Source organism: Macadamia integrifolia, chromosome 3, assembly GCF_013358625.1.
Source record: "Macadamia integrifolia cultivar HAES 741 chromosome 3, SCU_Mint_v3, whole genome shotgun sequence".
NCBI lineage: Eukaryota > Viridiplantae > Streptophyta > Magnoliopsida > Proteales > Proteaceae > Macadamia > Macadamia integrifolia.
Window position 1 is genome coordinate 24677775 of NC_056559.1, and position 129624 is coordinate 24807398.

The 129624-nt window shown below is 38.2% G+C and overlaps 6 protein-coding genes and 1 long non-coding RNA gene across 7 annotated transcripts; 5 read left to right on the forward strand and 2 right to left on the reverse strand.

The window, feature by feature from the left end:
• The first annotated feature begins 41156 nt into the window (after positions 1-41156).
• Positions 41157-51884, forward strand: LOC122074583 (beta-galactosidase 16-like). The gene is made up of 19 exons (XM_042639470.1): positions 41157-41321; positions 43368-43463; positions 43732-43844; positions 44175-44241; positions 46618-46710; positions 46799-46942; positions 47019-47113; positions 47332-47440; positions 47689-47773; positions 47863-47981; positions 48106-48267; positions 49348-49529; positions 49697-49785; positions 50308-50417; positions 50690-50800; positions 50950-51051; positions 51166-51311; positions 51428-51552; positions 51700-51884. The coding sequence occupies exons 1-19, from the start codon at positions 41157-41159 to the stop codon at positions 51753-51755; spliced, it is 2169 nt and encodes a 722-aa protein (XP_042495404.1). The 3' UTR covers positions 51756-51884.
• Positions 51885-54175: 2291 nt separating this feature from the next.
• On the reverse strand, positions 54176-59845 carry LOC122073035. The gene is made up of 4 exons (XR_006138631.1): positions 59757-59845; positions 59548-59648; positions 54684-55021; positions 54176-54582 (listed from the first exon to the last, which is right to left on the reverse strand). It is a non-coding gene; the product is annotated as an uncharacterized LOC122073035 (long non-coding RNA).
• Positions 59846-64801: 4956 nt separating this feature from the next.
• LOC122072780 (protein arginine N-methyltransferase PRMT10) lies at positions 64802-72929 on the forward strand. The gene is made up of 8 exons (XM_042637183.1): positions 64802-65076; positions 65490-65682; positions 65844-65949; positions 66880-67069; positions 70884-71066; positions 71196-71279; positions 71866-72081; positions 72673-72929. Exons 1-7 carry the CDS (start codon positions 64876-64878, stop codon positions 72040-72042), a joined length of 1134 nt encoding a protein of 377 aa, XP_042493117.1. The 5' UTR covers positions 64802-64875; the 3' UTR covers positions 72043-72081; positions 72673-72929.
• Positions 72930-74935: 2006 nt separating this feature from the next.
• Positions 74936-87307, forward strand: LOC122073883 (tRNA (cytosine(38)-C(5))-methyltransferase 2). Its single transcript, XM_042638564.1, has 10 exons — positions 74936-75140; positions 75236-75346; positions 77075-77168; positions 77293-77411; positions 77553-77675; positions 80765-81089; positions 81176-81270; positions 82058-82123; positions 82225-82289; positions 86721-87307. Exons 1-10 carry the CDS (start codon positions 75066-75068, stop codon positions 86797-86799), a joined length of 1152 nt encoding a protein of 383 aa, XP_042494498.1. The 5' UTR covers positions 74936-75065; the 3' UTR covers positions 86800-87307.
• A 2858-nt stretch (positions 87308-90165) lies between these two features.
• On the forward strand, positions 90166-105992 carry LOC122072649 (pentatricopeptide repeat-containing protein At3g54980, mitochondrial-like). Its single transcript, XM_042637022.1, has 2 exons — positions 90166-93271; positions 105503-105992. The coding sequence occupies exon 1, from the start codon at positions 90524-90526 to the stop codon at positions 93140-93142; it is 2619 nt and encodes an 872-aa protein (XP_042492956.1). The 5' UTR covers positions 90166-90523; the 3' UTR covers positions 93143-93271; positions 105503-105992.
• Positions 105993-107779: 1787 nt separating this feature from the next.
• On the forward strand, positions 107780-109129 carry LOC122074729. Its single transcript, XM_042639676.1, has 2 exons — positions 107780-108271; positions 108774-109129. The coding sequence occupies exons 1-2, from the start codon at positions 108025-108027 to the stop codon at positions 108938-108940; spliced, it is 414 nt and encodes a 137-aa protein (XP_042495610.1). The 5' UTR covers positions 107780-108024; the 3' UTR covers positions 108941-109129.
• A 1120-nt stretch (positions 109130-110249) lies between these two features.
• Positions 110250-114866, reverse strand: LOC122073047 (protein Iojap, chloroplastic). Its single transcript, XM_042637543.1, has 5 exons — positions 114334-114866; positions 112253-112379; positions 111460-111598; positions 111257-111345; positions 110250-110787 (listed from the first exon to the last, which is right to left on the reverse strand). The coding sequence occupies exons 1-5, from the start codon at positions 114553-114555 to the stop codon at positions 110666-110668; spliced, it is 699 nt and encodes a 232-aa protein (XP_042493477.1). The 5' UTR covers positions 114556-114866; the 3' UTR covers positions 110250-110665.
• Positions 114867-129624: the final 14758 nt, after the last annotated feature.

Genomic DNA, 129624 nt, shown 5'->3' on the forward strand with positions numbered 1-129624 from the left:
AGGCCTGAATTTCCTCCGAGTAATCTTTCTTCAAAGATGGCAATTTTCCCTTAGGTGGAAATAGCATACAAACTTGGAATTCTTCGAGGGTCGGGTAGATCTCAACTAACCCAAACTTAAATACTTGAAGATCAGTATCCTAGTGTTGACGCACCTGCTAGAGTAAACTGTGATGTAATTCCACACACCCAATCCGACTGAGTGACATACTCATAGATTCCAGCAGTTCTGGTGCCATAATATTTATGTCCAAGGTCCATTTTCTCAATGTCTCATCCAAAGAGTCCATGACCTTTCCTGTAACCATCACAAACAAAGAGTAGATGTGATATTCAAAACATCACTCATTAGCTATTGACACTGTTACATCAAAGTCTCTCTTTTTTTTTTTTTTTTTTCCTAATCAAGGGTGGGGAATGAACTGGCCTTGATTTACTAGTGCCGGGTGGTAACTTTTGGGGAATGGAATTCTGGATAAGAATTTGGAGGACCATAGGAGAATGACGGATACCTAATGGCCTTGTATGTCAAATGGCGATTCTTGGGAGACAAAAGCTATGATGATCTTTTACATACCTTGATTATTAATCTAGGAACCAATTTATTGCTTCGAGGTTGTTGAGACCGCACTTGCACATGTCAAGTTTCCTATGTATCCCTTGAGAGAAATCAAGTCAAGTGTAGTTTGTGCTATTCACCATTTCAAACATAATATCTCTTGAGTTGATCCATGTTGACCAGTCCGGGTATTTCTTTGCCGTTGAGGTCCATGAGTTTCACAGCCTTACCTGGTAGAATTTCTTTAACAGTGAAAGGGCCACTCCAGTTGGGCCTGAATTTTCCTCTTGGGTCATGAATTGGGGCTCTTTATTCTCGAAAAATAAGCTCACCCTCCCCGATGTGATGGGGCTTCACATTCTTAGTTAATACTTCCTTAGAATATCCATTGCCTTTATACGTCTTTCATCGAGAAATTTGAGCTCGTCATGTCTGGCCTTCACCCATTCTCCTTCAGGTAACTAACTATCCAGGAGAACCCTTAGGGATAGTACTAGGATTTCCATGAGTAGGAGGACCGCCTCAACCCCATATACCAAAGAAAAAGGAGTTGCCGCTGTCGAAGAATGTACAAAAGTCCCCATAAAGCAAGTGGCAACTTATCCATCCAATCCTTGTGTGTTTTAGCCATTTTCTATAGGATGACCTTGATATTCTTGTTAGCTGCTTTTACTGCCCCATTGGTCTGTGGATTGTAAGTGGTAGAGTGGTGCATTTTGATATCGAACTTTCTGTAGATCTTGTCAGTTTTGCCCCAGAAATGGGATCCTTGATCCGATATCCGCTCTTGGGGCACTCTATATCTACAAATGATATTTTCTTGGATGAATTTTTCCACCTTAGCAGATGTGAGGACTGCATATGATTGAGCTTCTACCCACTTGGTGAAATAATCAATGGCTACCAAAGATGAACTCGTGACCGTTGGATGCCTTGGGGTTGATCTTCCATATGATGTCAATGCCGCAAGTAGAGAATGGCCAAGGAGAATTGAGTGAGTGCAATTCTATTAGTAGGATGTGTATGATATTGACAAATATCTGACATTTGTGGCATTTCTTGACAAAGCTCACACAATCTGCTTCATTGTGTTCCAATAGTATCCCAGTCTGAGAATCTTCTTAGCCAGCATCTTGGCATTCATATGGGGTTTGTAAAGGCCTTGATGAATTTTCTCTATGATTGTTGTAGCTTGCTCTTCATCCACACACAACAATTGTATTCCATCATAGGATCTCTTGTATAACAAGTCCCCTTGAAGAATAATTTGGGTGGCATATCTCCTTAGAAATTTATTTTCTCTATCTGTAGCTTCAACCAGATACTTCCTTTCCTTGATGAAGTCAACTATGTGAGCAAACTAAGACCGACCATCTATGGTGAGAGAGTTCACCGTATTTTGGTAAATGGGTCTGCTTTTTTGTTCTACTAAGAATGGTCAGATTCTGGCCATAGAGTTGCATTCTACCATGGAAGCCAAGGTTGCAAGGGCATCGGCAAATCGATTGTTATCCCTTTGGAAGTATTTAAATGAAATCTTCTCAAAGTGTCCGATCACCTCTTTCAGATGTTCTTGATACGGCTTCAATTTCTCATCTCTGGTCTTCCACTTTCATTGCATCTGACAGATGACAATGGATGAATCACCATACACCTTGATCCATTTTACCCCAATGGTCAGAGCGGTTTCGAGTCCCAATGCACAAGTTTCATATTCAGCAATATTGTTGGTGTAGGGGAAATTAAGACGGAACGATGAAGGTAAGTAAAGGCCGTCCGGAGTAACAAGTAACATTCCTGTGCCACATCCCTTTTGGTTAGCCACTCCATCAAAGAATAATTGCCATTCATTAGCTGCGTGTTCTCCTTCTATTATTGTGATCTCTTCATCCGGAAAGTCATCATCCAAGGCTCTTCCATCGTCTGTGGGGTGGGTAGCCAAATGATTGGCTATAGCTTGCACCTTGATAGATTTTTGAGCAACATAGGTGATAGGGGTGTCAACCGGTCGGGCCGGTCCGGTTTTGATCGGGCTTAATCGGGCTTGAAGACTTTCAAAGGCTACACCGTGTCCGCCCATTTAACTAATCGGGCTTAGTTATTGAGGGCATGGTACACTTTATATTCGGTCGGTCGGTCTCGGGCTATAATCGGGCTACCTTAATCGGGCTTTAATCGGGCCTTAACCGGGCTACGGACATGTTTAATGTTAAACGGGCTTTAACCGGTTTTTAAACGGGCCCTCTTTAAAATGTGCTCTTATATTCCGGCCCACTCATGCAAGCCCAAAAAAATGACAATAAATCAATAAATGATACCAAATATAACCATTATTTAAAATGTGAACATGTCTTTTACTTTTTAGTTTTTATTCTTTGATTTGGGGGGTAAAATAGGTATTCTACAATCATTAAAGGGTCGGGCCAAGTCGGTGCACAATAGGCCGGTCTCGATCGGGCGTTATTCGGTCGGTCTCGGTCGGGCGCCCGACGGTCCAAGTAGCAAAACAGAGACCGACCATTTATAAACGGGCTGGGCTCAAGCCCGACACGTTTAATAAACGATCCGGGCCGGGTTGGTCTATAAACGGTCGGTCCCGATCGGTTTAGTCGGGTCGGGCCACGAATTGACACCCCTAATAGGTGATGTCAAATTCTGATAGCAATAGCAGCCATCGAGCCATCAAATTCTTTTAGAGCTGGTTTCTTAAAGAGGTACTTGATGTGATCCATCCTTGAGATCAAATGTACCGGATAAGCTACCATGTAGTGTCGTAGCCTTTTTTTTGCCCAAATCAGTGCAGCACAAGTTCTTTCCAAAGATGTGTACCATGTCTCATATTCTAATAACTTCTTGCTGAAGTAGTATATGGTATGCTCTACCCCTTTCTCTGTTTTCTTTTGTGCTAGCAATGAGCCCATGGAATATTCTCTCATTGATAAGTACAACAGAAGTGGTTCCTCTTCCACTGGTGGAGTCAATATTGGTTGGTTCATAAGAAATCATTTTATCTTATCGAAAGCTTGTTGACATTGGTCATTCCAATCTATGGGTTGATCCTTCTTCAGTAGCTTAAAGATTGGCTCGTAGATTATAGTCAGTTGAGCTATGAACCTGCTGATATATTGAATATGAACCAAGAATTCCGTATCTCCTTCTTAGTCCGAGGTGTGGGCATTTCTTGGATTGCCTTGATCTTGATAGGGTCGACTTCAATGCCTCTTTCACTTACCAAGAACCCCCAATAATTTTTCTGTTGTTGCCCCGAATATACACTGTGATACCCTACTTTTAAAACCTGGTTTACTTACACGGTTGACCCGGTTTAACCATGCATGACCCAAACCAGAGAGGGTTAAGGCGGGTTCCCTATGGACCATGATGGCAAGGGTGACTTTGAACACAGGTTGGCCAGACAAGTCTGAGTCAGTGCCAAAGGAGACAGGTGTACCCAAGCCGTGTACATGCATGTATCATAAGGCCATCCACGGATAATGCTGGTATTAGCCATATCCTAAAGTGTATGCATATCATATATCTTGTGCCGAGAGTGAGATACATGCTGAGAGTCGAATTCCATCGAAATCTTAATTATTTGGCTAAGTTTTAACCAACAGGTGGGCGGTCACAGGTGGGCAAACCCGCCCACCAGTGTGACCCACCCATGTCGTTACTAAATAATGTCTAGTATAAATAGTACTTATTGTTTTTCTTTTTCTCATTTAATGCCTTAAAGAGTGGGCGAGAAGAGTAAAGAAGAGAGAGAAAAGAAAGGAAGAAAAGAGAACGAAGAAGAAGAAAGGAAAAGAAAAAGAGGAAGAAATGATTTTAAGTGACGCCGAGGTTTGATCTTCTCATTCCGGCACCGAAAAAGTAATCCCCAACACGAGACCTACGATTTGAGGTGAGTGAAGGCAATACTTCTTAAACTTTCACAAAACCCCAAGTGAAACCCTTGATTTGGGTAGAGTTCCATGAGATCTTGTTAATCCCACTTGAGATGATGAATCTAAGGTTTAATAGATGGTCTATGTGTTGATTTTAAAGGTTTAAAGAAGTGTTTGCAAGATTTGAGAAGCACTGGTGATTTCTTGAGTTAAGAGATGATTTTGGGGTTTTGGAAGAGTTCTTGAGCAAAGAAGGTAAGATTGCTTTTCAATCTTTAAATCTAACTTAGATTTATGTTAGAATCATCTTATGAGACCTTAGATGTGTGGAAAATGTGATTGAAATAGCCCCATTTGGTTTTCCCAAGGTTGAGGAGTGTTTTAAGAGAGAAAAATAATTTTTGCACCAACAGGTGGGTGAAGACCGGTGGGCGAATCCGCCCACCTGTAGGGGCCGGCCTGTTAGGGCAGAACCTTAATTCCAACAGGCGGGCGAACCCGCCCACCTGTAGGGGCCCACCTGTTGGGGTAGAACCTTAATTCCAATAGGTGGGCAAAGATTGACGGGCTATCTGGCCCATCTATTGGACTAGTGGGCAAGGATCGATGGGTTATCTGGCCCGCCTGTTGGACCGATGGGCTGTCTAGCCCACCTGTTGGCCCACCAGTCAGATTTTTGAGCCCAAATGGGCGTGCAACCTTTTTTTATGATTTTAAACTTGATTTAAACATCAAACCTCATTAGTTTTGACCTCAAGGTGGTGAAATACTAACCTCATTCGCTTATGATAGATTCCACTAGAAACTTACATTTCTCATGCCGAATTTCACCCGTACTGAACTTGAGTTTTTGTACCCAACAAGTAAGTGGGGAGAGGACATTTGAATTTATTTTAAGGTGTGTTTTTGCATCATTAAATTGTATCTAGACTAGCCATGTCATCATATAAATTATGTATAGATTAGTCATCCTCGTATGCCATTCGCACGCATTGCTTGTGCATTCTAAACAAATGATTTATGATATGTGTGTTGTGTTTTACATTCTCAATGCTAAATGATTGATATGCTTATGTGATGAATGATTGGATTACTGTGCATGATGCATTATTAGACTAGATGCCATAGTCGGTTTGGAAACGAGTGCATTGGTGACCCGTGGTATGGGACGCGGTGGCACTATGCAATCGTACTTTGTTATATAGAAGTATGTGGTTAAGGATTATCATTCCCTATGCTATGACCTTTCCCAATAGGGGTTGAGGTGTTGGGTTATCACTTGGGGGGAAGCAGTGGTCACGGTTGTTGGGTCACTGTGGCAGTTAGACATACGCCCGACTGGTCATTAGAACAGTCAGTAACCTCAGTGGTATATTCAAGAGGGCCAATCGTACTGCTTTTAAATTGTCAGGGTCGGTACCTTTACATTTCTGTCATTTACTTTTATGTTGAGAGCCGATGGTCGGCATGCTTTACTTTTCTGAGTACTCACGGTGGGCCTTCTTCGATAACCCTATGGGCGTATCGCAAGATAGAGTTCGTGACTCGTACCCGGGGCATACACGCACTGTGTTTGTGAGTAGCACATAACCTAAGACTTAGTAATGTTTTTTAGGTGGATAAGATTTAAAATGAATTGTATTACATATAGTGTATATGGATGTGAATGTTTGTGTGGTCTTTCTTTTCACTTACTGAGCTAGTGAGCTCATCCCACGTGCACACCTCTCTTAGATGATTTTACGGGTCACCCACCTGAAGATCAGGAGTCAGGCCCCATAGTCGAATTTCCTATTGAGGATTGGTGGGTCCCTGAGGAGTATGAGCATGGTGTTGATTGCATGTGCGAGGGCTGTGCTGTGGGACCGCAGTAATGAAACTGTACAGGATTTCGCTTGTTGATTTTTGATGACCTCCCCTTTTGTGTACTTGATATGTAAATTGTTATTCTTTTGTGTAAATATCATGCCTGCGGGGCCACATGTACTTAGCTATGTACTACAATTACAATTTGGGTATCAAGTATATTGGGGATATTTACAAGTAATTTAAGTCTTCCGCTGAACTTTTGATCATTTATCTTAGATGTAGATTTGCTGTGGTGAGGTACTATATCAGTTGATCCTGGTAGGTTTTGGGTTAACCGGAGTTAACTCGGTCACCGGTCCGGTTTTGTGTGATCAGGGTGTGACATACACTTCTGAGGATTCAGCTTCATCTGATACTTTTTAATTCTTTCAAAGAATCGCCTTAATGTGGGAACATGCCCCTGTCGATCCCTTGACTTTACTATCATGTCATCCACATAGACTTCCACATCATATCATGAGGTACAGCTATAGCTGTTCTCTGATAAGTTTCCCCAGCATTCTTCAATCCAAACGGCATTCTTCAATCCAAAGGGCATTAACTTGTAACAATAAGTTCCCATAGAGTGGTGAAGGCGGTCTTTTTATGATCCTTTGGATGCATGCTCACTTGATTGTATCCTGAGAATCCATCTATGAATAATAACAAGGCATGCCCCGCTGTGTTGTCGACCAATACATCAATGTGAGGTAATGGGAAGTCATCCTTAGGGCTTACCTTGTTAAGATCTCAGAAATCTACGCACATTCGTACACTGCCATCTTTCTTTGGCACCGGTACTATGTTGGCCAGCCATTGGGGGTACTCCACTACTTGTAAAAACCCTGCATTCCACTATTTCATGACTTCTCTGATCTTTTCGCTCCATTATGGATGCATTCTTTTGAGTTTCTGCTTGACTGGCTTTGCCCCAGGGTAGGTCGACAAACGAGGTTGCACAATGTTAGGATCTATCCTAGGCATATCTTCATAAGATTAGGCAAAGACTTCGATGAAATCCTTCAGAAGACTGATCATCTGCTTTGCTTCTTCATCATCTAGGGCAGTATCAATTTTCACCTCTCGGGGGCATTAGTTGGTTCCCAAATTAATAACCCGAGTATCCTCACGGATGGGTTGGGCTTTCTTTGGTTTGCATTGTCTTATTAGATTATGGTATTTATTAAGATCATCATCAGAAAGAGGAGGCAAGTTGTACTTGAAGTCAAAAATTTCATTCATGAAAGAAGGAGTAACAGACTCGACATACATGGACTCTGGACTTTCCCCGAGAGGAGAAACAGACACATAATCATAAACATAAGACTCAACAATAGACTTGACGACTGACTTGGTGCTTTCGTTAGTGGTATTTAGGTTGGTTGACTCAGTAGCATGAGTAAACTTAAAGTTCTCTCCATTGCTTATCCAGTTCAGGAGTGGTTTAGTGGCTCGATGGATGAGTAGATGTGGAAAATGGCCTTTTTCTTCTTCCAGGGGGGTCACTGCTATCTCTTTAGTGGTGCTAATATTGTTCTCTTTGACAGGTGCTTGCTTCTTCACAAACACGATATGATCAACCTCATGCTCTCTGAAGCCAAACTTTCTGAGGGGTGAAAAGCGGTGGAGGCTACTCAATCCGCTTGCTATGAAGTCTAATTTTTCAAGCCTATTGATTGAGGCTATCCTTACTCCTTGGTCACATCTCTGACCACCGTCATAAACTTTTCCATTGCAGTTGATTTGGGCACAGTGCATGCAGACCATCATTCTTTGTGCTCTTCTTTGCTTTACATACATGCTCCTTCCTTTGAAGGGCCTAGGCTTGAGCTCATGGTTCTTGCAGAAAGGAAAAAATGTGGCTTTTCAAATTAGTGGGAAGCTACAAACTCCAGATGAGTCTTATCTTCTTTTCCCACGCTTTTTTTAGGAGGTCTAAGGGACTTGGTACCTCCTTTGACCGGATCAATGCTGTAGGGTTGCTAGAGGAAGACCCATTCTCAATCAATGCAATTTCTACTATTCCAGTGATGTAGCTGTCCTATTTGCTTTCCTTGGTTCGCATTTGCCCTAACTCATGAATTACCCAGTCGAACTCATCTTGAAAGAACACTTCGAACCCTATTTGCATCTTTATGGTGGTTTTATCAAACCATGGCTCAACATTCCCACAAAAGGGAAAGTCTTCTCCTTCCCTTATAAAATACCCATTAAGAGTAGGATAGTAAGAGGTGGATATTTTCCTAGTCATTCTTAGTATCTTTTGTCCCTTGCCAACATTGTTGCTCCCTAGTCTGGGGGTTTGAGGAATGTACCCTAGACTGCTTCTTCCTTTGCTCAAAACCAAAGTAGGTAGCTTTGGACCACCTTAGTGATAATTCCCTAGTCCCATTCTAGGGAAGTATTGTATGTTTTTCATCATTTGACTCACTGGTGGGCTTCAGGCTGTTTTATAGTTAGTTGGGATCTTTTCTTCTAGTGTTTCCTTAGCGAGGACCGCACAAGTTCCTGGTCTTGTTCTTCTCCCTTTTCAATGCTGACTAAAGTATTAACCACCTCGGGATCTCTGGCCACTGTAATCACTTTCCCTTTGTGAATGAAATTCATCTTCTGATGGAGGCTGGAGGATACGGCCTTTGCATGGTGTAACCATGGTCTTCCCAAGAGCATGTTGAAGGATGCCAGTATATCAATGACCTAGAAATCAATGTCAAACTTCATCGGGCCGATCATCATAGCGATGGTGAGGATTCCAAGGACTTTCCTTTTAGTGTTGTCATATACCTGCACTGTCTGGTTTGATGGTCTCATCTCTTCCACATTGATACCAATACTCTCGGCTGACCTCAAGGGTAGAACATTCATAGAAGACCCATTGTCAATGAAAACCTGGGGAATGACATTGTCAAGGCATTCTACTGTGATGGGCAAAGCCCTATTGTGCTGAGCTCCTTTGGGGAGTTCAGAGTCTGAGAACATGAATGAATGCACTGCATATGTTGCCCCTATATTTATGAGAGATGTATCAGATCAATCTCGATCGGCACTTGCACATTGGTGAGGGACTTCAATACTGCTTCTCAGTGTGAAGGGGAGGCCATCAATAATCGCCAAATAGAGATATTGGCCTAGGCTTTCTTGAGTTGGGCCAAGACCGGGTTCTCTGGTTCTTTCTTTGAGCCACTTGTTCCAGCCTCGTTGGTCCTTGATTGTTCTATTACTAGGGCCTTGCCCTTGTAGTCTCTTCCACTTCTAGTCTCCATTACACTAATAGGTTTCTTTACAATAATCTCAGTGGGATAGTGATCCTCATCATCACTGTCCATTATGGTAACTATCCCTACCATAGGATCATCCTCTTCTTTAGATTCTCCTTCCCTGCTTGGGATGGGAAGTCATGGTCCTCCACAGATATCAAGAGCCCTAGCTTACAACTTCTTGACTGTGTTGGGAAGCCGTTGGAATCCTACATCCACTGCTTCTGTAAACGTATCTTCTCCCCCTATTTCTTTAAGGTTTTCCAATTGTTCAACATAGTAGCGTTCACTGATGGTTACTTTGCCCAACATTTGATCAATTTCTTCAACTTAGAGTTTCATCATATCTAAACGCCAATAAATATCACACATTTGTTCTTCGAGATCTGCCACAGAATTCACATGACATTCAAAGACATTTTCATGATCTCCGAAGTCCTCACTGCTTTTTGAATTTGATGTGGACCCATCTTCCTCCATTCGGATTGTGAGTGCTAATTGGATAGCATCTGTTGGGTCAATCATGGGGTCATCTTCCCTGATAGCATATACTGAATATGCTCCCAGATCTTTTGGTGAGTAATACCCAGTTTCCATCTTCATCATTATTCCAAGGTCCCCGCTAGTCACTATCATCCCAGTCCCAATACTCATCACCACTTCGAGTATCAGAATCAACATTATCATCCCAATCCTCACTCTCATCCTCATCGTCATCGTCATCGTCATCGTCCTCTTCTTCACTGATTCCCCCCTCACTTGGTTCTTCCTTAGATTCCTCATGGCCCTCAAATTCTCCTGCATCTAAACGTTCGTAGCATTTGGATCATATAGATTGGAAAATTTTCATAGGGTCAGACTTGACCTTATTGGCTCGGAGCCTGATCAGACCAGACTCATCATCTTTTGTGTCACTCCCTATATGGATTAGGGAGGTGTGTTCCTTGATTTGTTCTTCTATTGCCAATGCCATTACTGCTTTGAGAAGGTCATCTGTGACTTTTTCAATTGTTTTCGGACTGTCCTCCTAAGGTATGGTTGTCTGAATTAGAGAAGTGGCATTAACATCTTGACTTTCTCTTAAGACATTCACTGAACCTATTGACAAGGTCATCTTTGGAGAATCCGGTAAGGTAAGCGTATCCTTCCAACTATATTCGCTGATACATCCTTCTTTTGGGTTATCCATTGAACCTTGAGAATGGGAATGATATGAGGGTGATGAGGGATATGAAGTGGGGTGATATGAGGGTGATGTGATGTAGGAGATAGGGTATTCTGATGAAGGTAGGGGGTGGTAAGATGATGATGAGTTTCCTTCTCCTGGATGGTGTGGTGAAGGGTGGTGGTATGATGGAGGTTGATGGTGGGGTGAAAGTTGAGGGTATGGTGGAGATTGAAGGTATGGTGCTATGGGTTCTCCTGTTGATGATGAAGGAGGGATGGTGAATGCTCGATCTTCTGATTCTTCTTCTGATAACTCTTCTCTTTTGGGAGTTCTCATGACTTTGGCCCTTTGCCTCATGATTTTCCTGTAGGCATGGGCATTCATGTGATTTTTTCAAGCTTTGGGTGTGATAAGTTGAGTGGGATCACTCTTTATTGCTTCTTCCTCTAGATTGTATACGTGCCAAGAGCAAGAACCGTAGAACAAGGGATGATAGAAGTGTTTGTCCGCATAGTACATAAAAACGGACTTTGGAAAGAGTCACATTCCTTCTGATAAGCCACCTTGATGAAGCTGATTATATATGCCTTACTATTTTTGGGGGAAGAGACAATCTTTTCACATGCAATAACTTCTCTACCCATTCATGTCGCTTCTGGAAAAAAGAGTTCCTGATGAGATGATTCGGATCATAAAATCGAGGACCAAAATCTTTTCGATTATCCATCATTGACAATATGTTGATGGTTCCATGATCTGGGAGTGGGTTGGTGTTGACATTGGGAAGTTGTTTGACTTTGACTTCAATAGTCCTATTGTCTGCCAAGTCTTGGATTGCATGTAGAAGACCTATGCACCTTTCAGTGGTGTGCCCCTTCTGAGTGTGGTAAGCACAGTATTCATGGTCCCTGTACCAAGCTGGGGGAGGGTTTCTGATTACCCTTAGAGCTATTGTCCCTAGCAGTCCTTATTTCTTTAGCTCCTCATATACCGCTGCCACGGGCATTCCCAAATCAGTGAACTGTCTCCTTCGGCGAGGACCCTTTTGAACAGGAGCATCTGGTTTCGAGACCCTTTCCTCGTCCAACTCTGGTATTCTTTCCCACATCTTGAAAGGATCCTTGTTACTGGGCATCCCTTAGGATCATGTTCTCCACACGTGTACCGATGGCTATCAAGGCATCAAAATTTTATAGATGTAGATAGTAGAGAACATCATAGTAAGGCTTGGATAGATTTTCAATCAACATTTCCACTTGCTCTGCTTCAGAAGGTCGATTTGCCATCATAGCGGCCTTGTCTCTAAACCTTATTAGGAAGGCGGTGAATCCTTCTTTGGGCTGCTGTCTCAATGTCTCAAGTTCCTGAAGCTTCACATCCACTTTGGTGTTGTACGAGTACTGCTTAGTGAAGCCTTTCACCACTGTTGTCCAATTCTGGGTCTGGGTAGACTCCAACTAAGTGAGCCACCTCAGTGCTAGCCCTGATAGAGTTAATATGAAAGCTTGTCACATCTAGTTGTTAGCAAGCTGCCATAATTTGATAATGCTGAGGAAGACTTTGAGATGAGCCTTGGGGTCCCATGACTTGTCAAATCTGTCGGTCTGCCATTCAAACTTCTCGGGAATCCTTGCTCTGGAAAAGAAACTCATCTCATCAGAATCCACTACATGACTTTTTGAACTCTTTCCTATTCGGATCATATTTTCCAACTGCTCTCTGGTTTTTCTTTCTCTCTCCATCTCTGGAGGTTCTATTCGGACATGCGTCGTAAATTCCTCATCCTCATCTTCAATCACCACCTTGGGCAGAGAAACTCGGGAAAAGGTTCCTCGTTGACCATTCAGACGAGTGGGTGAAAATCCTCGTTGATCGATTAGCTTGACTGGTTCTGGATCTCTCGAGTCAACTTAGGAAGAAGTACCATGATGACCTATATGTCTGTTCTGTTCTAATTCTCCTAAAGCCTATGCTGGTTCAGCTGGGATCAGTCCTGGGAGAGTTTCATAGCAGGCGCAATATCTAGGCTAATCCACTATTGACTTCAGTCATTTCTGTTTGCAAGGTCTCTACTGGGTGGACCCATGCTTGCTCGGGTGATTCAGGGTTCAGTTGATCCATGTGAACTGAGTTGCAGTCACTTGGAAGTAGACAGTCCCAGAGAGACAATGGAGGTGACACTGGACTTAAGTGAGTTAACCGGTTACCCTGACATGTCCAAATGGACCACGGAGAATACTTGAGGCGTGGAATTGTGCCTAAACCAAAAGTGGCTTATTTTAGGATTATTTTTCCAACCCTTTGTTCATTCATCCACTCAATTGTCAACCAATGATTCATCCAAAGTTAGTCCATTTAATGATAGGGAGTGGATAGGGGTTGATGCCCCTAGTCCACTCAATGTTATAGGTGGCGGATACACACAAATGCCTTGAACAAAATATTCCTGTAAGACATTCTCTATCAATAAAGTCATGCTTTCCTTAATCTTACTCCACTAGGCGACTTTCCTCTTAGTTTCCTTGGGTCTTTTAGATGACTTGGCATTTTGTGGGACTTTGACCCGAATCACCCCGGAGTCATACATACCAAATCATCCACATCTCATTTCTAAGGATGAAGGACACCTTTTATCCGAACCCACTTAGGAGAGCATTTCTTTATGACTAGAATGCATTATAAGAAGATTCCTTTTCAAGACCTCAAACAAAATCTATAGATCAACTTGTGACATTCTAAGTATTCTCCATCTATTTCCTATATGATGCTAATATGAAGTGGATGTAGTAGGACCGACAAGGCTTATTTGATAGGATCTATATACTCAAGGTACATGATCCTTTCAATATACCCGTAGGTATGAGATCAAAGGGGTGACTTCCTTGCCCATTACTTGTGACTACACACAAGGTTAATCATCTGGCCACGGGGTGGTGGAACCGTGAGTGATTGTGTGCAAAAGTGTAATGCCGGAATATCATTATTCAATCTCAAAATGTCATAAAGTGCGCGGGCCTCCCTGAGGGTGCTGGAACAATTACGAACATCCTCACCGTTTAACAATACCCAACTCCCTTGTATAGGAAGTAGCTACCATTTTCCCTTAGAGTACACTCTATGACATGCACTGACCTGCCCAAGGGTGCGAGCATGACAGGTAGTCCCTCGCCAAATGATTTCACTTGTAGCATGATGCATGATGCATGATGCATGATGCATGATGCGGTTAGAGAATACAATTATAAATATGGGATTAGCCAAACATATTCTCAAACAGATGTGGTGAAAAATATTTTTACATTTAATGGTAGGATCTAGTGTTAGAAGCTTGACATTTCCTTAGTGGAGTCACCATTGTGAGGGTAGCAGCCGAAAAAAAAGACCTCTTTTCCCCTTTTGTCGGGGGAAAAAGACTTTACATTAATTCGACCCTCTCTCCTCTCTTTCTCTTTCTTGGGGAGGGGTGTGTCGTGTGTGCTTACCCACGGGCCCCACATAGCCGTACCATCGCTTAGAGATATGTGGGGGCCTATTTCGTAGGATTGTAGGGGTCATCATTGAGATTGAGATTTAATGATAGCCCAGCAAGGGGGATTGGGATCATACAAAAGGGGTTTGGAGTCACCACCTAGGATTATGGGCCTAGGACCGGGGGGTAGGCCCAATTCCTAAGAAAAGGGCCTGAAATTTGGTCTGATCCAGAGATTTAGGGTACGTGTCAGGTTGTAGATTGAGAAGGTGTTAGGCACCCAATCTACCCGGTTTGATTGATTTTCCTACTAGATTCTTGAGAATGAACATTTTTCACGATTATTCCTATTCCGAATGCATGGCTGGGTTATCACACATATATAAATTGACTAAATTTAAATAATTATGTACACTAAAACAAGGTTAATATAAAGTCTAAATTATGCTAATTTGGGTGAGAAATTATACCTGAGCTTGACACTTGTTTCGGGTCAAGAGAGGTGAACCCCTTAATTAGTGCTGGCACAAACTTTCTTGTGGATTCTCCTGGCTCAAGGGAAGATGGTCAAGAGGGGTGAACCCCTGATACTGACTGTGGTAATATTCGGATAGAGTTCCTACTAGGAATAGTTACTTTTGGATTTGAATTCTGGCAGAGCTTCGGCTAGGGAAGGCTACTTCTGGGGTTAGGCTGACGTGTCACTTTGATAGAGCTTCTGCTAGGGATGGGCTACTTTCGGACTTAGGTTGAGGTGTCACTTCGGCAGAGCTTCCTCTAGGGATAGGCTACTTTCGGATTTTGGCTGAGATGGCACTCCAACAGAGCTTCTGCTAGGGATAGGCTATGGGAGGGCTAGGATAAGGTGGCACTCTGGCAAAGCTTCCGCTAGGAATAGGCTATGAGAGGGATGAGGTGACACTCCGGCAGAGCTTCTGTTAGGAATAGGCTATGGGAGGACTAGGATGAGGCTTGAAGAAATTTGAATGATTAAAGAACTTTGAAGGCCCAAAGAACACTTCAAATCTATGAAGAGTGCTTCGAAGACTTGAAGAACCTGAAGGGGGGAAACGAAGGTAAAGTTTTCCTATGAAAAATGCTCACTTAAAATTTTGGATGATTGAAGAACTTCGAAGGCATGCAGAACACTTCGAAGATTCGAAGAACACTTTTAATCTTATGAAGATCGCTTCAAAGACTTGAAGAACCTCAAAGGGGGAGGGGAGGAGAGGAGAGAGGGCAGAGCTCTCTACAAGGGATGCTCACTAGGAGGCTTGAGTGTCAAAAACCAAAGGGAGGGGGTATTTATAGATTTTTTGAGCCAATAGGGTAAAAAAGTGGATTTTCTTGGCCAATAGGATAAAAAAGTAAATTTTTGGGCCAATGGGGTGAGAGGTGAATTTCTTTGGCCAATGAGATGAAAAGATGCTTTTTTGGGCCAATGAGGTGAAAAGATGATTTTCAGGTTAATGAGGTGAAAAGATGATTTTTGGGCCAATGGGGTGAAAAGATGATTTTCGGGCCAATGGGGTGAAAGAGGTAATTTTTTTGCCAATTGAGAAAAAGATGTTTTTTTGGCCAATGGGAGGTCACAGTGTAGAGTATGCTAGTGGGGTGGTGTGAAGTACACAACCAGGTGAAGAGGGAATCTCTTCCAAAATCTGGCCATCGGAGTTAGGATGCCAATCATCGACGGGGGCACACGGGTGAGCGCGGGGGCACGCAAGGCTGCTCGGGGGCACACGAGGTCGGCGGGGGTGCACGAGGTTGGGCAGTGGCATACGAGGCTGGGCGGGGCCGCGAGGTGGGTGGCTAGTGCACGTGGGGCGTGCAAAGCTGGTGCATGCGAGGTGCATGGGATTGGTGCACGTGGGGCATGTGGGGTTGGTGAATGCGGGACACGCGAGGCCGTAGGCTAGAGTGAGCAAGGGTGCACAGGGCTAGGGTTTGGGTGCTCATGACAAGGTGTGGGTGCTTTCATGGGCCGGGTTTGGGTGCTTGCATGGGCGGGGTTTGAGTGCTCAAGGTGTAATTTCTGGGAATAATTGTGGGAGATCCGATGGTCTGATTTTGATGCACCATATATCATTGGAATCTTGATTCCAAGTACTATCCATCTGTATCGTTGTTTGGACCGGATTCCTATGAGAAGTTATAATTGAACACTTTTTTTCTCTCACACGTTATTTTTGGGATTTTTAGATGAGTATGGAATGTTTCTGGGTTGGGTCACCTCAGTCAATTATCATCTCTGTTGATCAGAAGCGGAAGGTTACGTCCACGATCCGTTAATCGTCGCAGCCAAGGGAGGGTGAAAAAATTGGGTATCTACATAGTGTTGATTGATCAACTGTCTCTTGAAGTGTCGTTTAACCTCCACTGAGCTTGGGAGAGGGGTTGGGAAGAGGTTTTGTGAGAACAAGAAGTCGAGTTTACCCAACGACCCTTAAAGAAGGGTCAGAAGAAAAGCAGAAGGGTAGCTAACACTTCCCCCATTGAGGTAGCTTCGACTGAGGTCTCCCCAACTGTTGTGGTGCAAATTTTTGAGATCTCCCTTACTACCTAGGGCCCTCGCCTACTCATTAAGGATGCTCCTATTCGGCAAGCTAAGCAAGTCTAGTTGTTCAGAGGTTCACCTTTGAAGGTGATAGTACACTCGACCATCAAGTTTCGTAACCCAAAAGGGATGCACTGCTAAGGGGTCTAAGTAGGTGCAGGACGAGGTGAAGCTCACCAACACTGTTGGGTCAAAAAGCTTCCCCTTTGAAGAATGTTCGATGATCGACATGCATGAGCTGGCCTACGTCTGGGTTCATAGCATTCATTATCCCCAGGACAAGCAGATGTTGAGGGACGAGGAACATAAAGAAATCTTTAAAAGGGGGAGGACCACGCTCACCTGGGTAAGTGAACAACATGATACCTCGTACCAAATTCAGCTGCATGCCCCGGGTGCTTGGTCATAGTAGGCACTGAGGGCAGCTGGGTTGCTCACTTGGCCAGTGAATGTGTACACAATTAGCATAGTTTACCGTAAGTTCCTGTGTATTTAGCCAACTGATGAAGGAAATAGGACTGTGTAGAGGTCTAAAGGTCACACACATGGTTGACTTTAGGGCCTATGGTTGCGGACTGCCTGGTGGACAATTTTACTATCACCGGTAGGTTACCTGCCTGACCACCAGCCAGCCGATGCCACTTGTCGAAAGTGTTGTCCTGTAGAAAAACTACATTAATTGTCAGTGGTTTCCACTACCCTATGGGCATGCCTCAACCTTTCTCAGAGGCTGATAGGGCATCTGATACTGGTCATGTAACAACCAACATGCAAATGATCAGGTGGGCCCATATGCCTGTATAAGGGATTAATCCTTGGACTTAGCAGCCAAACATGCCTTAGTGAAGGAATTAAATCACTATAAAAATAGGTCTTCTCTCATGTTCTCTCATTTGTACTCCCTTTCATATGCGGGAGAGAAGGAGACGCTTGGAGTTGCATGCAAAGGGGTAGCTGCTACTTTTGCTACTGTTGTTGTCCTTGTGTTGTTGTGCATAAGATGTTGTCCAAATTGTTTATGACTGCTCATTTCTCTGTTGTACACACATATACATGTAAGAAGACCATCTTTAATTTGTTGTACAACAGCCTAGAATCCTAGAACGCAAGATTAGTAGCATTTCCCATTCTCTCATTTCTTTCATTCATGGACTAAATTCATTGGAGAGGGAGAGGGAGAGGGAGAGGAGGAAAGAGAAAGAAAAAGAAGGAGAAGAAGAAGAAGAGAAGAAGAGAAGAAGAAGCTTGGAGAAGTAGAACTCAAGCTGCTTGCTTACTATTGTCCAAGGCTGTTGTTGCTCCTATTGTGCTCTGCTACTGCTATAACTGATGGTGCCATGCTTAGATTGTGCATGCAATCTGAGATAAGTGCAATTTTTTGTCCAAGCTGAAATTCTATTGTTGCTGCTATATCTACTGTTGTACACACAAGTAAGGTAAGAAATTCATCCCTGGTTGCTACACAATAGGTTAATTTCAAGTGAATTGTGTTCCCAGTCAAATTTTTAAGCATACAGCCACCTAGAGTGGAACCTTGGACTGTATGCAGGGGAACTGTGTAAATTTTTGTTGAAGGGAATGTATAGGTATAACTTACATATTGATCAGGTATTTTTTTGGGTAGAATATTTGTTTTTAGTTATCCCTGTAACTCCCTGCAACTGAATTTTGGGCTAATTGTATGGGATCATCATCCTAGAGCTAGAAAATCAATCTACATAGGGTTTTTGTAATAAGTGGTTGCTGCCCATGAAATTGCGATAGTAAGAAGACTTGCAACCATCTCTGCAGTCAGCCTAAAATTTCGTATCAGACTTTACCTATAGGGGATTCCCATTCCAGAGTTGGAAACCCAGCTGTAGAGATGAATCCTGTACAGTAGGCTTTCTAAATTTTCAAGTTGGGTACTTGATCAACAAATATTGTAATTGACTCAAACATTGACTCAATTCCTTTAAAATTGGGAAGGTAGAAATTGAATTATTACCAATTGGTCATGATCTTTGTAATTCTCTTCCTAGTTAATTTATTTAAATTAATTTGGGGTTGTTGGGTCAATATCAACTCAATCCTTAGCTGATTCTACACATGGCAGAGTTCAGTTGATAAGGGTAGTATGTAGTACAAAAATTGGATTCATCCTTTGATTTTTCCCTCTGAACCCTTTCCAATTTAGCCATTGGATTTTAATTTAAGTAAAAGGAGAATGTACCCATATTCCTTGAGTTGCCCTAGCAAATTTACAAGATGCACATGCTGGAAAGTCCAAGCCAGCAAGGGTGCACAAGGTAATAATGCTGGAATGTCCAAGTACATGCAAGATGCATGTACTTGGGCCCAGTTACCCTATTGTGACTGCATTGGACGACTAGCCGAGTAAGTCTGCTGTAGATTAGGGGCTGAGTGTATGAAACATCACCCGACCAATGGTGAGGACATGTCCTGGCCAAATACCCTGGCTAATCACAATGAAAACATAGAGCATTGGGCCTAACCGGTTACGATGCACCACTGGCTCGGGAAGACTGGAAACTTGGCTTGCCTCTGCTCTTCGAAATTGAACTAGTGTTGGACTGAGATAAGGTCCTCTGGATCCTATTTTCCTCTTTCCCATACCTTGTTATGTGGTGAAGTTATCTCGACGTCGATCCTTAATAGACTTAGCCACTTGCACGACTTAAGAATAAGTTTGCAGTTTAAGTCCTACTATTATTATATTGATGCTGGGCCTAAGCCCCATCTCAAATTTCCTATCCTTGGCCTTTCCATTTCTGGTGTGCTGGGGAGCAAAGTAGTAAAGCTCCTCGTACTGCTGTTGGTACTCTAGCACTGATCTAGATCCTTGCACCAATGCCAAAAATTCAGTCTCTCTTCTATCTCTGAAACTTTTTGGAAAGTAGTTTTCAAAGAATGCCTCATTAAAACAGTGGGTTGGGGTTTGTAGCATTCAAAATAGGTTGAGTGGACCTCCACCAAGCATCCGCCTCATTTTGAAGATGATAGCTTGCACACAATATCTTCTGTTCATTGGTGCAACTCATCACTATGAAAACCTTCTCCATGCCTCAGATCCATCTTGCCAGTTGAAGGTGATCATGACCAACATTGGAGAAATACAGGAGTCGGAGCCTCTTCTCCATCATCTTGGTGAGATCCATCCACATGTTCACCTACTCTGGTGTTCCGTTAGGTGTGGGTAGGGTGACTTGGCTAGTATGCACCGGAACTGGCATAGGTGGAGTGGGAGATGCAGGAGGTGCATTCCTGGTATCCATAGCAACCTGGATGCGGGTATTAATCCTGACCATAAACTACGCTTGCCTTTGCTCCATACCCTGCATCATGTTGCCCATTATTACAACAACATCCTGTGTAGTATTGGACCTATGGGGCAACAGGTGCATTAGATAGTCTGCCTCTATCTCACGTAGGGAAAGCGGGTGGTAATGGATTTGAGTTGGATCGAGTGTTCCAGTGCGATATAATACTTGTTTAGGAATTTCCATTAGCCATCACAAATGCATAGATAAGCATGTCATATAGTTTTACATGCATATGGGAGGGGCCCACATAAAAGTAATAGGCATGGCAGCATAAAAGAAACAAAAAAAATATAGTAAAACATCCCATTGGAAATAGATCACCGGAAGGTCACTGTTAAATCCAGGTGGGTGTTTCCAATGGCAAAACGAAAGCTATTTTAAGCTCCAAACTTCACCGGAAATAGGTCACCGGATTGAGGTTCATTTTCACTAGTTGCTTTCAATGAAGACCAGACTCACGATGAAAGGGAGTCCGAGGGTCACTTTCTCAGTCTAAAACCAAACTTTTACTGTGGAGAAAAGGGGGAAACAACCAAGGGAAGGTACCCTAACCATTTTCCGTTGTTCTCAATCCTTTACACGCCCGTGTCTTAGATAAGTTCATAGGATGTAAAATGAAAAGAAAATAGAAGAACGAGGATTACTCCAATGTAGGTTTCCACAGTGGAAACAATCAGATTACACCATGTGTCGATCCACATGAGCAATGACGAACAAAAAATTGCAACGATCTCGCTAGGAAAAGTTCCATCCTTCAAATTCAAGGATTACAATGGAGATCCTTGGAGACACACTCTCAATTGGGAAAGATAGAAGAGAATACGGAGAGAGAGAGAGTTGTTGAGATTAGGTCCAAAACCCTGCTTTGTTGTAGCCAAATCTCTTATTTATAGAGATTTGACTAGCTAGGTTTCCTAATCCTAGTTGGTCTATGATCATCCCAAGTGGGCGACTCACGAACGAAATGGGTCAAGACCTAATCGGACCCAATTCAATTAACAGTTTGTTATAAATTTAATGGAATTTTCTTTTTCACAACCCTTAAAATAATCAAATAATTTGTAATCTTATTTTATTTTTTTTTTATCTTTTCATGACAACACTGTTCTCAACCAAAAGTAACACTTTTTTTTCCAATGAGAATATTTCTTAATATTTCGTATATAATCTCGAAAATGTGTATGACAATGGCAGTTTTTTTGATGATGATATAATGACTCGTCATTCAAATTATTTTTTGAAAATTGTAATTTTAACCTTGACTTAGAATTTTTTAGAAATAAGATAGGGGACAATCAAAATTTGTCAAGTTCTAAATACACATATAGAGATGTTACGTAGACAAATCCCAAACTTCATACATAAGCAATCAAGAAGAATGGGCCCAAACTTGGTTAGTCCATTTCCGTGGCAATGCCTAGGAATTTGACAAACTTGCTGCCATGTAATGCCTAATCATTTTTCCAGATAATAGAAATTTTGTATAGGTATTAAAATATGATATGCCTATGTTGTATCGGTCCTATTCAATTAACTAATTAGACTCTCTGCATTTTGGAAGCGTGGGGCAGCTACAATCTCAGAACTGGCTTGCCTCTGCTAATTATTAACTTTTTTTTTAGGGGGAGAGGGGGTGGGGGTTATCAAGTGGATACAAAGGGATAGGGACTAGATGTGGAACAAAAGTCTCAAACCAAAGACCTTTCAAGCGAAAGTGTTCATGCACCATGCACCATGCACCATGCACCAACCAACCGTGCGAAAAGCTGACCACTAATTAGTAATAGTTTACTCCCGTTTAAACGCACAGGTGAGAATCTCCACTATAAATAGGTTGACAAGCATTTCCCCTTAATATAACTAGTTGATCCGTTACCAAAAAATATACCTAGTTGATCTGCTGATTTGACTTTCTTTTTCCACCTAGTGAAGAAAGCAGGCTAAGAAAGTCGGCTTCTTGCGGTCCTAATTAGTAACTGAGGTCTACTAGTCAAGTGGAGCCTGACTTTTTTTTTTCTTCACTCACTTAAGGCCAGAGCTTATTCAATCAGTGTGACTTCGTCCTGGTGGAAAAAGAACAAGGCAGGAAAGGAAGTGGGAGGATGTCGAGTTTAGAAAGAGAATCTTCTCATTCAAAAAATGCATTTTTAGCACTCTATTAATGCATCAGCTTCCATGGAAAATTCAGAATTGCTTTGCTATGCTGCGATCATATAAAAACATAAACTTAAACGTCAATAGCTAAATACATGGCAACTGAATCATGAGCTCCCAATGCTGAATAGCTTGGGGGCCGTTTGTCTTCGGCAAAGATGGGGAACACTTGCTCGCCAAACAACAAAAAAGCAGGGCAGTTGCATATGCCATATCCACAATACAATCTACTTTAATGGCTGTTTTATACAGATTAAGCTCAAGAAATCTCCTGCAAATTGATCCTCGTAGAACTGGACTTTGTTAGTGACTAGCTTCTGATCATGCCACCAGTTTTCACCTTTGCCAATGTTGTGTCCGTAGGGAGGGGGAAAAGGTAAGGTCAAAAGTAAAGACTCAAATCTCCCATCATCTGCATCTTCTCCTACATGATCCTAGATAGAAAATTCTGAAACCTTACATTTCACAGAATCCTATTCTTAAATATTGTACGGTCATCAAAATGAAAGTTCATTGCATTTATCAGCCATGAAACCACAGGAAGCACATTAGCCTTGGCCAATTTTCTATTTATTGACAGAGTCTGAACTTAAATAAAGAGCATCTAAACAACTTAACAATAAATGCTGGAGACTAGTGTCACACATACTTTGCAAGGAAAGCTTGATCTGTTTAGTAGTTGAAACAATCCTCAATCAGCTGTCTTCAAACTTTATAGGAAGAGACATGTATCATCTATACCAAACAATATATTAAAGAGCTTGTGCTTCAGATAGCCAAGGAACTGCAGCCTTACTATCTCCGAGCCCTGCAAATTGGATTATGAGAGAACGAAAGAACTAGGAAACGGCTGAGAAGAGAATGAACTGATAACCATTACCCATCTAAAAAAAAAAACTGATTAAACAATTGGTAAAACTTGTTTCCCTATAACATAGACATTTACATGTGTATGATTATATGATTATAGGGACAAAGTTTTCTGTCCGAGGGCAGCCTCTGTGACATAGACACAAGGGGTGCACAATGGCCACCATGCCCCTACTGGGGGCATGCACCCCTCTGTCGGGTGCAGGGGCTACTCTCGGACAGAAAACACTTGCCCATGATTATAACAGGATAACTAGGCTGGTGAACTAGCAAAACCAGCCAGTGTTAAAATTCCATTATAAATAGCCAAGCCTGGCAGAATGGCCCTTTGATTTAAGCTACATGGAGGGCAAATATGGCCATTCAAACTGTTGCATTTATAGAGAAACTGTCCACTTCAATCATATGATCCATCACATATTGGTCTTTTCCCTTTGTACCATCAATTGTTATACCATTTCTCAACCATGTTTTCACCCCATCAAACTACTACCATTGTCCATGTGGTAGCAGGATTGGCAATCTTGCCAAGCTTAGTAAACAGGTGTCGCATTCAACACATGGCATCTTAGTTAGCACAAGAAGGTAGGCCTCACCCTCCTGCTGAATTTGACTCCAACATAACACCATGGGCATAAATAAAGCCCTTCAAAATACACTGGCAAGGGTCAAAGTACATGGTAGATCATACAATTGAGTTGGGGTGCAGACAATAAGATGTGGTCAATAAAAGAAGGCCATATCTACCTGATGGTCTCGATTAGCCACATCAGGCTTCAAGTTCTCTGTCCCACTGAACCATTGGTATTGTTGAGACATTATACTGACTATGTTTTCGTTGATTGCTAGCTTGTTCTTGTTGATGAAAAAGCCCAAGGTTGAATGGTAAATTGGTATCCTCTCAACATCAAGGACTTGTATGAAAAGCAAGCCCAAGTAAATGGATGTGGCATTAAAGCAAGCTTCACAATTGGGAAGATCAAAATCAAACTAGGATGCAATTAGTGGCTTTAAGTTTTTACACAAACTGAATATCAAGAGATTTCAGTAAGCCCATGTGTGGCTTGATGAGAACAACAAAATTGGAAGACTGACAGCCACCTCAGTAAAGTCCATTAGTGGCATGAAGCTGAGAAGCAAATTGGAAAACTTGAGCTTCACTTTAGTAAGACCGAAGTCATAAAGGGTTGGAGCACTACAATTGAAGATCAAGCTTCAAGAACAACTTCACGGAGATCAAGTGCCTCAAAACTTCAATGACAAAGGACACCATCAACAAGTGTTTATCATCTGTTGACGACTTACTGCCCCGAAATAGGCCAGCCAGTTGACGTGAAGTCAACCGGATTCTGCCCATATGGTGTTTCCCAGGAGCATCCTCAATTGGACTGAAGGTCAGACAAACAATGGATTGACCCTAAGCAATGCCTGGATGATGTACCAGTCGATTGACTGATAACAACTATAAAATGGTCATAAATACCACGGCTAATTCCTGAGGGGGTTCACTGGCCAGACTAGGCGGTCGACCAGCCCTACTAAAATTAGAGCCTTCGGGTATTCTAAAAGCTCTATTTTGGAGCCTCTCTTCCTATCTTAAGGCTTTTAGGACTTCAATGGAATATCTAGTATTGGATTTTAGACATATGTGAGCCCAGAAAAACAATTGTGATAAGACCTAATCAAGGCTATTTGGAAGTTGATCCAGAGTGGAAAGTCCAAGTACTTGGATATCACATGGTAGTGGATGTAAGCAAGAGGCCAAACTGCTCTAAATCATATCACTTGGTAGTGTCTTGCATTGCTTTACAAAAATTATTATTCCTCTTTTGATTTGGGTAGTAGAGTTTTTATTTGGTCATATCACTTTGCATCACTCAATTCACACCCCCTTGGGTTGCCTCCAGTCTGAGTATTAAAGCTAGATTCTCTTCATCAAGGACGTTATACTCTAAAGAGAAAATGGAAACAACAAGAAGGTTCGGGGATGATGAATGTCTCTCCTACAACAACCTTGGGGATGCATACTTAATATTTTTTTCTTTGCTGACTCTTACCTAAAAACTAAAATTTTTTTTTTTCTTCATTTCACTCAAGAAAAAAAACTCCTTGCGATCAAATAGAATAGAATTTTCTAAAGGAAGAACTCAAATTTCTTCCTTGGAAGTATTTGAAGGTTAAATTGATTTCCAAGGTATAAAAAAAAAAAAAAAAAAAAAAGGAGAGTGATAATCCGCCATACGAGGAATTATCAAACTTCTTCGAAGAGAAAAATGTTGCATTTGAGGTTTTATGTTCTAAAAATGATGATTTGAATAGGAAAATTTCAACTATATCAAACACAAATGATTCTCTCATAAAGACCAATGAGACCTTGAGCCCAAAAGTTGATGATATAAATGCATCAGTTAAGAAGCTCACTAATGAAGCAATTAATGTTAATGTAAATAGCCCTATAAAACTCATTAGAAAGGAATCTCATTTCTTTCAGCACCCTTATCTCCACATGTACAAGTTTGGATGTGGTAGAAAGGGGCAAAGGAATTTTCAATGCCATCTATACAACCAAAATGGACCCAAATTAAAATGGATACCAAAGAGCACACAAAAGTGCTTAAATGTTCAGGTTAGCCATCAAGTACCAAAACAATCAGAGGGTAAGAACAAGAAGTGAGGCAGATAAGTCACTTCAAGGGTTTATTTTATTGGAAATAAGCCTTGGGTTAGGTTATGTAGGTGTTGGGCCTTTGACCCCATGGGGGTATTTTTTGTAATAAACCACTTTAAAGGGCCTAAAATATGGGTAGAAAGTAGGAAAATGAGATTTAATCCATTAGTATTAATTTAGTTAGAGTCCTCTTTTGAATCTGTTATGCAAAAATATGCAACCATCAAGGGCATACCATAGTTGGCACGGCGCCAAGGCGAACCAAGGCGGTGGAGGGTTGTCTAAGCGCTTAGGCGAGAAGGCGCACGTCTTGAGGCGAACAAGGAGACCAATTGTTATTTTTTATTTTTCCTATTTTCTAACATTATTTAGTAAGCTATATATGCCTTGTATCATAAAAAATCAAGATTAAACAACATCAAGTCATTAAAAATCAACATTTAGCCATATTAAATCATAAAAAATTAACATTAAGTTATATTAAGTTATAAAAAATCAAAATTTAGAGAAATGCTCTGGTTCTATAATAAGTTTGACTGGTCAAATGATATTATTTTTACATGAGACTTTTTGTATCAGTTATAATATAAAATCAACTTTCTAACAAGTCTAAGATTACTTAAATCTGAGTTGTAATGACAGTATGCTCCGGTCAAACTTATTTTTAAGTGTGCGAATACTGTTAAAATCGCCTGAATGAAAATAATTTTATGGATATCAAAATAAAAAATTATTTTACCGGACTTTTGGTTTTTAGCAATGTTTTAACATGATAGAATTTATAAAATTTTCATAATTGAGAAAAACTCCAGCATTTAAAAGTTGAAAATCGCCCCTATAGCCAAAATCCAGTTTTTCTTCTTGGACTGGGGGGTTGACTTTTTATCCTTTTGGAATTTGATTTTTAAACTATTTTTATTGGATTCAAATAGGGGGTATTTGCTTATTTATGAATAATATCTTAAGTAAATGAAGCATTTACTTAAATGATATTTGGCATAAATAAGTGCCAAAACACAAGGCGGTATACAATGCAATAAGGCGACTGTCGCCTAGGCCCCAGGAAAACCGCCTGGACGCCTAGGCGTCGCCTTGACAACTATGATTTAGATGTTTCCAATGCTGAGAAATGTCCTGGGAGTATATAAGGACATCATCAATATACACAATTATAAATTGTGAATATTGATTAAAGATCTGATTCATAATATTTTGAAATTCAGAGGGAGCATTCTTTAGACCAAAAGGCATAACATTCCATTCGTATTGGCCGAATGGGACAACAAAGTCTGTCTTATACCTATCATTCTCTGCTATCTGAATTTGCCGGTATCCGGATTTCATATCAAATTTTGAAAATACGCTGGAGGCGTATAATCTATTGAGAAGATCCCTCTTATTAGAAATGGAATACCGGATCCACTTAAGAACCTTATTTAAGGGTTTGCAGTTGATGAGAAGTCTCGGTGCACCTCGTTCAATTTCAGCATTATTGTTTACATAAAATGCAGTGCAGCTCCAGGGAGATTTACTGGGTCTAATAAGACCTTTAGCAAGGAGTTTAGAAATCTCCTTCGGATATGTTTCCCTTAAATGATCAGGCATTTGAGCGGCCCGAGCTTTTATGGGAATTTAGCTTTCGGAAAAGTTATCTTCGTATGGAAGAGTAACAATATGTGTTTTCCTAGACCAAAATGCAGTAGGGATGTCTGAACAGACTTCCTTTACAAGTTGAGCTTGAAAGTTTTTTACTCGAACTTGAAAGGTTGGGTATCGATTTTTTGTTGTATGCTCTTCTGTTGGATTTCAGATGACAAAGCATATGAATTTCTCTTTGGACTGGATTTGAGTCCGAATTTTATTCACCGTATAAACCTTTGGGGGTTTGATGAAATGAAAAGTAATAGGGTGATTATTAACCACCGAGTGAAGACCGACTGTATCAATCTGCAATGGATACAGCTATGAGAGAAATGGAGTGCCTAGAAGTACGAATGGAGAGAGTCCTTTTACCATAATAAAAGAAGTCTTCAAGCAGTGTCCATTATTACATATAGAAACAGATGGGAGCTTATACTCGACCTGCATTCTATATCCGTCAACTGTAACCAATTTCTGAGTGGTCTTCTCAAAGTATTGCGAAGGTACTAGTCCTTCGTTAATATAATTAATGTCAGCGCTTGAATCAATTAAGGCAATGGTTTTTAGGCTAAACTCTCGATTTACTACAATGTCAATCATAACATGCCATCGATGAGTTTTAACCTGTTGAATAGTGAGGACTTGAGCGTCTTCAAAAGAAACTACAGTAGAAGTTACAGAGGTACTAGCTACTGGATTTTAAGTTGCTAGTAGATCCTTGAAGGAAGCTTCTTCCTCAAGATCAGGCTCAGTTATTTGCTCGTTATAAAGTTCAAGAGTCTGAATTCTCTATTTAAGACTTTTCACTTCAGTTTTAACTTCATTGAGGTCCTTACGGAGTTCCTGGATAGTAGGTTCACGGGTTTGGGAGGTAGCCTTAACCCAATTGATTATAGTTTTGAAACTGTAATCTTGAACCGCAGGTTTATTGGCCGGAACAAGGCTAGGCCTAGTACTATCCTTTACTAAGGTGATATACTCTCGTAAGAGTTGAGCCTTAGTTACAGGATCAGTGACTTGGTCAATAGTCTTTAGGAGAAACGACTCTTCTGCTGAAAGAACCATCAAGCCATTTTCCTTAAGCATAGCCTGGTAAGGATCACAACTACAATGGGGAGTCTGAGCTTTAGACTCGTAAGAATCACTGTCGAATTCAAGTTGATCAATTTCTTGATCTGAGTCAGAATCAGTGTTAGACTCAGGGTCGGACGAGCTATATAGCAAGACCTTTTCAAGATTTTGCTTCTGGGAGTCATCAATTTCTAGGGCATTAATTCTTGTCTTAGTTTGACAATTATTCTTATAATGTCCTACTTTTCCGCACTTGTAACAAACGGGAGGTTTGTTGGAGGGACAAGTGTTTTGAGGACGGGATTTTGAAAAGCGTTTCTTGAAGAAGCGCTTAGGCTTAGATTTATATGATTTAGCCTGGTATTTAGGCTTAGAAAACTTAGAGAGCTTTCTACGAGTCTTCTTAGATCCTGAAAGACGAATCTTCTCGAATCCAAACTGCTTACAAAAATCACCAAGTTCTCGGCATCCAGCTTGTCTCTCTTTAGACAGTTGTTTCTTAAGTTTCAGGTCTGTGCAGAGTTGAAGATCTTCATTGCATATTTCAGTAGCTAATTCCCCGTAGGTGTATTACTCGAACAGAATAGTGTCGTTATGCTTTGCTTTAGGCGATGCTGTGGCAACTAAGAATACATTTTTCAATTAACTAAAAATAAAAGTTCGAGAGTGCATGCTTGCATGAAGAGAACATATTATATGTAGCAGCATGAAGAGCCAACATAGATATCGTTGCACCGATGTAATTGCATAGTAGAAGAATGAACTTATTATATACATATATAGATCTCCATATGTCAAATTTCTATGGTCATTATGTTGGATATTGACATGGCTGCCCTTTTTCAGTGGTATCAATCATATGCTACTTCCATGCAACATGTGAAAGGCATCCAGATCTTCCAACTTATAGTAACCTATTGAAGGCTTTATGTTTCCCACAGTAATGCACTGGTAAAAAAAAATCACCTTGATTCATCCTACAGATCAAAACAACATGATGACCTAGCCAAAGGTGCCATCGGCTCAACGCTTTGATTATGTGAAATATCTTGAATTGAATCCAACAGATAATACTGACAGCTCAAACAGAACAAAGTATTATAGACTTCTTTAAATCTTGGTGATGAAAAAAATCCATGCCAATAACCAGATTAATATCTTAACGAGGCGACGCTGAAGCAAAAATAACAAATCCAGAAGGCATGCAAAGTCACGAAACTGCATAAAAATCAATGTACCCACGATACATAGGAGCACTTAGCGCTTCAGTTCTAGGTGTACAGAAGGAGATTTTGCTAAACAGTTGATCAAACATATCCATAGAGGCCAAAACCAAAGCCTTCCAATCGGGTAAAAAGTTAGTCAGATAGACCAGATAATCAGTAGTCCATCCTATAAGGATGGTCCCCAAGTTGTTTGATGAGTCCAGCACAAGACGGAAGTTCCAAGTTTCGAGTTTGGACAAAAAATCATTTACAAACAGCAGATATAAACCAACAGCAAAGATTTTAGTAATTTAAATTAAGCCATTAAAACACTTCAAAACAAAACATTATTTTCATTATTAGAACAAAGAACCAATTGAACCAACCTTTTCTCGTATAGAATAGCTGAAACAAGATTGGAAAAAGTCTCTGGCTTCATATCCCTCTCTTCTCGAAGCTGATACAGTTTGTGACGGAAGACAAGTCGCTGGTACCTTTGCAATAGAACTAAAAATTATAACCAAAACAGTTCGAGATTTTCTCTTTCAAGGGTCAAAAGAAAATTGGAGCTATAAACTAAGAACCCAAAGGGAAACGAAAAATTGATTCTTACAGAGTTTGGGCATCTGTGGCTAGCCCAGCAAGACCGATGTAAAGTTTTTCATGAATCTTGTAAATCCTCTGGAAATCAGTGGCAATTGTCTGAAGCTGCACACCAAGACGCCGATCACCAGCAATGGCAAAGCAATTCTTGCCCACCATTGCTACAAGGGCACTCCCATTATACTCGAAAATCTTCCAAAACAAGAAGGGAGGGAAAAAGAAGGTTAAGAAGAAGTATGAATTGATTTGCGCAGCGATCTCCGAGAATACTATAGCTAGTCCTGGATAAATTAGGGTTTTAAAAGGAGAAACTTACCGACATTGGACGACGTTGAAGCAGGAAACGCTGAGAACAATCAGTGAAGAAGGACCAGATGAACCCAAGGAAGAACTAAATGAGTTGAATCGCTTTACTCTGCAGTCTGCAATGCTTATGCTTCCCTGCTTTGCAAGAATATAATGTCTTGGGTGTCAAGACAATAAAGCGTCTGTATGGTCGGATCGGCCGGCTCAAGGTGATTTGTATGACTCGCGGTCAAACCGATAGAACCATGGTTTTAAAGCTCGAAATCAATGTCCAAATCAATTAGTTGCTTAGTAGCTAACCATCAGGCGCTCAGCAGAGGCGAGTCGATAACCGAGAGCTGCCAATCTAGAGTCGCTCCGCACTTGATATATGCAAAATCCCTCTAGTATGATACTTCAACCACAAAGATATACACACCCATGTAACCATCAAGTAATAATCAAATCCATTCTCCTAATAAGGAAAAAGGTACCTATAATGGCTCTAATATCTCCCTGAAAGGGAAGAGATCCCCTGAGCGAGCACGTGGAATATGAAGAACTCATATAATTAGGATATATCTTCAATTCGCTCTCTTAATATAACTTTTATTATATTTGGACTCCTACCGCTAGGAGACTTAACAAATGGGGACTTTCTATTGCCGTCATTCCTCAACCATAAATACCCAGGTAAGCCCCCTTCATGGAGATCGAAATTTTTCCGTTCTTTTACTGGAATTACCATTTGCAGAGAGACCTAACTTAGGTATCAGAGAATCCCTCACCAAATCAGTTCAACGCTCACTCTCTTGTATTTGTTCCTCTATGCCAGACGTGCATGAAACCTAGGGCGATTTCTTGTAGCAATATATTGAAACCAGAAACATATTATGTCAGCTTTGTTTTCAAACGATAAAACTTATGTATATGTTCTGATTTGCAAAATAAAAGCACACCTTGTTTTCATTATATTTTTAGAGAAATGAATACAATATACACAAATTTATGCATTATTGACCAGAAAAGCATTAAAAAAAAAATCTAGAAAAGGAAAAATGGAAATCTCTTCAGGATGGAGGGAAAATTTATAAATTTCGATTTCTTCTCCAGATGAGAGGTAGCTCGAGAAGGCTTCTCCATAGCGGGTATCCTAGGCTTCTCTGCATTCCCATCAAACTTATCATGTTGTTTCATTAAACCGCTTCGGAATATCTAACTGTAGTTACAATGCTAAGGAGGGAGAGAGAGAAGAGAGAGAGAGAGATGAATTGAAATGAATCATGCATAGATTGGCCACATCTTATCTATCTTGGATTGGATAAAAAGAAGTGAGTAAGAGAAGAGTTAGGAAGTTAGGATATATTCGAAGGTCGCCTAACCTCGTCCTCAATAGAGAAAATAGGGAAAATTCAACATATGACTTTTCATTAATATAAGAATAATTCACAACCGCTTACATATGATAATGGAGAATCATTCACTTGACCTAATCAACTACCTCCCAACTACATGCAATACCCATATATATACTTTCCGACGCGTGACTACACATGTTAACACATACACAATATTGTAAATAACTAACAGTAACACCCCCACTTCCCCCACTAACATATCCTAAGTAACTAACCCACATCGAGACAGCTTGACCTATTGCATGGTTGTACATGGCCTGATTGGTGCATATCAACTATATCCCCCTTAAGTGTGACCTTGTCCTCAAAGTCAAACGTAGGTGAATGATGTTTCATGGTTACTTGATCTTCATACATAGCCTTCTCTTCATAACACCCTTCAATAAAAAATAATTGTTTGCACCAATGTCCAGGCATAAATCATTCATTGTAGTTGTCGTAAAGTCCCTTAACCCCTATTGAGGTGAGTCCACGAATAAACCTTGATTGTTTGGCTCAATGTCAGGTGGGATGTTTTCTCTTTTGAGTGAATGATCGTGAGCCTCGTATAGACAAGCCAATCCAATAGCAACGTAAAAAGTTGTAGGGTGTCCCGCAAGAAAATTAGCCTTAATCGGATCTTGCAATCCACTAATAAATAAGCTAACCTACTGGTTTGTTGGAAGAGGTCCTACCGTAGAGAGGAGCTTTTCGAACCGAGATTGATAGCCACGAATAGAGCTAAGTTTCTATAGCTTTGCCAAATCCCCAAAGAAGTCTTGGAGAGAGGTAGGTCCAAAGTGGGAACGCAATCCATCGCAGAAGGCATAGCATGTCGTCAACTGTTGGTCTTATTTAAAAATTTGAAACCATAGCTAAGCATCTCCTTCCAAGTGGAAGGATGCCAATGCTACTCTCTCCTCCATCAGTGTCTCGTGGAATTCAAAAAATTACTCCACTTGACAAACCCAACTAATGGTATCTTCTTTCCTGATGTATTGTGGGAAGTGCAACTTTGCGAACATAAGTGTGAAGGTCTGTTGAGAGTTGGTGAAGTCTGAAACCCACAAACCAAGGAAGTGAATAGGAGCTCTAGAATTTTCGCTTTCCTCATTGTGAGTGTGAGGTTGAGAATTATTGAACCTCTTGAAATGTTGTTGAGTCTGGTGAGAATTTCCTGTTGTTATTGAAGGATTTGTTCTTGTCCTTCCTTGAGTGAGTTAGCGTCTGACCACATCAACCTATCTTGGATTAGACAAGAAGAATTGAGTAATAGAAGAGTTAGAGAGTTTTGACATATTAAAGGGTCGTCTAACCTCATCCTCAAGAGAGAAAGTAGGGAAAATTCAACATGTGACTTCTCATTACCATAAGAGTTGAGATAACTCACAACCTTACATACAATAATGGGAACGCCCTTGACCCAATCAACTACCTCCCCACCATGTGCAATACCCATCTATTAACTGATGCATGACTACACACGTTAACACATACACACAATACTGTAGATAACTAACAGTAACACCCCCACTTCTCACTAACATATCATCCCAAGCAACTAACCCACGTTGAGACGACTTAACCCGTTGCATGACTGTGCATGCAACAGGTTTTCTCAAAACTATGCACTTTTCTCGCAAGAGGGAGAGAAAATCACTGATGAGAGAGAGATATTATTCTTTTTTGCTAATCAAGAATCCTCATTCCTTTAATCAATTAAGGGGAGTTTTATTGGCTTTCTATAAACTAGCCAATATAAACAAGCCAATCGTTATCGACAACTAAAATCATGACTAGTATGAAATTATCCCAAGGTAAATTTGAATTCAAAATCTTTTCTCTCTCCTAATCATCTTTGGAATTTGATTTATCAAGATTTCAATCCAAAGGATATCCTCCCAGAAATAATGACCAACTAAATATATCCTACCATAATGGGTGAGTGAAATTAAATCAGGAAGGATATGGTCCCATTGAGATTCCACTTAGCGGGTGGGATTTCCTCCTCTCTTGAGGGGTGGGGAGGTCATTTCGCCCCATCTATGTTTGGATGCAAGGGTCTCATTACCTTTCAAGCTTCTTTTTCTCTAGATAATATTAATTTTTAAAACTTGCAAATAATTTTACCAAAATTCTACTAGATCTGGATTTGTGTCCTATCATTTATAAACATTTTCTCTTTTTGTTATTCAGTGGATTCTATGTTGAACATCTCTTTCGAATCCAGTCAAACATTGTGAATCTAATACACCGACATATAGTTAGAGAAACATCAACTGTTGGTGCACCAAAGCTCAAAATGTGTATTAGCATTGCTAAGGACCCGTCAAGTCAAGGGACCGACTGTACATTACTAAAAAGAATATTGTTCTAAAACCGACAACAACACACATGTGAAATTCTTGTATGATCGATTCAATGTACACTACTCACTCGTGTACTAAAATCTTTATTCATAGGTACATATAGTGTGGCGACCATATGAATAACCTATCTAGTCCCATCCTTGGTGGAGAACAATTTCAGGTCATGATTGATTCTGACAACTAATTTTCAAAAGGCTAGCTTGTTGATTATATATAGGCTTGAATCAGAAGAAATAGATAACTGATTAAGCTGATTGATTTGAGTTAAAGAGATATCATTTTGTGAGAAGGGCAAAGAAAGAAAGATCTTGTGAAATGTATGCTTTAACGGCATCAACTTGTGAAATGTATGCTTTAACGGCATCAACTCCTGGCTTTAAGAAAGTCTTATTATTGTTCATTATTGTAAGCTTGAAGAAGCTCATCGATTGTGTGTGTGAGGGAAATACTTAGTTGAGGGTTTTTATACTCAACCCAAAGGACTATGGTTGGGTTAGAAATCCTTGGCCGAGTAAGTCCAGGTGCCAATTTGTCGGATTGTGATTAATTGTAAGTAAGAATTAAAGGAACAATATCGGTCGTATCAGTTAACTAAAATTAAGATACGCATAAGAGGGTATTGTATTAGAGATATGCTAACTATACACATATAAATGGACGTGAAACACTTTTTATACACTTTTACATTAAAAAACAATTAAGAAAAACTACATATAATATGAATTATGCATAAACACTATAATGGAGAGTATCATAATGAGAGACAAGTATATTCAATTGAAATTGTTCAAAATGATGAGATTTCTTATATTTTTCTACTGCCATTACCATTGTCATTCTGACGAGTGACATGAAGAGTGTCGTGTTGGTTCATATTCATTACAAGAAACTTCTTTTTGAATAGGAACTATTAAGATAATATTGCACACTTGTCGACCATAGGCACAATATTAACCTCAGTTGAGATAACTATAGTAATGGACTCTCAATCATAGTAGAATCTAGTGTATTGCTCTGGAGTGTCCAATGTTGGTCTTATATAAGCCCCATATATATATATATATATATATATATATATAGCCTGATGAAGGACCTGAAAATACATGGTGTCTATGTCCGAATAAGGCACCAACGTGATCCGAACTGATGGTCATTAAGTCCATGCTATTCATCAACAATCATTGTCACTTGGATTGTGGGAACGCTTACCCTTCTGATTATAAACTTTGGTTGTGTGTGAGCACCATGATCAATATCTCGGATTGCATATGTAAATGCTCCATCTTACGTGAAATGTATCGATATATTTGTTTGTCCTCCACCACCACCACCACCACCACCATCACCATCTTTGGCTTGATCATCATCATTTTCCTATTGGGTTTCACTATATGCAACAACTGACCTCATCCTCCTAATGAGACCATCATCGAAGCTACTGTCATTCTCTTATACATCTAGTGGTGCTTGTGTTTCATCATCAGGCAACAAATCTTCATCCATCTCTCTAATGATGTCCTCTACAATCGGATTAGGTATGATTTATTGTCGATCTTTAGTCAAGTGATCCATCACCATAACCTTTTTGGTGTCATCAATCTATCCCATAGTTGGATTTGCTTCGTTGAGTATGTAGGTGATGTCAATTGGATTAACATCAATTTCATCTCATGATCTCTCCAGCTCTAAGTATTTCATCTTCAACTTCATATTAAAGTGCACATAGACTAAATTCTCTAACTTGTCATAACTTAAACGATTTTGAGATTTGGTGTGTATCAACCCGAACATACTCTAGTTACGTTCGTAGCCACTTAAGGAGGCCGTGCATGATAATAATTTCTTTGCAATCGGCCTAAGGTTTGAATCATTAAACCCATAGCTGAGCCACTAATCAGATGCAGAAGGATAATTACATTATTAAGAGTTTTGAAATAAATTTAAAATACTAAAACCTAACTTATCAGGAGGACGTTGTGTTCCTCTACCACGGATAGCTAACTGATCAGCAAACCCACAAATGGCCTCGCGAAAATATTTCACCTATAGAGGTATTAAAATATAATACATTACTCAATGTATTAAACATTTACCAATATGTAAGATTACTAACCTCTTCCACAACATCTTTGGCAGCATCAAGATTTGGTGCTAATTTGTTTATAATTTCGTTTATAATTTCCTTCACATATTGCTTCAAATTACTTCTAAACCTTAAATTGAAATCGTAGTGAAGGTCCAGATTCAAATAATATGCTGCATATGCTTTGTAATTGTTGTTGGTATACTAATAAAATAATAAATAAATAGTAACTACCTAATTTCTCTCCACCCATAGTAGAGAGAGAATCTCTTCAAAAACCTCAACTGATTATTTTATTGGATTGGAGAAAGGTATTTTAGATTAGAATAATAGGGTGTGGGAGTTAAATGATGAATTCATTGTGCAATCATAGCATCACACCACATTAATGAAGAGATTTTGTCTTCATTCTTGGTGGAGAAAAACTTAAACCATTATTATTTCAGACTTTTAGCTCTATTTTTTTCTCCTCTGATAACAATGTATGTATCCTGTCCATGTCTTAGGAATTGGCTACATAAACAAGACGGGCAATTACTATCACTCCCCTGCACTTAGCCTATATTTACTAAAACTCCCCTACCTTCAACTTTTTTTTCCTGATACTCAACTTTAACTCTTTTTCTCCCAAGATTTAAGTTCTTTTTCTGGAGACTCTCTTGGAAGAATTCCCATGAAGGATTTACTAGGGAAATGGAGGAATGTTGAACCCACAAGTGGATTCTGCCATAGACAACTAGAATCTATTTGGCACATCTTTCTTTCCTTTGATTTCTCAAATAGAATTTGGGTGGCTACCCCATTGATTCTTCAAACTAAAAGCTTATCTGCTGCTTCTTTTTAAAATCTCATTATGTATCTTTTTAATTTCAATAATATCCTTGACAATAATCGCAATAATTTCTTTTCCTTCTTCATTATTATATGCTATTTTATATGGTCACATACAAACAAAATTATTTTAAAAAAAGAAAAACCAAATCCTCATTTCATACTTTCGCCTACAATTTTGTGGATTGATTCGATTCACTCACAACATCATGCAACCTTACAGTCACAAGCAAATAACCTCATCTCAACTGCACTCTACACTATAATGCTTACCAAATCTTGGCTTCACCATCATGATTTGTGCCACTGTCTACAATACAATAATAATATTTCTAAGTGGGCTATTTGATAACCGATCCACCAAATCAGAAGGAGATAAGGACCCACCTCATCCAAATCTTATCATTTGAATTTTAAAATTCAAATTTGATGATCTTATTACCAATGTTATCTCTTACAGTTGTAATTTTATTTACTTACCTTTTTAAATAAGATTCAATCTCTCAACTGTACCTGTAAAATATCTATATATACTCAGTCATACATCAATGGAAATCATTCAAAAACTTAGCAAAAACAATTCTTGTGCAATCTCTTTCATGGTATCAAAGCAATAAGCTCTATAGCAATTCGATCCCATATCTTTTTTTTTTTTTTTTTTTTGACATGGTAGCTTCTCGATCAAATAGTGCCACTACCGAACAAAGGAAAATGTAGCTCACTCACTACTAATTGTTTGATAACAGAAAAATCTATTGAAGCAAGAACGTGGGGTTTCTTACTTGGTTGAAGCAAACTCGAGTCGAGGGTTGGAACATTAAGAAAGTATGGAGTAATTCTAAGAAATTAGAGCAGTTATTTTTTAACCAAAGAACCACATCGTGGCCTTGGAGCATAGTCCCTACCATTTTTGGATGTCTATAATCTTCTTCCTATCATCTCTTTTTGGCTCAAGCCTTCTAACGATGTGGTCGTTCTTTTAACTTATTTAGTCCACAAGGCTATGACAACAAAATTTCTGTGTCGATTTGTAATTCTGACTTTGATGTATTCAGGGATTTACTTTATAATGTTTATTCTCTTCTTCTAGTTGATAATATATATATATATATATAGTTTAGTAAAGTAATTGATTTTACCAGTTACAACTTTACAGGTGAAAAAATGGGTATTCTGGACATTTAAAAGTAGGAGAGAAGAAGAAAGTGAAAATTTAAATGTAGGGCAGTATTAAAAAAAAAAGGGTAATTTACAGCGCCACCCCCTGGAGAATGCCAGTATTATAGGAACACCCCCTCACTTTCACCAAATTAGACTCAGACCCCCTACCGTCAGTCACTGTTATGGAATATACCTTATATGCTGATGTCATCTATTATATTTTTCTTTTAATACCAAAATACCCTTTCTAAATGTTAACTACCTAAAATACCCATTTACGGTATTATACCCTGTTCCCCAAATTGAGACCTAACCCATTCCCAACCTCCGTGAAGAGCAGCGGCGATCGATCTCCGTGAAGAGCAGCGGCGATCGATCTCCATGAAGAGCAGCGGCGATCGATCTCCGTGAAGAGCAGCAGCGATCGATCTCCGTGAAAAGCAGCGGCGATCGATCTCCGTGAAGAGCAGCGGCGTTTACCGGAACTTTTGGAAGAGCAGCGGCGTTTACCGTGAAGAGCAGCGGCGCCGTTGTTGGGTTCTGAATTCTTCCTTTTCCCTTCCTTGTTGGGAAGAAATGGCCTTGAGAGATTTCTGATGAGTTGGGGAAGAAAGCAAATACCCTTTTATCTTTCATGTCTGCTATTGATTCCAACCCTGAAAACGCGCTCGGAAACTGGAATTCATCAAGTTTGCATGTCTGCAATTGGACAGGAATTGGATGTAATATTGCAAGAGATCAAGTGGTGCAACTGGACCTCCATGATAGATCTCTTGGAGGCATAATTTCTCCTGTTCTTGCAAAGATGAAGTTCTTACTTGTATTGGACTTGAGTGGCAACAACTTCAGGGGCCAGATACCATCTGAGCTTGGTTCTCTGTCTCAGATAAAACAGCTTAGCTTCCAAGCAAATCTTCTTGAAGGAGAGATTCCTGTGGAATTGGGTGCTCTCCATCAACTGGATTATCTGAATTTGGGAAGTAATCGGCTTGTGGGTAAGATTCCGTCATCGCTCTTTTGCAATGGATCTTCTTATTTGGAGTACATGGATCTTTCTAACAATTCTCTTGGTGGTGAAATCCCTTTGTGGAATCACTGTCATTTGAAGGAATTGAGATTTTTGCTACTGTGGTCTAATCAGCTTGTGGGTCAGATTCCCCCTGCCCTAGCAAATTCCACAAAGCTGAAATGGCTTGATGTTGAGAATAATTCTCTAAAAGGGGAGTTTCCATCTGATATTGTGGATAAAATGCCACTTTTGCAAGTCCTCTATTTATCCTACAATAACTTCAGTAGTCACAATGGTAACACTCTCACAAGCCTTCCGGCGTTCCTCAAGGTTTTTCAGATTAGTGGCTACGAACCCCCTTCCGGCGACTACGGCGGTAGCAACAACAGAGATTCCTTCACCTCGGCCATGGAGAGAGAGTGATACAGAGATAATGAAACGGTATACGTGTGAAGAGAGGGGTATTTTTGGGATAATAAGATAAGGGTGTTTTACTTATAAGGGTTAAAATGTCATTTCATAGCATCACTTAACAGAGACTAACGGTAGGGGGTCTGAGTTTAATTTGGTGAAAGAGAGGGGGTGTCCCTATAATAATGGCATTCTCCAAGGGGTGGCGCTGTAAATTACCCAAAAAAAAAAGTTGAAGGTAGGAAATTTTAGTAAATATAGGTTAAGTGTAGAGGAGTGATAGTCCACTACTATAGTTATCTCAATTGAGGTTAATATTGTGTCTATGGTCGATAAGTGTACAATATTATCTTAGTAGCTCCTATTCAAAAAGAAGTTTTTTGCAATGAATATGAACCAACACGACACTCTTCATGGCACTCATCAGAATGACAATGGTAATGGCAGTAGAAAAATATAAGAAATCTCATCATTTTGAACAATTTCAATTGAATATACTTGTCTCTCATTATGATACTCTCCATTATAGTGTTTATGCATAATTCATGTTAGATGTAGCTTTTCTTAACTGTTTTTTAATGTAAAAGTGTATAAAAAGTGTTTCACGTCCATTTATATGTGTATAGTTAGCATATCTCTAATATGATACCCTCTTATGCGTATCTTAATTTTAGTTGATCGATACGATGACCGATATTGATACTTTAATTATTGCTTACAATCAATCACAATCCGACAAATTGGCACCTGGACTTACTTCGGCCAAGGATTTCTAACCCAACCATAGTCCTTTCATTTCAGTGCCTCATGTGAGTGGGTGCAGGGGGCTGCTGCCAGGCAGGATTCTTTTTCCAATAATTTTTTAACTTTTAAATGAACATCCAGAACAGCAAGAGGAGGAATTGAACATTTCAATATCGGTCGTACCATAGGTGATGTTGAAAATGATTCTCTCACTCTCTCTCTCTCTCTCTCTCTCTGTCTCATTCATTCTCTAAACTTAGTGAATCATAATTAACGTTTTAATTTGTTTAAAAATCATCTAAACGTACCTGCCAGTCTAGACACTTGGCAAATTTATCCTGATTTAGATTTATGAGAAGTTATATATAAGGAAAGGATGTACATTTAAGGGAGAAGATCAAACAAAAAGAAAAAGGTTACCAGAATCTTTAAGAGAGAAGAATGGATTCATATATATATATATATATATATATATAGAGAGAGAGAGAGAGAGAGAGAGAGAGAGAGAGAGAGAGAGAGAGAGAGAGAGTGCTTGAATAGAAGTGTTAAGAGAAGTTCTAAGTGAGAGACTGCAAGTAGGCTTAGAAATGGCGTGGTGGTTGTTTTGGGTAGTTTCAGTGGTGGCAGTGATCGGAGGGGGTGGCCGGATTGTCCAAGGAGACGTCACCTATGATGGAAGATCGCTCATCATCAATGGACAGCCGCGGATTCTCTTCTCTGGTTCAATTCATTATCCTCGTAGCACTCCCGAGGTAATTTATATTACTTTAAGTATTTCTCGTTCCCTTTCCTGATAAAAGTTTTAAAACTCCGGATCAGTCTTAATTGGTATCGACTGTGATGAGAATGAATCCGACGGATTTACAGTTTTTTTTTTGGTTCAGAAATGTGAGCCACGTACACATTTCTCGTATCCATGATGTAGGTGAAATGTAGTTGAAGTGGAGATTTCACATGTTTGTATGTGACGACCATTCATGTGGATTTCTTTGGGAGTAGGTTTTATAGATGGGCCTGTAGATAGGGTAACAATGGATGACTCATCTATTTGTAACACAAAAAGTCTAATGGAGATTGGAGGCCGATCATTCATGGATTTCATTTTTAGGAGTAGGTTTTTTTTATCTGACCCGTCCGAAGCAATCTAATTAAGGATTACTCATTTATTTTTATCATATTATAGTGTAATGGGGGTTGATAATTTTAGAGGTAAACCTAAAGGTCTTCTATTGATAGGAGAGAATTCTTCATTATTCATTTCCTTTTCATCCAAGGTGATTTGATATTATGATTAGACTTTTAGAATAGTGAATATCATATTAATTCCCACCCATGGAAATTGTAGATGGATCCTAAGGCTGTGTTTTTTTTTTTAAACGAAACTGGAACGATGGAACTACCTTTTGTCATTCCGTCAATTCTCGTTTCTAGTGTTTTTTTTTTTTTTTTTCCACTTTTTGTTCAAAAAAAAATGAAACACACCATAAATGCACCAAACGTTTTGTTCTGCTTTTTCGTTACCATAGAACGAATAAACTCCCGAAACGTTTTTTTAAAACGTACCAAACACAGCTTAAGTCTTGATCCAATACCAATCCATTGGTTACAATAAATAAATAAATCTCTTTTAATCTAATTGGAGGGTCAGCTCCTTACTCATATATCAAGTTTCAACTCAATGCTTAAGTGGTAAAATAAAGGTCAAGATCCCCTCCCCTGCAGGTGACCATCACACCCCATCTCACACCGTACATGGGGTGAGGGGATCACCTTTGGGGTGTGGTGTTCCCATGGATGGTGTGAAAGGAAGGGGTGGTTAACTATTGGGAGAGGAACCATTCTCAAAATATAGAGTTAAAAAAGAAAAAAAGATTGTGTGACAATACTTAGGAAACCAAAAAGATGAAATAGAATAAATAGAAGACATGAGTGACTTTTTAAGTATGGAATTTGAGCACTTGCCAATCTAAGATAGTTCCTTATATATCTAATAATTAGATTTACCACATGATATGAGTGAATTTAAGTATGAAATTTGGGCACCTTGCCAATCTAAGATTATTCCTTAGATATCTAATAACAATATATGAGTGAATTTTTAAGTATGTAATATGGGCACTTGACAATCTAAGATTATTCCTGATATATGCCTAATATTAGATAATTCTTGATATCCAATAATTAGAGATTTATCACATGATATTAGTGAATTTAATATGGAATTTAAGCACTTGCTAAATTCCATATTAGGCTGTTCAAAAAGATTCTGGTTTTTCCATCTGCACCCTAATATGAGGATGGGCTATGATCATGGACATTCAAGCTTAGTAGAAGTGTAGAATCACTAATTACGTACAGTCGTCCTTCATGAAATAGAAAATGATATCTCTGTTGATATTTTTCTTATACGCTTTCCCTGGCCTTAGCCATACTCCCCCACTAAAAATACTCGATTTATTATCTTACCTGTTCGAGAAATATCTCCTATTATAAAATCTTAATTGAACAGCTTGCGATAGCCCCAAAGTGGGATAAGATGGCAGGGCCTAGTTCCCAACTTTGGACTAGCCCGGTTTGAGTTGCAGCAGAACAGATTAGCAATCTTTTTCTGGAATCATTTTGGTATAAATTATTTCTGAGATATGAACCCAAGTGGGCCGAACCCTATTCCGGTTTGATCATAAAATTTGATAAATTGGCCACTGTTTATGTTTCAAAACCTCTTTAATGTATATTATTAAGGTGATAATTAAAGAGATATTAATTAATAATGTCTGATGAAATACAAAATTTGTCAGATGTGGCCATCTTTGATAGCTAAAGCCAAAGAAGGTGGAATAGACGCGATAGAAACCTACGTGTTTTGGAATCAACATGAGCCTCAACAAGGCCAGGTAAGCTATCTATCTATAATCTATATATGTATTTTAGGATTAAGAGTTTTTCTTCAACTGTGGAGAAGAGAGAATCTCCTCTCCACCAGTGAAATGAATGTGATTGGACTTACGTCTCATCATCAACTCCCACCCCTTATTATACGAGGTTGAAAATATATTTTTTGACGCTAATTCAAGGCTCTTGATCTCCATGATAGCTGAAGAGATAATCTTATATTTTATGTGTGTATGAATGTAAAAGTCAATTGTGATTATGCTTTTGCAGTATAATTTTGAAGGAAGATTAGACATAGTGAAGTTCATCAAGGAAATCCAAGCGCAAGGCCTCTATGCAACCCTTCGGATCGGACCCTTCATTCAATCCGAATGGACTTATGGGTACTATTCTTGATTTATCCTTCTTTTGTTTGTTCGTGTGTGTGTGTGTGTGTGTGTGTGTGTGTGTGTGTGTGTGTGTGTGTGTGTGTGTGTGCAGTGGGGAGGGGAGAAAAAATCCTCTACCACATTACAATGGTGCAGTGAGGATTCGGACTACTGAGAACACCTTAGGGTTTGTGCATGAGTGCTCCTAGCTGCCCAATGCTCAGCATTGCACCATTGTAGTGACCGTAGAAGATGTGGACTCAGGGAGGGAGGGAGGGAGGGAGGGGGGAAGGGCTTATTAAAAGCATTGATCTAATCATGTTAAGTATTTTGTTGGTGGTGCAGAGGGCTACCTTTCTGGTTGCATGATATTAAAGATATTGTTTATCGCTCTGATAATGAGCCCTTCAAGGTATGTATTAATATTTAGAAGAAAAGAACTCTGTTCTTTTTTTTTCTAGTAAGAACCTTGTGGATTGCATGGATCTATGTCTAGACACAAGCAGACATGAAAAGAACGAACTGCCCACAGGCCAGATGGACAAATGACATTAATTTCTTCCATTTTTTTTCTACAGTNAAAAAAAAGATGAAACACACCATAAATGCACCAAATGTTTTATTCTATTTTTTCGTTCCCATAGAACGAAAAAAACTCCATAGAAATTTTTCTAGAATGTTACCAAACGAAGCCTATGTTTTGTTCCAATACCAATCTATTGATTAAAATAAATAAATAAACCTCTTTTAATCTAATTGGAGGGTCAGTTCCTTACTTATATATCAAGTTTTAACTCAATGCTTAAGTGGTAAAATAAAAGTCAAGATCCCCTCCCCGCAGGTGACCATCACACCCCATCTCACACCGTACATGGGGTGAGGGGATCACCTTTGGGGTGTGTGGTTCCCATGGATGGTGTGAAAGGATGGGGTGGTTAACTATTGGGAGAGGAACCATTCTGAAAAGAGTTAAAAAAGAAAAAAAGATTGTGTGACAATGCTTAGGAAACCAAAAAGATGAAATAGAATAAATAGAAGATATGAGTGACTTTTGAAGTATGGAATTTGAGCACTTGCCAATCTAAGATAGTTCCTTATATATCTAATAATTAGATTTACCACATGATATGAGTGAATTTAAGTATGAAATTTGGGCACCTTGCCAATCTAAGATTATTCCTTAGATATCTAATAACAATATATTAGTGAATTTTTAAGTATGTAATATGGGCACTTGACAATCTAAGATTATTCCTGATATATGCCTAATATTAGATAATTCTTGATATCCAATAATTAAAGATTTATCACATGATATTAGTGAATTTAATATGGAATTTAAGCACTTGCTAAATTCCATATTAGGCTGTTCAAAAAGATTCTGGTTTTTCCATCTGCACCCTAATATGACAATGGGCTATGATCATGGACATTCAAGCTTAGTAGAAGTGTAGAATCACTAATTACGTACAGTCGTCCCTCATGAAATAGAAAATGATATCTCTGTTGATATTTTTCTTATACGCTTTCCTTGGCCTTAGCCATACTCCCCACTAAAAATACTCAATTTATTATCTTACCTGTTCGAGAAATATCTCCTATTATAAAATCTTAATTGAACAGCTTGCGATAGCCCCAAAGTTGGATAAGATGGCAGGGCCTAGTTCCCAACTTTGGACTAGCCCGGTTTGAGTTGCAGCAGAACAGATTAGCAATCTTTTTCTGGAATCATTTTGGTATAAATTATTTCTGAGATATGAACCCAAGTGGGCCGAACCCTATTCCGGTTTGATCATAAAATTTGATAAATTGGCCACTGTTTATGTTTCAAAACCTCTTTAATGTATATTATTAAGGTGATAATTAAAGAGATATTAATTAATAATGTCTGATGAAATACAAAATTTGTCAGATGTGGCCATCTTTGATAGCTAAAACCAAAGAAGGTGGAATAGACGCGATAGAATCCTACGTGTTTTGGAATCAACATGAGCCTCAACAAGGCCAGGTAAGCTATCTATCTATAATCTATATATGTATTTTAGGATTAAGAGTTTTTCTTCAACTGTGGAGAAGAGAGAATCTCCTCTCCACCAGTGAAATGAATGTGATTGGACTTATGTCTCATCATCAACTCCCACCCCTTATTATACGAGGTTGAAAATATATTTTTTGCCGCTAATTCAAGGCTCTTGATCTCCATGATAGCTGAAGAGATAATCTTATATTTTATGTGTGTATGAATGTAAAAGTCAATTGTGATTATGCTTGTGCAGTATAATTTTGAAGGAAGATTAGACATAGTGAAGTTCATCAAGGAAATCCAAGCGCAAGGCCTCTATGCAACCCTTCGGATCGGACCCTTCATTCAATCCGAATGGACTTATGGGTACTATTCTTGATGCATGAGTGCTCCTAGCTGCCCAATGCTCAGCATTGCACCATTGTAGTGACCGCAGAAGATGTGGACTCAGGGAGGGAGGGAGGGAGGGAGGGGGGAAGGGCTTATTAAAAGCATTGATCTAATCATGTTAAGTATTTTGTTGGTGGTGCAGAGGGCTACCTTTCTGGTTGCATGATATTAAAGATATTGTTTATCGCTCTGATAATGAGCCCTTCAAGGTATGTATTAATATTTAGAAGAAAAGAACTCTGTTCTTTTTTTTTCTAGTAAGAACCTTGTGGATTGCATGGATCTATGTCTAGACACAAGCAGACATGAAAAGAACGAACTGCCCACAGGCCAGATGGACAAATGACATTAATTTCTTCCATTTTTTTTCTACAGTTCTACATGCAAAACTTCACAACCAAGATAGTAAACTTGATGAAATCTGAGAAGCTGTATGCTTCACAAGGAGGTCCCATAATTCTGTCACAGGTATAGGCCTAGCATAACTATCATCAAATTATATGTTTCATGCACCTCTGTCCAATGGTCTCATGGATTAAGTATTGAAATTATGTAGATTGAGAACGAATACAAAACCGTCGAAGCTGCATTTCATGAAAGAGGACCACCTTACGTTCGTTGGGCTGCAGCAATGGCTGTAGGGCTCAATACTGGTGTTCCATGGGTGATGTGCAAGCAAGATGATGCCCCTGATCCAGTGGTTAGTCTTCTTCCTTTAACTGTTACCTTCATGATCCTAACCAAGCCTTCACTACATCTAAATCTATATTTTGCAGATAAATGCATGCAATGGGCTGAGATGTGGTGAAACATTTGCAGGACCCAATTCACCAAATAAGCCAGCAATATGGACAGAGAACTGGACATCCCAGTAAGTTTTATTTTTATTTTAGTTTATGGTCAAAAAGAATATATTCCAAGAAGAAAAAAGAATATACGGAATTAACGTCTGGGCATACCCAATATGTTCTTATTAAACTTGTTTGTCCTTAATTTATTGTTGAATTACATGAAATGTTGAGAAATCATTACTTTTCAATGTTTCAAGATCTGAAACCAAAATAACTCCTCTTTTTTACCCTTTTCAAGATACCAAGTATTTGGTGGAGCACCATACATAAGGTCTGCTGAAGACATTGCTTTCCATGTTGCACTTTTCATTGCTGCAAAGAAAGGAAGCTACATAAACTATTACATGGTATGGTGATTTTGTTAATTAAGTAATAATCTTCGTCTTGACTTTATTTATTGGGAGTGTCTGAATAATACATCTATAGGTGTATTTAGAACTTGACATCTTCTTTTAATTATCCTTTATCTTATTTTAAAGAGTTGTTTAAGTTAGAGGAGTAAAAGGACCTTCAAAAATAATTCGAAAGCTGTCATATCATTTGTTCTAGAATTAACTAGTGATGTGCCAAATATTTTCAATTTTTTTTAATCTAGTATCATGGTGGAACAAATTTTGGAAGGACAGGCTCGGCATATGTGACAACTAGTTACTATGATCAAGCTCCTCTTGATGAATATGGTATGTGAAACAATTTTATATTTTTCACATAATCCATGTATTATCATTATTTGAATAAGGTCTTATTGGCTATATATATAAAAATATAGGTTTGATTAGGCAACCAAAATGGGGCCATCTCAAGGAATTGCATGCTGCAGTAAAGTTGTGCTCTACAACATTACTTTTGGGTTCATATACTAGTTCCTCTCTAGGTGAATTACAACAGGTAAGAACATAGGACTTATGATCCCTTAATGTCTTTTGATTTTATTTCCAATCGCTTGAAGTTTTTTCTTCAGTAATCTTTCATGTAAATTTACAATAACATTGACAAATTTGATTTAATTCAGGCTCATATTTTTAAAGACAAAGCGGGAAAATGTGCTGCTTTTCTTGTGAACAATAGTTCAAGAAATTCTACGGTGAAATTTCAAAATCAGTCATATGAATTACCCAGAAGGTCAATTAGTATCTTGCCAGATTGCCAGAAAGAAGTCTTCAACACTGGAAAGGTGAGTTCTCTCTCCCTCCCACTTTTGGTTCAATGTATGTTTTTGTCCATAAACTCACTGTCACATCAAGATCAAAATTTGATGCCAAATCAGACTAGTTCCCTATTTTTTTTTTGGGACAATTCCTATCAAGGGCCCATGGGCCAACTAGGATGATAGCCCAAAGGCTGTCTCAAGGTGTCCCAACTCAAGGAAGAGTGGCCAACAAGGGAAAGGGGGGGGGGGGACCGGGGACTCAAACTCCAGACATGCCAGACGGAAGGCTACTTCGACAAGTAGTTCCTATCAACTGCGCTAGGCAGTTGTTGGTGACTGGTTCCCTATTGACCCAGGTCCTTAGTAGGTTACTCTGGCCTTTTACCCAAAAAAAAAAAAATCTGATCTTGAAACTTAACATGAATCAAAACCAGAATATTGGAGTCATTTGACATCTTAAACCAAGGATAAGATTAGGGTCCATTAGTTATAAGGAGTGCTTTCAGGAATACTCATCCACTGAAAGTGTCTTTTGGGAACTCCGTGTCACTAATAGATGCCAATGTTACAAGTTATATATATATATATATATATATTTCTAGGGAAAGTGTCATATATGCAACAATCAGATTGCACACCCCATCAACATTTTCCACATACCTCAATGTGATTGTAATTTCTTTCAATAAAACCCTAAAAAAATGACTTATCCAGTGCACGAGTCTCTCACCATTGCGGGAGTCTGGTAAGGGTAGTAATGTAGGTAGCCTTAACCCTACTTTGCAGAGAGGCTACTTTCCAACGTTCTACAAATCACTTCTAGAACCCTCTCTTCTTTCTTATTTTTTCAATCCAAACATAAATAAAGAAAGAATACCTCTTTTGTCCACATGGAAGCTATATATTTGTCTTAAAACCGTCCTCGTAGAAGATGTTAGCCCTCTAGGTTACCCCTCAATGGTCACATTACAAGTTATTGGGCGGAATACATTCAATTAGGCATCACAAAACTAATATAAGTTGGTCATTATCTATGAGTTTAAATCATTGACTAAAATTTATAATTATTTTTCTATAATTCCCCTCTTCATTACTCCTCCACAGGTTAGCTCTCAATTTAATAAAAGATCTACAGTACAAGTCACGACGTTCAACTCAGCTAATCAATGGAAAGAATTTCAAGATGTTATCCCTAAATTTGAAGATACATCTTTAAGAGCACAAAATATGCTGGAGCATATGGGTACAACTAAGGACAAGTCAGATTATCTTTGGTACACTTCCAGGTAACTCAATTACTAATTAAGTCTTATGGTGATTGTTGTTATCAACAATATTTTCAATGAGAAGTAATATACAAAAAAAAAAAAAAAATCCTTCTTCTCTTTTCTATTTGCTTGGTTCATTTCAAAAATCAAGTATTTTTAATTACTGAATTAGGAAAAAAATGCAGCTTTCAGCAAGACTCCTCTAGTGCTAAATATCTCAAAGTCAACTCCCTTGGCCATGTTGTTCATGCTTTTGTCAACAACTTATATGTGGGTAAGTGATCATAGTATCCCTCTCCATAGCATGCATATTGACAAGTAGATTAATAATTTTTTGAGCATTAAGTTTGTAATAAATTCTTCAAAACTTAATAGTTTTTAGTATATGGGAAATTTTTGGATCTACTCAAACAGATTGAGTCTTCAATAGAGCTGTTGATTGAGAAATTTCACATTAGGAATTTCAACATTGTTAAAGTAGCTACATGGACCCTTTGCACCGTGGGGGTACAAAGGGCACATGTGTATGTGGGTCGATGGGATGCCTTGTTTCCCACAATTTTCCCTTGCCTGATAGTATAGGGTTTCTATATTGTCTAGTTTTCTATTTTGGTTGTATTGATTTTAGTTATAAATAATAAAGGCAAGTCTTAGTTCTTCTCTTCTTCTCTCTTCTCTATTGGTGGTTGCTAGGTGTTAGGTTTGCTTGTTTTACAAACATAATCTTGGATTGGATTTTTTATGGTGGCAAAAGATGGATTCAAAAACCAATGAAAATTTCTTTCTTTGTCATTAGGATCTGCACATGGTAGTAAGGACAATATAGGTTGTGCCCTCAATGCTTCAATTTCTCTAAATAAAGGGATGAACAGAGTTTCATTATTAAGCGTAATGGTTGGATTGCCGGTACTAATTCTATCTCAAATTTTTCTTCTCTCTTCTTCACTTGAAATTTACAACTTTCTGTTTGCTTTTTTCCTTTCTCTGTCCTTGATTGGATCCATGTAACCGACCACATTAAGTTGGGATAAGGCTTTATCGTTATTGTTGTTGTTGTTACTTGCTTATATAAAGATTACATTTTTCTTTTAATTAATTGATAATAAGAAAGAAACTACTTACCAACTATATCTCAAGAAATAGCACTCAATTAATTGCTTTTGTTTTTTAATCTTAAGGATTCAGGACCATATCTTGAGCGTAGGGTTGCAGGATTAAGAAAAGTACTGATTCAAGGCAATGGCAAAGCAGGTTCTCAAGATTTCACTAACTATAGCTGGGGATACAAGGCTAGTTTTCTGCTCCCTCTTGAAGAGAAAACGTTTCTACTATCCCCTACTTATTATATATAACATGGAGAAGGATAATCCATATGGTACAATAATTTACTTTTTAAAAGAAGACAATTATAATGATTTTTGAAAACAATGTCATGTAGGTTGGGCTATTGGGAGAGGATTCACAGATATATAATGATGAAGGATCATATAAAGTTCAGTGGAGCAATGTTGGAAACTCTAAGCCTCTCATGTGGTATAAGGTATAAGAAAAAATGATTTCAAGTTCTATTGCATAAGGTTATTGAATTAGCAGACAACTAGGAGTATAAATTTCATTTTCGCGCTAATTTTGTGTATTGATTGAAAATTTTCAGACATCTTTCAATGCACCTAGCGGGGTTGATCCTTTAGTCCTAAATCTTGGCTCAATGGGAAAAGGTGAAGCTTGGATTAATGGCCAAAGTATCGGTCGTTACTGGTCTTCTTTTCGCATCCCAAATGGCGATCCCTCGCAAACATTGTATGAATTTTACATAAATCCCTATTTTCTCTCCTGTTATGTGTACTTCATATAAGTTATTAGATTCAACTAATACCATTCTTGTTGCTTCTAATTAATTATATATCTTCCTATAGGTACCATGTTCCTAGGTCTTTCCTCAAACCCTCAGGAAACCTTCTAGTCCTATTTGAAGAATTTGGTGGGAATCCACTCCAAATCACCCTGAACACTGTATCAATCACTAAGATGGTGGGAGAGGGTGAGTTCAAATTTGTTCCAAATAATTTTCATTATTTTTTTTTTTCCTAAATGAATTCTAAAGATGGCTTTCTTTCTCTCAATTTCCATCTTTTGTGGTTTTCTCAAACTTTCCATTGCTTATAGGATTATTAATAACTTTTTGCAGGCTTGCTTGGGAAAGACAGTTCGTTAGATTCCCCAAACAATCAGGAGTTTTGGTAGAGATCCATGTCCAGATGTTCCAAAAGATATATTGGTGGATGCAGAATTTAGTTCTAGGGACCTAGATGGTCCAAAGAGTAATTTAATTTAATTATTTGTATAAGCTTCCATAAAGCTACCAATATGGTATATCAATGAAATATTCTTAATATTTCAAAATCAGATTTTTCTTTTCATACCAAAAGGACATCCAAAATTCCAAATGGGCCTCTTCATATCATGAGAGCTAAGCATTGTAGAAGGAAGTTATGAATGTTTTAGGTGCAAGAGCTTTTTTGTTACTTTAGAATGAATTGGTCCAATATTGGATAATAAATGGATCCAAGAGAAGAAAACAAAAAATGTACATACAACTTTAAGTTTGATCCATGGCTTGTGAAAGTACTTGGACATGACTTCACTATTCAACATGAGAGTCCTTGAGGGTGTGTTTGATTCCTTGAGTCTTTGGAGAGAGTATATTTCAAAAATGTCACTCCATAAAATATGGTTTCTTGGAGCTGCATTCTTGAAAAAATAACTGTTTGGTTATTTTGGAATCTGTCTGCTGATTCTCTCAGAATAACTGTTTGGTTACCATGATTATGTTTGTGGGAAACACCTAAAATCACCCTGAATAACTGTTTGATTGCCCTTAAAATGTAATTCTTATCCTACTTTTATACACAATTATGCAATGTTATTGTTTTGTATCCATACACTAATTTCTAACACTTTCTATAGTATTATATTATGAATTAATTTCGCTAACCCTTGGAGGAAAAAATCCTTATATTTTTTTCTTATTATTAAATGAAAATAAAAATACCACATAGCTAAATTACCCAGCACTATCTGTGTTGAAAGAAAAAAGTTCATATTACTTGGTCTTTACACATACATATGTAGCTTAAGTACAAGAAGTCCATAATACGTAATTAAAAAATCTAGCTTAAAGTACGTCTTCCAATGTATTATGTTACTAGAAAATTCTATTTACGAATGCAAAGATTTTTTACTACATCAAGTACATCTTCCAATGTCCTCGTAACTATCCTACTTTGTTCTTCGGATGCTTCAATTCTCCCTCTTAGATATCCTTGCGGATAATCTGTGGATGTAGGAGGCGTCATCGTAGCTTGACACACGCCCGTAGCCCCCCCCTCTAAATGGTTCGAAGAAGAAAATTCTTCATCCTCAATCAACTCAAACTTTCCACATCCTTAATTTTTAAACTAAAATTCAATTGATCACACTACAAACATTAGACATTGAAATTTATTTAATGTCTAAACAAAAGTAATTTAATTAATATATATAATTAGTCTATATGACAATCATACCGAGGTGGAAAGTGGGGCAACACTAGAAGTCTCTTCCTTTATTTGTTCCATTAGTGCATCTTCGAACTTTGCACTGTTCAACTCCACATTCACATATCTTGTAGTGGTCCACCCACATAAAGAAATATGTGTGGGAGCGACATTTGTAGAATTTCCTCCCCGGATAACGAACAGTATGTGATGTAAGAGTAATGCATCCAGCACCATAAACATCACATGTAGCAATATTTTCCATCTAAAAATAAACAAATTCATCTTTAGATAGTATGCTATAATTCATTTCATACAATAATTCATAAACCTATGTAATCAATTTGTTCCATAACTATATATAGTTATTACAAAAAGATAACAACACATCCACATGAACCTGCTATCAATCATTATGTCAACCTGTGTATTCAATTCATTCCAGAACTATATGTAGTTATTTAAAGAAAAAAAAAACACACAAAAACCATAAAATCAAAAAAGAGAACAATATGTCCACATGAACATGCTATCAATCATCATGTCAACCTGTCTACTCAATTCATTCTAGAACTATATGTAGTTATTGAAAAAAAAAAAAAACACAAAAACCATAGAATAAAAAAAGAGAATGATACATCCACATGAACTTGCCATATATGACCTGCAATCAATCATCATGTCAACTTATGTAGTATTTAGTCAATAGATACGTAATTGAAATGAAACCTAATATCATATGAAATCCAATCCATTCATAACATAAATCATTTAAAGATTATAGTCCAAGAGGATAAAAAAGTGCAGTCTTAAAGTCCCAACTCACAACAATTACTGGGTAAAGAAAAAGAAAAGACAATTCAGTTTTCAAAGAGCATCAATTTTAAGTCAAACAGTTAAACAAACATCCAAATTCCATTCCATAAAAATCCATCAGACATCAGTGGCCTTCTCATTCTCCATCAGCAACTCCAAAACTTATGTCCTATCTTCATCCTTGGCTTTCAAGAACAGATTGCATAATTCTTGATCTTTCACGAAGAATTTGTTGGCACTCCATTTCTTGTTGGGAGCACATCAATAGTTGGGAGCACATCAATAGTTGGGAGCACATCAATTGCATCAGAAAGTCTATCCGTGAGGTCATCACTAGACTCAGTGGTGACTAACCACCCAAGGTGAGAAGCTATTATCTTCAAAGGGCTTAATATCTTATCAACCCCTTCCTTCTTTCCCTTCTCTCTGCCATTGCCACTGCCACTAGGACAAGATGATCTAGGCCAACCTCGAACAGGAGTAGAACGTTCTATACCCACTAAAGGTACACTTTCTTCAGTCTGAAACTCTCTATCATTAGCAAAAGAAAAGTTCTCCAGTCCATCAAGATTGACTCTGTAATCATTGTGCCAATCATTTACAACATCTGATGGTTGTGATGAGTCATTGCCCCTAACTATCTCATTGGTCAATCATATACCCACTTGAATGTGTATTAGTAGAACTGCATGTTCTTTTCAATACCTTTGCTCTTTCTTCTGTAAAATTTTTAAATAAGATTATATCAATAGAGTTGACTGAGGAAAATGAATACAAATGGATGGTTAGGTATAAGGTATTTATAAAAGTAGAAAAATACCTTAAACTCATTCCAAACATGCTGAGGGGCATCAAAACGCATCTCTATTGAATTCCAACTCATGCCACTATTCTTCTGGAGGTCACTCAACACTCTTAACCTTTGCTTCCATATTCGATAATGATTGCGGACTTGTTCCAAATCATAGGTCATATCAAATCTATTTTGTATGCATTTGATAATAGATTGCCATTGGTCTTTCCTAAGGCCATTGTCACTAGTCTTTCCCTTTTGATAGTAATCCAATAAACATTGGAGCAGAAATTGTGATACGTCATTTGGCCATGAACAGTTTTGTCCTCTCTTTGACTGGGATTGGTTTTCCAATGCCATGTCCTCTATTTCATTATCGAAAGGAAATATCAACAATAGTAAAATTACACACAGTAAGTAATTTGGTAATACAAAATGTTATAACATAAACATAAACACATCACATGTCAATACTAAAGATAATGACACATCACATGTTAATACTAAGAAAAGATAATGACACATCAATAGGTATATAAACAATATCAAATAAACACAACACCCTGCACTCACAAATACGTCATATAAATTTAGGACTGGACAAACCCCAGCCTCAATACACATAATTGTACGACAACATCAAGCATACCAAGATGAACAATAGTCTAATACAAAACATAGCAAAATATATTAGAAATCATATGGTTTATCATCTAAATCTCCTTTAATCCAATCATCCCACATTTTGTCTACTATATCTTCTCGAAATTGTTCCCAATTAATATTCACAGGATCATGCACTAATTCATCTGCACCATCATACACATCAGTGTTGTCATTAGGGTCTTCTTCAACACTAAAATTCGCTTCGTTGGCTTGCTCCTCTTCAAACCACTGCTTGTCCTCTACAGAAGTATGTCTATTGAGTATGTGGTTATGTATGAGAACACATGCATGCAATATAGTGGTTTGAGTCTTGTAAGGGTATTCTAGCTGGTTTTTCATAATCTTGAAACGTGACTTTAACAAGGAGAATGACAGGAAATATTAAACAGATCTATACCCAATTCTTTTTAGTTTTTACTACTTCTACTAAGGTTGCTTATAAAATTAACTCACTAACCCCACTTCCATTTTTCTTTGATTTTTATGAGCTGGTTCACACCAAAGTTTGTAAAAAAATTTAATTAGGCGCATTTTCCCTTTTCACCTGATCATAAACCTGACTCCATTCTTTACATGTTCTTTTTGTGTAACAAATATGAATTCTACCCAACAAAGGAAACATTCTTTTGATGATCATCATGGGTGTGTTGATGATGGTAAGATGAGTTGGAGTCGGTGCCTAGTGAAGTCCGAGTACCCAAGCCGTGCACTTGAACCTATCACCGGGCCATGTATGCACAATAAAGGTACGTAGCCATATTTGGTGTCAAGTATGTGTGTTAATCAATTATCGAGAGTGAAATACATGTCGGGGGCCGAGCCCTGTCGAATATCCCAATGATTCGGCTAAGTTATGGCCGATTGGTGGGTGGTCATGGGTGGACCGGACCCACTAGTGTGACCTACCACTCTGATCTTTAAGTATTTTGATCCCACTATAAATAGCATTTATTACTCTTCTTCACCCTCATTTATTGTTTTACACGATGGGTGAGAAAAGTAAAGAAGAGAGAGAAAAAGAAGAAAGAGAAGGGAGGAGGAAAAAAAAGCAGAAGAAGATGCTCGTTGTGTGTCATCGGGGTCAGACCTCTTGAATCCGACGCTAACCTTGAGATCTATGTTTTGAGGTGAGTAAAGACTGTATTTCTTAAGCCCTCATGAAACCCTAAGTGAAATCCTATGATTTGGGTAGGGCTCCTTTAGATCTTGTTAATATCTCTTGGGAATGTGAGCCTAGGGTTTAATAAAGGGCCTACATGTTATTTATGAAGGATTTTGAGGAAGAACTTGGAAGATTGTGAAGCATTTGTTGATCTCTTGAGCTCAAGAAAAGATTTGAGGTTTTTGAAGTGTTCTTGAGCAAAGAGGTAAAATTCAAGCTTAAAACTTTGAATCGATCCTAGATCTATGTTGGGATCATGATGTGTGACCTTCGATTTGTGGAAATAGATAATGGAAGTGACCAGTAAAATCCCGGTTCTGAGTGGTAGGTGCCCTGGAAGTGGTTGGACCCACCAATCTGAAGCCCACCTATTCTGGTTGGGCTTCTAGCCCGATCGGTGGGCAAGGTTAGTAGGTGCCTTGCCCGTTGGTTGACCCACCAATCCGACTTTTTAGGTTCTGATTGGGTCCAAATTTGTCAGTCAACCTTCTATGGTGATTCTAAACATGTTGGGATCATCATATCCCATTGGTTATGAGCCTAAAGTGAAGATACAAAGCTCAACCTCTTTTATGATAAGTTGTTCTAGAAATTCACATCATCGAACGTCAGATCTTCCTCGTACCAAGGGTGAAATTCGTACACAACTAGGTAAGTGAGAAGATGACATTGACTTTATTTTTGGAGTGTTTTTACATCATTTCATAATTGTTGTAGACTAGCCATGTAATCATTTCATTATTGTGTGTAGCCTAGTTATCCTCGAATGCCATTTGCATGCATTGATGTGTGTATTATGAAATTCATTTATGACTTGATATGATAATATCTTAAATTGTTAAATACTTATTCTTACTTTGAGTTATGAGATGGATGACTTTAAATTATTGAATATGATGCATTTCTAAACTAGATGCCGTAGTCGGCTTGGACACAAATGCATTGGTGGCCCATGGAATGAGACGCGGTGGTACTATACAGTCGTACTATCTCATATAGGAGCATGCGGTTAGGAATGACATATCCCTCTGCTATAACTCTTCCCAGAAGGGGTTTCGGTGTTGGGTATATCACTGGGGGGAAGCCCGAGGTTGTGTATCAATAGTGGCGGTTAGAAGTATGTCTGGACGATCACTAGGACAGTCGGCAACTTTGGTGATATAACAATAGGGCCAATCGTACTGCTTTTAATTTAATGTAGGGCAAGGCCCATTTTACTTTAACACAGGGCAAGACCTATTTCCTTTTTCAGTACCCACGGCTGGCCTTCTCCGGCAAACCTATAGGCGTATCGCGGGATGGGGTTCGCGGCTCGCACCCGGGGCATACGCGCACTGTGGTTGCAAGTGGCACATGACCTATGACTTAGATGTGATGTGTAGGTGGTTTAAGATAAAAATGAACTTGCATATATATAGGAGCATTTGTATTGCGAATGATTGCTTGGTCTTTCTTTTCACTTACTAAGCTAGTGAGCTCATCCAACATTTGCACCACTTTTTAGATGATCTTGTAGGTTATCCAGCTGAAGGGCTAGAACCAGGACCCACTGTAGAGTTTTCAGTTGAGGACTGGTGGGTCTCTGAAGATCTTGGGCACGGGGCTGAATGCCCTTACGATAGCTATGTTGCGGGTCAGCAACATTGATATTATAATGGGATTCTTTTGACTATTTTTGAAATGTTACCCATTTTCTGCTCTAGATGTTTAAATTGTATTTCTTGTGTATATATCATGTCTACGGGCCCACATATAAAGGTATTATGTAATACAATTTGGGTATCAAGAGTATTAGGATATTTACAGGTAAATACATGTAAGACTTCCACTGAAATAAAGAATTTTATTGGTTTAGAGTGTGTGTATGTTGTGTTGTGGTTACTGTATTAGATGATCCTAGTAGGTTTTGGATTAACAGGTGTTAACTCGATCATCAGTCCGATTCTGTATGGAATGAGGTGTGATTGTTTTGGTTTCCCCCCATCCTCTAAACTTATGAAGGATTCTGATTCTCAATTCAACTGCAGCCCTCTTCCTCCAAAAAAGTGTAGCTTTGCTAGCTTTACAATTTGAACTTGGAAGAAGAGAGTATAAAAGAAAAGAAAAAAAAATGGGGAATTTTTAATTTTAACCTATCGGTTCTAGTTCTAGAATATGATAAGAATTGAGTATAAGTCAATATAAAATAAATAGAATCAAACCATAATATCAAATATCCAACATGTAACTTTGCCAAATCCAATGTCCAACACAACTTATAGAATCAAAATAACTGGGGTATTTTTCTAGTTTGGTTACCTGTAGGAGAGGGTCAGAAAATGATGAGAAGGAACACGGTGAGGTCAAGTTGGAGACCCTAGATTCGTCTCCACTCGATCCTTCAATTTGTTCAAGTCAGAAACAAGACAACGGAGTAGAGGAATTCTAGAAAATGGTTCAAAATAGATTCTTACTTGAATTTAAGTTCTAGGGTTGTGGATGAGATCTGGGGAATGTGAAAAAAAAATTCTATTAAACACAGGAAAGAAGAAAGATGAAGAAGAATTATCTAAAAAATTCTAAAAGATAACAAAAAAAAAAAAAACCCTTAGAATCATGAATCGGCTAACATCAAGCAGAATACAGAGATAAGAAGAGTTGAGAGAGTGCATACATTTGACTAAGCAAATCGCGACTTTCGTTGAGGGAGAAGCAAGGACGAGGCGGAGCATATGCAGTTGAGGGGCTCGAATGGTCTTTGAAGATCACAAATCTTAGAGAAAAAAAACCCAAGAATCATGAATCGGCTAACATCAAGCAGAATACAGAGATAAGAAGTAGAGGAAGAATAGTTGAGAGAGGGTGAGAGAGTGCATAACTTCGAGATAAGCAAACCGCGACCTACATTGAGGGAGAAGCAAGGATGAGGTGGAGCAGATGAAGTTCAGTGGCTGGAATGGTCGTCGAAGGTCACAAATCTGAAAGAAAAAAAACCCCTATAATCATGCATCGGCTAACATCTACCAGAATATAGAGATAAAAAGAGCAGGAAGAAGAGTTGAGAGAGGGTGAGAGAGTGCATACCTTCAAGACTAAGTAAATCGCGACATTTGTTGAGGGAGAAGCAGGGACGAATCAGAGTAGATGCAGAGGAGTGGCTTGAATGGTCGTCGGAGGTCACAAATCTCAAAGAAGAAAAAAACCCCAATTATCATGCATCGGCTAAAATCTAGCAGAATACAGAGATAAGAAGAAGAGGAAGAAGATTTGAGAGAGGGTGAGAGAGTACATACCTTTGAGAGGAGGAGTTGCGACCTTCGTTGAGGGAGAAGCACGAACGCGACAGAGCCTACGGATGAGTTTGTCAAATGGTCATCGGAGGTCATCCGTTTTTCATAGATTCTATGTGGGGATTTTATCATTTTATATGAAGGTAAGAATTGGGTGATTCTTTCCTGAGATCACCACAATAGGTGATCTCACAAAAGAATCACTTTATGTGCAAAATACACTGTCAGGAGAATATCTTTATTTTTTTAAGAATTACATTCATTAGCAACCAAACATCCATAAAAGTCAATAATCATGATTCTTTTGAATTACATTCCAAAGACTCAAGGAATCAAACACGCCCTTAGGAATCAAGGTTTAAGATACTGGAATCGTTCTTGGGATTGGCCTTGTTGATATTGATTTGATCTTGATTCGAACCACTCTGTATCTGTTTAGATTGAACAGAAATACTCTTTGTTTTCATTAAAAACAATTTTTTTTTTAATATTTTTATCCTTTATCCTTATTGATTCACTAATACAGGATCACCCCGGGATTGGGATAGGGATCAGCCGATATCAATCTGATTCACCCAATTTTGCTGAATCTGATTCCTTAAATCATGTTGGGGATGAGCTTTTAGCTTAGTAGCAAGCAGCTAGGCCGCTGTGCTTTAATGGAAGTCTACCTTCCTATCTTCACCTTTCTTGATATAATAGTTACTAAATTAATAGTTAGTAATAAGTGTGGCTTAGTGCGTCTTTCTTGACCTATCATAGGTCTTTCTGGTCCCCTCAAGAGAAAACATTTCTTCATCATCGTTTATGACTTAGGTTGCATTTGGTAGTCATCCAAAAAAAAACGTTTTTGCGTTCTATGGGAACATAAAAAGGGAATAAAGCATTTGATGTCAACTTGGGCATCGTTTGATAACGTTTCTACTGTTTTTGTATCTAGAAACAACAAAAACAGATTTTCACGTTTTCGAAAATATAAACGGATTTTTTGGTGCTTGATAAACCTATTTTTCGATACGTTTTTTGCAGACATAATACCACTAAAAAACCCAATAGTATCATCAGATGCCCAAAAGGGAGAGAGGGTTCAGTTGCCTCTTTTTAGGTTTAAATAGTTGAGAGATTTATCAGGCACAACAACATTTTTTATCTCTCAAATTCGTTTCTAGGATCGATGAAACAAGGCTGAAATGTTTCGTCAAAGTCATTTCTAGAATTGTAAATAGGCATAAATTTTGATTTATGTTTCTAAAAATGAGTGAACCAGAACAACTTTATCAAACGTTTTTTAGGATGTTTCTCCATTTCTGGGAATAAGAAAACGCAGAAACAGAAAAAATGGAATGTTGTCAAACGGTGCCTTGGTGTTTTTCAATTTTTTTTGAAACGAAAAGGGGGAAAAAACATTATAAATGCAAAATGATGGAACGACAAAACCTTGTTCTGTCATTTTGATTTTGTTCTAAATATTAAAAAAAAATGTGAACAATTAAGGTAATCATTCCTAAAATAGGTCCATCAAATATATATATATATATATATATAATTTTAAAATGACATTCTGACACAAAAACTGAAAATTCTGTTTTTAACTCGAAATATTATTTTTGAAACTAAATGAATATCAAACACAACCTTATTTTTAGATATGCACTGCAGCCATTTATTTTTATTTTTAAATAAAATATGAGGTTGATGATTTCCATACAAGGTAATGCACATCCAGCCTTAGGTCGAATAGCTGTTCTTTCTTCTATTATTAATATAATTCTCTTTCCTTTCCTCAAAAAAAATTAAGGTCCAATCCCCTTTTATACACCATCACCACTTCATATCCATCTGCCAACCATATGGGCCATCTTTATACATAATTGGCCATATAAAATTAGATATTAAGGTAAGAGTCATAAGACATAAGTCGGTTTGATTAACTGATGTGTCTTTCGGTGTTTTGTTTTATTATATTATTATAGAAGATTGACTGCTGTTTGGTGTTGGAGTTTTAAGAAAGTATTTTAGGTATGGGAACANAAAAAACCTATAATCATGCATCGGCTAACACCTACGAGAATAAAGAGATAACAAGAGTAGGAAGAAGAGTTGAGAGAGGGTAAGGGAGTGCATACCTTTGAGACTAAGCAAATCGCGACATTCATTGAGGGACTTAGCATGGAAGAGTCGGAGCAGATGTAGAGGAGGGGCTCGAATGGTCGTCAGAGGTCACAAATCTCAAAGAAAAAAAAAAAACCCCAATAGTCATGTATCGGCTAAAATCTAGCAGAATGCAGAGATAAGAATAAGAGGAAGAAGATTTGAGAGAGGATGAGAGAGTGCATACGTTTGAGAGGAGGAGTTACGACCTTCGTTGAGGGAGAAGCACAGACGTGACAAAGCCTGCGGATGAGTTTGTAAAATGGTCATCGGAGGTCATATGTTTTTCACATATTATATGAGGTGATTCTGTCATTTTATATGAAGGTAAGAATTTGTTGATTCTTTTATGAGATCACCTCAATAGGTGATCTCACAAGAGAATCACTTTATGTGTAAAATACACTGTCAGAAGAATCACTTGATTTTTTTAAGAATTACATTCATTAGCAACCAAATATCCATAAAAGTGAAGAATCATGATTCTTTCGAATTACATTCCAAAGACTCAAGGAATCAAACATGCCCTTATGACCTCTTTGGGTTTTCTATAGAAGGATCGAATCGGGATTAGTGGGTTTGTCCAATCTTGATTCTTGAAATGCTAAAAAGGGAAGGATAAGAAAATTACAAGGAAGTTAACGACCCAATATACTATATTTCTTTGCATGATTCACTATACTAAGAAAATGATGTGATGACCATAATCATATATCAATTAATATTAATTTTACTTTATCATAAGGGAAATATTCTAAATAACCATTAAGCCACTGTTACATGATTGCTGATGTCATACATACACATATGAAAGCCAATGATCCAATATCTTCATTGGTCTTGAGTTCAAAGTTTTAGAGGAAACAAACATTGATAATAAGAATTAATGGACAACCCATCTTAAAGTACTATTAGAAGGTACATTTGTTTGTCAAGGGGAATGATATCATCACTAAACAACCAAAATAGTTAATTAAAAAGGAAAAAAAGAAAAACAATTACTTGTATGGTGTAACCCACTTCCAACACACATGGGGTTAGCTGCAACGTTGAACCATTCCTATAAGCTTAAACTAATAAATATTTGCATAAATAAATAGATCTAAATGTTTCATATTTCAATCGGTTTTCAATGTTTGCAGAAAACACATTTTCAGCAAAATAATGGAAAAAAGAGGAAATAAGGGCAGTCAATAATCCATACTCTTTGAGAGCAGAGACGACACTCGATTGGAAACTCCTCGACCGCTGCACTCGATCAGAATGAGCTGAGATTTTCTTGATTCCAATGCAGGAGATGCCTTAGGTTTGTTATGCTTTTATTCCAAAACAGAGGCACACCTTATGTTTGTTATGGTTTTATTCCAAAATAGAGAAAGAGTGAAAAAGGAAGCGGGAGGGAGAGACGAACAAAGCAAAGCAAAAAAAAGGTAAGTGGAGGGAGAGAAATAGTTTGAGAAGAAAAAGGAATGGTTTTTTTTTTTTGGTTTGGTACAAAGAAAATGAAAAGTGGAAAGGAGTTTGAGAAGAAAAAAAAAGTGGAAAGGAGAGAAGGAGAGACAGTGGACAATCAGAGAGTTTGGGGAGAAAAGGTTAAAAGAAAGTGGAGTGAGTTTAAAAGAAAGTTGAAGGAATTTGAGAGAAATAAGGAAAGCTGATAAAATTATACACAAGTTTTGAGAACACTTAAAAGGCCTAAACCCTAACAAATCAAAAAAACTCAATGTTGCTTAGTATCAAACCAAGCAATCACAAATGGATAAACTGATACTGATATTGGTCAACTCAAAAATCAAGCTAGAGTCATCACATATTATTGTCCTCTGAATTTATAAATAAAATAACATATGTATAATAACAAAGCAGATAAGAGATTACACTTGGTTACCAATGAAGACTTCATATATCAAACTAAATATGGATGAAAACACTATTTATGAAGCAAGAATAAAAATACAGCAGACATAAACACTAACTTTTGGACATATAGCGACTGGTTTTTCTCTCTGTTGGACATTCCCATAGGGAGAAGAAGAAGCCGCGTGTTACAGTGCCCTGCAGCATGGATCGAGAACTTTTATAATTCTTTAATCTTGCAATGACTCAGAATAGGTGGGAAAAAATATCAGGAAGTACATATCGTGCTTTTATATAATTGTATGATATGACAGTTTGTAATAAACTTGATACGAGCCGTAAACTCGGACGTTCTAAGTTCGACTCCCACTAGGCACATCTTGGGCCACTCACACATAGTGTTCAGTGGTCTTCACTGCTTTCAGTGAAAGTTGAATGGTTCTCATTCAACCCCGACATGACCCGGTCCATGCGATTGTGGGGTCATTATGAATCCGTGACAGTGTGGCACTGATAACTGTCGTTAGCCAAAAATAAAGGCTATTGGGCAAATAGAAAATGGTCTAGATTAGGCTGTTTAGCCATGTCTCAAATTTCTTACTTGAGTCCATTCATACATTATAATATGAAAATGCATCAAATGAGATTATCGTTGTTTACATACAATAGTATGCAATGATTTCAATTTGTAAATAAGGTTTGATAGAAATGCAAAAAAAGGGGAAAAAAGAACAACCATGGCCATGTTTCTTGGACCGGTTCTGAATCCGTCCAGATGGTTTGTATCGTCGATCTCATCTCTTATGAATCCTATTACAATTTGTTGGGTTTCAATCTGATTCAAACAAGAGCCAATGGAAGCAACCATGAACCTACCAAACCGCCACTTGATCTTTTGGTTTTTTTTGGTAGGAATCAGAAAGCTTACAATCTCGTTAGTTGCATGTTGAAGTTGAACCGGTCGAACCGGATGACCAGAGTGCCTGACCCGAGTATCTTCAGTCACACTCACAAGTCCGCACCCTAAAGGGACAAAGAGTTATGAAATGAGAAGAGCCCTAAAATACCACTGGAAGTCTGGAAGTCTGGAACTCCACCGTGCGCGCTGACTATCATGGACAGCACTAGTAACGGCGTCGCCGGGGAGCTTCCGACGAACGGCAATGGCGTCACCGTCGACAAAGGTGTCGACTTTGCTAACTATTTCTGCACCTATGGGTTTCTGTATCACCAGAAGGAGATGCTATGTGATAAAGTTCGCATGGATGCTTACTACAACGCCATTTTCGAGAACAAAGAACACTTCCATGGCAAGGTAAGGTGTCGATTTCTCCTGCTTTCTTCTGTATTGAATATTTTGTAATAGTTATTCGAAACTGTTTATGTAAAGCTGAAATTTCTGTGAAGCTGTAGCTATTGTCTCAATGAGAAACGAAGGATAGAGAAGGAAATAATGGCTTGTCTAAAATCATTTATGTTCTATTGGAGACTGTATTCCACAATATAAGGCCAGACCATAGGCTGAATGCATTCAAAAGAACAATATTCTCTCTCTGTTCTTGATTTTTTTGGTTTAAAACTTTGCTTCCTTTAAAGAAACAAACAAATTTTCGTGATTCTTAGTTCGAATATTTCTACCATGGATTAGTTAGATAGTTCATTTGCATGTTCACAATGTGGAATCACTCGCATAAGTGTAATATTTATGTGAAAATGGGCACGGTAAAGGCCGTGCTTGATGTAGGAACAGGGAGTGGCATTCTTGCAATATGGTCTGCACAAGCGGGTGCAAGGAAGGTTTATGCCGTTGAAGCTACTAAGATGACAGAACATGCCCGCGAACTTGTTAAAGCCAACAACTTTCAAGATGTTATTGAAGTGATTGAAGGTTCTATGGAGGATGTAATTCTTCCAGAAAAAGGTAGGTGGTTCACTTTTTTAACCTGCATTTATCTCATAATGATAATACAGAACTACTTTCCAGTACTTGTAATCTTTGTAGTCCCCCCCCCCCCTGCCCCCCGGGATAATGATAGAATTTCTTAGCAGTACTGATCATAACTTGAGAATTTTCATGGGCAGTTGATATAATTATATCAGAGTGGATGGGATACTTTCTTCTACGTGAGTCTATGTTTGATTCTGTGATTTTTGCCCGTGATCGTTGGCTGAAGCCTGGTGGTATGATGTAAGTTGTCCATGTGTTGTTGCTTTAGATGCTTTTGCATTTTTTGTTGAACTAGTTTGCGTAACTTGAGAAGTTTTTATTGATAGAAATTATTGCTTTCTGGGTATCAAGAGTGAGCTGCCTCTTTGTGTTACTGATTTACACCTTGCATTGCCTTAGAATAAATATCCAGTTCTTGGGGATCTGTTTGGGATACGGAGCTAGAAGAATATGAATATCTAAAGATGACACCAATTTTCTCTAAAAGAAACTCCTGCCCACAATGGTAGGTTGGTTCATTTCTTTCCTGTTCCGCAAAGCAAAAGGCATGGTAGTTTATGAGCCTTGATAGATCAAACCAAAATAAAAGATTGAATAGCTTGCTTGTGTAGCCCTAAGCATTGTAGAATCTCCAAGGAAGTGTCACCACATCTAATAAAGCACCTAGAGAGTCAGTTGGTTTTCCTTACTTGTCGGCACTAATTTATATCCATATAATCTTTAACGAGCGACTTGTAAAAAATGGAAACTGGTCATTCATTGTGTGCGATGATCCATGCAGATTTACATTAAATGGAAAAAAAAATAAAATTTTGTATTCATATGGGACAGTACTCAACTTAAGCAAATGCAAAATGCGAACATTTTTCTTTCATTAAAGGATATTAATGAAGTTTTTACCAGAAAAAACATATTTAGTGAAATTTAGATAATTTTTAGACAAGCCAACGATCCTCGGGTTGTGATTTTTGAGCTCTTTAAGTCCAGTACAGACTCTCAGTATCATAAATTTAGTGAAAAGACGCTGATCATAGTCGTTTGGTTTGATCATTTGCTGATGTCAATGAACTCTTTGGGCTTTAAATTTTGTATCCATTTCTTAGTATAGCACAGTAGTTTCTCGTTTAATTAATTTCGTGAAGCATGACCTTCAGAGCTCTGGTTTTCCAGGTATCCTAGTCATGCTCGCATGTGGATGGCACCTATGAGGTCTGGATTGGGAGACCAAAAAATGGATGACTATGAGGTTGCTATGAATGACTGGCACAATTTTGTGGATGAGACTAAAACCTATTATGGTGTTGATATGAGTGTTCTGACAAAGCCTTTCGATGCTGAACAGAAGAAGTACTATCTACAGGTGAATTGTAGATCTCATTGTTTATCTGAGTTTGTGGGTAATTCTGGGGTGATCACCAGTCATCATAACTAAACATTGCTTATCCTCTAATTACTAACCATGGCTCCTGAAATGAGTAGTTTTACGTTTTTGAGTCCACACTTGTTTCTCAATCCCATAAATTGGCCTTTCTCAGTTACCTGCTAAGATTGGTATGAATGCTTTTGTGCTTCCTTCTGTCTTCTGCTTGTATGGTTGATGTAGCAGCTTTATATGCATGGATGCTTTGGTTTGCTAAATGGTCTTGTACTATTGACCTGACAATGTATTTTCCAATCATTATATGATTCAAAAAAGAGCTTTATTACTTAATGAAAAGAGAGCACAATGAAGGAAATGAATATATGAAGCCTCCTAAAGGAGAAAGGGAAACTAATGATTGTTCTGGCAATGGTTGTCCCACTTACAACTCTGCCATGGAGACTCCAGTTCCAGCCAAAGACCGAGCAATCAACTTGCCCAACCTTGGAGTCTAGATGGACAAGATGTTCAACCCAGAGAGCAGGGCCCAAACCTTGCTTCAGTAAGGATACAGTCTTAAGGGAGCTTCAGAATCACTCTACATAGGGAACCTGATTCTATCACATGTCTAAACAAACATTTATTAGTCATCAGCTTTGTCTACTTGCTTCAATGCTTGGGTGAAATACCTAAAATGTTTCACTTAGGTATTAGAAGAGAAAATCTGAGCTACACCTATGGCTTTTGTGTGCATTGTTCCTCATTCTTATTCAAATATTACCTGACCATACATGTCTATACACGGACAACTTATGAAAGGTGACCCCAAGGGGGTAGCTCAGTTGGCAAAGATCAACTCCTCAAACTAAAGAGGTCAAGAGTTCTTCTCTCCTTGGGGCCTACCTATCCAAAAAAAAAAAAAAAAAAGACCATTTTCATTATCTTGTGAGAATCTTTTTGTTGCCCCATGTTAGAGGCATACAGCTCAAATTGAGGGTAAAATTTAATGAAATGGTAGGAGATTAGCTTTGCTTTATGGAACGGGATGTTGGACATTTGAGAAACAGTACTTCCATAGAATGAGAGGAATCACCTGCAAGAACCGGTTTTAACTTCTTGACTCTGTGATTTGTGGTATTATTGTTAACAGGCTGAATTAAGAAGTCTGATTTTTGATATGGCTTGACTCTGCAATCTTGTGAAATGACTCAATTACTTGTATTTTATATAATCCTTGCTTCTTAGATTAGAGAAGTTGAAAATGTACTATGACTATAACTCTCACCCAGAGCTTTGGACTTTAATCAATTATTAAGTTGTTTGGGGTAATAGGAAAAAAGTTATTACTTGGTCGTAACTTATAGATTTTCTCCGGAAGCAGATTGATAAAATGTTCGCATTCCGAACATCTCCCATCTAGGAACAATTTCTCTGTTGTAATAAAAACATTGACAATAAGGTCAAAGAAATCCTGTTCAGGTAATCTTTAAAGCAGAACCTTATATCAGTTCTCACTTATGAAACTACTTGAAGAGTATTGTCCCTAGGTATGGAATGAAAATGCTACCTAAAATAATCACTTTGCAAAATCTCCCTCTCATCAATTTTCACTACCTATTCATCCACCCTAGTGTAACTAAAGTTACACACCATATACTCCATCATTGTTTTACTTATTTTAAAACCTTTCTTACAATTCTACATAGTGAGACACATATCCATGACTACTGATCTGTGTTATGTGATTGGGCTCTCCCTTGGTATAACCTTATAGTCCGTACATAACGATCTATCGGACCTTCTAGTTAGGAAGAAATCTATTTTGCTACAATTCGATGCTCACTTTTGAAGGTAACTAGATGCTGCTCTCTTTTGAAAGTAAGTGTTTACAATAGATAAATCATAAGCCACAACAGGCATTTCACTTTTAGCTGGGTAATGGGACATGGTGGCTAGATTGCATGGGATTTATATGGGAATGGGCCTTGGGTTAATCCATGTTGATATGTGTATATAATATATGCTTGGGAGATTGATGCAAGTCAATGGAGCTTGAAGAGGACGAAGAGCCAGCCACACCAGCCCTCATCGAGCCTGGCCTATTCAGGCAGCCAACCAAGGCCTTAGCTATTGATTCACTTTCGTGGGCCAGATTGGGGCCCACTACTATGCTAGACAGTCCATGCGTGGGGAACTTTGTAGCTTTATTTAGTATCTATTTTTGGTGTAGGTTTCTTTTCTGTAATAGTAGTTGCTACTTTTAGGACTTATTATACTTTGTTATTTAGCTACAAGTTAGATTCTATTTTGTATTTAGTTTCTAATTAAAGAGTTACCATATTGTAAGGAGATCTCCTTTCTGACGCAAGGAGGGATCCAGTTTCTGTTTATCAATAAAAGGAGGGGCTGTCTACACAATACCCCATGATTTGAGTTTTGTGTGCTGTGAATTGTGATAGACAGTTATGGTGAGAGACCATGGTCAGTGAGAGACTGACCGAGGCCATAGGTTGGAAGCCTTGGTCTTATTCTCCCCCCCCCCTTTCTTCTTTTCTACTTTCTCTTCTTCCCAGTCTCTAATTTTATACCCTGCAACTGAGTTCTGCGGAGGCTATCGAGACCATCTTTGAAGGTCTTCTAAGTGCTGCTGATTGATCCATATCCTGTGCATCAAGTTTCATCAGTAACCTTTAGATTGGAGTCAAACATACTCTGCGGCACATTATTCTGGAGATTTGTGCCACTATGGCAGTAAGTTTCAAGTGGTGATAGTACTTCACCCCCCATAATTCAGCAGTAGTTTACAGGCTATCTAATGGCTAAAACCCTCTGAGTTAATAAGTTTCTAAATCCGAGTCTTTGTTTCTAATTTTGAGTTACTCTCGTAACTGGTGATCTAACCATCAGACGTGGCTGGATTTTTTAAGAGTTTAAGGTCTCCTCCTACCCAACCGCGATGGGAAGGAGAGCTCCATCAGAGGTGGCCTTGGGGCTATACTGTTGATCTTAAGTTTCTATTTTTGGGGATACTCCGTTACTTCAGTTTCTGGTTCCCTGTTGCAACCGAGAGAGTGGGGGGGGGTATCTTACTGTGCTTGTTAACTATTGTTTTCGTCCAATTAACAGTATTTTAGCCTATGAAATGTGGGTTTCCTTGGTTATTAATTTAAGCAGCAGGTTGTCATTACAGTAACCCAACTATCGCTGTGTCATATCAGTCTTTGGACGTTCATCTATTCTGTGGTTTAATCTCAGTATCGATTCCTTACACTGTTGGCCTTATTCAGAGGCTAAAACACTGCCCTGTTACTGCTGTTAAGGAGGACTGTAGTCCAGTACATTTGATCCTAGTGTTGGGTTGGGAGTCTTAACTTTCTGTTTGGTGGACTTAGACCCATCAGAGATGCCTAATTATACCTTCCTAAATGTGTAAACTGGGTAGCAAAAAAAGGAAAAAAAGTATAAATGTGTTGCATAAGACCAACTTATCCTTGTTTTTGTTTAGGTTAAGAAAACCTTATACTTACCCACCAAACTAGTGTGGTTAAGGCAGTTAAATGGATAGTCATTGCCACCTCCAAGAAGAAACTGGATGGTTTAGGTCAATTGTCATCTCTAGTTGGGTCAAGGTCTGGCAGTCAGTTGTCACATGCAATGCTCAACCTGAACGGAACCAGTATGTCTGTGCAACTTAAGTAACCAGTGCTTTATATTTTGCTGCATTAATAAAATATTCTACGTTTGTTTATGTGATATTTTGTTTCTCATTTGCTTTCTTCTCATGTTTTGAAGAACTTGCTATTAAATTTTGTAGACATCATTGTGGAACAATCTTCATCCACAGCAAGTCATAGGGACACCTGCTATCGTCAAAGAGATAGATTGTTTAACAGCCTCAGTACATGACATTATTGATGTCAGAAGTAATTTTTCGTCATCAATCACCGAGAGAACGAGGCTCTGTGGTTTTGCTGGATGGTTTGATGTTCATTTTCGAGTATGTAGTTGACATTTCAAAGTTCCTTCATAACATTTATCAAATCATGAAATTCTGGCATTTGTTTTCAAGATAGAATTACCTAGACTTATTTTCTTCTTTTTTTTTTTTTTTTTGGTTGGTCATCAGGGAAATAAAGACAATCCAGCAAGGCGTGAGGTTGAATTGACAACTGCTCCTAGCTTAGATAATGGAACACATTGGGGCCAGCAGGTTGGGCCATTGATTACCAATACCAATTAATTATTGATACTGCAAACTATGGTCAAGTCTAATTTATCCATAAAAGTATATGTAGTACAGTCTACTAGTGACATAGCAGTATAGCACTGCACACAGCTATGGCACTTTGTTCGAAGTGCTTCTTGCTAGGATATCTTCAGTACTAGAAAAATGGCTTTAGTTTGATTATCACACACAATATGATATATCATCTATTGTTTCTGGTGGTTGGAAAACTATAGCAAACGTTAAGAGGAAAAGGTTAACAATGTTCTATACGAGGCTGTGGTCATTTAATTAGGTTTTTTCTTTCCTATTTAATGCAGCACATCTCTGATATGCTGTTCTTAGAGTTCTTATGGTCAAACTCATGGATTAGTTTACTTTCTGTTTTACTGGACTGCCTACATTATGAGTTAAGCCAATGAAGGCAACTTGACCTGACACTGGCCCTTTTAGTGGAGGAATACTGAGTTTTAACTTTACCTTCCTCCAAGATTGACTTGGATGCTAATTTATTGCTTTTCTTAGTTAGACAGTGTGGACTTTTTATTCCCTATATTGTAATTTTGTGTAGGTATTCCTTTTGCATCCTGCTGTTCGGGTTGATGAAGGGGATGATATGATTGTCTCCTTCTCAATGAATCGTTCTAAAGAAAACCATCGATTAATGGAGGTTGAACTTGGATGTGAGATGAGACAGTTGTCTGGGAAGCAGCTTCCACGCTTCGCTAGAAAGTTCTATATAGAATAAGAAAATGGCAGAAATATTTTGATTTCAGACTAAAGACAGGTATATCTTCATCTCCTATAGTCTTATGTTACTGAAAAGACCGAAAAAAAAAATGTTTCGCCCTCAGGAATGAAATGTCCTTCTGTGCATCCTTTTATTTTTAATATATTTGTTACACATTTAGGTTTGACCATATTGGTTTCTTGACTCTTAAATGATTTTTATATGATTAGCAGGCATGCATTCATCTGTCTATATATGTGTTTTCAAATCTTTTTTTTGGGAAGAGGTTGTCCATGCGTTTCCAGGTTAAGGCTGCAGTTTTCAACTGATTTTGCCTCCAAATTTTTATTTTTATTTTTTATTATTTTTTTAAAGAACTCGAGGATACAGAAATACAAGCCTATAGAACAGATGTTGTTACATAAGGTTGTTACATGAAAATTTAATGGAAATGAGAAGAGGGGTAGTGGAGTTGCAAGAATTGCATCCCAACCCATTATTCAACTAGCAACTGTATATATGGCATTCTTTGGCAGATGAGCTTTAGTTCTAGGGTATTCCTTCTGCTTATGTTCACCATACATGTCGTCGTTCCTTTTCGATTTATCGAGGTTTGTATACTTTTCTGATCGAAGCATTTGTTTGCAGGAGATAACGACTGGACCTGAAAGTATACATTGGACATGTCTCGGAGTTGAAACATTTCCACTCAAAAGGTCTTAAGCCTCCTTTCTTTGTTGTCTTTTTTGCTGTATTGGGAAAGATTGACTACCATGAGGGAATGTGTTTTATGTAATTTTGGGGCGTGATGCTCTCATCCTAACTTTATGGAAATTTTGTTTTGCATTTCACAACATCATATTGTGTTTAAGGTATATTGAATATAGCCATTTTTTCCCGGCCAATTATTGCATGATCTCGTCACTCCAGTCTTGCTGAGACGGTGTGTCAAAAACAAAACTGACCCGGTCAAACCAACCGTTCTCGAATGAACGGACGAATTGAATCAATTTTCTATCAGGCCGGCTTCGATTTTAGGTGTTATGAAACGGTTAGAAATCAGAATGTTTTGGACAGACCAAAACTGAAAAATGGATAAAAAACCGATGCAAGTCCAAAACTCAGAAAAAAAATCTTATTTACATATAGGGTAAGAGATTGCTGCCTGGTTGTGTTGTCCCTACACCAGTATGGGGGCCAACAAGAGTGTGATGAAGCATCAACATAGATGGGACTCTTGATTTAATGGGAGGTGGGGCGGTAATTTTGCAAGCTCGTGGCTGGGCGTATATACATGGTAAACTTGTAAAATAAAAAACTGAGCTTAATATCAAACTGTTAAAAGCTCCATAAGAGAAAACCAAATAAATCAAAACCAAATCAGATCGAAACCAACCTTACCAACCTTTTCTTATTGGTGTGGGTTCAGTTTGGCCTAATGTAGCCCTGATACCGGTTGAGAGTCTTGAGGCTGACCTGAACTGGGCCGAACCAGTTACTTGACACCCCCAACTAGGATTACGCATATGCTGGTTTGATGTTCCTGCTCATACCCCACCCTGGTAGATGCCTCACTAAGGCTATGTTTGGTAGCCAAGAGAAGAAAAGAAAAGAAAAAAGAATCTAGAATAGAAAAGAAATAAAATGGTGAGAAAATAAAAAGAGTATGTATGTTTGGTTACCAAGAGAAGAAAAGAAAAGAAAAGAAAAAAATTCAAAAATTTTTGAATTTTAGGAGAGAGAGATAGACACATAGGAAATCATTATATAATCATTCTTTTTTTGTCTCATTATGTTTTCATATTTTCTCATGTTTTCTTGTGTTTTTTACAAGATTTTTTTTTTTGGGACAAAAGAAAATTCACAATGCCCAAGAGGAATTTTGAATTTTAAAAGGTGAATCTTCTCTTGGGTAAAAACATACCAGGTGCAAAGAGAAATTTTTCACCCAAGAAAAAAAGTACAAAAATTGTACTTTTTTCTTTCTTCTCTTGGTTGCCAAATATGGCCTAAGTGTTTCAAGAACATATGTTTTTGGGGAAAGTTTTTTTTTCTTCGACAATGAAGTAAAAGTACGGCCATGGTTGTCAATGTCTGCCCCATATTTATGAATGATTGATAATACCTTACATTGTTCCGCTATTCAATATGGAGACGGTTTGAACCCTTGGGTTAGGGTTTGTGGGTGTGGGAAAACTCATCCTTTGCTTTTCAACACAAAACAAGAGTTAAAACTAAAACCATACATGATGGAAGATAATTCGGTCAGACTTGCACTTGCAACCAATGTTACCAAGTAACAACATCTAGTTGCAAAGGAAATAAAGGCAAATGAAGTGAATTTTTTAACAATTATCTAACATGATGGTCACTAAAACAAAAGTTTTATTACACCAGTGAGGGAGGAAGAATCCCCTCACCACTGGTAATGTATCCCATCACAAACTTCCGCCCTCTACTGTTTGCAGTCGAAAGTACCCCTATCCTTGGGCAACCGATGGCACCAATGCCCATGCCCATGCCAAACTCAGTCCTCTCTTTAATGCCTTGCCAAACTCAGTCCTCTCTTTAATGCCTTAATGATGTTCCAACAAATAGAACCAAGGTTATTTCATGAAAATTAATTAGAAAATGACAGTTTTTCTGAGGAAGCTTGTTTAGATGCATGGTCTCAGGTTTAATTTCCCATCTGTGTATTTGCGATTTAAATAGAAACTGTGATGGTGGATTACTGCACTAGTCTCTTTGAAGATTAGTTGAGGTGCGCGTGAGCTGATAACAAAAAAAAAGAAAAAGAAAAGAGTATCGACTGATACGCCGATACAATATCCGATACTTTTAAAAGTTAGAACCATGCTCCAGCCCGGCCCCCCCAAAATACTGGATTTAGGTCGACCGGTCAGATCGTTCGTTCGAAGTCTTTCTTAAGAACCCGTTATTGACGGGAAATAGATAGCAGAAGCTCCCGCCTAAACGAACCCAAAATCTGAAGCAGGGCAGACTGATTGAGAGTCTCAGAGAGTTCCGTTCCTTGAAAAACAATGGAGGAAGGTTCCCGCAAAAGCAGCGATGGCCTCTATAGAGTTCTCGAGTTCTATAGCGGCATTGGAGGCATGGTAACCCATCCTCTCCACCAGAGACTAACCCTAATTTTCTTCTGCTCTCGTTTATATAGTTATTTTGATTTTGTTTATTATTTTTAATTAAATAGAGGTACTCAATCATGCGAGCTGGGATGTCTGCAACCATGGTCGAAGCATTTGACATTAATGACAAAGCGAACGATGTCTATGAACACAATTTTGGCCATCGTCCTTACCAGGTTTTGTTTCTGTACTTCCTCTATCTCTCTCCGTCTTTTTGTTGGTTGGTGCTTTAACTACTTATGCGCTTCAGTTTCTCCTATTTGGAATAAAATTCTGTGAGTCGTAGTGTTATTAAATAAATGACAATGAAAAGAACCAAAACTCATCTGTAACACTAGCCAAAATATCAATCCAAATATCAATCCAAATATCAATCCAACGCCTTGGTAGGAAACTTTCAAACGACGAACTTGGTGATACTGAAATTTATACTCTTCTTGTCAATTGCACATGTGGGCTGAGTCACGTCACGTCACTTGACATCGGGGACAAATGCTAAATGCTCATCAAGATAAAACAGCCTTTGGCTTTGCCAGGTAGTAGTAGTGCACCTATTGTGCCCTTTCGAGTTCTACAAAATTGTGCTTAGACTTGAAACAAACCGTCAAATGAAATTGGTAAAACAAAGTTCTTAAAGAATAACATTTTAGTGTTTTCTTGAATACACACTCACTTACAGAGAGTAAAAGAAGGGAGCAGGACACAGAGACTATAATTCTAAAGTGTCAAGAACATCCTTTATTTATAGTGGATTGGTACCTCTTGGAAACACCTGTCTAAAATGGTACAAGAGATGTGTCTCTCGGAGAGAAGGCACAAAAAATAGCTGTTACTGATGTCTGATACATTCTGGATGACAAGCAATGCAAAGTCACCGACATTGGCAATGCATCATATGGCACTAGACCGAAGTTGGTGAAACCTCATTACACTTGGGGCAGAGTTCATTAACATACTTTGGCTGACGTTCAACAAACGAAAACCAACTTCAGGAGAAAAATGTCTGACGTTGGGAAAACCTTGTCCAACTGTGGTAAAAGTTTTTATGAAACCAAGTTTGGCCGCCAACGAAAAGACTCCTCACACCATGGTATAAGGTATCGGTATAAGTATTGGATCGGCTAGTCTGTATTAACCGTGAGTACCTATTCGTATCATTGGTATTTGCATAAAAGGTGGCGTTTTATGAATTTCGACCGATTAGTATCAGTATCGGCAGTGACTGATGTGAACTAAAACCCCGCCACACACAGACATTAGCGCCTCACCTTGACCCAGCTCGGCTCGGCACGCACACGCATGTGTGAAAATAAACTCTACCCCCTAAGAGACAAGAGAGGACGATTGATTGTATCCAGTCGTAGATTCCCTCGTCTCCTGTCAACTACTCGCCTTCGAAACAGAACTTTCTGAAATCAAAGCCTTGACCCTGTGACCTAATTGCAGTGAAGTAGTGCAATTAGGACTTTTGAAGAGAAGGGTGAAAAGGTTAGTTTACCCTACACAAAGGGTAATGTGGGGATTTTGAAACTATGCCCTGTTGACTTCACCACTTAACTGTGTAAATCTAATGGAGTGGGTGTAGATGTAGTTTTCCATCAACATGGGGAAGGTCCTAGTAATATTTGACATCTTTGTGAGTGCTATGGATGTTGGGCATAGCACAAAGGTGGTCTGTGTAATTTTCCCTATTCTTTAAGAAAGGGATTCAATTTAATTAGTTGCATGGTAGTATGCTTATTGAGAATTTGACCCCCATCTAGGATAAATGTTTTTGACTCCATGTAATTCAACTCCAAAGTGAATCCATTGTCCATATAATTACTCCTTGTAATTTTATTTTTTGTACTCTATATGGGTGCTTAATTATGAAGTAGTAACTTTCAGTCACATGGTGAATTTAGGGTAATATTCAAAATCTGACGGCCGCTGACCTAGACAGATATGAGGCGGATGTATGGCTACTCTGTCCTCCATGCCAACCATACACACGGCAAGGTTTGTCCTTAGATCCTATTTTTCCTTCCTTCTTTTCCTTCTCTTTTTCCTGTTACTATTTTACTCCTTGGTTCTTGATATCTTGTAGGTGATTTATACTGAAATGTTAAAATGCTGTATTCAGGTCTCCAAAAGGACTCTGGTGATGCTCGTGCATCTTCTTTTCTCAGGATTCTTGAACTTATGCAACACATGTTGCAGCCTCCTCTGATGTTTTTTGTGGAGAATGTTGTAGGGTTTGAGGTACATATGGGAAAAACTTGCCTTCTAGTGATTGGATTCTATTTTTTTCCTTTTATATTTTTAAATTTTCTTAATTTGGAGAATATTTTTGAGTTTATGTGTTACATTTTTATTTCTTTTATTTTTCCTTTTTTGTTACAGATATCTGATACACATAAGCAGATGATTGAGATTTTGGTGAAAACAGGTTTTGTTGCACAAGAGTTCATTTTGAATCCTTTACAATTTGGTGTGCCATATTCTAGACCTCGGTATTTTTGCCTGGTAAATTTACCTCCCTTTGTTACTTTTTCAATGTAAACACACTAGCAGTATCTTTCCTGGAGGAAATATAAGGAAAAAAAAAATTGGGAAACTCAAAAGAGTTTAGCTTTCCCATTAGGTCTTTCAGCTGGGATATTCTTGGAAAGATGACAATAGAATATATAACATAGAAGAAAGGGAATGATGAGGAAAGATACAATAGAAACAAAAGGAGAGCCACAATTCTTCTCTGGGTGATTTGATAAGTAAGTTCACTGATGCAGGAGCACTTTGAGGTAGATAAGTCACTTAATGAGCTTATTTTATTGCAATAAGCCATGGGTTTTCTTTGTAATGAGCCACTTTAATGGGCCTAAAATATGGGTAGAAAGTAGGAAAATGAGATTTAATTCATTAGCTTAGTTAGAGTCCTATTTTGAGTTTATTTCTTTGTTATTTCAGTTTTTTAGTCAGTTTAGGTTTCTCTATTAGTGAATGACTAGTTAGTTACTTACTCCATGTTGGAGTTCTAGTCTAGTCCTATTTGGAGTCCAACCCCTATTATATAATGTCTAGTCCTACTTGGATTGTAACTCCTAGTTAGGTTATGATTGCTAGTCCGCCCTCTTTATATAGAGGAGTTAATGTAATTTAATTTCTCAGATTTGAAGAATGATGAATTGAGTTAATGTTTGAGAGCCTTGGGGCTGTGTGTGATTCTCCTCCCTTTATGCGATTTCTCCTTCCCTGGTTGGATTTGTGCAATGTCTAATTGTGTGATCCCTTCCTTCTCTGTCTATTCTAGTTCTTCCCTAAGGCCCCTCCATCACACTTCCTTGGATTGGGCTGAGCCTGTTTGAGAACTCCGATCAAAAACTGGGTCCCATTGAATTTTTTGGTCTTGTAGGATATGTAGGATCTTATTTATTTTTATTGGCATATTTGTGTTATTTTTTATTTGGGTAGGTTACGTAGGAGATTAGATTTATTTTCTAGTTTCCTTATAGTTAGTATCCTAGTTAAATAAGTTTCCTTTGTTAGTTGGGATTTCTTCTTTATATAGCTTGTATCTAGGATGGATTTCAGATTTGAGAATGAATTGAATAGTTGAGTTTTGTGAGTGCCTGCATGGCATGGCAGCCGGTGGCTGGTGTGAGATCTCCCCTCTCCTCTCTTCTTCCTCCCTATTTCTCTTCTTTTCACGATACTGTTCTGCCCCTAACTGCTCCAGCAGTAACCTTTGCTGGCCATCAAACTCTATTCCCTCTCGTTCTCTGTTAATGTGGCCCTCCCTTAGGCAACAAAACCCTTTGAAGTTTGAACCTCAACCCTTAAACACTGCCATATTGTGAGAACCAAGGGTTGCAACCAAGCTGGATTTAAGTTTACCGCCAGGTAATTTTAGAGATCCTTGGGCAGATGTTTGATTCAATATTAGGCTGGTTATTGCTTGGATTTGATAGCTTGTTGGTCTGTGATCTTCCAACAAAATTTCAGACTCAGGAATCCATACGGGTGGGTTAATCCCCTTGAAACCAAATCGGTTTGCTGCTGGATTGAAGTTCGATCATGGTTGATAGGTAGAAGATGTTCTTTAATTGAAACCCAAGTTGCCATTATTTACAAGTTTGCCCTTGTTTCTTAAGTGGCATTAGGTTTCTTTCTTCTTTTATTCTACATTCCAGATATACCCCTCCATATTAGTAGTTCCTTCCAATTGTGCCCTTAATTCTATTCCTCTTTACTTTATTGATTCTGAATTTCAATGTAATTACGAAATTGCCATCGACCCTATTATTTGACCTGTTAGTACTTGGGTTGTTTCCTAATATTCTTCTGTCTGTGAGCTCCTACTTGGCAAGTAGTCAGCTAACTTTGAAGACCTTGGCATTCAATGGCTGAGTCTGATCAAGTTGCATTAATGTCATAGTTTTCAGTTGTTACTGTGTTCGTTTAGACAAGTGAAAGATCAATCAAATTTTGTCAGATATTTCATATCACGTATCTCTAATTTCATTTATCTATAATCTTCTGATCAACATGACACCACACTCACTTTTTCATCTCTGAGTAGAGTTTGTTATGCTAAAATATTGTTTTAATCCAGCATCATTTGAACCTTCTGAAAGTATTCCAGAAGAGATGTTTTTCTGTTCTGGAATTTACGCAGCCAGTCTTTTCTTTTAGCCTAGTGGACTAGATGTATCCTTAGGCAGTACCTGCGGGTATGTGTGTGGTTGAAGGGCCATCAATGTGGTGCTTCAGAGAGTAGCTGGGGTTGAAATCAAGGAAAGTTTTTGAAGATGTGTTCATTGATTTATGGCTTTAGGGTTTGATTGAGACAACTGCATGGATAATTGTGTCAAAAGTAGGGTTTGATGTATACAGATCAGATGACCTGGATGATCTCAACTTGTGTTTTGAAACCTTGGTTTTGCAGCCCATAGTAGATGGCACTTGCATATTTCTGGCCACTTGCACTTCGCTTTCAAAGAATAAATATTATCCTTCCTGGATTAGTGAGATTACAAACCCATAGGCCTCTCTTTGTTGATCTTCTTATGAGGGGTGAATTTCTTACCCTTGGATGAAGAAGACTTTGAATCATCATACGTAAATGTTCCTGCATCAATTTTTACATGATTAAGGATCTCTGCTTCTTAGCTAGTCTCAGAAATGTGGTGTAAAACCTCAACTTCAGAACCAGCTGTCAGGATTGAAGATAGTCCAGTTTGACTTTGCTTAGTTGTTGCCAAAATTTTCTTGAGGTTTAATGGAGGGGTGGAGGAATAGTCTTGGACAATTGGCTTTTGCTTGTTGTCCTATATTAGAAGAAGTGGTTGATGGGGACTTCCCCCTACATCAGTGGTTATGGCATGTTAACATATAATGGTAAATTTCACTGTAACTGGGGGGCCATAAGTAATTACTTATCAGCTTATTTTTTGTTTCCATTACTTTATTATACTTTCTATGTGCTTTCTTTGTTGTTGTTGTTGTTGTTGTTTTTTTTTTTTTTTTTTGGTCTACCAAATAAAATGGATAAAGTGGTTCTATGTTTCTGATATCTGTACTTCATCAACATAACGTTTAATCTTGATCGAAAACAGGCAAAGAGGAAACCTTTATCTTTTCAAAATCCACGCTTCAATAACCAGCTCCTTTGGAGTCCTACCCCCATATTGGGGTCTGATGATGGATTGATGGATGAAAATGTGGTCCAATCCTGTGAACCAATAGAGAACTTTCTTGAAGTCGAGCCTTCTAGCAATCAGTCAGAGAGTGCGGATTTGGACTTGTTTCACACATCTAGAGTTCCTGGAATGGTATGCACAACACTGGAAACAAAGGTTGAAGAAAATGGTTGTGGCACTGGTTCCTTGAGCCAATACATTGTTCCATTAGGATTGATTGAAAGGTGGGGTAGCGCCATGGGTATCCTTCTAATTAATCTCTCTCTCTCTCTCTCCCCCCCCCCCCTTCTCTCCTCTCTAGAAATGAATTCCTTGAAAGTGTTGCAGATATTGTGTATCCTGATTCCAAGCGTTGCTGCTGCTTTACAAAAAGCTACTACAGATATGTGAAGGGTACTGGCTCCCTTTTGGCCACTGTCCAAGTAGGATTCTTTGTCTGAAATGCCCATATTTTGTTTCATATTTATGCAAAGTGTTTTGCAGTATCTGTCCTGAAGGAAAATAGGTGCCTTATTTTTGCTTGAATAGAAGTTCTGCATACAAGGAAAAACTTTTTACGGTTTTATACCGTGAAGAAAGTCTGTCAAGGCCAAAAGAAATTTCTTTTATATAGTATATGCTTTCTGATGTAAATATTTCCATTGCTTAACAAAAGAATAGTATAAGTGGCAAATTTTTAATTTGAAGAGATCTGGGGTTCCTATTTGATCGTATATAAAGTTGTGCTTTGACTGCTTTGCTGTGAATGGCTAACACTTGCAGGAGGTGGCATTCACCAACTTGTTTTAGAAATCATATATTTTTCTCCCTAGATCATTTCCCAATTTCTTTGACCGTTCTAAAGAATGTATCCTTTGGTGCACTTATTTTCTGTTGTTTTTTACCCTCTATTGGTTGACAAATGGCTTGTGGTCATGATTGAGATCGGTTTTGAAACCAGGTCTGTTGTATCCTGTTACAGGATTTACTAACGTAGCATGCTTGTGTTTTTGATGCATTGAATGTTACTGTCATTAGATGAGGTACATATTGGAGTTGGTATTGCCCTACAGGATGGGTATATAATGCGGGTTTTTCATATGGTCTATGGAATAGATGTCTGACATTCTTTCGTATGGTTCCTAGTTGTGAGTGCTCATTTATTAAAGCTATCACGATGTTTCTCGTTTTGGTATTTTTAAATTTGAACTACTTGTGACAAACACACAGCCAAAGAAGAAGGGAAAGTTCACTCCATTGAAGGATCAGGGACTCAGATACTTCACACCAAGGGAGGTAAATGCTTTTCACATTTATCTCCTGTCTATGCTACTGTCTTCTTTAAGTTGTAGTGATCCAGATCTGAAAATCATAATCTGATATTCTATATTATTCAGGTTGCTAATCTGCATTCGTTCCCAGAGATTTTCCAATTTCCACAGCACATAGGTCTTAAACAACGGTACGTTACGTGCTCTTAGATGTTCTTTTATGTTTTATTGCTTTATATCATATGAGAGGTTTATGGGATCATGTTGGGGAAAACACCTTTAGTTTATTAACTCTTCTTCCCGTTCCTTCCGACTTTGCTACTCTTATGCAAACCTGATAATTCTCTTCCCAATAATGCTTTCCTCCTTTACCTTAAAACATGAAATTTTTTTGTTTAAAAATAAAAAATAGAAACAAAACTGAAAAGAAATAAATCTTCTAACGACTGTCCACTCCTTGTAGCTTGATGTCCAAGTCATCAAAATAGTATAAGTAAATAGAAACTTCTGAAATAGAAACTAATATATAATATCCTAACAAGTACCAACTATTAGCATCATCCCACCCAAGCCAGCTGTTGATATTGGGCCCACAGTATTGTTCAAGTGAACAGTACCTGCAGGAATTGCAACTGCATGAACACTGTTTTGGTCCTGTTTTTCTTTGCTTTGATCTACTTCAACTCTCTCCCACTTAAAAGAAACTCGACCTCGAGTTCTATAAAATTTAGGGATGAGCTTTGTGTGGTGCATGTCTAGTTTCAGCCCAAAACAGTCCGGCAGCTCACAGGTGTTTGGAATGTAATGTCCAAGGTGTGGCTCTTTTTCTTTGGGATCACGAAGTCTATATGATCGACTCAAATATCAATGGGTACTTGACTACCACATCCACTTAGTCTTTTTCCATTGTCATTGACCTCCACACCTTTAATCTCGAGCCCCTTAGGATCTTCTTTTTGGCTGTCCAAAATCATCACAATTGTTGTAGCTTCAAGTTCCTTGATCTGGACCTCATTGCCCATCGTTGCAACCTTGAGCTTTTGAATTCTTTTATATGAGTCTCGGTAATAGGAACATTAAGGACTAGCTCTTCCTCGATGACAAAAATTGCTGGAACTTCTTCAACATAAACCTCAATTTCAGGTTCTAGTTCTCTGATTGGACATTTCTTCTCTTGTTGCCCTTCCATCTTCAAAACATCAATGGTAGTCACGGGCCCACAGTAGCATCCCTTGGAGGTGGAGGGTAGAGGGGCCAAATTTGGATTTAAAATTTTGCTCAAGAACAAATCATGTAGTCTAATAAATGCTTCAAGTTCTCTTCAACTGTAAAGGTCTTTTGGTTCTCATCTTGTCTAAGAGAGGGCTTTCTTTGGATATGTTCTGGTAAGTACTTGTTCTTCAATTCGTGCTTCATCTCTTCCTAAGTCCTAGGTTCATGTCTTCGAACTCTGAATCTAGCTTCATAGAATTGCCACCAATCTCTAGCATTACCAATCAATTGGAAGTAAACAAACCTAAGCTTTTGCTCCTTCTTTGGGTTGTACTAGTCAAAATATTCCTCTAGAGAATCTAACTTACCAAGGAATAGGTATGGATCCCTCTTTCCAACTAAGTAATGAACTTCTGGCTTCATCTTCCTTGAAGTTGTATCATCCCTAATGTAGAGCTAGGACACGAAGGACCTAACCTCAGACAAGATCTTGTTCAGCAGTAGATTTACTCCTTTGAATAATCTTTAGATCGATTGAAAAGTAAAATAGAAAATTAGAGAATGGCCTCTCATTGTATTTTGACTCTCTCAGTCACAGCTTCCCCCAGGATAATGGGGATGCACAAAGCAAACTTTCTTTCCCTTCAAATCGTTGTCCAGACCTCTAAGGGTCAATTATATTATATAGGCCCAAGTATAAAGCCTAAAAAAAGTAAAGTATGAAACTAGAAACTCTTAAGCAAGTAACTTTTCTTGTCCTAGTTTAATTAACCAATAAGGAAAGACAATATACTGTTTTACAAAAAAAGGCAACAAAATTAAAAGTAAATAAATATTCTAACAACTGTCCACTCCTTGTAGCTTGCTGTCCAAGACATCAAAACAGTATAAGAAAATATAAAATAATATATAATATGCTAACAACTATTAGCAGCATCCCATCCAAGCCAGCTGTTGATATTGGGCCCACAATACTGTTCTCGTGAACATTACCCACGTGAACAGTAACCGCATGAACAGTGTTTTTGTCCTGTTATTCTTTGTGTTTTGATCTACATCATATATCGGGAGGCAGGCGCTAATTTCAAGAAGAACTGAAGAATATTCTCTCCAGATTTAGGGGGAGGTTGCTGCCTTTGAGTGGAAAGGGATATTAGAAGATTTGGTGATCCTTTACGGCTATGACATAGGCCCCACCTGGACAGCTGGATTAGAGATGCGATGATCTTAGTTGTATTTCTTATCTAGTCCTTGTTTGGGGAATTCATTTATTAATAATTTAAGGGGCTTTATTCACATACTCAACAAATTGATTTTGATCAAGAAAATAGTTGGTTTATTCCAATGGCTGTGAGAGACAGTATAGGTGAGAGTCTCGAACCAACCCTATCCTATCCTTCTTTCTATTGATTTCTGTGAGAGATTACTTCCTGAGAAATTCTGCTGGAGTTTGTCATTTGAAGACCCCTAAATTAGCCCTGCGATTCTGTTTCCTTGCAACTGTTTTGCTGAAACCCTCAGTCATCGATCTCACTAGTCTTGCATCGGTCGCTACCAAAATTTTGGGATTCAAACCCCCATCCAAAGGGGACTGCTTGATGATGATTTGAAGCTGAACCAAAATCTGGGTTTGTCTATTTTCTTTGATCACTCCTCCTGAAATGTACGCCAAGAACTTGCTTGATCTGAAATTTATTGGGTTGTGTATGAGATCCTGCCTGGGGTTAGGTCCCTTGTGTCCTAGCCTTACATTACTAGATTCGGCTTTGATACTAATTGGTGGTTCACTCTATTACGTTGTTACTGCTGTTGCTTCTTTCATATTTTCCCCTCCTTTTTCTTTGTTAATTGATTCCTTTTTTTCTTCTTCTTATTTCTTCTTCCCCCGGGCGCCCACTTAATTTTTTTCCCTCCTTCCTTCTCTGTTAAATGTTAATTGATTATTTTTTCTGAATTCTGAAATGTGTCTAGTTCTACCTCCTTTCAAGTTCGCACTCCGCAGTGCATTAGGACGTAGGTATGACCATATGAGTGGTCATAGACTCACAGGAAGTCCAGGGGGAAAGGAGGATCTGCAGCTATTAGGCAAGCAAAGAGAACCTTAACATGCTCTTTGCTTGCCTAATAGCTGCCCTGACCCTCTCTATCCACTGGATTTCCAGTGAGTCAGTGACCACTTGTACCTAAGTCCTAATGCACTAAGTCCTAATGCACTCTACAGAGTACAGACATGAAAGGAGGTAGACACCAACACATTTCAGAATTCAGAGAAAATAATCAATTAAAAGTTAACAGAGAAAAAAGAAGCAGTAGACGGTAACAAAGAAGTGAAGAAATTAAGGGGGTTGGGTAGAAGAGGAAATAAGAAGGAGAATATTAAAAAGAAATAAAAAAATGGAGTTGATTAACAGAGAAGAAAGAGGGGAAAAAGTGCAAGTAGCTACAAAGTGAGGAAATTGAGGGGAGACACCACAACAAGGAGAAAAAAGAAGAAGAAAATCAAATCCTTACCAAGCCAGAGTCGCAGTAGCGGGAGAAGCCTTGCCGGGCAAGACCGGAAGAGAGGTTTGAGTTGTTTTTTTATTTTTTTTCCAATTGGCCCTGATTCCAAGTAGCAGGGTGTACTCTAATATGTACATCTGCAAATGACGAAAAAAGAAATAGAATAAAAAAATTTACATAAAAGTTAAAATACACACACACACACAGTAGTCGACATCCTAGATCACAAGGCGTTGACTTGGACACCTAGGCAATGCCGAGGTGACCAAGGAGGTCGCCTTTCATGAGTCAAGTGAGGCGCCCCATCGCTTAGCACTCCCATTAGCACCTGGATGCTAAGGCTCCACCTTGACAACCATGACTATTACATTAAAATAATAAGAAATTAACTGGTTAAAGTAAAACTGCCCCATGATTTGGACTCTTAAGGTTTCCTGACTGAAATCTGAAACTGGCGAGATTCATTGTATCTAGACACTTAGTGGTCCAATTGATGGGGACCAGATTTTGGTCCAGTTTCTGCTCCAATAATGACCTAACCACTGACCGTGGTTTGCTGCCACATCATATATTGTCTTATAATATTGGGCTTAGATTGATAAACATACTCATTTTATGTGAGACTTGAGATTTTAGTAGGATTTGGATCACCTAAAACAAAAAGATTGCCATAAAATCTAGGCTTTATTTTTGAGTCAATAAATAAAGCCTTGGTGACCTGAGTGGATTGGTGACTGTTGACATGACTGCTTACGTGTTAAACAGTAGATATTGCTCTGAATAGAGTGGATTTTTTAAACAGAAGTTGTGTAGCCAACCCTGAATGTCTGGGATAAGGCCTATTTAAGTATTTCTGACTTTTTCTTAGTGGATTAGTGTAGTGACTCAAAATTAACTCATTCTTGCAGATATGCTTTGTTGGGAAACAGTCTTAGTGTAGCAGTGGTTGCACCCTTGCTTCGTTATCTATTTGTTGAGCCATTATGATCTTGATGATGTCAGCTCGAAGCTTACTGCAGGTGACATCAAAATTGTGAAATCAATAAATTTTGACCAACACAAATTGATGCTTGATCCCAAAATTTTCTCACTCGGTGATTCAGTATAGTGTTCTGGGGATTCCTACACATTTTTGGGTGGGTGTAACTATGTGACTCTGTGAAAGCTCTCAAAAAAGGTCAGATTAAAGACAGGACAACAGCAATGCTGGATGTGTGCATCTTCCCATACCTAGTTTCACCCTGAAGATTTTTTCAGTTCTTAAACTGCGAGGTGGATAGCCTTACAACTGTATCGGGCATTGTAGTATTTTCCAAGTTATAGTGTGTTTCTGTCAGGGAATTTTTTTTTTTTGGCCTCTTCAATATCACTTGATGTGTAATATAAGTCTGAAAGTATTAATCTACATTGGTGATACTGATATCAGGTTTTTGTATCTTTTGTTGCAATATGATGCCTTTGTTATCTATCATAAGAAGAAGAATATTCATGGGCAGGGTTTTTATTTATATAATTATTTTTTAATAGGTGGGCCCCAACGAGGTTTACTCATTACCTCTTTGAGCTGGCCATTCTAGACCCAACCTGAGGGCTTCCTGGAGCTCCTTTTGCTTCTTCCTGTGCATGGTAAGATGTTCTGAACACCATTGGGGATATATGAGAGCAAACCTTCTCCCCATGGTTCAGTAACATCTTTTTGTCGAAGTTAAACCTATTTAATAATTGGTATATGTTGAGGATGCCAGTATCTTGATAGGTGCTTGGTTAAGGTTGTGGTGTGAATTTAACCTTGACTAGTTTTCAAGCTGAAGAAGGGGGCCTACCTTAGAATTAGCTTGATTGTATGGCTCGGCTGCTTTCTTCCTCCTATCGGTATCTTATTGGCTATCGGTATCCCATACATATGCTAGTACCTAGTACCGATACAATATTGATACTAATATGGTGAATTGGTCCATAATGAGGAGTAAATGATCTAAAGTATTTTTTTAGCATAATTGTCATGGCACCTAGGCAAACCAAGGTGGTCGGGAGATGAAAAATTTAAGACAACACAAGCAAGACCCTTTAGTTGTCTAGGAAAGAGTTGAGGAAGAAAAATTTATGGTGGTGGGTTGGGTAAGGGATGCCTTGCCAACTATGTTTTTTAGAAGGTAATTTACAACGTCACTCCCTAGAGAATGCCATTATTATAAGAATACCCTTTCTATTTTATTAAATTAGACTCAGACCCCTTAGTGTCAGTCACCATTAGAGAATATACCTTATATGCTGATGTCAACTATTATATTTTGTTTTAAATATCAAAATGCCCTTACTAAATGTGAAGTAACGAAAATACCCATGTAACAAGTCTCATCCCAAATCGACCAAATCGAGACCTAATTTACATTTCTCCCAAATTTATCACCGGCAATCGTTCAAAGCACCGAAGATCACGGCAGCGGTGGCATCGGTGACGGATGGCGACAACCAGCTGGGAATCTCAACCATAACCCCCTGCGTTTCTTCTCTGTAGGTGAAACCCCTCGTCATCCTCTCATTCCCAGTCTTCGTCGTGGTCGGAATCATAGAAGAAGAGCAAGATTCAATCGCACCGGGAAGTTTTGCTGTCTCCGATGATGCAAGATTTGTTAACACTGGCAAGTTCTCTGTCACCGACGATGAAATATTTTATAATGTCGTCAAGTTCACCAATACTGATAATGTAGGATTTAACAACATCGGCAAGTTTCCAAGCTCCAGTGAACGTGAGTTTAAGATTTAGAAAGCACAGGAAACACCATGCTCATCGCAGGCACAAGAAACGGCAGGGGAAGAAAGTAAGGAACGAGGACTCAGATTGGGGCGTCAGTAATTCTTTCTTATTCTACGCCCCTGTTTGATGTTTGATCTTATGCCGGTGACTTTCAGTTTCGTTTCAAACCAATTGATTCAATTTTCGGTTAAAGATCCGTTTTTATACTTGCGGTATATCCATGTTTGTGAATTTAAAGAGGTAAAATTTCAACTAATTCAATACAATTCAGATATTGAAAAGGTTATTTCGCTCAAAATCAAGAGTGGCTTTAAAGTGGTAAAATTTCGACTACTTCAAAACTTTATCACAAAAAGCATAGTTCACCAATTTTTCTTTTGGTGCTTTTTCTAGATTATGTTGGCAATATTGAAGTCGTGTCGCCATTCAGTGGTAAAGTTGGGATGAGCATGGCCATGTGTGATGCCAAGACACTTTATGAAGCAATGGAGAGTGGTGATTCCTTGATCAGAAGACTGATATCCCTTCTAAGCCATCGGAAAAGACTTTTCAGTTGTTATCAAATGCATCCAATATCTTGTCACTTCGTAAAGCAACTACGAAGAACATTGCAGAATGGTGATCCAGAGAGGTTCATATCCAAATAGTCATTAAGTCATTTCCTTCCGAGGTGATCTTTAACAAAAACATTTAGAAACCAAAGGAATACCAATTTTCATCAAAGTATCATCGGTAGGAATTCTCCCATTAATAATCCACCAAAAGGAAAAACCAATTTTTGGAGGCATGGACCCATTCTATATCTATCTATCATAGACGACTGTCGGGAAATGGTTATGAACCTATTCCATGCAGATTTAATGGAGAAATTACCATCACTCGATAGAGTCCAAACCAGTTTATCCATCCTTCCCGATAACTTGACATTTGAATTTATGATACTCTCAAAAAATCTCATGAGAATCGATGAGATTCAAGTAATCCTAATCCCAAAAACTATCGACATTGAACACATCTTTAACTTGGGTATTAAGATCGACATATATAGCACCATCAACATAGTTAGTAAGAGCACCATCACCCAGCCAATTATTTAATAGATAAAAAATCACCTCGCCAACCCCCCAACCATTTGGATTTGAAGAAAATTAAATCTTTAAGAGCCAAAGTCTTCCGTTAAGTTTTAGAGCTAACCATTCTTTGGGGAGCAAGGATGATATGTTTTCCTTTTAAAAATTTAGCTTTAAAAGAAAGTGTTCTAAATGGAATTTTCTGAATGTATACACTATAACCCCTTAAGACACATAGAGGTACTATATTTTCTAGAAGATGAATTGGAATACCTCCCTCAGACAAAGGCCTAATATTTTTGCTCCAACCCACACAATGGTGGTGTTTGCCAAACTCCGAGGAACCCCATAAGAATCCGCATAGATGCTCTGGAATTTTTGTATAACTTTTTTCGGAATATCCTAACTAGAAAGAATGTAAGTTGGCATAAATGAGAGCACATGTTTTAGAAGAGGAATTCTTCCTCCGTGATAAGAGATTTCCTTCCCAACCCACCATTCAAGCTCTCACCTTGGCAAGCATATCAAAAAAAAGAAAAAAACTCGCCTAATATCTCCCACCTTAGCGCGGGACTCAGAGGCTTTAAAACTTGTAATGAAACAACTATTTTGATTATCAACCAACTGGCCAGAGAAACCTTCATAACGACCAGTGAAGCCAGAAAATGTACTATTTTTTGAAAAGTAAGGGCAAAATTGATCATACGTACCTGTCCGATCTGTATCCGTATCCACATCTGCCGATACCAATACCGATAACGATACCTTTAACTAAATCTGAGTCCAACCTGTTTGGTACTACCGACTACTGAAACCTTAAACCCAGAACACCGCGAACTTGTCAAACCACCGCCGGAGAGGGGCTTTGAACGGTAGGGTTTAGATGCTGAGATTCTCAAACTCTCCTTCGACTATCTCGCCATGGTTGCTCCGCTACTGCAGAAACCCCAAGCCCCTCTGCTCGCAGACCCAAAATCGAGTCGAGAGTTCAGAAACAATGATTTCGGAGGAACCCATCTCAGGATCAGATTTTCTGGCAGAACCCACTTCAGAGATGGAATTTCTATCTCTAGAGAAACTCAATTCCCAAGTTGAGATTTTGGAGCTGCCCACTTCTGAAGAATTCAAGTATGCTCAAACTACCTCACCCTTTTCCCAAATTCAGCGAGAGAAAGACGTCAGTCAGGATCACGTAATAGAAGTTCTTTTGAATAACCAGCACGATCCTTTATCGGCTTTCAAATATTTCCAATGGGTTGAGAAACAAAGAGGTTTCGCACGTGGTGTAGATCCTTTGTGCATTCTGCTCCACATCCTCGCGCGGTCGAGGAGCTCTTGGGCTGCTCGAAATCTACTGAAAGAACGCATTTCTGGTAATTCTATCCCTAGCCCAAGTGTTATGGTTGATCGCCTCATTGAGAGCTTGAAAAGGTGCCAATCACATCCCCGTGTGTTCAGTTATCTGTTGCATAGCTATTTACTATCTGGGAGGCTCGAAGAGGCACTTGAGTGTTTTGATAGAATGACTACGAACGGTGTTGTCCCTGGGACTGTATATAGGAATAGTCTTCTGAATGCTTTGGTTCGGGCCAACATGACTGATAAAGCACGAAATTTGTATTGGAAGATGCTGGAAGAAGGAATGGATTGTGATTGCTTTACTTTAGATGTGATGATGCGTGCGTGTTTGAAAGATGGGAATCCCCAGGAAGCTGAGGAGTGCTTTCGGAGTTTCAAAGCTAGAGGATTGGAACTCGATCCAGTCACATATACGACTGCTATTCGGGCTGTTTGTAGGAAACCTGATTCCAAGGCTGCCTGTGAGTTGTTGAAGGAGATGAAAGAAATGAGCTGGAGTCCATCTGAGATGATTTATTCTGACGTCATTGGAGCTTGTGTGAAGCAAGGGAATATGGTTGAGGCGTTGAGGTTGAGGGATGAAATGGTAAATGAAGGACTGCCTATTAATTTGGTGGTTGTGACAAGCTTGATTAAGGGGTATTGTGTACAAGGTAACTTGGATAGTGCTTTGGATTTGTTCTCTAAGATGGCTGAAGATGGAATCTGTCCAAACAAAGTCACATTTGCTGTAGTAATTGAAGGTTGCTGCAGGAATGGAAATATGGAGAAGGCCCATGAGCTTTATACCCAAATGAAACACACGGGTATCCCCCTTAGTGTCTTCATTGTAAACTCCTTGATCAAGGGTTTCTTGAAAGCTCAGTTGTGGGAACAAGCATATAAGCTGTGTGATGAAGTGGCTGAGAGTGGGGTAGCTAATGCTGTCACTTACAATATTCTTATACACTCGCTCTGCAAAGATGGTCGGATAACTGAAGCTTGCAATCTGTGGGACAAGATGTTGAAGAAGGGGGTGGAACCAACCATAGTTTCTTACAACAATCTGATACTTGGCCACTGCAGACAAGGGAACATGGACTTGGCATCTTCTGTTTCCTCGGAAATGCTTGAAAGGGGTATCAAACCTAATTTGGTCACCTATTCGACTCTGATGGATGGGTATTTCAAGAAAGGAGAGATTGATCAAGCTTTCAGTGTTTATGAACAAATTTTGAGCTTAAGGATTGCTCCCAATGACTTCATATACAATACAATCATAAATGGTCTCTGCAAAGCTGGTCGGACATTTGAGGCAACTGAAAAGTTGGAGAAATTCAAGGAGGAGGGCTTTATTCCCATCTGTATGACTTACAATAGCATTATTGATGGATTCATAAAAGAGGGTTCCATGAACTTTGCATTAAAAATTTATCAAGAAATGTGTGAGAGTGGGGTATCCCCTAACGTTGTCACGTGTACAAGCTTGATTGATGGTTTCTGTAAAAGCAATAATTTTGATAATGCTTTGAAGATTCTGAATGAGATGAAGATAAAGGGCCTAGAGCTAGATATTGCTGCATATAATGCTCTTATAGATGGCTACAGTAAAAGTGGGGATATGAGACGTGCACATGAGCTTTTCACTGAACTCCTTGAAGTTGGTTTAATTCCAAACACTATTGTTTATAATAGTCTAATTGGTGGGTTTAGAAATTTAAATAACATGGAGGCAGCACTTGCCTTGCATAAGAGAATGTGTGAAGAGGGAATTTCATGTGATTTAGCTACTTACACCACTTTGATTGATGGATTTCTTAAGACAGGCAATATTGTCTTTGCATCAGAGCTATATGCTGAGATGCTAAATAAGGGTATTGTGCCTGATATTATCACTTTTAGTGTTCTTGTGCACGGGCTTTGCAATAAAGGGCAGCTGGAGGATGCACGCAAAGTCTTGGAAGAGATGGATAGGAAGAAAATGTCCCCTAATGTTCTTATATATAACATATTGATAGCTGGATATTTCAAGGAAGAAAATTTTCAGGAAGCTTTTAGGTTGCACGATGAGATGCTAGACAGAGGCCTTACACCTAATGATGCAACTTATAATATACTTGTAAATCCAAGACTTCAAGGAAATGTCCCCTTTTCTGGGGCGTAAGGTGCCTTAAAACAACTTCTCAACTGGTTACAAATTGTTTGCAGCATTGAGTTCACTAATTTAGATGTGCAAAAAATACCACGGAACCTTGGGGTATGTCTTTGCTTGCCAACTGCAGCTTCAAAATGGGTGAGTGCTTTATTGTGCCTATACGCAACTTTTTGTTCTTTCATCCTGCACTGGATTAAGCTTCTTTCTTTTACCATCACAGTAGAAGTTGTGTGGAACCGGGCGGTATTTATTAATGCCTGTGCTCATCTGTGTTTAGGAAGGTAGCATTAGTAACCATAAGCACACTGCATGTCATATTATTAAATTAAGCATGATTTTTTGTACGATACTTATTTTTGTTCAATAAATTGAATACTTGGACTACTGTTTGATCACTTATGTTCAAATTTCACAAATGGATGTTATTGTTGTGCTTCATTGCCTTGCGTTATAGGTATGTAGCAGAAAATTTGCATCTTGTACCAAGCTCGTTTGCAAATGAATTTTTCAACTATGATAGCATTCTGTACCAGGAACTAATGTTCAACAGCATTGCTGTCACCACTTGCTTCTTTAGACAGAATTTGTTTGGTTGAAATATCAATGGTCAAGTGAAACAAACTTGTTAGCATTCTGTACCAGGAACTAATGTTCAACAGCATTGCTGTCACCACTTGCTTCTTTAGACAGAATTTGTTTGGTTGAAATATCAATGGTCAAGTGAAACAAACTTGTTAGCATTCTGTACCAGGAGCTCATGTTCAGTTTCCTCGTTCTACAACTAGATCATGACCATGCTGTTGGACAAGTACCATGTTTTTCGTGTACTCCTTAACATATTAATAATTTCTTATAATAATTTAGGGATTGAGGTCTCTGTCCGGCTGCGTAGCATAGGCTATCACCTCCCTGTGTTTATCTATCCTCCACAATAGGGAGCAGATATGTCATTTCATAGGAGGGGAGGAGAGAGATAGACGTAGGGAGGTGCTAGTGTATGCTATGCAGCATTGCAGGGTTCTCTCCCTATAATTTGTAAACGTATGTGTTGGATGGGGTAATGACTTGTGTCTAATATGACAGTAACCCTCTTTATTTATAATAACGGAGTGAAAGCTCTAGAGAATTACAAAGACCATTAAACCCCTTAGGGTTCGTTTGGCTATTGAATCTTTCCCTAAAACCCATTATTACAACACTCCCCCTTGAGTTGGTGCATAGATATCATATATGGCTAACTTACAGATAATAGGATAAAACATCTTACTACTAAGACCTTTAGTAAATATATCAGCCAGTTGTTTGCAACTAGGGACAAACGGCACAGTGATAAGACCCATATCCAGCTTCTCTTTGATGACGTGTCTGTCGATCTCCATATGCTTGGTTCGATAATGTTGGACAGAGTTGTGAGCAATGCTAATGGCAGATTTGTTGCCACAATAGCTTTATAGAAAGAGTGGTAGGGACAGGAAAATCTATGAGAAGACCATGAAGCCATAGAGCTCACAAATGCCATGAGTCATAGCACGGAACTCTGCTTCAGCACTTGAATGGGCAACCACGACTTGCTTCTTGCTCAGCCATGTAACAAGGTTAGCACAAACAAAGGTGTAATAATCAATAGTAAACTTGCGGTCATCAGAGAACTTACCCAATCAGCCTCCACCTCAGGTGGTAATGAGGAGATAAAAGGATGCCACATCCTAGGGCAGATTTCAAGTAACGGAGAATACGCAACATAGTTTTCATATATGTCGAGTAGGGATAATGCATGTACTGACTAACCAAGATGATTGCAAATGCTATATCAGGGCGAGTATGAGAAAGATAGATCAAATGCCCCACTAATCTTTGATACCTCTCTTTATCCACAGAATCACTGTCCTTGCTGCTTAGGTGACTGTTAGCTTCAATAGGAGTATCTGCCGGCTTGCACCCCAACATGCCTGTCTAGAAAAGAATGTCTAGCGCATACTTCCGCTGTGACAAATAGATCCCACGAGAAGACCTGGCCACTTCAATGCCAAGGAAGCAATGAAGCTATCCTAGATCTTTGATCTCGAATTCCTCACCCAAGTATCTCTTGAGGCGAGAGATCTCTGCCAGATGATCACCTGTAACAACAATTTCATCTACATAGACTATTAAGATGGCAATCTTCCCACCATATCTCATATGAATAGAGTATGGTCAGCATTGCTCTTAGAGTAGCCTGTAGCAATCATAGCCTTGTGAAAGCGCCCGAACCAAGCATGAGGGGATTGCTTGAGCCCGTATAGTGCCCGTTTCAGCTTGCATAGCTTCCCATAGGTTTTGGAGCAAGGGACTTAGGATGAATATCCATATATACTTCCTCCTCAAGTTCCCTATGAAGGAAGGGATTCTTCACTTCTAGCTATTGAAGATCCCAATCTAAGTTGGTCGCACAAGACAAGATCACATGAATAGTGTTCATCTTGGCGATAGGAGCAAAGTTCTCCTGGTAGTCGATCCCATATATTTGAGTGAAGCCCTTGGCAACTAACCGGGCCTTGTACCGATCTACTGTGCCATCAACTCTCTGTTTCACTGTGAAGACCCACTTACAACCAAGTGTCTTCTTTCGTGATGGAAGACCCACTAGATCCCATGTGTTATTCTTCTTTAGAGTTGCACTCGCTTCCTGCCAATTATGGGGAATAGACACAGAGGAGAGAGAAGACACAGAACTATAGTAGGATGGCGACAGTGAGTAATAGGAAACATTTTTACCAATGGGATGTAAAGTGCATGACCTAGTGCCTTTACAAACAACAATAGGTAACTCAAGAGAAGGATCAACCGAAGGGGAAAGAGAATTACCTGGGTCCAAGGGGACGATATTAGGCTCGAGAGGAGACAATTGGTGTGGTAGGGTAGGTACTGGATGAGGGTGTCTTAAGTCTGCTCATTGAGACTATAAACACGCATCTCTGGTTGCGACGCCGAAGTAGGAGTGTCAATCTCCCCTGAAACGGAACACTAGTAGGAATAACGAGTTCAAGAGGCGGCACATCTTCCACAATGGAAGGAGATTCCCTTTGAAGAGGTGCCGCAAGATAGTAAGATGCAGATTTATGAAAGACCACATCCATAGTCATAAACCAACGTCGAGTGGGAGGATGAAAACATCTATAGCCTTTTTGAGTAGGGGCATACCCCAGTAAAATACACTGGATACCTGGAGGATGAAACTTCTCTTGAGGATGATGATCCCAGACACTACCCAATACCTGAGGAGGAACAACAAAGGCAACGGAACCCTAGAGAAGATCCAGAGGAGAGTGGAAGGTGATAACCCAACAAGGCATTCAGTTGATCAGAAAGGCGGCAGTGAGAACCGCGTCACTTTAATATTGAGGAGGAATATACATTTCAAACATAAGTGAGAGAGCTACCTCACAGAGGTGGCAATTCTTACGCTCAACAACACCATTCTGAGCCGGAGTATCGACACAACTAGTTTGATGAATAATCCCATGGGCAGAAAGGTAGGCCTGGAAGGACCCTTCGAAGTATTCACGACCATTGTCACTGTGAAGGATTCTTAATGGTGGCATGAAATTGAGTCTAAACCATTCAATGAAACTGCTGAAAGCAATGGAAGGTCTCGCCTTTGGCTCGCATCATGTACACCCCAATCGTTCGGGAATGACAGTCAATAAATGAGACAAACCACCGATAACCATTGACAGACACATAGTGAGATGGACCAAAATATCAAAATGTATCAATTAAAAAGGAGTGACACTTTTATTTCCAGAAACAAAATACGTGATTCGAGTTTGTTTGGCCAATACGCATGCCTCATAAAATAGCTGACTCGAAGTACAATTCTTAAAAAGAAGAAAAAAACCTAGCTAATGTTCCCAATGGAGGGTGTCCTAACTGATGATGCCACTGTAGTAACTTAGAGATGGGCAGTGACGTAGAAGATGTCTGAAGGGTTTGACCAAAGATTGGCGCTGAGTCATCGTCAAGTAGATATAGACCACCATGCACCCTACTAGAGCTAATCGTTGCCCCTGTCACTAGATCCTGAAAAACACAATGAGACAGGAAGAAGGTGACTTTGCAATTAAAACTGGAAGTAAGACTACTAATGGACAAAAGATTAGTAGGAAAAGAGGGAACATGCAAAACAGTAAAAGGGATAAGGAAGGGAGCCTCAGTATGGTTGGTCTGACCAAGAGTACCAGCATAGTTCTTCCCTCAGCCTTTGCCAGATGCATCAACATGATGGCCATGAAGCCTTCAGCAATGCTCTTTGTTGTTATGCTCCTTCCCACAATAATCGTACTTCATTGGAACTCTGGGAGAGGGCCTACTAGACTATGAAGTTACATTAAAGGGCTGAGTGCTATAAGAAAGTGCAGATTTCTCAGTGGGAGTGTCAGTAGTCTGTGAGAGCACAGTGGACCGACGCATGTCCTCAAGTTGGACCACAACATAGGTTTGATCCACTGTAGGAAAGGGAACACGACTCAGAACTTGGGACCGCAACTGATCGAACTCCACCTTCAATCATGCTAGGAAGTCATAGACTCTGATCTTGTTCTCTTGTTTCTGAAAGTTGGTGACATCAATGGAGTGGTAGGAACATACTCCTCATAAAAGTCCAGCTTAGTCCACAGTGTACGCAACTCATAATAGTACTCTACCAGTGTAAATGTCCCCTACCTCAGGTTACAAACTTTTTGGCGCAGTTCAAAGATCTTAGCATCATTCCTAGCCTGAGAAAAGATGTCTTGGGCAGACTTCCAGATCTTCGTAGCAGTGTCGAGGAGGAGGTAGCCACAAGACAAATGTGGCTGCATAGAGTTGATGAGGAAGGCCATAACTAGAGAGTTGGCACACTCCCACTTATCAATCTCAGGCCTATGGTTGGATGCTTTGTTGTGCCGGTAACGTACCCATAGTAGCCATAGGACTTGATGGATATGTAAATAGATTGTGACCACATGGGGTAGTTTGGGCCATCAAGCTTGATAACACAAGGCGGGAAAGTAGGTAGAGCCGCGGTGTCTCCGCCAGTGGAAGTAGAAGAGCTGGTAGACATGGTTACTACTGAAAGGGGCTGTGCGAATAGAAGAGACACCAGTTAGAGATAGAGAAAGCACCAAAAACCACAAAAGGCTAGAAAACCCTGAGGGATCGATTTTGGGGATGGCTCTGGAACAAAGACCTAAAATGGGAAAGTGGCGAGTACATACCACTACAAGGATAAGGAGCACCAATGCAATAAACATCAAGATGATTGGAGGATCGAGCTGGGAAAAAGCATTATGGCAAGGAAAAAATCGATTTTAGGGGGAAATCCTAAAAAAATCGATAGAGAGGGAGTTGGGTCTCTTAGATCATAGTAGAAGAGAGTCTGAGAGCCCTAGGGGAGTGGTGGATGGAGGCTAGTGACTCTCTTGGTGGTTTAAGGAGCTCCCAGCGAGAGAGAGAAACATATGAAGAGATATGGAGGGAGAGAAAATGAGAAGGAGAGAAAGAGATGGAGAAGAAGGAGAGCCTTAGGGTTTTGGATCCTATGGCTCTGATACCATGTTGGATGGGATAATGATTTGAGGAACAAAAGTAATGGAATGCAATAGAAAAAAGGAAATAAGATAGAGATAGAATATATATAAATTCATCCCTAGAGTTGAATACCTCATTCAAGAAGTTTTTTGGATCCAATCTGTAGGAATCAATAGAAAAGGCAAATCCCTTATGATACACCAAATCCGGCTCGGTTATTGATAGAGTCAATAGATCCGCCATTTCTTGATCTTTAATATGTCATCAGCCCTCTTTATTTATAATAACGGAGAGAAATTTCTATAGAATGACAAAGGCCATTAAACCCCTTAGGGTCCATTTGGCAATTGGCACATTCCGTAAAACCCATTATTACAACAGTATGAAAAATTGAGTTTCAGGCAGTATGATTTAGTGTGAGATTTTATTGGATTAGCTTCAGGCCATGTATATGAAAGTGTTGAAGAATGTCCCAGGTATATTTTAGTTGTGCATCTATGCGTACTTCCAACTAATAGACTATAGTATCCTTTTAAACTAAAATGTGTTCCCATGGTCATTGAGTCATGTTTGAAGTAATGTTCAAGAAAATATGCAGCAGAGAAAGGAGGAAGTTGAAGGAAAGCTAGAGAACAAAGAGAAGGGGATGGGGGAACTTGAAACTTATTCAAGGGTGATCACACCAAATTCACCTCCCTACTGTTCTACTCACCTCACCTTTCAGTTACTTTCCTCTTCAGAATGAACCTTCTATGCTTGATTCCTTCAATCTGAGGGCCAATTGAAGCCCTCCCTTCCATCTGGACCATCTCCCATCATATCTTTCTTTCCACTGGTTTATAGGAAACACTTGGTTGTAATTTGAAAGAGTCCTGAGCTTTCAAATGTGGCATGATGCTGCGTTTTATTCCTATGTTAGCTCTCCGGTTCTGCCAGCTTGCTGCTTTTAATGTCCAGCGGTGTTAATGGAGTTGTATAACCTTTATTTAGTTTCTCGAGCATCTAGTAGCACTGAGATTTGAATGAAATCATAGTTGTCATGGTGCCTAGGTGACCCAAGGCGTTGGAGAGGGTAAAAAAGCAAGGTAGCACCAACAAAGTTGCCGCCTAGGTGACCAAGGCGCTCATTTCAAGTAAGGTGCCTGGACGCCTAGGAGACGCCTTGACAAATATGATTGAAATGTTAGAATCTTTCTGAATTGTGCATTTTACTGTGTAAGTCTAGGGAGTGCTCTATTTATTCAATTGTGATCTTTAAGCACCACCTCATTTATGACATCCATGCTGTTAATTGTGGACTCTCTAAAAGGATTACTGACATGACAATGGGAAATTTTTTCAATGTCAGTTTCTGGATAGTTAAAAATGGCTTGCATACTCTTGGAACTGCTGACTTAGCATGTTAAGGGTACACATAGATAAAACAGATGATGTGAGGCTCACCTTTTATTTTCGTGAAAATTTCTATACTTATCCTATATTTACTCAAAGTCCCCTACTCAAAGTTCCTTTTCTGAACCCCCCCCCCACATAAAAGCAAACTTTCAACTCTCTTTCTTTCTTACTAATTCTAAATCCCTAAATTACCCCTGCTCCCCTCCCTTCCTCTACCTTCCTACAGCCATCTCCCCCATTCTTTGTCCTTCCTCCACTTCTCACAGACGTCTCGATTTCAGAACGATTGAAGCCAGGAAATAGAAAAAATAATTGGTAAAAATAAAAACTATGAAAAGACATTTGAGCATGCTGCTTTGGCTTTGCTAATAATGGTGTAACTTGGTTTGGGGTATGGAACAAGCCAAGTTGCCAAGGACACCCGGCAGAGCAACCTTGAGAAAGACTCGCTGACAGATTTGATCTCCCGCTGCTCAACTTACCCTTCCTCCTCCTTGCCATCAACATTACAAACTCCAGAATCCCTGTCACAGCAACAAGAACATCCCGCTGCTTTGATCACTATTTCTTTGTTATAATTAACATGTAAACCAAAAGAGACAATCACCAAAACTTTTAGATCTTGACTTCTCAGTTTGACACATGGCACAACCCTGCATTTCTGTCTATCCGGGTGGATTCTTCTCATATAAATAAATATTAGGAGGCCCCTGAACCACTCCCACCAACAAAACACATTCCTTCTCTCTGTCTCACTCTGTGTGAACAACTGTCTCTCTGTCATAGTGAGTGCATGACTTGTGTTTCTTTTCTTTTTTTCTTTTATTCTGGGGGTGGGGGGTTGAGGGTGGGTGGGGTTATAGTAAGTGCATGATAATGGATATTTGCATTTCCACTCAACCTGCAAAAGGGAGAAGAAAAGTCATCAAGGAATCGAAGGTCGTGCTAATCCATGAGGATGGGAAACTACAGGAGTTCAAAGAATGAAAGAATGTCAGGATGTGATCTTGCTGAACCCCAGTTGCTTCCTCTGCAACGCTGATTCCATGTATTGCACCTCTGCATTCCTCTGTTGCTGGATGAAGAGAAGCTGCAATTTGACCAAATTTACTTCCTCTTGCCACTCTCCAAACTACACATACCCATGTCCCTCCCATATTTTTGCATTCTCGCCATTGAGGCCAGCAACGATTTACATAAACAAGATTTGCAGATGCAGACGTTTCCATTTTCCGGTAGACATGCCTTGAGTCTGATGCGTTGGGTCTTGAAAAGATCGTCAGAGTTTGGCAGGCTTTGACATTCAACGTCGCCGGTATGTGATCCTGGTCGAACCTTGTCCTTGCGATCCAGAGAGGCAATGGGGATGATCTATCAAGTGACTTGATTGGTTCGTTTATTTATTGCTGGAAGGACCCAATTTTAATGGGTTATTCCAATCTTGGCTTCAATCGATCCGAATTGGTTCTGTTTGTGAGAGGGTGGTTTTGGGCGGTGGGCGTGAAACATGTTGGTGCGGCAGAGGGTTGGTGGAGGTGCCGGAGAGAGAGGGGATGTGGGATGGGAGGGGAGCAGGGGTAATTTAGGGATTTAGAATTAGTAGGTAAGAAAGAGAGGTGTAAGTTTGCTTTTCTAGGGGAATAAAAAATGAAACTATGACTAAATATAGGAAAGTATAGGGGAATGATAGATAATTTCCCTTTCTTTTTTTCTATTTTCATGAGGCATTGGACCCTATTGGGGCTGTTCTAAGAGATCAGCAGATCCAAATGAAGATCAATTAACCTTCCTAAAGATTCTGGCTTTCTTCTGGGTCAGCTGGTTGGGCAGCTCATTAATTAATTACATAGGTAAAAAAATGTGATATGAAGGTACACGTTGTTATGTTCATCTCCCTATGGAGGTTGCTTGGCTGGTATTTTTTTCTTTTCTTTGGGCTACTACAAGGGCGAAGAAATATGATGATCTCTGTAATAATCTAAACACAAAGGGTGGGGAAATCTATAGCATAGCTAAAATGAAAGAAAGGAAGAATAGAGATTTAGACCATGTTAAAGTGATGATGGAGTACTAGTAAGGGATGAGGACATTAAGGAGTGATGGAAAGAGTACTTCTACGGCCTACTTAATGAAGTCATTTCGAGTAATAGGGCTCCAGAAGGCTGCATTACTCATCTTGACACTACATGGCACAAATATATATGAAAATTAGCCAATTAAGGTGTCTGAAGTAAAAGGAAAAAGATTTAAGACAGACGAAAGTAGGCAAGCGACTAGGCCTAGATGGGGTCCTTATTGAAGTGTGGAAGAGCGTAGAAAACTGTGGTTTAACTTGGTTAACCAATATGTCTAACAAGATTATAATAACAAGGAAAATGCTAGGTGAATGGAGGAGAAACATTGTGGTTTTGATTTAATATTCAGAGCTGCAGTAACTATAGAGGCATAAAACTAACGAGTCATATGATAAAGTTATGTGAAAGGGTTATCGAAACACACCTAAGAGAGGAAATTACTACTTCGGAGAAGCAATTTGTTTTATGCCAAGAATATCCACGATGGCGGCCATTTTTTTACTTATGAGACTCGACTCATGGAAATATATAGAGAAGGCAAGAGGGACTTTCAGATGGTCTTTTTTGACCTCGATAAAACCTACGGTAGAGTACCTAGAGAGTTAATCTAGAATATGCTAGAGAAGAAAAGGGTGTCATGTAAATATGATGACATAATAAAAGATATGTATGATGTTGTGGTAACTAATGTAAGAACTATGGGAAGGGGTTCAAGGTAGTGAATTCCCAATTGCAATTGGGTTACATCAAGGATCAACCTTAGGCTCTTATTTGTTTGGCATATCATGGATGATTTAACCAAAGGCATACAAGATGAGGTTCTTTAGTGTATGCTTTTTGTAGATGAGACAAAAACATAAATTAACACCTAGTTGGAGCTATGGAGATCAACCTTGGAATAAAAATGTCATAAGTAGAAGACGAAATATATGGTCTATAACTTTAGTCACACTAGGATGGCTGATGAGGTGGTGAACATTGATGAGAGGGAATTCCTCAAAGTGATTATCTTAGAGAATGATGCCGCCCACATGATTAAAGTAGGGTGAATGAAGTGGAGAGGTGTATCTGGAGTGCTGTGTGATCGGCATATTCGTTTAAAGTTTAAAAGCAAAATTTATAAGATTGGTGTATTCTCTTTGCCAATGACATTGTTTTAGTGGATGAGACAAAAGCAGAGATTAACATTAAGTTGGAGCTATGGAGATCGACCTTAAAAACCAAGAGGTTTTAAGATTAGTAGATCGAAGGTGGAGTATATGATTGAAACTTCAGTCACTCTATGATGGATAATGAAATGATGAAAATGAGGAGAGAGAGATTCCACAAAATGACTATTTTAGATATCTGGGGTCAATCATAAATAAAAAATGTGACAGAGGATGATGTTTCTCAAAGAATTAAATTGGACAGATGAAGTGGAGAGGTGCATCTAGAGTGTTGTGTGACTGGCGTATCCCTTCAAAGCATATGGAAAAATTCTATAGGATTGTTGTGCGACTGGCTATGATGTATGGGGTGGAATATTGAGCAGTTAAGAAATGTCATATAGAGAAGATGTGTGTGACAAAGATGAGGATGTTAAGACCGATGCGTGGCAAAACTAGGAAGGATAAAGTAAGGAATGAGCATATTAGAGCTGATTTGGGAGTTGTCCCCCATCAACGACAAGCTTCAAGAAAGATGTTTGAGGTGGTATGCTCATGTTCAACGGAGGCCTAGTGACGCCCTAGTAAGGCGGAGTGATATGATTCCTATTAAAGGAGTTACGAGAGCTAGGGCAGGCCTAAAATGACCATAGGAAGAAGTAGTGAGAAATGATATGCGAATTTGTGTCTTGTACCAAGTATGACCTTGGATAGAGCCTATTGGAGAGCAAGAATCCATGTAGCCGACCCCATTTAGTTGTGATTCTCTTGACTTGTTGTGATGTGCTTCTTTCCTCTTACTTTCATCTTTCATCTCTCACTTTTCATCTTGCATTCTTCATCTTCCATTTTTCATTTTTCATCTCTTCCCCTTCCCCCTTTCTGTATTTATAATTTAATTTTCCTTACTTCTATTGTTTGGATCCATGTAGCCAAACCTCATGAAGTTGGGATAAGACTTAGTTTGTTGTTGTCTGTTCGACTGGCTATGATGTATTGTGCGGAATGTTAGGCAGTTAAGAAGTGTCATATAGATAAACTAAGTGTAACGGAGATGAGTATGTTGAGATGGATGTGTGGCAAAACTAGGAAGGATATTGGAGCTGGGTTGGGGGTACCTCCGATTCATGATAAGCTTCAAGAAAGTCATTTGAGGTGGCGTGGCCATGTTCAACGGAGGCCTTGGGATGTTCCAGTGTGAAGAAATGATTTGATTCAAATTAAGGGAACTAAAAGAGCTAGGTCAGGCCTAAATTAACATAGGAGAAGTGAGGAAAGACATACTTAGCTTAGGCCTCATATCATGTATGACTTTGAATAGAGCTGATTGGAGAACAAGGATCCATGTGGCTGATCCCATTTAGTTGGGATAAGGCTATGTTGTTATATTGTATGGATTTCCCTGTTTGGCATTGTATAATAATGCTTTTTTGTTTAATGGTTTCTACTTCCAATCTCTCTCTCTCTCTCTCTCTCCCAAAAAAGAAATCTTTTAAATATAGAATTCAGACGCCTTATCCATTAGGCCACAGGTGCTTGTGTTGATTGCCTATGAAAGTATGAATTCAAAAAGCTGATAACAGAATTAAGAGAGTCTTTACAACTTGAAGTCATGGAATCAAAAGCATTGAGTTGCCTATACAACAACAAACAATAACATCCAAAACCTTATCCCAACTTCATGGGGTCGGCTACACTAAATCCAAATTTTGATTGATCTGTGTTCCTCAGATTACGTATATTTGATGATTGAGTGTTTAGTTTAGTTAATTATTGCTACAATACGATCATTGATGGAGACAAATTCTGAACCACCTGGTTAGGCAGTGGCTCCTACAAGCCTGGGAGCACAACTATGATTTCTGAACCTACTGCATCTCTACATCCTTTCTTCTTGCAAACTGAGAATTCAAAATGTTTAAACTTGCAGAAAGTTAGCCCATCCTACTGGGTTTGTAATCCCATCCAGCATGTCATTGCCTCATACATTACACTCTTATGGTAATCATGCATCTTTCCCAGTTTTAAATAGGTCACTAATGGCATATCATCCAGCATGTCATTGCCTCATACATTACACTCTTATGGTAATCATGCATCTTTCCCAGTTTTAAATAGGTCACTAATGGCATATTCACATTTGGTTCAATCCACTTGCAAGTATTCACTGCAATTCTATTTTGACAAGATGTATACTTTGGCAGGTGAGGAGGTACTCCTGTATTGAATATTATTCTTCAAGAATAGATGTGAAAAAGCAGCAAGGCAGGATGAATGTGGATTGATATTTATCAAGCACCAATAGAGCAAAGGGGTTTGTGTTTATCTGTATGGAGTGGTTTCCAATCAGCCGTAGTCATCATCTAACCCACTCACACGCAGTCCCATATCAAGCTATCGTGGCGAATGATCTAACAATAAATCAATAACCACAGTTGATTATGAAAGGCTTGGAGTGACAAAGAGCACATAGTGTGAAATATTAAGCGATTCAAAAACGAATCACTAACATGAATTTTATCTTGCCAGGTGTAGCTAAGTTCATAATTTTCTAACAGATTTTCGTTTGTTTGGGACTCTAAATGTCTTTCTCCTTTTCTGTTTGATGCTTCTGAATGTACTCATCCTCATCTTGTAAATCCTGCTCCAGTAATATAAGTTAATATCAAGCTCTGAATGTAGTGCATTTTTTCATTTACAGGAATTCATCTGAGATATCAAGCTCTAAGTCTCACTAATCTAAGGAGTGGGAGAAAATGGTGTTACTTGTGGAGCTATGAAATGTAGGGGAGGATAAAGCAAGAGGGTTGTTGTAGCTTGTAAGGTGCAGAGAGGGTTGAAATAGTTCTGGGGATGGGAAGATGGGGCATTTGTGTATGAAGAGGTTGAGAGCAAGGATAGAGATCTCTGGTTTTGGTCAGGTCCAAAACTGAGTTATGCCATATGTTGCTTTGAGGTTTCGACCCTAGGCCTTCTGGATTGAAACCCAGAGTTGAAACTTGGGTTTTAACCATGGCTTTTGTTTCGGTCAGGTCCGGAACAGAGACAACTTGGAGATTTTGGTCAGTTTCAACTGAGATTTAGTTCCATGGTTGAAGGTAGGGGTGCAACAGGGTCGGGTTGGGCCGGGCTTTTTAAAACCTTATCCCAACCATGAGTTCCCTTAATTAGGCCCAAACTCGCCCTGACCCTGACTCTGACTCAGGGCCGCAAAGTTTCAACACAGGCCCAACCCTTCAGGGTTCAACCCAACCCTTACCTGCCCTGAGTGGCCCTAATTTTTTAGGGTTAGGCCTTGATGACCCTGACCCTGGTTTGCTATCCAGGGCCGGGTATACCCTGATCATGATCCTATAAAATATGAAATAATTAAAAAATAAAAATATTCATTAAAAAAAAACACACACACACAAAGTCACAAATTACTTGTCATGAGGAGAACATCCTAAAGCAAACATTCAAACAATATAAACAACTCAAATTATTATGGTAAACAATGAGAAGATCATCATAAGAAAGCAAATAATCCAAAAAAGTTCAATTATTTGTGATGATAAACAAAGAGATCATTTTAACAAGGCAAACAATCTGAAGATCTCAACAAAGAGGAGAACATCCTAAGAAAACAAAAAATCCAAAGTCAACACCAGGAGCAAAAACTAAGGCCTAGTCTGGCCAAAATCAGGGCTAAAAGTCAAGGTAAAAAACATCAGGGCTGGGTCCAGGGCGGGCCAAAGATATCAACCCTTACCCGTCCTGACCTCGACTTAGGGTTAGAAATTTCAAGATCAGTCCGACCTCGATACTTATTCGGGATCAGGGTAGGCCAAGGGTGGATTCGAGCCATCAAGGCCAAACTTGCACCCCTAGTTGAAGGGGGGGATAAAAGAGATTGATATTTACTACGTTCTCAGTAGTCCAAGTATTAGCATTCTCCCTCTTTGTAGCCACGAATTTTTCCAAGTTCTATTTTGTTAATTGGCGGATATTTTTTGGGTTGAAAATGAAATGTGAACAAGAGATGTTGGGGTCTACTAATCTATCTCTTGGGCCCCTCTCTCGGTCTAGAGTCCTTATTGGGGATATCAAATATTTGGCCTCCACATTTGAGAACTGGATTTTCTTTTTTATTCCCTGAGATATCAATTGTGATGGATTCTCTAGCACAGAAGGCCCTGCCCTTATCTATCAAAAACAAAAAGGAACTAAAAAAACAAAAAAAGTGTGCTATTCCTTTTCAGTTAGAATAAAATCTGAGTTCAACCGCGTGATTTCTCATATCCTAACCACTTTACTGAAAAATGGGAATCTGATTACCAGTCGGCTGATTCTAGGGTTTTGGTCACTAAATGGTTGAGTTTTTGGATCAGAATGCCGATTCTAGGATTTTTGATAGAGATTCAGCCATTTAATATTAGGAAGCTTAAAGCACGAGTATAGAAGATTATGGAAATCATTTTAACTTCCAAAACTGGTAAAACTCGGAAATCAATGTATTCAGTTCTTTTTGACAGATAATCTGAAGACCCTGAAAACAAAGACGTTTCTTTACTTTATAAGTTTCTTTTCCTTTGTTTCAGCCGTCCTCACGAGCCCATTAACTGTTTTTCTTCTTTTTTGCCTTTAAAACCCAGAATTTAATTCTTGGTCCTTGCTCTTCAACTCCTCTGTTTTTCTCTGCAACTCTATTTTTATTCTTTCGTTCTGCTTTCTCTTTCCTTCAACGATGCACAGGTCATCAAGCACTGGTCGAGCCTCTTTTGAGTTCAATGTCGACTTACCTCAGGCTGTAAAGGCCTCCCAAGGCCTTAAAACTATGGATGAAGATAGGCTACCATTGTACAGTTCCACCTCCGATGATACCAAGAAGGAAGCTTCTTCCCATAAAAAATCGCCAGGGGAGAATTGGGTTCATCTCATTCCACTTATTGTGATCATCTGTTGGGTCATTCTGTGGTTTTTCTGTCGTCCAGGTGCATTGTGATGTATCTTAATTGTCTTGAAATACTAATTTTTCTTCTTTTTACTGTTAATGTTTATGTAATCACTCTTTATAGGGATTTTTTTTCCCTCTTTTGTTTAAAATCAGCAAATATTAGTTCTGTGAGCTTAATCATGGATTAAACAATTTAGGGAGGTGAAACAATTTAAATTTGCTTTATTGATTTAGGTGAAAAAGAAGAAAAATATATTTGTGATTCTTATTTTTTGATGGAAATAGTTGCATTGCATACCCTTTCTTATATTACTTTTTAATTGTAGAACTCATTGAAGTTTAGATCATTGATCAGGGTACCATGAACAAGATCAATTTAATCTAATTGTTGTACCCTTTTCACATGCTAATTCCTTGAGAGAGAAACCAGGAATTTTTATTTATTATTAGTATTATTATTTTTTATAATGTTTCATGTGATCAAATAACTGATATTTTATGCTCATTATATTTTTTTTCCCCTCTTTCTTGTAGAGCAGTAGATATAGTGCAAAAGCCTGTGTTGACTGTTGAAAGTGTTGGAGGTCTGAATACCAATGGTCATGGCAATCAGATTAGTTTGCTATCATCGATGAAATTGAAGGACATTGATCAGCTAGAACATAAATGGAACAGAAAACCTCAAAAAACTTCAGTTAATGAATAAGGATGAGGAGGGTTCTCTTATTCCAGTTAGAATGCTATGGACATTGTTCACTTCTTTATATTTCATCTCAAATGAAGGAAATCTCTCACTTTAAAGTCAAATGAGAACCTGATACATGTACCCTTCTTCCAATTTTTTTGCTTCTATAAATGAAGTACAATAAACTGATGCAACATCTGAATTTTAGTAGTTCTCTCTTCCTTCAGAATTGATTCAAGTTCCCTGAATTTTAGTAGTTCTGCAAAGTGTTTTATATGTTCTATCTTTTGGTCTTTTGGAGGTAATCTATGGAGTTCTTTGAAAGATGATGAACATTATGTCTTCTAAACTAGGATCAGTCATGCCCATTTAAGTACAACAATGAATTATGTAGGAATTTGGTATCATTCATCATGGTACAATTTCCTCCCCATGGTGTATTCCTTCTTCCTGATTGAATAAGATGCGGCTATGGTGTCTTCCTTGTCCTGATCGAATAAGCTACTAGAGATGGGTTTCTCTCTCCTTACCTTATCCTAATGCTCACAAATTAATGGGAATTATGTATGCGTATCAAGGTGGAGAGAAGACCCTTTTAAAATAAATCTCCCAATCACAAATTAATGGGAATTGTGAATGCCTATTTTAATATAAATCTCCCAATAAATATATCCACCTTAACCTCCCATAACGTTAGAGCATTCCACTTTACCACAACAACTAAAAGATAGGGGAGGTAGAGTCACATTAGAGTTCAAGTCACACAATGCTCCTCTATATGACTTGGTCAAACAATCCAACATAATAGGGATTTAATAAATGAGATAAATCCTATTAAATTGGATAAATCCTATATTCTTCAGTAGTATTAGTGTCTCATACGGCTTCTTTTAGCTTTTTCTTAGGACTTGCAGTGCACTTAACAATAGGATGGAGATTATTCTGATTTCGGCATCGAAAGTCATGGAAAGCAGATATTGATGAATCTTTAAGTCTGCTTAGACCCAAAGGGTGAAGTAATGGTTCTCCAACATCCCACCCCTCCATTTATCCTTTAATAAGGAGAAAAAGAGGGAGGGGGAGGGGGAGGGGGAGGGGGGGATCTTTCAAATAATGGCACTGTTAGTTCAGGTCCTTGGGGTCTTCATATACTTGATGTGCTCTCTCTCCACCAAATGCCTTTGAAACTAACTTGTTGGCAAGAATCTGGCAGGCTATGAATAAACCTCCTCAAGGTTGAACTCCACAAGGATGCCATATACACATACCCCACCCCACCATCCCAAAAAAAAAAAAAAAAAAAAACCACACCCCAGAATGGGAACTCATATTGGCTTCATAAATTTCCAGGCTTTCTGTATTGATACAGATGGCAGTTGAAAGTACAAATTCTGTCAATTTGGAAATGCTCTTCAACTGACATGATAGATAAACTGAGCAGCCTTGTGATACCAAAATAAGTTACATTTGAACTTCTGGCTCAAGCTTCACCATAAACAGAATATTCACAACCCCGAAGGGGTAGCTTAGTTGGCACGGACCAACACCTCACAATTAAGAGGTCATGAGTTGAACTCTCTCTGGGGCCTACCATTAAAAAAAAAAAAAGATGATTCCCTAGCCTTGTCAAGACCCTCAGCTGATCTTTGAATTTTGATCATGTCACAATGCAGAATGTATGCGCAGGAGGTAGCAATTAGTCTGAACCATCAGAACTGAGATGTCTTGGGGAGTAATTGAAGTCCTTCAACTGCGAATTGAGGATTGATTTTCAAAAGGCAGCTCGATGAGTGTTGCATTTCCATAGAATTCTTCCAAGTTGTATAAAGCACGTTGTTGAGGAAGAAATATGTGGACAACAACATCACCTGTCAACAAATAAACCACTTTGAATCTTAAAATAAGGTCTGTGATCTAATCAAATTACAGTCATTTCAGTCCATGAATTCTAGTTATCAACTGGGAATTTGTTCCCCTAAAATAATCGCAGGCAGCAAAACATGTAATTAAAAGAAGTGGTGCCGTGTGCATAGAAGTGTTCTTTTTTTCCCCTTTTTTTTTTTTGGGGGGGGGGGGTGGTTGTGGTTTGATTTGAGGGTTTGAGGGGAGAGCTTACTGAATAATAACTCCCACTTTACTTTCAGAGCCATTGTATGTTAGTACAGGTTTTATAAAGGTAAGCAGATAGATGAATAAATACAGGTTTTAAAGTAATATATTCACATCAATCACTGAGCGCACTTGATTGAGTCAAGCTTTTATAAATGGTTTGGATCAGTTCCAGCATTCTAGTTTTCTACAGTTAGGGCTGTGGAAACGAGAAATTAAATCACTCACCGAAATCCAACAAGGTCCATGAATTGGGTTTAGTGTCACCAGATGCAACTTTTCTGTACTGTTTCTCAGCTAGATCTCTTATTTTAGACCTACATATTGGAGGAAATTGCCACTTATGTTGTTCAAAATATAAATTGTGAGCTAAGTCATTCTGCCAAAGACAAATCAATCACAGATATATAAGTTCATGTTGAATCACATACCCAATGGCATCAATCTGAGGACGTGAAAAAGCTGTGGCAATAATAAAAAATCGAGTCCAATATACCAGAGGCTTCACAAAGAGTACACGGATGTCCGCAGCCTTCACCTCACTAGCAACTTTTGCTAGAGCCACAGCAACTACAGGAATGGCAGGAAAAGGAGAATTTAATGCATTATTGTCCTCAGAAAATTAAAAGGCAAGTACACATTAACCATCAATTGAAAAATATATGAGCAGGTACAATTCACAGCCAATCTGAGAATGGGAAAAAGACCAACATGACACAGTTACTTGGGCATAGCGAAAATCATTTGCCAAAAGAAAGCAATGCAATTCCATAGAACATGCTAAAAAAAGCAGCTTGTTTTGTGCTTTCATTTCCTTTAGGCACTGTTTGTTTCCAGGTAAAATCCAAGTAAAAATTATTCAGGTAAAATCAGCACAGAAAAGTAGGATTTTACTTGAAAAGTTTCATTTTACACAGCTTTTAGTTTAAAACAAATGCGGCCTTAATGATGAATATATAGGATCTGTATCAAATCTTCTGATTAATGATAAAGAAAAGAAATGTTTCCTGGCTCTATGGACCTCAGAAAATATTAAAGGCTCAGTACAGGAAAGTCCATCGGTTAGAAGGTTATCAGTCATGCAGCTGATTCATCCCAGTTAAGAATTTGTGAAACAGTGAAAGCATGATAAAGACAAACCAAGCATTATTACTAAGAAAATTTCTATATATGCTGGAATTATAAACACAACATGTTCTGATTCAGAGATATAAATAACCTTACATGACAAGCTTTCAGCATCGTCATCAGCCTCTGCACTAGGGGACTTTTTATCCTTACTTCTATAAACAACCTTCCCATATTTCTCAAGCAGGTCATCAAACATGGCATCTGTGTCTTCAATTAGATTCTGCCAAAGAGCACACTTTTGTCAACTCACAAGCAACAGCCACTGACACATCATCAACTGATGTTTATATAAGAAAATAATCTTAAATACAAAATCACATACAAATAAAGACGCATGCATGCACGCACATACATATACAAATATGGATAGATACTGGGTATTAGGGGATCCAACTGTGAGCAAAAAAGCTGAATTAAAAAACAGAAGACATTGCCAATGAATAAGGACTTTAAACACAGTACAGGTCAAAATGGCTACTAGAGTTTGTTTCATCTTCTGGTAATGAGTTGATTTTGAATAAGAAAGCAGAAGAGGAAGAAAACAAAGGGGAGGGGAAAAAAAAGAATTTCTGCAGCAAAGGAGAGTCAGAAATAAAACTGAAGATGATGCAGCAGCCTATTGACTTCTGCGAGGTGGTGGTCACCTCTTGTGCAAACACACTCGAAGAGAGGGAGGGAGGGCAGTGGCAAGTTCTTTTAGGACATTATGAATTGAACAAACCAGGAGAAATACAGTGTAGTAGGAGCAGAAACAGAAAATACAGCACAATTTAATAGAAAGAAATAGATTTCCCAGGTGAAATATGGGTGGAGTAGTAGCTGAATCAGAAAATACAGCACGCTTTAACAGAGCAAAATATAGATCAAAATCTAAGGAGGGGCAGGGGACAAATATCCAATTTATTCAACCTGTGCTCAGTTAGAAGCTGGTTTTAGAAGGCAATTGGTCCCTCATTTTGAGTAGCAGTTGCAAATATTTAAGTGGTTATTTTCCACCCTTCCTCACCCTACCAAAAAGAGTACAACTCAACCAGCTGTAGGGGAATAATACTTGTTTCTTTCATGTGGCATCAGGGCTCTCTCTCTCTCTCTCTCTCTCTCTCTTTCTGGTTTTTTGGGTTGATATCTGGAATGCGCTAGCAATTGTCAAGCATAAGCATTATAAGGCCATGGTCACCCTCAACATGATAAGGAAAATATTTTGATGCAGGATATCACACATCATGAAGTGTGTCTTCCAAAAGAGAACATGCTATGCAATGTTTATCAATGCCAAGTGATGCACAACACAGGCTTTGGGTGAAACTATACTATGAAACCAACTTTTTAATAGCCTGAAGTGATGATTGTACGCTGCTGGCCTATGTGACTAATTGTGAGGAGCTGCGGACCTTTCCCTCGTAAGCTACACATTAAAAGCATTAGAATCTTCCAACAATCTGCCGGTAACATGTCCACTTAAAATTCTTCTGGGTGTTAGTGTTTTAGTCAAAGCTAAAGCGTTAATATGAGAATGTACAGCAAAAATCCAACTCCATGGTCATGACACTTATATGCTAAATATCAAGCTTTATTTTTCCTTCATACTCCTGCCACATTATGGAGGTAACTTAGGACATCTGAACTTGCCATCAGTCCCTCAGTCCATAATTCTGTGCAGACCATGAATGCTACCTGTCTCATCTTTCTTTCTTATATTTGAAGGGGGCATTGAAACCAACTCCCCTGCTTATGATGAGTGAACAAGGATGTCATCAACATCTTACCTTCTTTGCTACCATCCTCATGTAGCTTAAGTGCTTGACTATTTAACCCATCCAGGTGTTCATCAACCATTCTATTGTTTCTTTGAATTAATTACACAAACCAAACACACAATAGCTGCACACAATCAACTGGCATATATTTGAAATCTCGAGCTATGCATCAAGTAGACCTAATCCTTGTATTTCCTGTTCTCATACTCAATTCCACTCGGTAACGGCCGACTTCAAAGTCCATAGCACCGAAAGATAATATTCAACCCAGAAACTTATAAGAGAGGGAAACGAGGACAGCAAAAACAAACGCGTAGAACAAGATGGACCATTAGAGGAAAAATCATAGAAACCCATTAAGGCATAACCTAAAAGGAGAGACATTTCAACAGAAAAAACTGAAGAAATGAAGCATACCTGTACGTCTTCATCCTCGCTACCTGAAGGCTTCATAGCTTTGGGGATGTTAATACTCTCAGCCTTATCCCTCCTCTTCACAGTAAGCTGATGCCATTCCTGACTGCAAGTTTTCTTCTGAAACGGTTTCAAATTGCTCTGCAATTGCAGTCTGAACATTGCGAAATTTATACACGAAGCCCTGTAAATAGGAAAACTGGTAGAGACGAAAGCCGAGGCCATGAGAGATTTATTGGGTTTTGTGGGATTTGGGAAGAAACAGTGAAACAGAGCAGGAGAAGAGTTCAAGGTTTCTTGAGAGAGAGAGAGAGAGACGTTAGCAATCTTCTTTTGTTATGAGAAACAGAAGATTGGTTCGATAATGCATAAGAGTATGGCACGTATAGACAGACTGGGGCCTGATCTGGAAAGGGTAACTTCAGAATATCCAGTTGATACCATTGAAGTAACTTGCTGAAACCATCCTATCCAAGCTCAAGATTTTATTATAGGAGGAAGATGACCTAGTGCCTAGAGTTGCAAAAGTTTCGAGATATTTAAGGGTGCGCAGGAAGTGTGCACACTCCACACATTTCACTCTTCATCCAAACTGTGAAATATCTAAAATATCCACCCCATTGGATGACTCAAGAGGAAAACCTTAGGGCCCGTTTGATAACGTTTCAAGAAACGCGTTTCTGCCGTTTTTATTTTCGGAAACAGTAGAAACAGAGCAAAAAGCGTTTGATAAAACTGTTTCGTTTCACTTATTTTCAGAAATAGAAATAGAAATTTCTACTTATTTATGGTTCAAGAAACGACCCAGGCGAAACAAGTTCAACTTTGTTTCACCGTTTTTGGAAACGACTTGTGGCCATATTTTCACTGGTTATTATCGACTTATAAAAACATGACTTATCAAACACCTTCAATTCCGTTTCTGTTTCTAGAAACGGAAATTTATGTTTCTGCCGTTTCTTGAAATAGAAACGAAAAAAACGTTATCAAACGGGCCCTTAGAGTCCATCATCAAATTAACCCTTTCCTTTGTTTATTTTTTATTTATGGGAGAGAGTTCCCAAAAAGGCCGCGTGGCATCTTACACCAGTTTAGCAGCCAAGGGGACACACGTGAAGGCAATTAGAGTTAGATTTTCGCTTGTCATGAGCAATCTTCACATCCCACTTTATGTTTAGGCATAAAAACCATGCTACCTTTTAGGTTTCTTACCTAAGAATGGTATATGTGGAATCACTTGTGGAAACCGATCAGATTTTCCTACAAGAACTATTCTTGTGCTTCTAATTCACACACATGGAATCCATCACGAGATTTTTTTTATGTGGATTTCGTGTATGTGGATCAAGATTATACGGGAATGATTCTCATAAGAGGATCCGCATCCCCTCTTCACCCGAAGTTCAAGATGTTTTTAAGAAAGTTAATGAGTGAAGTTCATACTAGGGCAAATTTAGCCATATTCATTCCTTTGGATATGTTATGCCCTCTATGTTCTCTTGAAAAAGAAACAGATTGACACCTCTATTCATCTTTTTCAATTTCTAAGAGAATCTGGACAAAGTCTTGGGACGTCACACAAAAAACCTACATGGCTCCTCTATCAAACTCATGTTGGAAAACATTATAAACTAGATAGGTATATCAAAAAACATTCAGTTCTCTTCTTTTTCTTTTTATAAGTAGGGAGGGGATGTAGATAAAAATCAGGAAGCTCAAACTCAAGAACTCCTGGTGAGCATAGATTTTTTACGCACCACAGTTCACCAACTACACTAGGCAGTTGTTAAATTCAGTTCTCTTCGTATCAGCTTTTTCCATCACCTATTACTTTATCTAGTTGGCTAGAAATCGTAAGTTAAAACAAGGGAAGTTCTTCAATCCTCTTGCTGTAATTTCTAACATTAACAAATGGATTCATGACTTGAATCTCTTACAACCTGACAGCCTGTTGAATCATCGTCCCAAGCCAGACCAAATCTTACCATTGTCGGAATACCAAGGACTTGTACCAAGCACATGGTTTTTATCATGAGTGATGGAAGTTTTATGGCATTTACATGTAAAGCAAGATGGACAAATATTCGTGTGTTTCTATATCCATTAACTTTGGAATTTCAGGGAATGCATAAAAATCAAAGGTATTCTCAAAAGAGTGCCACAGGCACAACGACTAGGAATCATCACCACTACCATCTGGACTAATTGTGAGGATATAGTCAAGCTTTTTCAACAAAAGCAAGGTTGTTAGTTATAGAGTTTATTCTTTTTTTTATTAGTTATCCTTGAAGGCTAGAATCGAAAGTTTTACGTAATCTTCTAATATTTGACATTCTTTTTTCCTATTTTAGTTAATGCATTTTTTTATTTTTCTATTTAAAAAAAATATAATAATAAACAATTAAAATCTATTTTATGCTTACTTTCATTTCAATAAAAAATTAAAAGGAAAGAATCCGGTTGAATAAAAAAATAAAAAAGACCCTAGGAAAACCATTTATGAACGATTTCAATTTCACTATCTAAAATTGTTTATTAAATGGTTCAGTTTCGATTATACCTAAAAAAATCTTGCACCGAATCAAATTGAACCGTTTAACCCCCTTGTCCCCCATCTAATGATCGAAGGCATGACCATGTATGTACACACCTGTACACAAAACCTTGTGCCATTTATTGTTGAAAAAAAAAATGATTCCATAATTGATCATGACTTGAGCCGAAAAAGGGCCATTCTCAGTTCTTACTGATCTAAATCGAATTAGAATCAGCCAAGACCAATTCAAATCTTATTCTTGGTTTTTAGACCCTGACATAAATTCTTTATTCAACCATGTGGATAAATGATATGACAATGCAAACTATTTTCACACTTCTACATTTATTTGTTGTCAAGCGATCCACATGCCCCATCAATTGGGGGTGCAAGTTAGATAGGGAAAATGAGGAGAGAGTGTGTCAATTCATTGGTCAGCATTGCAAAATAGAATCTTTTTATATGAGAGTAATCCACTAATCATTATTCTCAGTTACTTCCTTAATTTATGAATATCTAAAAATATCCTCAAACTTACGACAGGGTACTAAATGTCTATGCCCCAAAATGTAGATTAGAAAACAAAATACCTTCAAAGCGTAGTTGCCATCCTTGATCACGTACCTACGATGATGAGCTAAGTTTAACCCTTTTTTTTTTTTTTTTTTTTTTTTAATTAAGTAAATATACTTTAACTTATATATTCATTTTTTCCCCCAATTCAGTCATCAAAGTGCCTGTAGCTCAAACTTTGAGAATTAATGGTTTCGGCCTTGGTATAGTGGGTTCGACTCCCACCAGGCACGTAATTTTCTTTTCAATTTTTATTTCTTTAATATTTTATTTTGTAATGAACAAGTCATAGTAGATTGTCGAAGCCTCTCCAATTTTTTTAATAATAATAAAAATTATATCTTTCTAGCCATGCTATGGCCTTGAAATTTTGATTACCATCCATCATAGACCATTGTTATCTATGAGAGTTAATGGGGTTTTTAACCCTACCCTTATGCGATAAATTAATGAAGAGCACTAAACACCCCATGTGAACTTATGACATCTGAGTTTATGATTCGTACCAAGTTCATTGCTCACCAATTGCGCTACCTCCTTGGGCTGAACTATCATAGTCCTTGATAATATACTATGCATGAAAAATATGAAATTAATATAATTAACAAAGAATTAGGTTTGATGGACATATATTTTCAACGCATTCTCCTCCCTCTGCTCTGTCTTCCCCTCTCTTATCTATGGAGAGGAGTCCGACAAATTGAGAGGTGCAAGATAGTTTGTTAAATGACAGTTATAAGGAGAACGATGAAAGAGTATGTCAGAGGGAGGAGAGAGACTATAGTGTGTACAATCTTTTTCCTTTACTATTTGTTTATTATTTATAAGTGAAAAGTTCGTTGACAATGCAAAATAAAATCTTTTATATAAAAGTGATTTATCCATCATTATTTTGCAAAATAATATTTGATTTTATTGTGAGTGATGGAAGTTTTATGACATGTACATGTAAAGTAGGATGGACAAATATTGTAAAGTAGAATGGACAAATATTTGTGTGTTTCTATATCCATTAACTTTGGAATTTTAGGAAGCGCACCAGAATCAAAGATATTCTCGAAAGAGTGTTGCAGGCACAACTAGGAATCACCACCACTACCATCTAGACTGATTGTGACGATATAATCAAGCTTTTTTCAACAAGAGCAAGAGGTTGTTAGCCATAGAGTTTTTTTTTTTTTTTTTTTTTTTAAACTTAAATATTTGTCTTAGGAGTTTGTCTATTGCACGCTAGTTATCCTTGAAGGCTAGAATCGAAAGTTTTACGTAATCTTTGTAACGTTTGACATTCTTTTTTCCTACTTTAGTTAATGTATTTTTTTTTCTTTTTTCTATTAAAAAAATACAATAATAAATAATTTAATTCAATTTTAATTTTACTTCCATTTCAGTAAAAAAAATTAAAAAGGAAATAACCCGTTTAAATAAAAAACCTATGAAAACCATTTATAAACAGTTTCAATTTCACTATCTAAAACTTTTTATTAAATGGTTCAGTTTCTATATTACCTAAGAAAATCTTGCACCGAATCGAATTGAACCGTTTAACACCCTTGTCTCCCATCTAAAGATTGAAGGCGCTACAAGGTATGTACACAGTTGTGCCCAAAAACTTGTGCCATTTATTATTAAAAATAAAAAAAAAATAAAAACACACGATTCCATAGTTGATCATGAGCTGAACCCAAAAAGGGCCATTCTCGGTTCTTACTGATCTAAATCGAATTAGAATCAGCCAATACCAATCCGAATCTTATTCTTGGTTTTTAGACCTTTACATAAATTCTTTATTCAACCATGTGGATAAATGATATGAAAATGCAAACTATTTTCACTCTTGTACATTTATTTGTTGTGAAGAGATCCACATGCCCCACCAATTGGGGTGTAAGATAGATAGGGAAAATATGGAGAGAGTGTGTCAGATAACGATGAGAGAAACTATATAGTGTGTACAACCTTTTTATTTATTTGTTTATTATTTTTAATAGAGAAGTTCGCTGATCAGCGATGCAAAATAGAATCTTTTTATATGAGAGTAATCCACCAATCATTATTCTCAAGTACTCCCTTAATTTATAAATATCTAAAAATACTCTCAAACTTACAACATGGGGTGCGAAATGTCTATGCCCCAAAATGTAGATTTCGAAGCTTAATTGCCATCCTTGATCACCTGCCACCAACCTGCGTTGATGAGCAAAGTTTAACTTTTTTTTTTTTTTTTTCCAGTTAAGAAAGCTAAGGTTACTTGTAATCTTGTATACTGCGTAGACAAATATATGTTATTTTATATATATTTTTCCCATTCAATCATCAAAGTGCCTGTAGCTCAAACTTTGAGAATTAATGGTTTCCTTGGTATAGTGGGTTCAACTCCCACCAGGCACATAATATTTTCTTTCAATTTTTATTTCTGTAATGTTTTATTTTCTAATGAACAAGTCATAGTCCTCTCCAAATTTTTTTAATAATAATAAAAATTATATCTTTCTCTTTTTACCCCATGGCCCTAGATAAAGGTGTCAATTGGTCGGTTTGGGCTGTTTTTTATGTAAGAATTAATGAATTCAAAACATGATCCGATAAGGATGCAACAATTTTGATTCAGTTTCAGTTTCTCTATTAGTTTGGTTTTGATTTATCATATAAATATATTTACAAGTATGAAAAAATATGACTATTTTTTCGAACTAATATTACTTTCATGATGACATTCAATGGTTTCAGAAATTTGGAGTCATACCAATAATCTAAGGATATCTTGATGGTCAATAACTACATTTGCATAAGAGCAGCCATGCTATGGCCTTGAAAATTTTGATTCCCATCCATGATAAACCATTGTCATCTATGGGAGTTGATGGAATCGTTAAAAGTTTTCAACCCTACCCTTAGTTGATAACGTTTTAGGTAAAAGCCTTAGAGCAATCATAGTCCTTGATAATATTAAAAAGATAAAATTAATAAAATTAATAAAGAATTAGGTTTGTGAACACATATTTTCAACGCATTCTCCTCCCTTTGCTCTAGCTTACCCTCTCTTATCTATAGAGAGGGGTCCCCCAATTGAGGGGTGCAAGATAGTTTGTCAAATAAGAGTTATAAGGAAAATGACGAGAGAGTATGTCAGAGGGAGGAGTGAGACTATAGTGTGTCTAATCTTTTTCCTTTACTATTTGTTTATTATTTTTAAGAGAAAAGTTAGCCGACAATGCAAATTACAAAATAGAATCTTCTGTATAAAAGTGATTTATCCATCATTATTCTTCAACACTCCCTTGGTTTACGAATATTCAAAAATACTCTCAAACTTGCAACCTTGGGTTTAAAATACCCCAAAAAGATGAAATTTCTATGACCTTCACCTCAGTCCCCTTCCTAGTGATTCCTCATCTACGTCTCATTGTTCCAATAAGTCCTGTGAGGTTACGATGTGTTATCCTTTCATTCCTTACTCAGATTTCCCAATTTTGATTTGTTCTGCTATTTCAAATACCATAAATCAAATAGCTGGTTGGGCTAATTGCTGCAATTTTTTTTTATTACAAGAAAAAGTTCTGAAACAGACTCCCGTAGCATCCTCGAAGGTCTAAAGGTCACCAAAGATCATGATTGGGGAATTTTGGAAATTTGGAATGACTCAAAAGATGTGGAAATCTGATCAAGCGCTCCAATTTTTATGTTTGGTCTTGGTTTGAACTTCACAACACCCTTAAACTTGTCAATTTTTGTTTTTCTCTTCCCCTAGAATATTATTTTTTGGTTAGAGCAATTTGTAAGACAGGTTATCCTCACTAAAAGTAACTTCCTCTTGTCGACAAATGTAAATAATTTAAAGAGGAAACTTCACTCCTTTCCCCTTAATGTTTCATTTATTATACTCACATCCTATGTGAAGTTTAAAATTACAATCTTATATCCCTCTAATGTTGTAGATTTTATCAATCGTACCCTGACCGTGAGTGGCCTATCGTTAAATGATGACCCATGATGTACAATTGCACTTTAAACCCAAAAATACCCCTAGTCGAATGGAAATTGCAACATTGCCCTCAGCATTAGCTTCATCTTTCTCCTTCAAGAAAACTTTTCATCAATTGGGATTTTAGGGTTATGCAAATCGCTGTGCCATTGGAAGATTTCACTAGCGGCTACACCCTAGTGAGGCATCACACCCCCTTCTTCTCTGTCTCTATCTCTGTTGCAGATTTCAATTCTTCAAATTTATACACTTTAATGGATTGAGCAATGTCAGTAGTACCCGCAAGGAACTCTTTGGTTTCAACTTCGGATTTCTTGTTGAGGGGCTTTGAAAGAGAGAATTGAATCATAATTTGTAGTATTCGAGATGAGTATAGGATCAGGATTAGCTTCTTCTCTTTTGTTTACGGAATAAATGATACAAGGCTATAAGGAAGACAACCAACATGATACCAGATTGCTCTATCAAAAAAAATTCAGTTCTCTTCGTTTCAGTTTTTTCCATTGCTTGTTACTTTATCCAGTTGGCTAGAAATCATAAGTTAAAACAAGGAAAGTTCTTCAATCCTCTGGCTGTAATTTCTAACATTAACAAATAAATGGATTCATGATTTGAATATCTTACATACTGTCAGCCTGTTGGATCATCGTCCCAAGCCCGACCTAATTTTACCATTGTCGGAATACCAAGGACTTATACCAAGCACATCGGTTTTTATTGTGAGTGATGGAAGTTTTATGACATCTACATGTAAAGTAGGATTTCTATATCCATTAATTTTGTAATTTCAATGAGCGCACATGAATCAAAGGTTTTTTCGAAAGAGTGCCGCAAACACAACAACTAGGAATCATCACCACTACCATATGGACTGATTGTGAGGATATAGTCAAGCTTTTTCAACAAGAGCAAGGTTGTTAGCCATAGAGTTTATTCTTTTTTTTTCTTAAGATATTAGTCTTAGGAGTTCGTCTAGTGTGCACTAGTTACCCTTGAAGGCTAGAATCGAAAGTTTTACCTGATCTTGTAATGTTTGACATTCTTTTTTCCTATTTTAGTTAATGCATTTTTTCTCTTTCTAAAAAAGAAAATTAATTCAATTTTAAGTTTACTTTCATTTCAATAAAAACATTAAAAAGGAAAGAACCTGTTTGAATAAAAAAAAAAAAAAAAAACCTAAGAAAACCATTTATAAACGGTTTCAATTTCTCTATTTAAAATAGTAATTAAGAAGGAAAGAACCCGTTTGAATAAAAAAATAAAATAAAAACCTAAGAAAACCATTTATAAACGATTTCAATTTCTCTATTTAAAATAATAATTAAAAAGGAAAGAACCCGTTTGAATAAAAAATAAAAAAAAAAACCTAAGAAAACCATTTATAAACGATTTCAAATTCACTATTTAAAATTGTTTATTAAAAGGTTTAGTTTCGATTTTACCTAAAGAATCTTACACCGAATCATACTGAACTGTTTAATACCGTTGTCCCATCTAACGATTGAAGGTGCGACCATGTATGTACACAGCTGTGTAATTCCATACTTGATCATTACCTGAGCCCAAAAAGGACCATTCTCGGTTCTTACTGATCTAAAGCGAATCAGAATCAGCTAAGACCAATCTGAATTTTATTCCTAGTTTTTAAACCCTGATGTAAATTTTTTATTCAACCATGTGGGTAAATGATATGACAATGCATACTGTTTTCACGCTTTTACATTTATTTATTGTCAAGAGATCCACATGCCCCACCAATTGGGGGTGTAAGATAGGTGGGGAAAATGAGGGGAGAGTGTCAAATAAGGATGAGAGAATCTTTTATTTACTTGCTTATTACTTTTAAGAGAAAAGTACGTTGGTCAGTGTTGCAAAATAAATTTTTTTTATATGAGAGTAATCCACCAATCCTTATTCTCAATTACTCCCTTAATTTATGAATATCAGACATGGGGTACGAAATGTCTATGCCCCAAAAGGGAAGGGTGTCAATCGGTTTGATTTTGGTTATTCAGTTTGGTTTCGAATCATGATAAGGTGGATCACAACCGAATCAAGAACCGGCTTGATTCCGTATTTAGATACCTAAGTCGATTCAATTCGGCTCGGTTTGGTTTGGGTTCCAATTCGGTTTTGATATGCATATAGTTTTAATTCGGTTATGAAAACGGTCCTACTTTTAAACCATGATTGTGGTGGACCAAAGGCCATAATGGGCTCAAGTTATGGGCCTTATGGCCATTGCCAACTCCAAAATTGCCTTAACATGTAAATATGTGATGATAAATTGTAAAAAACACTTACCACATAAAAAATCTCTCTTAACAATACTAGGATTTTTTCATTTTTTTTGTTTTAAGAGCAATTTGGTTCGAACTGATGGTTCTTACACACTAAAGCAAAACCGAGCCAAACCAAGGTCCATACTCACATACTCAAACCGAATTTAAACCTAATTAATTTAATTTAATTCGGTATGATTAATTTGGCTCGATTTTGAATTCGGTATTCAGTTTGAGTTTGAAATTGACACCCTTACCAAAATATAAATTATGAAACAAAATACCTTCAAAGCTCAGTTGCCATCCTTGATCACCTACCTGTGATGATGAGCTAAGTTTACCCTTTTTTTTTTTTCTTTCAAGAGACCTAAGTTTACTTGTAATCTTGTATACCGTGTAGACTAATATATGTATTTTATATCTTTTTATTCCCATTCAATCATCAAAGTGCCTGTAGCTCAAACGTTGAGAATTAATGGTTTCAGCCTCGTATAGTGGGTTCGACTCCCACCAGGCACATATATATATATATATATATATATATTTTTTTTTTATTTCTTTAATGTTTTATTTTCTAATGAACAAGTCAGAGTCCTCTCCAATTTCTTTTAATAATAATAAAAATTCTATCTTTCTCTTTTTACCCCATGGCCCTAGATAAAGGTGTCAATTGGTCGGTTTGGACTGTTTTTCTATATAAGAATGAATGAATTCAAAACATGATCCAATAAGGATGCAACAATTTTGATTCAATTTCAGTTTCTTTATTAGTTTGATTTCGATTTATCATATAAATATATTTACAAGTATGAAATAATATGACTATTTTTTCGAACTAATATTACTTTCATGATGACATTCAATGGTTTCAAAAATTTGGAGTCATACCAATAATCTAAGGATATCTTGATGGTCAATAATAACCAAGGATTAAAGTATCGGTATCGATCGTCGTATCGGTCGGTCAAAATTAAGATACGTATCGGAGGGTATCGTATCGTATCGGAGATACGCTAAAGATACGCACATAAATGAATAGGAAACACATTTTTATACACTTTTGCATAAAAAAAAATAGTTAAAAAAAGCTATATATAACATGTAGAATGCATAAATACTTAAGTAGAGGGTATCGTATTGATAGAAAAATATATTGAGTTGAAAATGTTCAAAATGATGAGGTTTGAGTTTCTTACAGTTTTTTCTTTGCTCATTACCATTGCCACTGTGATGAGTGCCGTGAAGAGTGTCGTGGTGGTTCAAATCCTTGGCTAGGACCTTCTTCTTCAGTAGGAGCAACTACGATGATATTCTGCACTTGTTGAATATAGGCACAATATTTACCCCAGTCGAAATATTTATGGTAGTTGGTCTCCCATTCATTGTAGAAAAATTAAATTTTTTTTATAAAAATTGTAGATTAAATGTTTTTAAAGAACATATAAAAAATCAACAAAGTGTGGACCAATATATTTGAGTAGATCTGAGAAATAAAAAAAAAAAATTGAAACCCTCACTTTTTTGGGAAAAAAATGTGGGTTTCATTTTAAATCATGTATTTAGTAATTATAAGTTATGATATTATTTTTAAGAGTTGAATGAACTAAATTTTCTAAAAAAAAAAATTTTGGGATTTTTTTTTAAATTAATTTCGGAATAAAAAAATAATTTTTTTGAGAAAAATAAAAAATTTCCATGGAAGTTGTAGAACACTTGTTTTTACATAACATATAAAAAATCTAGAAAACTGTTGGTGAGAGAGTGAAGTGTTTGTTTCAAACAACAAAAAATTCATACTTAAGTAGCCGTATCGTACTGATACAGTACGATACGGCTCAATACTGCACGATACCTTCGATACACACCGATACGGTACCGATACATACCGATACTCTCGGGAATTTTTAGATTTTCAAAAGTTCGTATCGTAGAGTATCGTACATATTGATACCGATACGGTACGGCACGATACGATACGTACGATACGTCGATACACAAAAAGATGCCAAAAATTCCTGGTAGCGTATCGATATGTATCGTGTCGATGCCTACCGATACGGATACATATCGGCCGATACGGCACGATATGCACCGATACTTAAAACCATGATAGCTACATTTGCATAAGAGCAGCCGTGCTATGGCCATGAAATTTTGATTCTCATCCATCATAAACCATGTCATCTTTGGGAGTTTATGGAGTCATTAAAAGTTTTCAACCCTACTCTTAATCGATAACGTATCAGGTAGAAGCCTTAGAGCAATCATAGTTCTTAATAATATACAATGCATAAAAAAGATGAAATTAATATAATTAATAAATTGTGGTGGTGAAGCCATTTCGCATCTTGCGTTTGCCGACGATTTAATTTTATTTGGACATGCTACATCCACTGAATTGCATGCATTTCAGACTATTCTAAATGAATACTGCTGATACTCTGGGCAGCAAATTAATCTTGCAAAAACTAGAATTCAACACAACCCAAATGTCAGTTCTGCTTTTCGGAGGCAATCTTCTGAAAGATTTCAGATTATTCCTACAGCTAGATTTGATGTTTATCTTGGTGTCCCATTTATTGGCGGTAAGCTTTCTAGATCAGACTGCACTACTCTAATATCTAGAGTAGGGGTGTCGGGCCACGATTAAACCGACCAGGACCGATCATGTATAGACCGGTCCGGCCCAGACCATTTATTAAACGTGTCGGGTTTGAGCCCGGCCCGTTTATAAATGGTCGGTCTCGATTTTGCTACTTGGACCGTCGGACACCCGATCGAGATCGACCGAATAACGCCCAATCGAGACCGGCCTATTGTGCATCGACTTGGCCTGACCCTTTAATGATTGTAGAATGCCTATTTTACCCCCCTAAATTAAAGAATAAAAACTAAAAAGTAAAGACATATTCACATTTTAAATAATGGTTATATTTGGTATCATTTATTGATTTATTTTCATTTTTTTGGGCTTGCATGAGTGGGCCGGAATATAAGAGCATATTTTTAAGAGGGCCCGTTTAAAAACCGGTTAAAGCCCGTTTAACATTAAACATGTCCGTAGCCTGGTTAAGGCCCGATTAAAGCCCGATTAAGGTAACCCGATTATAGCCCGAGGTCGACCGACCAAATATAAAGTGTACCATGCCCTCAATAACTAAGCCCGATTAGTTAAATGGGTGGACACAGTGTAGCCTTTGAAAGTCTTTAAACCCGATTAAGCCCGACTAAAACCGAACCGACCCGACCGGTTGACACCCCTAATCTAGAGTGACCCAGCGCCTTCAACTCTGGAAAACGAAGTATCTCAGTTTTGCAGGTAAACACACTCTGATTCAGTCAACATTGGCAGCACTTCCTAACCACTTCATGTCTTGCTTCAGCCTTCCTTCCTCCATCCTTCTGTGACCTTGATACTTAAAGTCAGAAAATTTTTCATCTGGCAATGCAAAATAGAATCTTTTTGTATAAAAGGGATTTATCCATCATTATTCTTCATAAGTCCCTTGGTTTATGCATATCCAAAAATACTCTCAAACTTGCAACCTTGGATCTAAAATACCCCAAAATGTAGATTTATGGACAAATACATATTATTAAATTTTTTTTTTTCTTCTCACTAGGTGCTTATTTCTTAATGCCGTTTTTTATAACAGATTCCCATCCATTATAAACCATGTCATCTATGGGAGTTGACTCATGATTGGATAGTTATAAATGTTTACAGTGCTATGCCTAATCCATGGTGTCTATGTAATGTCAAAGAATAATCATAGTTTGTTAGTAACATATCACGCATAAAAAAAGATGAAATTTCTATGACCTTCACCTCAGGACCCTTCCTAGTGATTCCTCATCTATGTCTCATTGTTTCAACAAGTCCTGTGAGGTTACGAAGTGTTATCCTTTCGTTGCTTACTAAGATTTCCCAATTTTGTTTTGTTTTGCTACTTCAGATACCACAAATCAAGTAGTTGGTTGGGCTAATTGCTGCAATTTTTTTTATTACAAGAAAAATTCTGAAGCAGACTCCCTGTAGCATCTTAGAAGGTCTAAAGGTCACCAACGATCATGACTAGATTGGAACGACTCAAAAGATGTGGAAATCCTCATGAAGCGCTCCATCTTTTATGATTGGTCTTGGATCAGTTTGTCTCTAGCTTTTGAACTTCACAACACCCCTAAATTTGTCAATTTTTGTTTTTCTCTTTCCCTAGAATATTTTTTTTTTGGTTAAAGCAATTTGTAAGATAGGTTATCCTCACTAAAAGTAACTTCCTCTCGTCAAGGACGAATGTAAAAAACATCTCCCTCTCTCCCATCCAATGGTTGAAGGCCGGAAAAAAAAAAAAAAAAAAAAAATGTGATCATGACTTGAGCTAGAAAGGACATTCTCAATTCTTGTTGATCTAGGACGATTCCAATTGGAATCAATCAAGATCAATCCAATTCTTGTTCCAGATTTTTAAAACTTGTCGTCGATCCCTTTCTGTATGTTATTCATTTAATCATATGGATAAATAATATGACAATGCAAATCATTTCCATCGTAGGGAAATTCTATGCTTCTCCAAGCTCCACCAAAATGAGGGGTACAACACAGTTTGTCAAATGAGGGTGTAGGGAAAACGAGGAGAGGGTGTACAATCTTCTACATTTATTTATTTATTTATTATTTGGAAAAAAGAATCTGGCCAGTTTGATGCAGGAAATACCTACACAGCACTGTGGTAGAGGCCTCTGGGTTTTTTTTAGACACTGCTATGTCATGGCATTCCTACACCAGACCGGCAGAGTTCCCTTGCCCTTATTATTAGGAAAACAGTTCATTAGTTGGCAGTGCAAAATAGGATCTTTTTACATGAGGGTATTCAACCAATCGTTATTCTCCGTTACTGCAATTATTTACGAATATTCAAAATTACCCTCAAACTTGTGACCTTGAATTCAAAAACTTCGAAGTTCATTTGGCATCCTTGATCATCCACTGGCCCACCGACAATGATGATCTAAGCATCCTTCTATACTGCGTAAGAAAAGATGTACCAGGGCAAGAAAACGCTACCCCACTGGTGCAGATACACACTAGTGTGTGCAGCCAATAGGAGGCTGGCATGAGCATCTTCAGCGCGGAGCAGCATGATCTTTCTTCACCATGTGTCTTTGCATGCCTTTTTTCTGTAAGATTTCCTATTAAGTGGGCTACCATAGTCAAAGATTTGTTTCCAAAATCGGTTTAGTGGTGTTGACTAAAGATGGAGTAAGCAGAAATAGTCTAATATTATTGGTAAGTGATCTCTATGGAGATATTGGATTCTATTAGCACACCTTAATAGTATGAAATATTTATTACTATGTGTGGACCTAAGGTATTGTTTCCTTAATGGGGAGGAAACCCTAATTTTATTGCAGGGTTGGTCCCTACCCTCACCCCTATATATAGTTATCACTGACCCATTAAGTGAGGCTAACGACCAAAAGCATAAGGGAAAGAGGGTAGACCAGACCAACATTGATCGTGTTATACAAGGAGCATACAAGAAGACATTGAGGAGTTCTTATTCTTCAACCATGGATTCAGGTATGCCTAAAACATATATTTTATAGTGTTTGTCGTGCATGCTTATCGATCTTCATGAATCGTTCCGCATTTATTTTTCTATCAATGGTATCAGAGCCTCGTTCATGAAAAATCGATCGGCTGTACCACCAGTAATAAACATCAATTTTTTCTCCTCGAGTCGTTTTGTTTTGAAGAAACGAGAAAAGTAATATATTATATATTATTATTAAAGGACAGAACTAGTAAAAATTAAATTAAAAAAAAAAAAATGACAATGAAAAAGGTGAGTACGGTTTTGTTATAAAAAAAATTCCCCTCATTTGTTTTTGGAAAACCGTACGGTTTGGTTGCTTTA

Bases quoted from the DNA above. Each gene is read 5' to 3' on its own strand.
- LOC122074729 (XM_042639676.1), top strand. From the start codon at position 108,025: ATGCACAGGTCATCAAGCACTGGTCGAGCCTCTTTTGAGTTCAATGTC. The intron at 108,272-108,773 runs GTGCATTGTGAT...CTTGTAGAGCAG, and splicing joins GTGGTTTTTCTGTCGTCCAG to TAGATATAGTGCAAAAGCCT.
- LOC122073047 (XM_042637543.1), bottom strand. From the start codon at position 114,555: ATGGCCTCGGCTTTCGTCTCTACCAGTTTTCCTATTTACAGGGCTTCG. The intron at 111,346-111,459 runs GTATGTGATTCA...TCCAATATGTAG, and splicing joins CCTCAGATTGATGCCATTGG to GTCTAAAATAAGAGATCTAG. The intron at 110,788-111,256 runs GTGAGTGATTTA...ATTTGTTGACAG, and splicing joins ATGGACCTTGTTGGATTTCG to GTGATGTTGTTGTCCACATA.
- LOC122073883 (XM_042638564.1), top strand. From the start codon at position 75,066: ATGGAGGAAGGTTCCCGCAAAAGCAGCGATGGCCTCTATAGAGTTCTC. The intron at 77,412-77,552 runs GTACATATGGGA...TTTTTGTTACAG, and splicing joins AGAATGTTGTAGGGTTTGAG to ATATCTGATACACATAAGCA. The intron at 77,676-80,764 runs GTAAATTTACCT...GATCGAAAACAG, and splicing joins GACCTCGGTATTTTTGCCTG to GCAAAGAGGAAACCTTTATC.
- LOC122072780 (XM_042637183.1), top strand. From the start codon at position 64,876: ATGGACAGCACTAGTAACGGCGTCGCCGGGGAGCTTCCGACGAACGGC. The intron at 65,683-65,843 runs GTAGGTGGTTCA...TTTCATGGGCAG, and splicing joins TGTAATTCTTCCAGAAAAAG to TTGATATAATTATATCAGAG. The intron at 65,950-66,879 runs GTAAGTTGTCCA...CTGGTTTTCCAG, and splicing joins CTGAAGCCTGGTGGTATGAT to GTATCCTAGTCATGCTCGCA.
- LOC122072649 (XM_042637022.1), top strand. From the start codon at position 90,524: ATGCTGAGATTCTCAAACTCTCCTTCGACTATCTCGCCATGGTTGCTC.
- LOC122074583 (XM_042639470.1), top strand. From the start codon at position 41,157: ATGGCGTGGTGGTTGTTTTGGGTAGTTTCAGTGGTGGCAGTGATCGGA. The intron at 43,464-43,731 runs GTAAGCTATCTA...ATGCTTTTGCAG, and splicing joins ATGAGCCTCAACAAGGCCAG to TATAATTTTGAAGGAAGATT. The intron at 51,312-51,427 runs GTATGAATTTTA...ATCTTCCTATAG, and splicing joins GGCGATCCCTCGCAAACATT to GTACCATGTTCCTAGGTCTT.